We start from the raw sequence: 141,297 nt of genomic DNA, 5'->3' as shown, positions 1-141,297 counted from the left end.
TGAGCTTTGCGCAATATGAAATTGCAAAGGAGGTAGTTCTGTGTATATTTGGAACATGGGTATTGTAATCGTTAAGAAATGGGGAACTGAATAAAAGATTACCGTTACGTAATCACTGTTAAAAAGGGGGTTGAGGAGTATATACTGTGTGTGTATGTGTGTTATGTTTTGCTTTGTTGGTTAAAAATAAAATTAAAAAAAGAAACTAAAAAAAAGAAAAAAAATGGGGAACTGAAAGTAGCTGATGGATGTGGGTTCCGATGTACACAGGTATATGTGGAAAATTATGTTTAGCAGGTTAGCAGGTCAGTAAAAAGTCAGCAAATGATCTGACTAGAGTTTTAAAACGAGAAAGAGTATAAAAAGTTGGGACTGGACCGGATTGATTTGCCATTGGCCTACAGCTGTCCTTTTGGTCTCTGCTATACCATTTGGTCCTCATTGCAATGGGTTATTAATAAGTAGTGTTATGTTACTGTGCTATGTTCCAAATTATTAGCAAAATAAACCTCTGAATCCTAGAGTAAGAATTATTATTGTTATTGTGTTGCTGTCTCGTCTTTTTCATTGGTTTTTTCCACGACACAAAGTGGTATCAACGCTTCACGTGATCTTGATTTTGTCCCTCTGTTAGTAATAGTAGTAAAGTTGGAAGGGACCTTGGAGGTCATCTAGTCCAAACCCCTGCTCAGGCAGGAAACCCTACACCATTTCGGACAAATGGCTGCCCAGTCTCTTCTTAAAAATTTCCAGTGTTGGAGCATTTACTGCTTCTGGAGGCAGGCTGTTCCACTGATTAATTGTTCTCACTGTAAGGAAGTTTCTCCTTAGTTCTAGGTTGCTTCTCTCCTTGATTAGTTTCCACCCGTTGCTTCTTGTCCTGCCTTCAGGTGCTTTGGAAAATAGCTTGATTCCCTCTTCTTTATGGCAGCCCGAGATATTGGAATACTGCTATCATGTCCCCCCTTGTCCTTCTCTTCGTTAAACTAGACATACCCAATTCTAGCAACCGTTCCTTATGTTTTAGCCTCCAGTCCCCTAATCATCTTTGTTGCTCTTCTCTGTACTCTTTCTAGAGTCTCAACATCTTTTTTACTTTGTGGTGACCAAAACTGGATGCCAGATTCCAAGTGTGACCTTACCAAGGCATTGAAGAGTGGTATTAATACTTCACGTGATCTTGATTCTATCCCTGTTAATGCAGCCTAGCACTGTGTGGGCTTTTTTGGCAGCTGCAGCACACTGCTGGCTCCTGTTTAAGTTGCTTTCTGAACTTCCTTAAAGATGCTCTGGAGAATAGGTTGACCCCGTCTTTTTTGTAGCAGCCCCTCAAATATCGGAAGACTGCTATCAGATCACTCCTAGTCAATAGAATAGAATAGAATGGAATAAGGATAGGATGGAATAAGGATAGGATGGGATGGGATAGAATAAACAGTAGAGTAGAGTAGAGTAGAGTAGAGTAGAATAGAAAATATGGAATGGAATGGAATAGAATATATGGAATGGAATGGAATGGAATAGAAAATATGGAATGGAATGGAATAGAAAATATGGAATGGAATGGAATAGAAAATATGGAATGGAATAGAAAATATGGAATGGAATGGAATAGAAAATATGGAATGGAATGGAATAGAATAGAAAATATGGAATGGAATGGAATAGAAAATATGATATGGAATGGAATAGAATAGAATAAGAGTTGGAAGGGACCTTGGAGGTCTTCTAGTCCAACCCCCTGCTCAGGCAGGAAATTAGATCAGGGCTGATATCTCGGGGGGGGGGGGGGGCAAAAAAAAAAATCCAGTGGCTGTGGCTTCCCCTTGCAATAGGTTGGATTCTGCTTTCTGGATTGTTCTCGTTAACACTGCAGTGACCCAGACAACGTGCAGGAAAGATGGGTGCAAGGAAGGCCCCAGGCTGGGCACCTAGGCCTGACTGCCAGGGCAGGGAGGGGGTGCTGCCCAGGGACGCTCCTTGGGGACAAGCCAGCTCCAAACAGCCCGAGATAACGGCTGACCTCTCTCCTACCGGTAGCAGACGCAAGGTCAGTCAATGGTAAACAAGCTGCTTTTCCAGGAATTTTAACTTGCAAGAACAGCAGCTGGAAGGGACAACTGTGTGTGTGTGTTTGTGTATTTGTGTGTGTGCGCGCACACGCTGAGTTTCATTAACGAAAAGGGCAGGATTCCGCCATGATTCCAGAGCAGTTTTCAGAGGAAATGCAACCAAATGGAAATTCAGATACTCTTTAGAATGTAAAATAATAAAAGAGTTAGAAGGGACCTCGGAGGTCATCTAGTCCAGCCCCCTGCTCGAGCAGGAAACCCCAGACCATTTCAGACAAATGGCTGTCCAGTCTCTTCTTCAAAGCCTCGACAGTGATGGAAGCATCCACAATTTGAGTTACAGCCATTCATTTAGTGACCGGTCCAAGTTACGGCACTGGGAAAGATGAGTTACGATCGTTTTTCCACACTTACGACCACTGCCGCATCCCCCAGGCCAGGTCACGTGATCAAAATTCAGTTACTTGGCGACTGGCTCAGACTTATGATGGTCGCACTGTCTCGGGGGGGGTGACTTGACCTCCTTTTGCAACCTTCTGATAAGCAGAGTCAATAGGGAAAGCTGGATTCATTTAACAACCGGGTTATTAAGCAACTACAGTGATTCGTTTTACAACTGTGGCCTTGATCTGTGTCATATACGGTATGTGGGTATGTGCATAATTCTGTAATTTATTTATTTTTGTCATATTTATGTAGTGTATATTGGAGGTGGTGGCCCTTTGAGAGTTGTACGCCACGAAATTTCATTTTAATGTATGCCGATTAGTGTGCATTCAAAGTGACAATGAAGTTACTATTTTAGATTAGATTATGTTAGATTAGATTAGATAAACTTTATTGTCATTTTTTTCCTGTGGGCACAACGGCACAAATTAAAAATGAAATTTAGTTGCTTGCTCTCAAAGTGTGCACATATATAACACACATTTAAAACATATTATATACAACCGTGGCTCTTTTATGACTCGTGGACTTCAACTCCCAGAATTCCTCAGCCAGCCATGCTGAGGGGAAAGGGAGAGGTTTCCAAGCTGGCTCAGGAATTCTGGGAGTTGAAGTCCACCAGTCATGAGGGGGCCATAGTTCCCCCATGCTGGCTCAGGAATTCTGGGAGTTGAAGTCCACGAATCATGAGGGGGCCATAGTTCCCCCATGCTGGCTCAGGAATTCTGGGAGTTGAAGTCCACGAGTCATAAAAGAGCCATGGTTGCCTACTTCTGCCCAAATGCCTGAATTTTGATCACGTGACCGTGAGGAAAAAATATTTAAATATTTAAACCAGGGGCCTTCAAACTTGGCCCTTTTAAGACTCGTGGACTTCAACTCCCAGAATTCCTGAGCCAGCATGGGGGAACTATGGCCCCCTCATGGTTCATGGACTTCAACTCCCAGAATTCCTGAGCCAGCGTGAGGGAACTATGGCCCCCTCATGACTGGTGGGCTTCAACTCCCAGAATTCCTGAGCCAGCCTGGCTCAGCTTGGAAACCTCTCCCTTTCCTCTCAGCGTGGCTGGCTCAGGAATTCTGGGAGTTGAACTCCACGAGCCGTAAAAGAGCCGAGGTTGCCTACCCCTGGTATAGACCTACACCCTTACACATAAGCAACATATAAATATCAATCACTTTTTAAAATAAATATTAATATTCATAAATATTAAAATATTATTAGTCGTAAAATGGGGCCAAGCTCTTCGGTTTCGTGGTAGCAACGGAGAAACGGGCCTTGATTGGGGCCGTAAGTCAAGGACGATCCATACCAAAAAAAAAAAAAAAAAGCAAAACCAGTCACTCTTAGAAGCGGGTTTGAGAAAAGCCAGCATAAAGCATTTTTATTGCAGTAATAAAACTCTATACGCTCACATGATGATGATGATGATGAAGAAGAAGAGGATGGCAGGAGGTGGAAAGAAGGTGGGGGTGGCAATTCTCTTACCGAAAGATACGATGGTGGGGAGGGGGCAAAAGGGGGGGGGGCTGGGAGGGGGGGGGAAGGGGACCGCCGAAAGAAGGGATGGTACGGGGATGGCAAAAAAAGCGGTAGACGACCAGCATCACTTTTCCATAGAGAACTTCACAGGCGTTTTGGCGTGGGTGGGTGGGTGGGTGAGTGGGTGGGTGAGTGGGGAGGGGGCTGATGTTCCCCCCTCCTCACTTGACGACAAGCAGCAGGAGTTGAGTTTCCCGCTCGAAGTTCAAAAGGAAAAAAAGAAAACCAACTCCGGTAAAATCAAATTAAAAGCCCGCGGAAAAGAGGGAAGAGCCACCGAAAGCAAGTTGGGGGTGGGTGGGTTGGGGGGGGGGCAGAGGACGACTCTCGGATGTCTACTAGGGCTGATGGGGAGGGGGACCCCCCCCTCTGAAGCCCCTCCAACAGGGGACTGGCAGGCATTCCAAACAGCCAACGGATTCCAATTCCAACGGCGATCCTTCCAAAAAGCAAACACACCCCAAGGGATTTTGTTTACAGAATCATTTGAGATACCGACTCAAAAGCCGGAATCGTAACGCAACTCAAGCCGACACACACCCCCCAAAACCCTCAACGAAATAAGATGAAAGGACCTGATTGTCGTCCCCCCCCCCGCCTTCCCACCCCACAACCCTCTGCACCCAAAAAAAAATAGCTGCTTAATAGCACAGAGAAGGGAGGTCCACAAACACGGCCCCTTTAAGAGTAGTTGGACTTCGACGCCCAGAATTCCTCAGCCAGCATTGCTGGATGAGGAATTCTGGGCGTCGAAGTCCAACTACTCTTAAAGGGGCCGTGTTTGTGGACCCCACCCCACTCCCAAACTGGCACCGAGTTCAAAAATGTCGACGAGGGAAACCAGGAAGCGAAACCGGAAGCGGCTCAAAAACATTCAGACCGGGGTGGAGGGTGACACCGAGAGAGTGGTGGGTAGCCGGGAAAGCTCCATACAAATTGGTGTGCGTTGATCTCCAAGCAAAGACCTCTGGGGTTCTCTGTGGGGGCCAAAACCTGCAGAGACAAAAAAAAATAGAGCACGTGTGTTGGAGGCAGCCCTGCGGAGGGGGACAGGGAGAGGGTGGCGAGTTCACCCGGGCCCAGTGCCCCCGGGGTTGCCACGACAGACCAGCGGCGGGCAGAGGCCCGGCCTCCCCATCTCCTGGGAGGGAGTCTGACAAAATGGGTCTCTTGGGGGCCGTGCACGCCGTGATTTAACGTTCTCTGTGCTGGGTGGTTTTCTGGCAGACGTCTCATGACCCAGCTAGGTAATGTTGTCAGTGGGAGGAGGAGGAGGAGGAGGAGGAGGAGGAGGAGGAGGAGGAGGAGGAGGAGGAGGAGGACAACGACGACTGTGGGGTCCTTGATGCTCTCTGAGCTGGGTGGCTTTCTTGCAGACGTTTCATCACCCAGCTAGGGAACATCATCAGTGCTAGAAGGCAATTAAAAGCCTAATCAAGGGAACGCCACAAACCCTCCCACGAACACGGCAAGCCACACTTGTATAGAAACAGCGAGCAGCCCCCACTCTCTTCTAGCACTGAAGATGTTACCTAGTTGGGTCCTGATCAAAGAGAGAAGCAACCTGGAATTAAGGAGAAACTTCCTGACCGTCAGGACAATTAACCAGTGGAACAGCTTGCCACCAGAAATCGTGGGCGCTCCATCCCTGGAGATTTTCAAGAAGAGACTAGACAGTCACTTGTCTGAGATGGTGTAGCTTCTCCTGCTTGAGCAGGGGGCTGGACTAGAAGACCTCTAAGTTCCATTCTATTCTATTCTATTCTATTCTATTCTATTCTATTCTGTCCCTTATTCTATTCTATTCTATTCTATTCTATTCTATTCTATTCTATTCTATTCTATTCTATTCTGTCCCTTATTCTATTCTATTCTATTCTATTCTACTCTATTCTAGTCTAACCCATAATTCTATTCTATTCTATTCTATTCTATTCTATTCTATTCTATTCTACTATTCTATTCTATTCTATTCTTATATTCTATTCTCCTGCTTGAGCAGAGGGTTGGACTAGAAGACCTCCAAGGTCCCTTCCAGCTGTATTTCTATTTCTATTATTTCTATTTCTATTCTATACTGCCAGCCCACGGGCCGGACGCATCACGAGGAAACCGTGCCGACCCCATTCCTGGCAAAGGGGAAAAAGTTCTGATATGTCACACGACGTCACATGGCATCGGCGGGTTTGACACATGTCTGTTTATTCTGTTCTAAAACACAAACACTGTAAGCTCACAGAGCACGAAGGACCTCAAGAGTCCTCCTCCCCCCACCTTCCTCCTTCTGGAGCCCGTAAGCCCCCTTCCCTTCTAGCCCCGATGATCATGAAACAGGTCATGAAACGTCAGCCAGAAAACCACCCAGCTCAGAGGGCGCCCGGGACCCCCACCCCCCACCCCAGTTCAACCCTGAGCTGCCAATATTCTCTTCTCTCTCGGTACACATCAAGCTGACAGACACCCCCCCCCAAAGCCCTCCCAAAAGGGCCTCCTCCTTGCCCCCATCAGCGCCCACCCACCCCTCCGATGCCCAATTTGGCGAGGACCCACCCGGGCTGTTGCCGGAAGAGTCACCTACCCCAGAGCAGGGAAGTGGGAGGGCGAGGAGGGGGTTGCCCTCGTTTGTCATTCCAACTTTAGGAGCTCCACGTCAAAAATGAGGGTGGCGTTGGAGGGGATGATGCCCGGGTGGCCGGCCGCCCCGTAAGCGTAGTCTGGAGAGATGGTCAGCTTGGCCCTCTGCCCGACGCTCATCTGGAAAACAGAAAGACGGGTGGGAAGCGGCTGCGGGCGCGAGCAAAAACTGCAGAGGCCAAGCAGGAAAGGAGCGTCTGGATGGGGAGTGAGGGAAAGAAAGGCAGGCCGGGGTGTTTCTTAACCTTGGAGGGCTCGTAGAGGGGTGGACTTCAACTCCCAGAATTCCCTCTGCCAGCCAGCTTGTTTGAGCCTGTTTTCTTGCAGACGTTTCATGACCCAACTGGGTAACCTCTTCAGTGCTAGAAGGGAGTGGAGTTTGCAGAGAGGAGGAGGAGGAGGAGGAGGAGGAGGAGGAATGCAGGGTCCCTGATGCTCTCTTGAGCTGTTTTCTTGCAGACGTTTCATCACCCAGCTAGGGAACATCATCAGTGCTACAAGAGAGGGATTTGTAGCAGGGAGGAGGGAGGAGGAGGAGGAGGAATAATGCGGCGTCCTTGATGCTCTCTGAGCTGAGTTGTTTTCTTGCAGATGTTTCATCACCCAGCTAGGGAACATCATCAATGCTACAAGAGGGATTTGTGGCAAGGAGGAGGGAGGAGGGAGGAGGAGGAGGAGGAGGAAGAGAAGAATAATAATAATGCAGGGTCCTTGATGCTCTCTGAGCTTAGTTGTTTTCTTGCAGACGTTTCATCACCCAGCTAGGGAACATCATCAGTGCTACAAGAGGGATTTGTGGCAAGGAGGAGGGGAGAAGGAGGAGGAGGAGGAATGTGGGGTCTCTCATGCTCTCTGGGTTTGGTCTTTTCTTGCAGACGTTTCATGACCCACCTGGGTAACATCATCCGTGCCACAAGGACGGTTTGCTCTGTTTATATACAGTCGTGGCCAAAATTGTGGAAACCTTTTGGGAAAAGTGTATTTCTGAGGTTAGATGGCTAATAACACCACTTTTTTGGGAGTAGTACCATAAAATTATATATCAATGGAAAGATAATTTAATCAAGAATGTAATGCAACAGGGTTTGTTCAATTATCTGTACTGCGTTGTATGAAAAGTTATAGACAAATAACCAGAAAAAGGAAGCACAATTCGCTTAGGTTGATCTCAGGTAGCTTTCCTTCATCGGATTGTAGCCAATGAGCGCGAGTGTTTAGAGAGACAATCGGGTTTCATCTTGTTTTGGCCATGAGCCAATCAGATCACAGTAGCATCCAGTTATCGGCGTCCTGTATTGAAGCTGAGAGGAGGACATTGGTCAGTGTGTTATGTGATCACTATCCATTGGTTGGGTTTTTTGGTGTTCTTTCCTTTAGTGAGCTTGTAAAACGTAATAAAATTAAAGTCATGGTGCAAAGAGTTGACCGCTCGCCCAGAAAGCGATGTAAAATAATATTATTAAGTGAACAAGGCTACAGTTATAAAGAAATCAGAAGAAAAATGGGTGGAAACTTAACCAAAGGGGGCATTTCTACTGTACATTTTCCCAAAAGGTTTCCACAATTTTGGCCACTACTGTACAAGTGGCTTGCCCTGTCCGTGTCAGTGGGAGTCTTCTTGGTGGTGGTTCCCTTCATTACGCTTTGGATTCCCTTCTAGCACTGATGACGTTATCTAGCTGGGTCAAGAACCATCCCCAAGAAAACAATCATCAAGGATCTCACAGAGCAAGGTGTACACCAGGACTCTTCAAATTTGGCCCTTTGAAGTGCCTGGCTGAGGAATTCTGGGAGTTGAAGTCCATCAGTCATCAAAGGGCCAAGTTTGAAGACCCCTGGTGTACCCCCACAGAGATGACACCTTTCATCAAACAAGAACGAAGAGATGGGGAGGCCACTGGTCTCCCCCACCGGGGCACCACGTCCTGATGAATTAGCTGCCCCTTCCCATGCTGGCTGGGGAATTCTGGGAGTTGAAGTCCACGCATCTTCCATCTCTTAAGAAACTTCGCCCTGGATCCTGATTTGTCTCCTGCTTCCAAGCGATGGATGGATGGACATCTGGACGGTCTTGTTTCTCCTTGAAGACCTTTCGCTTCTCATCCAGGAAGCTTCTTCCGGTTCTGACTGGATGGTGGGGAAGGGAAGGATTTACACTCCTTGCAGACAGCCGGTCATTGGCCTCCTTTTAGAGAGTCCTTGAGGCCACCTGTGTCCTCAGGGTCACCTGAGTGGTGCAAGTGGGCGTGGAGCCTTCTTGGAACTGCTGAAAGGACTGTGTGGTAGACTGGTCCTGATGGGATGGTTCTCCTAGGATGTGCCCCTGCCGTTTGTGAAGTGGTTGTTTCGTTTCCCCAGTGTGCAGATCTGCACATGGCTCACTCCATTAAGGAGACCCTCCAGTCAGAGCTGAAGAAGCTTCTGGGATGAGAAGCGAAACACCTTCAAAGAAAAAATAAATAAGAAAGTCCGGTTGCCTCTTGAATGAGCACCTTTGGGACAACCATGATCTGGAGGACCGGGGATCTCCATGGATCACAGATCTTCAATCTTGGCCCTTTGATGACCTGTGGACTTCAACTCGGCGTGCCTGGCTGAGGAATTCTGGAAGTTGAAGTCCACAAGTTTGAAGACCCCTGCCATAGACAGTCCGGAGAAGACCCACCCTCAAACCAAAGAACCAAGTCTACTAACTGAGACCCCCGCCCCCAATCCTCCAGGCTCATGATGGGTTGTGCCATTTGTTTAGTGGCCATTCCCTGGTCGTAAGTTGAGGACTATCTGCAGTTCGGACAGGCGCGGCCGCCGTGATGGGGCCCTCCCCTCGTGGCCGGTTCCCCATCCCACCTGGCCCCGCCCTACTGGGCGACTCCTTCTTCCCGGCCAGTTCCTCATCCCACCTGGCCCCGCCCTACCTGGGAGACTCCTTCTTCCTGGCCAGTTCCCCATCCCACCTGGCCCCGCCCTACCTGGGAGACTCCTTCTTCCCAGCCACGGATGACTTCCTGTTTGCCCATGACAAACTTGAAGGGCTTGCCCCTGTTGCGGGACGAGTCAAACTTCTTCCCGTCTTCCAGCATGCCTGCGGGGAGGAGAACAAACCATGGATCTTTCGTGAACGGCACCAAGGAGAGGAGCTGGTGGAGAATTTGGGAGATGGGACTTGGAAACGGGGACCTTGAGTTTAGAACTTTAGAACGAGGACATTCAAGCCGTAGTGTTGGAGAGATAAGACAGTGATGACGAACCTTTTAGAGACCGAGTGCCCAAACTGCAACCCAAAACCCACTTATGCATCGTCGGTTGCCGGGTGGGTGTGGCCCATTGGGTGGGCATGGCTCATTGGGTGGGTGTGGCCAATTAAGTGGGCATGGCCCATTGGGTGGGTGTGGCTGCAGTAGTAACGGCAGACTGGGTGGGACTAAAAAGTTCAATCAATCAATTCCAACTTTGCGAGATCTTTTTTTTCCCCGCGAGAAGTTGAAATTGACTGATTGAACCTTTTTTTTTTAATTGCACACGGCGGCAGAGGCCTAAAGCAAAAAGGTTTTATAAAACCTAGCTAAAGGCCTAGGACTGGGGCGACGGCACGTGTGCCCACAGAGAGGGCTCTGAGTGCCGCCTCTGGCACCCGTACCACCACTGAGATAAGATAACCTTGTCATTTTTTTTTTACTGTGGGCACAACGGCACCCATCAAAAATGAAATTGACTTGCCCGCTCTCAAAGTGAAACACACACCTAAACATACTATGTACAACATAAATGTATAGACCCCCATCCCTACATATACATAACAAATAAATATTAAATACTGTCCAGCTTGAATATATAACGGAAGGAGGAAGCTTGAGAGAGACAGACAAGTTGCAAGGGAGTCCAAAGGTCCCCAATCTGTGCACTACCGGGCCGTGGCCTCTCGGCCACCGGGCCAGATAAGTGGCAGGCAAGTATGCGCATGCATGTGCGCGGTCTCGCCCCCCCTTATGCTAGCATGGCCGTGAGCATGTGCACGGTAGCACCACCAGGAACTTCATGCGGGGGCATCGCATGGGCTTTAGCGTTACCGCAAGTATTGTGCACATGCACGTGGCCGTTTGTGGAGCACTCATGCTCACAGTCCCGTTTGCATTGACATACACACAGCCACATTTGCGTGTGTGCGCACGGGTGCATAAACATGTCTGCCCCTCTCCTTTTCCCGCTGGGCCGCCAAAGCAGAAATGTTGGGGCTCCCTGTTCTAGTCCAACCTGCTGCTCAAGCAGGAGACTGGCTGAGATGGGGGAAGGAGTCAAACGGGGAAGTAGCCTGGAATCTTTACATAGGAACCCAATCCCTTGGAATGCCACTCAGTTTTATCTAGTCCGGCCCAGGTGCAAACTGGCAAGCTGGGAAGATTCCTGCCAAACAGGCGTAGGACTTTGTAGGAGAAGGAGCCCTACGGAAGAGGTTGGAAGAGGTCTCCAAGGGCAGCCCTATGTAAAGCGGGTAAGAGCAATCCAGGCAGGAGACGACCAGGGTCTGAAACAGCGTCTTGGGTGCCCTGGGCCAGGCCACAATCAGAGGAAGTTGGGTGGAAGGCCTTCTGGAGATGGCCTTCATGTGGTTCTCACAAGTCCACAAGGACTCCAAAAATGTGGGTCGCCTTTACCCTGGGAAGGACATCCCCATGAAGAGCCGCAGAGGGTACAATCCCACCATCGAGAAGGTTGTGAAGACAGCCCAACTTGCATGGCAGATCCGGACTTGTTCTCTCTCTTCCAGACCTTGTCACTCTCCAGAGGCGAGTGGGGTCCTGGGTGCTCTCTGAGCTGGGTTGTCTTCTTGCAGACGTTTCATGACCCAACTAGGGAACACCATCAGTGCTAGGAGGGAGGAGGTACAAGTGGCTTGCCCTGTCAATGTTGGTGGGATCGCTCTTGGTCGTTGGGCTGTTGTTTACCGTTGGCTTGTTAGTCTGAGTTGGTAGTTCCTTGACTATCCCACCAACACTGACAGGGCAAGCCAGTACTACATAAAATGAGAACCAACCGCATTCCCTTCTGGCCCTGAGGATGTTACTCAGCTCAGAGAGCATCATGGATCCCCCCAGTGCTGCTGCAGGTGGTCCTCCTCCTCCTCAACCCCCACTCCTTTCTAGCACTGGTGATATTACCTAATTGGGCAATGCAACGTCTGCAAGAAAACAATCAAGTTCGGAGAGCACCATGGACCCCTCAGTCCTCCTCCTCTTTTCTTCCCCTCCCTCCTCCTCCTTCTCCTTTCCTCCTCCTCCTCCAATCTGCAACCCCCCCTCCCTTCTAGCACTGATGATGTTTCCTAGCTTGATCATGAAATGTCTGCAAGGAAACAACCCTTCTCAGAGAGCACCAAGGACCCCACAGTTCTCCTCCTCCTCCTCCTCCTCCTCCTCCTCCTCACCTCCCTTCCTCCTCCTCCACTCAACAAACCCCCCTCCCTTCTAGCACTGATGGTATTACCTAGTTGGGCAATGAAACGTCTGCAAGAAAACCAAGTTCAGAGAGCACCATGGACCCCACAGTTCTCTTCCTCATCCTTTCTTCCCCTCCCTCCTCCTCCTCCTCTCCTCCCTTCCTCCTCTTCCTACTCCTCTCTGCAAACCCCACTCCCTTCTAGCACTGACGATGTTCAGCTCAGAGAGCACCAAGCATCCCACAGTATGTCCCTGAGCTAGAAATATTCTCTTTTATCACTATCTCCGGAGGTTTCTCCCACTTGATCTTGCTTGAGTTATTCAGCTGGAGATCATCAGCATGTACAGATAAAGCCTCACCCCCCCCCAACACCCCTGGAAATCTTCCTCGCCAGGGTAAAGGATCTGGGATACACAGCTGCCAATCCACCCTTACTGGTCAGGATTGAAGAATCCAACCTAACCACATAGGCTTCCTCTTCACCCATAATTACATCAAAACCAAGGTTACGGTTGTTATGGAAGGCCCGGCACTCAAAAGCACTTCAGGATTAGCCGAGGAGTGGGTGGTCATTAAAAAATAATAGAATGGAATGGAATGGAATGGAATGGAATGGAATAGAATAGAATAGAATAGAATAGAATAGAATAGAATAGAATAGAATAGAATAGAATAGAATAGAATAGAATAGAATAGAATAGGAGAAAAGAGAATAGAATAGAAGAGAATAGAATTAGAAATAAGAATAGAACTACAGAATAGAATAGAATTACAGAATAGCATAGCATAGAATAGAATAGAAATAAGAACAGGATAAAAATAGAAATAAGAAGAGGAGATAAGAGAATTAGAAATAAGAATAGAATTACAGAATAGAATAGAATAGAATAGAATAGAATAGAATAGAATAGAATAGAATAGAATAGAATAGAATAGGAGCTGGAAGGGACCCTGGAGGTCTTCTAGTCCAGCCCCCTGCTCAAGCAAGAGAACCTACACACGATCTCACACAAGTGACTCTCTAGCCTCTTCTTAAAAACCTCCAGTGATGGAGTGCCCACGATTTCTGGTGGCAAGCAGTTCCACTGGTTAATTGTCCTCGCTGTCAGGAAGTTTCTCCTTAATTCCAGGTTGCTTCTCTCTTTAATCAGTTTCCAACCATTGTTTCTCATCCTGCCCTCTGGTCCTTTGGAGAATAACGTGACCCCCTCTTCTTCTTTGTGGCAGCCCCTCAGATACTGGAACGCTGCTATCCTGTCTCCCGTTTCTTCTTTTCTTTAGACTGGCCAAACCCAAGTCCCGCAGCCGTTCTTCGTATGTTTTAGTCTCCAGGCCTTGGATCGTCTTAGTTGCTCTTCTCTGAACTTTTTCCAAACTCTCAACGTCTTTTTTGTAGGATGGGGAGACACACTCTTGGCTGTTCTCCGGAAAGCCACTTAATGCTTTTCACCCCACAAAGCTGCTTTTAAGGATTTGGAAGAGGAACAGACTTAAATTGCCGTGCCTGGAAGCTTTTTCCTCTCCAATGAAAAAAAAAAAAAATTAAAAAAAAAATTAAAATCCTGAATTACTGCCCTTAATCAACGTTCCGCTTCCAGCTCTCTCTAAAAAAGCGCTGGTAAAAGAATTAGTCAGCCTGTTCGTCATCCAAATGTCTTGGCGCCCACGCTGGCACCAAAGAACCACACTCACAACTGGGCAAGGGGAGGAGGAGAGGCAGAGGGAATACTCAGAACCTGATTTCGAACATACACACAACCCCATGGAAAGAATTAGGATCCTGAATGCTGATTAACAGGGGATTAGGAGACAGGGGGGCTAGACCATATGAGGAACAAGGGAGGAAGTTTGGCTGGTCTAGTGAAAGGGAGGGACTAGGGATGACCCAATGGCAGCCTTCCAACATCTCAGGGGCTGTAATACGGGAAGAGGGGGGCCAACCTATTCTCCATAGAATAGAACCAGGGATCTTCAAACGTGGCCCCTTTATGACTGGTGGACTTCAACTCCCAGAATTCCTGAGCCAGCATGGGGGAACTATGGCCCCCTCAGGACCCGTGGACCTCAACTCCCAGAATTCCTCAGCCAGCATGGGGGAACTATGGCCCCCTCATGACTCGTGGACTTCAACTCCCAGAATTCCTGAGCCAGCATGGGGGAACTATGGCCCCCTCATGACTCGTGGACTTCAACTCCCAGAATTCCTGAGCCAGCATGGGGGAACTATGGCCCCCTCATGACTCGTGGACTTCAACTCCCAGAATTCCTGAGCCAGCATGGGGGAACTATGGCCCCCTCATGACTCGTGGACTTCAACTCCCAGAATTCCTGAGCCAGCATGGGGGAACTATGGCCCCCTCAGGACCCGTGGACCTCAACTCCCAGAATTCCTCAGCCAGCATGGGGGAACTATGGCCCCCTCATGACTCGTGGACTTCAACTCCCAGAATTCCTGAGCCAGCATGGGGAAAGTATGGCCCCCTCATAACTCGTGGACTTCAACTCCCAGAATTCCTGAGCCAGCATGGGGGAACTATGGTCCCCTCATGACTTGTGGACTTCAACTCCCAGAATTCCTGAGCCAGCATGGGGGAACTATGGCCCCCTCATGACTCATGGACTTCAACTCCCAGAATTCCTGAGCCAGCATGGGGGAACTGTGGCCCCCTCATGACTCGTGGACTTCAACTCCCAGAATTCCTGAGCCAGCATGGCTCAGCTTGGAAACCTCTCCCTTTCCACTCAGCATGGCTGGCTCAGGCATTCTGGGAGTTGAAGTCCACCAGTCATAAAAGAGCCAACGTTGCTGATCCCTGTGTAAGACAATGGTTGTATTTGCAGAAACTGCTTATAACAAGTTGCATTCAGACAACATAGTAACCCTGGCAAGGATTTGGGTTAGTCTTTTTTTTTTTGTAGCTGAGCCAGTTAGAACTGGGTGCGTCTAGTCCAGGGGTAGGCAACCTTGGCTCTTTTATGACTCCTGGACTTCAACTCCCAGAATTCCCGAGCCAGCACGGCTCAGCTTGGAAACCTCACCCTTTCCCCATGGCTGGCTGAGGAATTCTGGGAATTGAAGTCCACCAGTCATGAAAGGGCCAAGTTTGAAGACCTCTGGTTTAGGACTACATACCTATATTACATTCTTTGTGAGGGGGAAAAAAAGCAGAAATCCTACCCTTCTTCTACATTTAGTGATAATTACCCTCTCTTCCAGCCGTGGAGCCACAAGGCAGCCAACAAAAATCTGAACTAGGCCTCTATCTACTCTTTTTTTCCAGAATGTTCCTTCAAGATTGTCTTAAAATACTCACACCTGCCTTATATATTCTATAGAACAGGGGTCTTCAAACTTGGCCCTTTTAGGACTGATGGACTTCAACTCCCAGAATTCCTCAGCCAGCGTGCCAGGCTCAGGAATTCTGGGAGTTGAAATCCACGAGTCATAAAAGAGCCAAGGTTGCCTACTCCTGACCTATACCATTTCAGACAAGTGACTGTCTAGTCCAGGGGTCAGCAACCTTGGCTCTTTTATGACTCGTGGACTTCAATTCCCAGAATTCCTGAGCCAGCATGGAAACCTCTCCCTTTCCTCTCAGCGTGGCCGACTCAGGAATTCTGGGAGTTGAAGTCCACCAGTCATAAAAGAGCCAGGGTTGCCTACCCCTGGCCTAGGGTGCTTATTTCTTTGCATTCCGCCTCATTTTTACAAATAACTCAAGGTGGCAAACACATCGGACACACCTTTCCTCCCTTTTCCCCACAACAGCAACCCTGCAAGGTGGGTTGGGCTAAGAGTAGGTCATCAATTGGCTTTCATGCCTAAAGTGGGAGTAGAACTCACCATTTCCTGGTGATTGGTCCAAAGTCACCCAACTGCCTTTCATGCCTAAGGCAGAACTAGAACTCACCGTCTCCTGGTGATTGCCCCAAGGTCACCCAACTGGCTTTCATATCTAAGGCGGTACTAGAACTCACCGTCTCCTGTGGATTGGCCCTAAGTCACCCGGGCACTTTCATGTCTAAGGCGGGACTAGAACTCATCATCTCACGTGGATCGGCCCTAAGTCACCAGGCGCTTTCATACCTAAGGTGGGACTAGAACTCACCGTCTCCTGTGGATCGGCCCTAAGACGCCAGGCGCTTCCATACCTAAGGCGGGACTAGAATTTAGTCTCTTGGTGATTGGCCCAAAGTCACCCAAGTGCTTTCATACCTAAGGCGGGACTAGAACTCCCAGCCTCCTGTTTCTAGCCCGCTGCCTTAGCCCCTAGCCTAGGGGTAGGCAACCTTGGCTTTTATGACTGGTGGACTTCAACTCCCAGAATTCCTCAGCCAGCCACACTGAAGGAAAAGGGGGAGGTTTCCAAGCTGAGCCATGCTGGCTCAGGAATTCTGGGAGCTGAAGTCCACGAGTCATAAAAGAGCCAAGGTTGCCTACCCGTGCGCTAGACTAAACTGGCTCCCTGCAATTTCTTCCCCTTTCACCCCTCGTTTGCTCATGCCCACCTTCTAAGGCAATTCTCTTGCCCCGCACAACCCCCCCCCAAAGAGGTCAAAGGTCACTGGACATTGTCAGGCAGGCGAGGACCAGCTGGGCATGCAAAAGGTCCCTCTCTAATTACCTTTGGAAGCTGACCATCTTCTCTCTCCTCCCCCCCCCCCTTGATCCTCTGCCAGGCCCCCTCCCCTTTGTTCTTCCTGCCAGCCCAGAAGCAGCCGGCTGACTTCCTTTCCCCACCCAATGACAGCAGGGAAGGAAAACGAAACAGATGGGAGAGGCCGGTGGGCGGGAGGGGGGGGACGAGGAGGCGAGGGGGGGTGGAAGAGAGAAGCAAAGAAGAGCTGAGGAACCACTATGTTGGAAGGGGGGGATCTGAATCCCTTGCAGGTGGCTACTGTTCTCACAGAAGTGTGTTTCCCCGTTATGGACACACAAGGGGAGGGTGGAAGGCCTAGGGGCCATTCAGGGCAGGCACTCCCCCTCCCCCCCCAAAAAAGCCATCCAAGCACCCCAATCTGCTGTGTGGATCCTGCCCTTTGGAACATTTTGCTCACTGCACACACACCCCCAGGGAGATCTGCTCCCACCCCCCAACTTTCTACAAGGGCCTGAAAACATGGCTCTGCCAGATGGCTTGGGACCCCAAGGGGGGGGAATTTCCCACTGGAGGGAGTCGATGGACCAAAAGCAGACCCCATCTCCCCCCCCCCCCCCGCATAGCCTCTCCTCTCTCCCCATCTTTTTACTGTAATTTTAACCATTATTTGTATTTTTATTGCAGAAAGATTAGATAAATAGATAGATGGATAGATGGATAGATAGATAGATAGATAGATAGATAGATAGATAGATAGATAGATAGATAGATAGATAGATAGATAGATAGATAGAAGAGATGGATGGATAGATAGATAGATAGATAGATAGATAGATAGATAGATAGATAGATAGATAGATAGATAGAAGATATAGATAGATAGAAGATAGATAGAAGATAGATAGAAGAGATAGATAGATAGATAGATAGATAGATAGATAGATAGATAGATAGATAGATAGACAGACAGACAGACAGACAGACAGACAGACAGACATGGAACGGGGGGGGGGAGAGAGAGATAGAGAGAGAGACAGACAGAGGAGAAAAACAGAGACAGAGACACATATATATATATATATATATATTAAGCGGTATATAAGTCTCATAAATAAATAAAGTCTCATAAATAAATATATTTATATAGTTTTATTGCTTTTAATCCTGTAAGCTCTCCAGACTCGCGTTATGGCAAGATGGAGAGCAAGCAAATTCAATAAATAAAATTAAATAAATTTGGCAGCATCAAGGATCCCAGTTACAATACACAGGGGAAGGATTGTCCTCTTGGCATGGGTGGTGTTTTGTTTTTTTTCATCTATAGCAGGGGTCTCCAACCTTGACCAGTTTAAGCACGGCTAGCTGGGGAATTCTGGGAGTTGAAGTCCACAAGTCTTAAAGTGACCAAGGTTGGAGATCTATGGTAACCTTCCTGCCTCTCGCACTCCCACGGATCTAGGGATCCGAGTCTGCCCTCTGCCTGGACCATCCCAAGTTCTTCCTTATCTTGGGGGACAGACTGGACCAAGCTAGCTGGGTCCCACTTCCCTCAAACCTCATGTCCTTCAGCCATCATCTGACCACCTTCAGGCAAGCTGGCCCTGGACCATCCCCTGGTTCTTCTTCCTAAATTAGCTTCCCACCTCTGAGAACTCCTAATTTCAAGTCCCACCCAGCTGTCTCTGCGGTTCCCTGTTGTTTTAATTTTTTCAGGCTGTTTTCCAGCCAGGTTCTGGTGGGTGGAGAACCAGCAAGACAGAGCTGGCTGTCTCCATTTTGCTGCAGTTCGCCCTGAGGGTTCTAAACACAGCCACAAAATTAAACATTGTGTGATCTATTGCGTCAGAATAAATAAAAAAAAAAAATTACCGGAGGAAAAAGTCTGGATAAGCCATCGCACCTGACTTTTTTTTTTTTTTTTTTGAAAAAAAAAAAGAGAGATAAACAGCATTACAGGCCAGTCCTCCACTTACAACACTGGTTCTCCACCTGTGGGTCGGGACCTCATTTGGGGTCGAACCACCATTTCACGGGGGTCGCCAAACAACGCAGTCCGCCATTTTTATTCCCCTTTTCCTTAGCTGTGCTACTCCCTTTTATTCTATTGGCTTTTGAAAGCCAATAGGATAGACTCTCTTGAACAGAGTCTAATTCTATTGGCTTTCCAAAGCCAATAGGAATTGTCCAGGCTGTCTCTGCCCTGCTGAGCCCGCCAAAAGTCCCATTTTGCAAACGGTGCTGCACCGGTTGAGTAGTCCTCGACTTACGACCGGTTGAGTAGTCCTCGACTTACGACCGGTTGGGGGTCGCGGCATTAAAAAGGTTGAGAACTTACAACAATTCGTTTAGTGACTGTTCAAAGTTACAACGGCAGTGGAAAAAGTGACTTAGGCCCGTTTTTCACACTTACGACCTTTGCGGTGTCCCAAGGTCACGTGATCGGAATTTGGAGGCTTGGCAGTTGAAATGTCCTGGGGTCATGTGACCCCCCTTTTGCAACTTTCTGACAAGCAAACCCAGATTCATTTAACAACCAGGTTGCCAACATATCAACGGCAGTGGTTCACGTGACAGTTGTGGCAACGGGAGGTCGTAAACCGGGGCTAAATTCACTTAACAAATGTCTCACTTAACGACGGAAACGCTGGCCTCCCTCGTGGATCGGGGACTACCTATGTTTACAGGTCTTTCCTTTGCAGTGTCTTCCAAGCAGGTTTTTGTTTTGTTTTTCCACCTTGGCCACTTTTAAGACCTGTGGACTTCAACTCCCAGAATTCCACAGATATTATAGTGGGCAGAGTTGAGCAATGGTATTTTCAACCTTTGAGCCTGGCGGATGTTTCCCAATCGTCCCAAGTCCAAGCAGAAAATGGAAGAAAGGTTTCTCGGAGCAAGGCTTTTCAACCAGTGGTACGGGTACCACCTGTGGTACATTGGCACCTGGCAGGTGGTACACGACCATCCTGGAAAAGTAGCAGGGGAGGGAATGAGCTGAACCGGTGGCAGCACCATATAAGCCTGAACGAGAGATGGCTGGAGCTACAGGGCTGTCAGGGCTCAGTGGAAGCACCAGGATCAGCACCAGGCTCCAGCTGGAGCTCGGCACTGATCCTGGTGCTTCTGCTGAGCCTTGAAGAAGCACCAATCAGTAGGAAAGCAGCACTGATCCTGGCGCTTCTGCTGAGCCCTGAAGAAGCACCAATCAGCTGGAATGTTGCAGCATCTCCAGGGTCTTGTGATTTACATTCAGAGGCTTGGCAACTAACTCATATTTATGACGGTCACAGTGTCCTAGGGTCATGAGCAAGTGACCAAAACCTGCTACAACCACCCAGCAGACGGGGGGAATAAAAACCAACAACCCCCACCCCATCCCTGCTGCCAATCCCCAACAGAAATGCTCACAACAATGAAAACCTCGGACAGGAGGAAGAACGCCACCAGGCGGGTAGGCAGGCGTCTTGCTCGGCTGTGGCTTGGGGGGCATTTTTTTCAGGGCCATTGTAACTTCGAACAGTCACTAAGCGAAATGTTGTAAATCGAGGACTACCTGTACTTCATCACTTTTTTTCCTTTTGGGGGGGGGTCATCAAGTTTTTGATCCCTTGCTAGGCGACTGGTGGTACTTGGATATTGCCATAGCCTAAAAGTGGTACAATGGGTGAAAAGGTTGAAAAGCCCTGTCCTGGAGAACGGAAGAAAGATTTTCTGGAGACCGGAAGAAATACTTTCTCCCTGCAAGAAGTTCAAAATTTACACTCGTGGGGCATAGCAAGGGTCCTCAACCTCAGCCACTTTTAAGACTTGTGGACTTCAACTCCCAGAATTCCTCAGCCAGCTTTGCTTTGCTGGCTGGGGAATTCTGGGAGCTGAAGTCCACAAGTCTTAAAGTGGCCATGGTTGAGGACCCTGCCCTAAAGCATCAACTACCACAAAATTAGAAGACTCCATCTCCAAATCAGAAGCACAGAATCCCAGGGAGCAAAGGGACCTTTCGAGGTCATCCAGTCCAACCCCCGGCTCAAGGCAGGGATCCTTATTGCATATTTACAACCATTAGGATATTGGGATCTGTGAGGCTCCTTTCTAGATTCCAACCACCGAGTCAACCAAGGAAGCTGTGAGGGGCCACCATTAAAAATAAAAATCAAGAAAACCCAAAGAGAAGGTCCACGCCTGCAATCTAAGGCTTGGGATGTTGTGCCACCCCAAAATCTCCCCACTTCTGGCTCTACGTATTGTAATAGTAATAGTAGTAAAGTTGGAAGGGACCTTGGAGGTCATCTAGTCCAACCCCCTGCTCGGGCAGGAAACCCTATACCATTTCAGACAAATGGTTGTCCAGTTCTCTTCTTAAAAACTTTCAGTGTTGGAGCATTTACTGCTTCTGGAGGCAGGCTGTTCCACTGATTAATTGTTCTCACTGTCAGGAAGTTTCTCCTTAGTTCTAGCCTTTCAATATTTGAGGGGCTGTTACGGAGAAGGGGGGGGTTGTCAAGCTGAAGAAGCAATGCAGAAGTAAAGGATTCTTTCTCCCAGTTCATAAAGTTCTTGAAAGCCCCATTAAACTTCAACCTTCAAGGGTTCAACCCTTAGGATGCTGGGGGTTAAAACATGTGAGGAATGGTTGCAAAAATTGGGTATGTTTAGTTTAATAAAAAAAAGGACGAGGAGGGACATGATAGCAGTCTTCCAATATTTCAGGGGCTGCCCCAAAGAAGAGGGAGTCAAGCTATTCTCCAAAGCACCTGAAGGCAGGACAAGAAGCAACGGGTGGAAACTAATCAAGGAGAGAAGCAACCTAGAATTAAGGAGAAACAGTGAGGACAATTAACCAGCGGAACTGCTTGCCTCCAGAAGCTGTGGGTGCTCCATCATTGGAGGTTTTTAAGAAGAGACTGGACAGCCACTTGTCTGAAATGGCATAGGGTCTCCTGCCTGAGCAGGGGGTTGGACTAGATCAGGGCTTTTCAACCAGTGGTACGGGTACCACCTGTGGTACGTTGGCACCTGGCAGGTGGTACGTGACCATCCTAGACAAGTGGAGCAGGGGAGGGGAATGAGCTGAACCTGCGGCAGCACCATATAAGCCTGAACGAGAGACGGCTGGAGCTGCAGGGCTGTCGGAGCTCAGTGGAAGCACCAGGATTAGCACCAGGCTCCAGCTGGAGCTCGGCACTGATCCTGGCGCTTCTGCTGAGTCCAGAAGAAGCGCCCATCAGCTGGAATGTTGCAGCATCTCCAGGGTCTTGTGATTTACATTCAGAGGCTTGGCAACTGATTCCTATTTATGACGGTCACAGTGTCCCAGGGTCATGTGAAGGGACCAAAACCTGCTGCAACCACCCAGCAGATAGGGGGGAATAAAAACCAACCCCCCCCACCCCACCCCCACTGCCAATCCTCAGCAGAAATGCTCACAACAATGAAAACCTTGGACAGAATGAAGAACGCCACCAGGCGCTGTCTTGCTCGGCTGTGGCTTGGGGGGCACTTTTTTCAGGGCCACTGTTACTTCGAACAGTCACTAAGCGGGCTGTTGTAAGTCGAGGACTACCTGTACTTATCACTTTTTTTTTTTTTGGTCATCAGGTTTTTGACACCTTGCTAGGCGACTGGTGGTCCTCAGATGTTGCCATATCCTAAAAGTGGTACAATGGGTGAAAAGGTTGAAAAGCCTTGGACTAGATGACCTCCAAGGTCCCTTCCCACTTTATTATTCAGTATTCTATTCTGCATATGTGGATTTGATGCTTAATATTAGGAAGTTATCCGCAGTCCTAGAAATTAATAGGTCTTCCAGAATACCAGTTTCATCTCCAGGGACAAGGACCATGACGTTTAAGAAAAAAACACTTCACTAGATATATTAAGTGTCAATCCTAGCAGGCCTTAAAACCAACCAAGTGAAATTATCTGCCAAAGAAAGCAACAGGGAAAATGTGCTTTTCGGCACCTTCAAAGCCTCCACAGAAACCAAGACAGATCATCCCAAGAAAAGAGGCACACAAACAAGGCAATGGAAAAATTCCTCTCCTGTTGTTTATTTTACAGATTTTTTTTAAAAAAAAAAGCTTCATGGAATGAAGTCCAGGCCTTGATAGTGGCTAATTTTCTATATCAGGGAGATAACTTCCTAATCATCTCGGTTTCAAGGTTGCTATGGCAACGTGTGCCTCTTAACCAACATTGGCTCACTCTGGACAGTGAGACAGGCAGCATGTGGGTTTAATAAATTAAAGTAAATTAAAGGGGCAGAAGTAAGATTGACAGATCCTTTGCAATAGAGATTTTCTATGAGCAAGGCTAAATGACTACCAGGTCAGAATCTTGCATATGAGAGCCATAATTTTCAGGCACAACCATTTTCCAGGCTGCAGTTCTCCACACCTAGCGAAAATGGACCGATGAGCTTATTACAACAAGCAGAGAGAGAACATGTACTGAAGCAGCGGTGCTTAAAAAAAAAAAAACTGGCAGGATGAATTACAAAGCAACACAGGCTGTCAAAGTAAAGCAGCAGAAGCTTGCATTTCGCACCAATAAAGGGTGGGAGACAAATAAAAATAAAACAAGGATGTGAGGAAAAGGGAGATGCAAGCAAGCATGGGGGAAAAAAAATGCAATCGCCACTGACTTGGCCTATTTTGCTCAACTGAGAAAGTCAGGATTTTTTCTCAGGCCTAGATTGAAGGACTCATCCAGCTGCTCTTAAAAGCACAACGTTTTGAATCAGGAATGTGAGTTTTTTTCCTTTCTTCTTCAGAGAGCACATTCCAGTCAACCCCCCCCCCCCAAAGAGCGCAACTACCAATGGAAAAAAACAAATCCACACAACATGGAACAGGGTACAAGAAAGGAGGGTAGGGGGGGGAAGCGCCATTAAGAGAGCCACAGGGGAGGGGTACTCAGGAAAGGTGGCAGGAAGGAACAATTCGTCATTAAGGAAAGGAGGGAGGGGCTCAGGGTTGGGGTCTGTATCTAGGGGAGGGAGCAAGTGGGGAGGTCCTCCCTTGCCAGCCAAGGCAGCTGTGGGGCAAGGAGGGAAGGGCGAAGCAGGGGCACCCGGGCGAGGAAATGGTTGAATGAAAGCCTGCCAGCCTGGAAAGTGGCCAAAGTCCAGGAGTGCCACCCTCATCAGAAGGGTGCAAATGCTAGGTGTGTTTGCATTTGCGTTTGTGTGTGTGTGTGTGTTGGGGCAAAGATGCCAGAAGTTGGGGGAGGGGGGAGCAAAATATCAGCAGTATGTGTGTGTGTATATGGATGTTGGGGAACAAAATGTCAGGAGTGTGTGTGCGCGCGTGTGAGTGAATGTGAAGATACCAGGTGTGTGTGTGTGTGTTTGTGTGTTGGGGAGGGGGCCAAGAAGCCAGGAGTGTGTGGGAGGGGGAGACCAAATACCAGGAGAGAGAGAGAGAGAGTGTTGGAGGCAAGATGCCAGCAGCATTTGGGGGGGGGGACACAAAATACCAGAAGCGTGTGTGAAGATGTCAAGAGTGTGCATGTGTGTGGTGTTGGGGGCCAAGGCCAGAAGTGCGGGGGGGGGGGTAGCAAGATGCCAGAAGTGTGTGTGCTTGTAAGAGCAAGAGAGAGAGATGCCATGTGTGGTGTTGGGAGGGGGGGAGGCAAGAAGCGAGATGTGTGTTGCGGGGAGAACAAAACGCCAGGAGTTTGTGTGTGTAGGTGTCAAGAGGGCAAGAGTGTGTATCTGTGTGGAGTTGGGGCCAAGAAGCTAGGAGAGGGAGGGGGGCTGGCGGCAAGATGCCAGGAGTACATGTGTCTGTGTGTGTCTGTGTGTGAGAGAGAAGATGCCCAGAGTATGTAGGCGTGTGGTGTTGGGGTCCAAGATTTCCTATCTGTGTGTGTGCGTCTGTGCGTGTGTTTGTGTGCATACATTGGGGACCCAAGAGGCCAAGAATGTGAGGCTGGGGGACGGGGGGCGGGAGGAGGCAACTCTCCAAGCAGGAGCAGCTGCCCCTTCCCAGGCTTGGCAGGGCCACCCCTGCACCCCCCTTGGCTGGGGATGATGGGAGAGGGGAGACCCCCACCAGCATCCAGGTACCAAGGAGTGGGTGGGAGATTGGGGGGCGGGGGGGGGGGAGCTGCAGGGTTTCCCCTTGAGGAAGAAGAACCCTAAAGGTGGTTGTGGGGTGGGGGGGCGCCTTTCAAGCCTCCCACCCCCCCTCCATTTGGAGAGACCCCCTCCCCTCTCCCCATTTTCCCCCTCCCCTCACCCTTGAGGAAGAAGAACCCGAAAGGTGATTGTGGGGTGGGGGGGCGCCTTTCAAGCCTCCCACCCCCCCTCCATTTGGAGAGACCCCCTCCCCATTTTTCCCCTCCACTCACCCGTGTAGTGCACCACGCAGGTCTGCCCGCGCTTCGGGAAGGTCCTCCCTGCCGGGGGCGGTGAAGCGGGGGGGGGGGGAAGAAAGAAGAAGAAAGGCCGGTCAATTTGGGGAGGGGGGCTGACAAGCCGAGGAGGGGGAGCCGGGGGGACCCCCCTCCCCACCCCACGCCCCCCCTCCCCACCCCGGGGAGGAGGAGGGAGGGAGGGAGGGGCGGGTCTGGGGTCCCGGGCCCGCCCTGGCTCACCGTCCCCGGGGGCGATGGTCTCCATGAGGACGCCCATCTCGCGTCCCGCCGTCCGTCGAAATCCGCACCGCGAGGACGAGGCGAGGCGAGGCCGGCGAGCGGCACGAACAGCAGGCAAGAAGGCGGAGGAGGAGAGGAGGGGCGGAGAGGAGGGGCGGAGCCGCGCCTGCGCACGCGGCCTGTCCCGCCCGCCCTTGCCCCCCCCCACCCCCACCGCCACCCCCGCGGCCAGGCAGGACGTGCGCGCGCGCGCGCGCCAGGCAGCCCTCGGGCCGGCCTCGAGGGGGCGGAGCTAAGGAAGGCGGCGCCGGCGCCATTTTGAGCGCCTCATAAGCGGGTGGTGGTTTTTAAGCTTCTCCTCCGCTCCGGGTTGATTTTGGGGGGGGGGTTTTCTGGAGCCCATACTCCGCGCTCGGAGGGAGGGTCTTAGAAGGCGGCCCCCGTGCGGGCTCGCTTCAACAGAGGCTGAAATGTTGCCTTCCTCCCGCCCCCACTCTCGTTGGAAGCCTTTCCCGGGTGGTTAGGGTGTAGTAATGCTGAGCGGCCGATAGGGGGCGCGTGAAAAGTCGCTCCGCACGCCGTCACGTGGTTAGGGCTTTCTCTCTCTTTTTTTTTTTTTTTTTTTTTGGCAACCTGGTTTCTGCAGAATTACCACATTCCAATAAAAGACAATACGGACAGCGCTCCGCTTACCACTTCGTTTATAGCAGGGGCTTTTCAAACTTCGCTCTTTTATGACTGGTCCACTTCAACTCCCAGAATTGCTTAGCCAGGCACGCGTCCCTGGCTGAGGAATTCTGGGAGTTGAAGTCCACCAGTCATAAACAGGCCGAGTTTGAAACCCCTGTCTTAAATCTAACAAACAAAATGGAGGATGGCTGAGGAATTCTGGGAGTTGAAGTCCACCAGTCATAAACAGGCCAAGTTGGAAGACCCCTGGTTAAGGACTACATACCTGTATTACATTCTTTATGAGGGGGAAAAAAGCAGAAATCTTACCCTTGTTCTATGATTAGTGACAATTACCTCTCTTCCAGCCATGGAGCTACAAAGCAGCCCACAAAAATCTGAACTAGGCCTCTATCTGCTCTTTTTTTCCAGAATGTTCCTTCAAGATTTCCTCAAAATACTCATATCTGCCTTATATATTCTATAGCAGGGGTCTTCAAACTTGACCCTTTTAGGACTTGTGGACTTCAACTCCCAGAATTCCTCAGCCAGTGTGCCTGGCTGAGGAATTGACGTCCACAACTCATAAAAGGGGTAAGTTTGAAGACTCCTGGTTTATAGTGACAGTTCAAAGTTACAACGGCTTGTGACTGTTTTTCACACGAGCGTTGCAAAATTCAGATATTTGGCAGCTGACTCATCTTTATGACGGTCGCAGTGTCCTAGGGTCAAACCGTCCTTTTTTGTGACTTTCTGAATCCCTTAACAAGCAGGTTATTATCTGAACACCTACAGTAATTCACTACAGTAACTCAACACATGTCCTTGACTTATGGCCTCAATTGAGCCAATAATAATGATGATGATGATGATGTTGGAAGAGACCTTGGAGGTCATCTAATCCAACCCCCTGCTCAAGAAGGAAACCCTACCATTTCAGACAAATGGCTGTCCAGTCTCTTCTTAAAAACTTTGGTGTTGGAGCATTCAGAACTTCTGGAGGCAGGTAGTTCCACTGGTTAATTCTTCTAACTCTCAGGAAGTTTCTCCTGACAGTTAGAACAATTAACCAGTGGAACAACCAAATTTCCATTGCTAAGTGAGCATTGGTTAACGCTAAATGTTAAGTGAATTTTGCTCCATCCCATGACATTTTTCGCCACTGTCGTTAAATGAATCACTTCAGTTGTTAAGTTAGTGATTAAGCAAATGTAGTTCCCCCCCCCATTGACTTTGCATGTCAGAAGGTCACAACGTGACACCAGGAGACTGCAAGCGTCATAAGTATGGGTCAGTTGCCAAGTGCCTGAATGTTGATCACGTGATCACGGGGAGGCTGCAACGGTCATTCAGTCTGAAAAATGGTCATAAGTCCCTTTTTTTCAGTGCCGTTGTAACTTTGAACAGCCACTAAATGAACTGTTGTAAGTCACAACAGTTGTACACCATTCGTAAAAATAGAGATCTATCTTTATTTATCTTGTGTGTTTTCACCAATGCAAACTCTAAAACAGAGTTTCTCAACTTTGCCTACTGGAAGAGGGGTGGACTTCAACTCCCAGAATTCCCCATTCACTGGCTGGGGAATTCTGGGAGTTGAAGTCCACCCCTCTTCCAGTAGGCAAAGTTGAGACACAGAGTAATAGAATAACAGAATCGGAAGGGACCTTGGAGGTCTTCTAGTCCAACCCCCTGCTCAGGCAGGAGACCCTATACCATTTCAGACAAATGGTTGTCCAAGCTCTTCTTTAAAATTTCCAGTGTTGGAAAACCCACAACTTCCAGAGGCAAGCAGTTCCACTGGTTAATTGTTCTCACTGTCAGGAAATTACTCCTTAGTTCTAGGTTGCTTCTCTCCTTGATTAGTTTCCATCCGTTGCTTTCTGGATACGACATATCCCCCTTGGTGTAGAAAAACAGCACGTCGGCAAAGTAAAATTAAAGCCTGCATTTTTCCTCATCAGCAGGAATAACACAACCCCAGAGCTCCCAGCAGGAAAAAAACCCAAGCCGGTGTATCTTTGAAGCCGCTGAAAGCTGAAAGCCCAGCGTGAGTCCTCTCTCTACTTCAAGCCCACGCCGAGCAGCAGCGTAGAACTGACACGACTACCTGAATATCAATTATATCCATTGTGAGGTTCGTGGTACCGAGGGGACAACCACTTTTATTTTATTTTTATTTTTTTATCTCCAGCCGTCAAAAAAGACCTTTCAGGATTAAGATTTAGAGTTGAAAATTTGTGATTACTAGAATATATATGTTACACAGAGTAAGAATGTAATTTTTGGAATAATATGTTTATTTGTATGAAAATTATTTTGTAATGGAATGAGAATAAGAATATGAAAGAGGTTTTTAGAAATTTGGATGGCTTTAACAACTAATTGAGTGTGTTAAGTTAGCAAGATGATGTTTTGTATAATAATAGGTGTGGTTTTTTAGATATAATTATTTGAATGAGATTTACGGTAAATGCTATTTGAAGAAATAAGAGAGATCTGTGATAAAAATCAATGATTTATGAGATTATGAATTAGAATATATCTGGATTAGTATTTTAGAAGGGATACCCAAAGTGATAATACATTTATCTAAGATTAAATTGGACTATGGTAATTGTAAATTAATAAAGCTCAAAACAGGATTAGGATTTATAGATATGTAATGTAGAAATTGATTATGTTAAATAGGTTATATTATTTGAGGGAAATAGAGAGGGAACATTTAATGTTATTTACTTGAGCTATTATATGGTTTTGTTTTTGGATGATCAGCTAACCACCACGGTGTGTCTTGAGCATTCTGTTGTAAAAGTTAAAAAAAAAACCAATAAAATTTGTTATTAAAAAAAAAAGACCTTTTTCCGGAAAAGGGATAAAAGCAGGAGGCGCCTAAGAAAAAAGTACACGTTGTACGCAGCCCACACTTTTGCGGTGGGATGCTGGCTTTGAGTTGGCTTGGCGAAAGAATGCAAACAAACCCTTCAAAAGAGGCAGATGGGAACAGCAGCCCTGGACGGGTTTCTGGGTCTTTTACGAAGATGGCACGCAGGTGGTACTGGGGACCTGTGATGCCACCTTTGTGAGTCTCCACAACTGCCTGGAGGCTTGAAAAGCTGACCCACCGGGCAGTTTTCAGCTTCTACTCCAGCAGGAATGCAGCGGCAACCGATCTCAACCGAATTGAGCTGCGGTGCAGGGTTGCTGTCCAGTGATAGAGGTAGCCCCTGGTTTATGACCGGTTGCATAATGGCCGAAGTCACCATGGATTAAAAAAAGCACTGATGATGTTCCCTAGTTTGGTGATGAAACGTCTGCAAGAAAACCAGCAAGTTTAGACAGCACCAAAGATCCCATAATTATCCTTCTCCTTCTCCTCTTCGTCCACTCTGCAAACCCCAACAGACCTTCCTCCTCCTCCTGTTTTCCACACAACAACCCTCTGAGGTGGGTTGGGCTGAGAGAATGACTGGCCCAATATCACCCTGTTGCTTTCATGCCTAAGGCAGGACTAGAACTCACCGTCTCCTGGGGATTGGTCCAAAGTCATCCAGTGGGTTTTCATGCCTAAGGCAGGACTAGAACTCACCGTCTCCTGGTGATTGGCCCAAAGTCACCCAGCCTGCTTTCATGCCTAAGGCGGGACTAGAACTCACCGTCTCCTGGTGATTGGCCCAAAGTCACCCAGCCTGCTTTCATGCCTAAGGCGGGACTAGAACTCACCATCTCCTGGTGATTGGCCCAAAGTCACCCAGCCTGCTTTCATGTCTTAAGGCGGGACTAGAACTCACCGTCTCCTGGTGATTGGCCCAAAGTCACCCAGCCTGCTTTCATGCCTAAGGCGGGACTAGAACTCACATCTCCTGAGGATTGGCCCAAAGTCACCCAGCCTGCTTTTCTGCTAAGCCAGACTTGAACTCATGGTCTCCCGCTTTCCAGCCTGGCGCCATAACCGCTAGACCAAACTGGCTGTAGTTCGGTTATCTAGTTGGGTCATGACGCGTTTCCAAGTTAACAACAAAATTGACTAAGAAATCAGGAACCCATCAGGACTAAAAAAGTTATCTACAGTTCATCCTGGAAGTTATGTCTGCTGCACTATCACCAGCCTCCTCCGATACTTGACCGGTTTTGACCCTTAAAACTGTTGCAGCATCTCCCCTGGTCACATGATCGAAATTCAGACACTTGGCAACTGGCGTGTACTTATGACAGTTGCAGCATCCCAGGGTCACGTGATCGCCTTTTGCAACTTTCCCAACCGGCTCCCAGCAAGCAAAGTCAATGGGGGGCGGGCCCAGTTCCGCTTAGTGGCCACATGGTTCACTTAACAACAGACAATAGACCTGGGAACAAAAGCCATCTTGGGCTCCTGATTGAAAGGGAGATAAATCTTAACACGACGCAATTCATTTCGAGCCTGAATTAAAAAAAAAAAAAAAAAGACTCATTGGCTGGGCATTTTTTATTTTTTTTTTTGCCCTTGCTCACCAGCCCACTCCTCCTCCAGTTGCAGCATTTTCTGCTATAAAAAATAAATATGTATTTTTTTTCCTGTTCACAACAGAGGGAGGGGTGAGACCATTGCTATTTTTCTCCCCACGCAGAAGGCTTTTTTTTTTTTTTTTGCTCTCAGACCCAGAATAGAACAGATTGTAGAATGGAATGGAATAGAAAATGGAATGGCATAGCATAGAATAGAAAATGGAATAGAAAATAGAATAGAATAGTATAGCATAGCATAGAATAGACAGATTGTAGAATGGAGTGGAGTGGAGTGGAGTGGAGTGGAGTGGAGTGGAATGGAATGGAATGGAATAGAATAGAATAGAATAGAATAGAATAGAATAGAATAGAATAGAATAGAATAGAATAGAATAGAATAGAATAGAATAGAATAGAATAGAATATGGAATGGAATAGAAAATGGAATAGAAAATAATAGAATAGAAAAAAATAGAAAATAGAATAGAATAGAATAGACAGATTGTAGAATAAAATAGAATAGAATAGAATAGAAAATGGAATGGAATGGAATTTATTTATTTATTTATGAGACTTATATACCGCTTTAAGTGCAAGCACTCTCTAAGCGGTGTACACCAGTAAGCAATGTATATATATATATTTACATTGCCCCCAACAATCTGGGTCCTCATTTTACCTACCCGGAAGGATGGAAGGCTGAGTCAACCTTGAGCCGGTGAGATTTGAACCGCTGACCTGCTGAACACAGTCAGCTAAAGTGGCCTGCAGTACTGCACTCTAACTGCTGCGCCACCTCGGAATGGAATAGAATACAATAGAATAGAATACAATAGAATAGAAAATGGAATGGAATGGAATAGAATAGAATAGAATAGAATATGGAATGGAAAATGGAATAGAAAATAGAATAGAATAGCATTAGACAGATTATAGAATAGAATAGAACAGAATAGAATAGAAGAATAGAATAGGATAGGATAGGATAGGATAGGATAGGATAGGATAGAATATGGAATGGAATAGAAAATAGAATAGCATAACATAGCACAGACAGATTGTAGAATAGAATAGAATAGAATAGAATAGAATAGAATAGAATAGAATAGAATAGAATAGAATAGAATAGAAGAATTAGGATAGGATAGGATAGGATAGAACAGATAGTAGAACAGCACAGAAAGAACAGAACAGAACAGAATAGAATAACAGAGTTGGAAGGGACCTCGGAGGTCATCTAGTCCAACCCCCTGCCCAGGCAGGAGAGCCTACTCCGCCCGTTCGTTTTGCTGCCCGCAGTCGGTTTGCCTCTCCGCTCACCACATTCACTTCGATGGGCCTCCGGTCTCTTGGGTGGGCCTCTCGGATGCAGCTGGGCTTCCCCCGGCAGGCCAAGTTCGCTGCAGGCCGCTGCCCTTTGGTGGTGTTTTCCTCCTAATTCCTCCCGTCTTTCCTCTCCTTTTCCCCTCTCCAGTCTTCCCCCCCCCTTTTTTTTCTGTGACTTATCTTTCCCCCTTCACCTCTCCTCCTCCTCCTCCTCTCCTACCCGCGATGTAACCCTGGCTTCCTCCGTTGCCGCCATCTTGATAGTTCTTGATGCCCCCACCCCACTCCACTGCTGCATTTTGGGTTAGAAAGGGGACAGAGACCAATTGTCCTAAGGTCAGCTTGGATGTTTTTTTTTTCTTTTTTAATGCACACATACAATAATTTACAGAATTCGCCCTCGGTACGTGTGGACTCCGTTAGCTGAGGGAGGCGGGGGGGGGGAGAAAAACCCCACCCTTTTTCCAAACCATCCAGCGACATGTCTTAACAAAGAAAAACCTGGCCAGGTTACACATCCCTGGTTTGAAAGCAAAATCGGATTTTTTTTCCCACCCCGCCCGCCCCCCCATTTCCTCCCCAATGTGCCCCCTCATAGACAAGAAGAGCTATGGGGAGACCAGGCCATAAGGGGATATTGACTGCATATGATCCCCTAAGGAAAACAAGGGAAACTATTTTTTTAAAAAAAATAATAAAAATAAAAAGCTGCTTTTGTGAAGGCCACGAATGCAGATCGGGCAACTGTATCCGATGCTAAAAACGGGCAGGTTCCAGTTAGAGGGACAGTCAGACAGACAGCCCATCATAGCCCCCCCCCTCCTCTGTGAACTTCCTAAAGCCCCCCCCCCCATGAAAGAATGAACCCCCTCTTTGCCCAAAGGCCAGACCCAAATTCATCAAGATTCCTTTGCGGGTTGCACGGCCGTGCAAAACTGCAGCCACGCAGCCCTGTGTAGCCTCGTTGTGTCATGACCCAAACTTTTTTTGGGGGGGTGAAGGAGGATTAAAAAAAAAAAGGAGGGTTGGAAGGAAGGAAGAATAGATGTTAGCCTGTTTAGGAAGAGGGAAACTTGACAATCCCCTTTACAGCAATGTTTCTCAACCGTGCCCATTTTTAAGGTGGGTGGACTTCAACTCCCAGAATTCCCCCTGGCTGCAGAATTCTGGGAGTTGAAGTCCACCCACCTTAAAGTTGACCAGATTGAGAAACAGGATTTGGTTGACGATAGGAGGGGAAAAAAAAAAAAAAAAGAAGTCCCAGTTTGGGGTTCACTTTTTTTAATACACCAAAAAGAGAAGGAAGAATGAGGGGGGGGCACCCACTCCAAAACAGGACCCAGAAGAGATTCTGATCCCCCCCCCCATACACACACACACCTCTCCCGTGGCGCTCCCAACTTCCCAACTGCCTCCACTATCCAGCTGGGCTCCGGCAGGCCCACCGGGAAACACAAAAACAGTCTCGGTTTGGTTAATTTCGTTTCTTTCGTCAAAGTCCGTGGATCAGCACAGAAGAAGAAGGAAGGGGAAAAAAAATTAAAAAGAGAAGAAACCCAATTAGGGGAATTCGCAACCCGAGAGGTGGAAAACTGGCGTGATCACCGGGTGGCCGCCTTTCCACGGCGGGGGGGGGGGAGCAGGGGCGGTGAACCACGTGAAGACAGAATGACGCGATGTGGACCGGCGGGCAGCTTTCCCTTATACGAACCGCTGGACGATGACGGCGTTCAGGAGGTTGGCGTCCTTCAGGGTCTGGTCCTCGTCCGAAAGCTCCTTGTTGGGAAAGGTGGTCATGAGGACGAAGCCCGTGGCCGCCATAGCCGGCCGGGCGTCCACGATGAACAGCCGGATGTCACGGATCCTGTCCGGAGGAAAGGAAAGAGGGGCACCTTGTCGCTTTCTGTTCACCAAGTTTAGCAATATCCCACTTTTATTCTTTTAACTTATGACGCCAAGCAGTCCTTCCTCTTCCTATTTTCCTCACAACAACAATCCTGTGAGGTGGGTTGGGTGAGAGGACGCGATTGGTTCAAAGTCACCCAGCTGACCTTCGTTGTCTAAGGCAAGACTAGAACTCACCGTCTCCTGGGGATTGGCCCAAAGTCACCCAGCCAGTGTTCATCCCTACGGTGGGACTAGAATTTATCGTCTCCTGGTGACTGGTCCAAAGTCGCCAAGATGGTTTTCATAACTAAGGCGGGACTAGAACTCATATTCTCTTGGGCAGCGGTTCTCAACCTGTGGGTCAGGACCCCATTTGGGGTCGAACGACCATTTCACGGGGGTCGCCAAACAACGCAGTCCGCCATTTTTTCCCCCCTTTTCCTTAGCTGTGCTACTCCCTTTTATTCTATTGGCTTTTGAAAGCCAATAGGATAGACCAGTGATTCTCAACCTTTCTAATGCCGTGACCCCATAATACAGTTCCCCATGTTGTGGTGACCCCCAAGTGGGTGTGGCCACCAATAAGAGGGAGTAGGGCAGCTAGGAAAAAGGGAAAAAAATGGCGGACAGCATGGTTTGGTGACCCCCGTGAAATGGTCATTCGACCCCAAATGGGGTCCCGACCCACAGGTTGAGAACCACTGGGATAGACTCTCTTGAATAGAGTCTAATTCTATTGGCTTTCCAAAGCCAATAGGAATTGTCCAGGCTGTCTCTGCCCTGCTGAGCACGCCAAAAGTCCCATTCTGCAAACGGTGCTGCACCAGTTGAGTAGTCCTCGACTTACGACCGGTTGAGTAGTCCTCGACTTACAACCGGTTGGGGGTCGCGGCATTAAAAAGGTTGAGAACCACTGCTCTTGGGGATTGGCCCAAAGTCACCATAATTAAGGCGGGACTAGAACTCACATTCTCCTGGGGATTGGCCCAAAGTCACTCAGCCAGTGTTCATCTCTAAGGTGGGACTCGAACTCAATGACTCCCGGGGATTGGCCCAAAGTCACCATAACTAAGGCGGGACTAGACTCACATTCTCCTGGGGATTGGCCCAAAGTCACCCAGCCAGTGTTCATCCCTCAGGTGGGACTAGAATTTGTTGTCTCCTGGTGACTGACCCAAAGTCACCAAGATGGTTTTCTTAAGTAAGGTGGGACTAGAACTCATCGTCTCCTGGGGATTGGCCCAAAGTCACCATAACTAAGGCGGGACTAGAACTCACATTCTCCTGGGGATTGACCCAAAATCACTCAGCCAGTGTTCATCTCTAAGGTGGGACTTGAACTCAATGCCTCCCGGGGATTGGCCCAAAGTCACCATAACTAAGGCGGGACTAGAACTCACTGTCTCCTGGGGATTGGCCCAATGTCACCCAGTTGGTTTTCACGCCTCCACGAACGGTCGTAAAGCGAGGACTGCCTATACTGCGGCAAGTTCACCTCCAGCATCAATTGCAGGTTTGGGCGTGTCCAACCCCTTCCCCCTTGGACCCCCCCCACCTCCTCCTTCCCCCCCCCCCACCTGTGACTGTGGTTGAATTTCTGTACAAGACGCCCTCCGTCTGCCAGCCGGATCTGGATGTTGGTGGTGGGCTCCGTCTCATCGATGGTGATCAGGGAACGGGCCTTGGCTTCGTTCTCCGCCTCCTGCGAGGGTGAGCTGGACCCCATCACTTGGGGGGCAGTGCTGGGGCAAAAGCAAAGGAGGGTAAGTCCGCTTCGTGAAAAAAGCCTTCGAGCTCATCTGGAAACTGCAAAGCTCTCTAGCGCAGTGGTTCTCCACCTGTGGGTCGAGACCCCATCTGGGGTCGAACGACCATTTCATGGGGGTCGCCAAACAATGCAGTCCGCCATTTTTTCCCCCTTTTCCTTAGCTTTTACTCTATTGGCTTTTGAAAGCCAATAGAATAGACTCTCTTGAATAGAGTCTAATTCCATTGGCTTTCAAAAGCCAGTAGGAATAGTCCAGGCTGTCTCTGCCCTGCTGAGCCCGCCAAAAGTCCCATTCTGCAAACGGTACTGCACCAGTTGAGTAGTCCTCGACTTACGACCGGTTGAGTAGTCCTCGACTTACGACCGGTTGGGGGTCGCGGCATTAAAAAGTTTGAGAACCACTGCTCTAGCGGAACTAGGAGGCGAATGAACCGGCCCTGCTCAAACTGAATCATCGAGGATGGATTGTGAGACAGAAAAACTGTTTTTACAATTGATTTCTTTGTATCCCGCCTTTTATTGTCTTTATAAATGACTCAAGGCCGCAACCATCTCCAACAGACCTTCCTCCTCCTGTTTTCCCCACCACAACAACCCTGTGAGGTGGGTTGGGAGGACAGAGAGGGACTGGCCCAAAGTCACCCAGCCATGTTTCATGCCTAAGGCGGGACTAGAACTCACTGTCTCCTGGTGATTGGCCCAAAGTCACCCAGTCACCTTTCATGCCTAAGGCGGGACTAGAACTCTCCGTCTCCTGGTGATTGGCCCAAAGTCACCCAGCTGGCTTTCATGCCTAAGGCGGGACTAGAACTCATTGTCTCCTGGTGATTGGCCAAGTCACCCAGCCAACTTTCATGCCTAAGGCGGGACTAGAACTCCCTGTCTCCTGGTGATTGGCTCAAAGCCAACCAGCTGTCTTTCATGCCTGAAGTGGGACTAGAACTCACTGTTTTTTCCCTGTCAAGGAAGTACAGATAGTTCCCGACTTACAACAGTTCATTTAACGACCGTTCAAAGTTACAACGGCATTGAAAAAGTGACTTGGGACCATTTTTCACACTTATGACTGTTGCAGCATCTCCACTATCACATTATCAAAATTCAGACACTGGGCACCTGACTCCTATTTAGAATTGAATAGAGCTGGAAGGGATCTTGGAGGTCTTCTAGTCCAGCCCCCTGCTCAAGTAGAAGAACCTATACCATCTCAGACAAGTGACTGTCCGGTCTCTTCTTAAAAGTCTCCACTGATGGAGCGCCTACTATTTCTGGTGGCAAGCTGTTCCACTGGTTAACTGTCCTGTTAGGAAGCTTCTCCTTAATTCCAAGTTGCTTCTCTCTTTGGTCAGTTTCCAACCATTGTTTCTCAATCTTCCCTCTGGTGCTTTGGAGAATAACATGACCCCCTCTGCCTTGTGGCAGCCCCTCAGATACTGGAATGCTGCTATCATGTCTCCCCTATTTCTTCTTTTCCCTAGAACTAGCCAAACCCAATTCCTGCAGCCGTTCTTCGTATGTTTTAGCCTCCAGGCCTTGGATCATCTTAGTTGTTCTTCTCTGAACTTTTTTTGCAAACTCTCAACAACTTTTTTGTGATAGGGTGACCAAAATTGGCTGCAGTGTTCCAGGTGTGGCCTCACTAGGGTTTTATAAAGCGGTACTAATACTTCACGTGATCTTGATTCTATGCCTCTGTTTATGCAACCCAGGACTGTGTTAGCCTTTTTGGCAGCTGCTGGCACATGGCTGGCTCAGGGTCAAGTGATCGTCCACCAGGACTCCAAAGTCCCTCTCACTGTTGTTGTTTTTGAGCTAGGTCTCACCCAATCTGAGGTGGCGAGGTGGCGCAGCCGTTAGGGTGCAGTACTGCAGGCCACTTTAGCTGACTGTGTTCAGCAGGTCAGCGGTTCAAATCTCACCGGCTCAAGGGTTGACTCAGCCTTCCATCCTTCCGGGGTAGGTAAAATGAGGACCCAGATTGTTGGGGGCAATGTAAATATATATATATATACATTGTTTACTGGTGTACACCGCTTAGAGAGTGCTTGCACTTAAAGCGGTATATAAGTCTCATAAATAAATAAATAAATAAATCTATATTTGTGCCTTTGGTTTTTCCTGCCTAAATGTAAAACTTTTGCTTTTCCCCACATTAAAACTCATTTTCTTGGAGAGGGCCCATTGTTCAAGTTGGTCAAGATCTTTTTGGATCCTGAATTTGTCTTCTGGGGTGTTGGCTACTCCTGCCAGCTTGGTGTCATGTGCAGTTTGGTGTCATCTGTTTATGCAACCCAGGATTGCCTTAGCTTTTTTGGCTGCTGCTGCACACGGCTGGCTCAGGTCGTTAAATGGGGCAAAGCTCACTTAACAAATGTTTCCCTTAACCGCAGAAATTCTGGGCTCAATTGTGGCCGTGTGTCGAGGACTACCTGCTTGTAAATATCCTGAGGGGCTTACCTGCCTAGCTTCTGGCCCTCTCCGGTGAAAGCCCTGAAGGTACCCCTGCTCTTCACAAAATCCTCGTCGCGGTGGTCCTCCAGGTCTAGGTTCACCTGCCCGCCACGGGCCAACCGACGGAGCTCAGCCGGGACTTCTCTACGAGGAAGAAAAGGCATGGAATGCCCGTCAGGAGAAGACACCCCTCCCCGCCTTTCCCAAAAGGTGTCAACCTGGGACTCTTCCCATTCCCTTTTCTGGACAAACAAGAGTCCCAGGGAGGTCAGATCTGAGCATCTGATGAGGCCCGGTGCAAGTTCTGGGTCTGATTCTTCCCAGGGCAGGACTATTACCCCCGACGGATGGACTCCAGGAACTGGGAGTTGGAAGGATCTTGATAGCTCCTCAGCTCGCCGCTGTTTAGGCTGAACCCGCTTTTCCACATCTTGAGCACCACGTGAACCTACGAAAGGCAAATGGATGGATTAGCAAGAGCCCTTAGACTTAGATGCCGCTTCACAGGGCTTGAAGGCCCTCTCTAAGCGGTTTACAGAGTCAGCCTCTTACCCCCCCCCCAACAATTTGAGTCCTCATTTTACCGACCTCGGAAGGATGGGTGGCTGAGTCAACCCTGAGCCGGTCAGGATCGAACTGATGGCAGTCAAAAGAATTAGCCTGCAATACTGCATTGTAACCACTATGCCACCAGGACTAAAAGGAAGGAAGAAGAGAGGAAAAGGAAAAGGGGGAGGGAGGAAGGAAAGAAAATGGGAAGGGAAAGGAAGGAAGGGAATGAAGGAAAAATGGGAAGGAAGGAAGGAATAAAAAATTGGAAGGAAGAAAAAATAGGAAGGAAGGAAGGAAGGAAGGAAGGAAGGAAGGAAGGAAGGAAGGAAGGAAGGAAGGAAGGAAGGAAGGAAGGAAGGATGGATGGATGGATGGATGGAAGGAAGGAAGGAAGGAAGGAAGGAAGGAAGGAAGGAAGGAAGGAAGATCCACCTGAACATCTGCAGCCTTCTTGTACCGATCCAGGCTTTCCTAATTTTCTAAAATCCAAAACTTTTCCCCAGGCCTGAACAGTGACTGACCACTTCCTAACCGCACCTAATCTTGAAGCAGTTGTTCTCAACCTTTTTAATGCCGCGACCCCCAACCGGTCGTAAGTCGAGGACTACTCAACCGGTCGTAAGTCGAGGACTACTCAACCGGTCGTAAGTCGAGGACTACTCAACCGGTTGTAAGTCGAGGACTTCTCAACTGGTGCAGCACCGTTTGCAGAATGGGACTTTTGGCGGGCTCAGCAGGGCAGAGACAGCCTGGACAATTCCTATTGGCTTTGGAAAGCCAATAGAATTAGACTCTATTCAAGAGAGTCTATTCTATTGGCTTTCAAAAGCCAATAGAATAAAAGGGAGTAGCACAGCTAAGGAAAAGGGGGAAAAATGACGGACTGCGTTGTTTGGCGACCCCCGTGAAATGGTCGTTCGACCCCAAATGGGGTCCCGACCCACAGGTTGAGAACCACTGTCTTGAAGGAATCAAAAATTCCACCGAATGCTAAGTTTGGGAACTCTGCTGGTCTTGGACCCAGATAAAGATTTGATTTGATACGTTTGGGACCCTCAGACCTCTAACGCACAGCTGCCCCAGACCCAGTCCGAGGCCTGAAATACTCACATCCTGGGCAGCGTTCGGCCTCATTTCTCCCGCCACGTAAGCGGACTCTTCCTCGGGGGCAGCTCCCAAGCGGTACCCTCCTCCTGCAAACGGCTGCAAGGGAGAAAAAAAAGAAAAAAAAAGATGGGGGGCTCACCCAGTTCTTCTGCATGAAGCCCAGATGCTGTATAAAGCTATTATCAGCCTTCATTTAAAGTCCCTCCAACCATCAGAAAGGGGTTTTGTTTTTTTTTAACATAGGGTTAAGCCAGACTCGTGGACTTCAACTCCCAGAATTCCTGAGCCAGCATGGGGGAACTATGGCCCCCTCATGACTCGTGGACTTCAACTCCCAGAATTCCTGAGTCAGCCATGCTGAAGGGAAAGGGAGAGGTTTCCAAGCTGAGCCAGGCTGGCTCAGGAATTCTGGGAGTTGAAGTCCACGAGTCATGAGGGGGCCATAGTTCCCCCATGCTGGCTCAGGAATTCTGGGAGTTGAAGTCCATGAGTCATGAGGGGGCCATAGTTCCCCCATGCTGGCTCAGGAATTCTGGGAGTTGAAGTCCATGAGTCATGAAGGGGCCAGGTTTGAAGAACCCTGCTTTAAATATTTAAATATTTTTTCTTCACGGTCACGTGATCAAAATTCAGGCATTTGGGCAGAGGTAGGCCACCTTGGCTCTTTTATGACTCGTGGACTTCAACTCCCAGAATTCCTGAGCCAGCCACACTGAGGGGAAAGGGAGAGGTTTCCAAGCTGAGCCATGCTGACTCAGGAATTCTGGGAGTTGAAGTCCACGAGTCAGAAAAGAGCCAAGGTTCCCTACCCCTGGGCTAAGCAATGTTCTTTCAGATCTCCCAGCCTCCAAATTACACAAATTCCAAAATACCAGGAATTTGGTAAAGTTTTCTTAGATGTACCTTGATTTGTTTTTTGTTTTTTTTAACTTAACAACCTTCACAGGAGACAGATTATAGATGAAATACACAGTCACCAACGCTTCCTGTTCCTCTAACTCAGAGCTCTCCAAACTTGGCGACTTTTTAAAGATTCGTATAGACTTCCAGAATTCCCCAGATAGCCAATTCCAGCTAGGAATTCTGGGAGCTGAAGTCCACTTGCTGGCTATGAAATGGGCAAGAAAACAACCAAGTTCAAAACACCATGGTCCTCCTCCTTCTCCAATCTGCAACCCCCACTCCCTTCTAGCACTGATGATGTTACCTATTTGGGTGCTGAAACATCTGCAAGAAAACCACCAAGCTCAGAAAGCACCCAGGACTCCCACAGTCCTCCTCCTTCTCCTCCTCTCTTCTCCTCCCCCTCCACAAACCCACCTCCTTCTAACACTGATGATGTTACCTAGTTGGGTAATAAAACGTTTCCAAGAAAATAACCCAGCTCAGAGAGCACCAAGCATACCGCAGCCTTCCTCCTCTTTCTCTTCCTCCTCCATTCTGCAAACCCCACTCCCTTCTAGCACAGATGGCGTTACCTAGCTGGGTCACAGAATGTCTGCCAGGAAATACTAAGCTCAGAGAACATCAAGGCTTCCACAGAAAGAGAAATGCAGACAAGCGTGCATTAACACCAGACAAACAAACAAGCAGAAAACAATAACCGAATCAAGGAATTATCCGGGGGGGGGAAACCACAGCCCTACCACGTATATTGATAGAGAACCCCCTTTCCCTTCTAGCACTGATGACGTTACTTCGTTGGGCAATGAAATGTCTGCCAGAAAACCACCAAGCTTAGAGAGCACCAAGGACCCCCCAGTTCTCCTCCTTCTCCTCCTCCCCCTTCTAGCATCATCTGATGATGTTACTTAGTTGGATCATGAAACATCTGCAAGAATATTTCAGAGAGCACCCAGGACCCCACAGTCCTTTTCCTCCTCCTTTTCCTTCTCCTCCTCCTCCTCCTCCTCCTCCTCCTCCTCCTCCTCCCCCCCTTCTAGCATCATCTAACTCAGGGGTGTCAAACTGCCGGCCCACGGGTCGGTTTCATCATACCGGAGCCGCGCCCACCCCATTGCCAGCAACGGCGAAAAAGCTCCGATATGTTGCGCGACGTCACCAATTTGACATATCTGATCTAACTGATGATGTGACCTAGTTGGGTCAAGAAACATCTGCAAGAAAGCCACCCAGCTCAGAGAGCACCAAGGACCCCACACTCTTCTTCCTCCTCCTCTCTACACCCCACACTCCCTTTTATCACTGATGATGTTACCTAGTTGGGTCAAGAAACATCTGCAAGAAAGCCACCCAGCTCAGAGAGCACCAAGGACCCCACACTCTTCTTCCTCCTTCCTCCTCCTCTCTACACTCCACACTCCCTTTTATCACTGATGATGTTACCTAGTTGGGTCAAGAAACATCTGCAAGAAAGCCACCCAGCTCAGAGAGCACCCAGGACCCCAAACATCCCCTCCCTCTGTGCCACGTTTGATTGAGGGAATCTTTAAGGCCACTTGAAAGCAAATCAGCCCACCCACCCACCCACCTACGCCGAGCTTGACCAAGGCTCTCTGGCTCACCTTTGGCCTGCTGCCTTCCCCGGGGCTCTTAGCTGTCCTGTCGACAGCCACCGCCCCGTGTTCTTTGGCCCCCCGGAACAGGTCCTCCACCAGCTCGTTCGAACTCTTCTTCCTTGGGGGGCCAACAATCTGCTGCCCGCTCCGTTCGGACCCACCAGCATAAAACCTAAACCAAAGACAAAGAGACTTGAGGATTCCCCCCCCCCCCGGAGGGGAAAGTCCTCGTTCGATTTCGGAAGCATGGCGTGATTTTCTGCCATTGCAAACTGAACCGCTGATGCAGCAGCTGCATTAAGGCTTCTTGGCTGTTTAAAAACGTTTTTTTTAAATGTGGATCGTCTACGTCATTTGCTAAGATGCAGAAATCAAATCAGCAAACGAACAAGCAAACAAACCTAGGAGAAAGTTGGGAAGGAAGCAAATTTACAGATAGGACTTCCCTGAACTCACTTCGGCTCTATTCTGTTAACTACGAAATAGGGTTGGGAAGGCACAGAAGCTGGCGAAAATCATAAAACACGCGTCCGCCTGATTTTTCGGCAGCATTGTTTAATTTTGTTTATTAAACTTATTCACCGCTCACAGCACTATGACGTGATGCTGAGTGGCTACAATCCGATAATATTATAAAAGGTTAAAAGAGCAAAAACAATAAATATACTAAAATTCGCATAGAAATAGCTGAGAGTGAGCAGGCAGGGTGGAGGGTACACAATAAATATTTGCCAGTATTTCAATGAATTGGGAGTATTATGTTGACCAAGGGATTGAAGAAGGCTTTTATTCAAAATGATCTTTTCTGGAGCTTGTATCGTTATAGCAGACCTGCCAGCACTTAAACCTCTAAATCAGGGGTCCCCAACCTATGGTCCGTGGCCCAATGCCTACTGGCCACTGGGCCACAGGACAGATTGGAGAGTGAACACACATGTCCGCGCACTCTAACCCCCACTCGCGCTACAGCCTGCGGATCCATTTGTGCATGCACACGGCGCCAGTGGAGGCGGTGGCTAGCGCCTGCGCACATGCACAAATGGCGCTGCTAGTGCCGTGCTAGTTGCATGGCCCATTCGCGCATGTGCACGAGGCCAGCGGCATCTAGGACCTACATCCATGCACAAACGGGGCTGTTAACCCCGTGTGTGCACGGCCCCATTCATGCGTGTCCCTGTTCGGGCACCGCATGTGTAAATTTCTCTCCGGGCCGCCGGCATGAAAAGGTTGGGGATCGCTGCTCTAAATGGAGGCAATCCTTGGCTCCATTGGCTGAGAATGGTATAGTTTTATTAGAAGTCAAGTGTATCGCGGTAATGCCTAGCCAGAACTGAGAATTTTGTGAGGGCGAAGGTTCGTTGTTCGACTTTGTGGGTTGGTTTCCCAATGTTTTGTGGCCGGGCTAGGAAACATCTTTAGCGGCGGTTAGGGGAGGTCAGTGTCAGTGTTCCTCTGTTTATAAGGGCAACAGGGGTGGGTGTGTCAAGTGAGGGTCTTGTGAGAAGTCATTAGTGAGAGGCTGGGGATGGGTTGTGATGGGGAGGTTACATCAGGTCAGGAGAATCTTGTGCCAAAATCCCTAAGTTCCACTTTTCCCGCCCTTCACTCATCTCTTCGCCCATCTCTCTCTCTCTCTCCTCACTCTCTCTCCCTCTCTCTCTCTCTCTCTCTCTCTCTCACACACACACACACACACACACACACACGACCAGTCAGATTCAAACAAGATGTTTTAAGGACGGGCACTTCAAGCTTGTAGTTTGATATGCAGATGGGAACTGCAGCCAAGAAATTAAAAGACGCTGGCTCCTGAGGAGGAAAGCTATGGCAAATCTAGACAGCATACTAAAAAGCAGTCACATCACCCTGCCAACAAAAGTGCGTATAGTCAAGGCCATGGTGTTCCCAGTTGCAATGTGTGGCTGTGAAAGTTGGACCATAAGAAAGGCTGAGCACCAAAAAATGGAGGCCTGTGGTGCTGGAGAAGACTTCTGCGAGTCCCCTGGACTGCAAGGCGATCCAACCGGTCAGTCCTAGAGGAGATCAACCCTGACTGCTCCTTAGAAGATCACATCCTGAAGTTGAAACTCAAGTCCTTTGGCCACCTAATGAGAAGGAAGGACTCACTGGAGAAGGGCCTAATGCTGGGAAAGATGGAGGGTAAGAGAAGAAGGGGACGATGAGAAGGAGGTGGCTGGATGGAGTCCCTGAAGCAGGAGGCGTGAGCTTCAATGGACTCCAGAAGATGGTAGAGGACAGGAAAGCCTGGAGGAACGTGGTCCATAGGGTCGCGATGGGTCGGAGACAACTTCGCAACTAACAACAACATGCAGCTGCCTTCTTCTCCCAGCTGGGTGACCTTGAGGCAGCATGTCTGGGAGATACAGCCGTTACTTCCACTTTCCCTCAAGCATTTCTCCTCCTCCTCTCCAGAGTTCATGGCAGACTGTCACCACATGATAGCCAAGCACACAAGCAAGCATATGGTGACAGCCGACAGGCATTTTACGGCCCCTGGACTACATCCTGACTGTCCTTATCTAGTCAGCAAGGGTTGCTTTTACACGGATCGCTGGACTTACAACCCCCACAGACTTTCCCAATTCCTACTTCCCATCTGAGCAGTCACCAACCTTTGTCCTTCTTCCTCCTCTTCCTCCTCTTCCTGAGCATGGACGAGATCGCGGAAGGAGGTCACCCTGTGGTCGCTGGAGAAACAAAAGGAGACATCACATGAGTTGCCTGCCTGCTCCTCCAGTGTGTGGTTTCTCTCTCCTCTGAATCGAAATGGCCTGACCAGGATGAAAAGGCAAAAGGTCCCAGCACAACAGCTAAGGTGTAATGGTAGCCCAGGAAGTGGACTTGCAACAGCAACCGAAAAGGTGTGGGAGAGCGTCAGGTGAAAAACGGAACCGCCTGGAGCAGGATTTGTATGTTAATACAGAAAATTCTGAAAAGTGACTATAGAAAGAAAACCAGTTTTTTGTTGTTGTTTTTTTTTGTCTTTTGGGGCTAATGGACCAAGACCTGGGAAAAAAAATACGGAACTTTGATGTTATATATCAGTGATGGCGAACCTTTTAGAGCAGTGGTTCTCAACCTTTTTAATGCCGCGACCCCCAACCGGTCGTAAGTCGACTACTCAACCGGTCATAAGTCGAGGACTACTCAACTGGTGCAGCACCGTTTGCAGAATGGGACTTTTGGCGGGCTCAGCAGGGCAGAGACAGCCGGGGCAATTCCTATTGGCTTTGGAAAGCCAATAGAATTAGACTCTATTCAAGAGAGTCTATTCTATTGGCTTTCAAAAGCCAATAGAATAAAAGAGAGTAGCACAGCTAAGGAAAAGGGGGAAAAAAATGGCGGACTGCATTGTTTGGCGACCCCCCGTGAAATGGTCGTTCGACCCCAAATGGGGTCCCGACCCACAGGTTGAGAACCACTGTCTTAGAGACCGAGTGCCCAAACTGCAACCCCAAACCCACGTATGCATTGTCGGGTGCCAGGCGGTGTGGCCTATTGGGTGGGCGTGGCCCATTGGGTGGGCGTGGCTGTGGTGGTAATGGCAGACTGGGTGGGACTAAAAAGTTCAATCAATCAATTCCAACTTTGCAAGATCTTTTTTTTTTTCCCACGAGAAGTTGAAATTGACTGATTGAACCTTTTTTTTTTTTTGCACACGGCGGCGGAGGCCTAAAGCAAAAAGGTTTTATAAAACCCAGCTGAAGGCCTAGGACTGGGGCGACGGCGCGTGCGCCCACAGAGAGGGCTCTGAGTGCCGCCTCTGGCATGCGTGCCATAGGTTCGCCACCACGGTTATATATGTTGACAGCAGCAAGATTACTCTACGCTCAGAAATGGAAGACCCCATCGATTCCCACAATGGAGAAAGGGTTGGAAAAAAACTGATGGAGGTAGACGAGACAGCAAAATTGACTGTACTGATTAAAGAAAAGAATGCGAATACTTTTATTGCTACGTGGAAACCGCTTCTGGACTTTCTGCTTGAGGTGGGGAAAAAAATGAAATTTTTGATTTTAGGCTTTCCTGATGATATAGATTTGTGGTGATCGAAATGGCTAGATTATATTCTTTTGTAAAAGTAAAAAGTTGAGGGTTGATGTTGATATTCTATTTTACTGCGGCAAAGAAAGTAGGAAGTCAATGATCTTTTTTTTTCTTTTTTCCCCTTGCTTTCTCCCACTTTTCTATATTCCCTTTCCCCTTCCCTAGCTCTCCTGCTATTTACTTTTGTATTTTCTTTGTATTGTATACTATAAACCAGTGGTGGCGAACCTATGGCACGGGTGCCAGAGGCGGCACTCAGAGCCCTCTCTGTGGGCACACACGCGCCATCACCCCAGTGCTAGGCCTTCAGCTGGGTTTTATAAAACCTTTTCGCTTTAGGCCTCCGCCGCCGTGTGCAAAAAAAAAAAAGGTACAATCAGTCAATTTCAACTTCTCGCGGGAAAAAAAAAAGCTCTCACAAAGTTGGAATTGATTGATTGAACTTTTTAGTCCCACCCAGTCTGCCGTTACCACCGCAGCCACGCCCACCCAATGGGACATGCCCACCCAATGGGCAACACCCACCCAATGGCCACACCCACCCAGCACTCGAGGACGCATAAGTGGGTTTTGGGTTGCAGTTTGGGCACTCGGTCTCTAAAAGGTTCGCCATCACTGCTATAAACTAATAAAAAAAAAACAATACTAACAAAAAATGGAACTGCCAATTGCGTTCCAGATCCAAATTAACCTTCGCTCTCTGAGCATCCTTTTCCCAGAATGCCCTGGGATTGGGAATGTCTATTTCTTTGAATTCTAGGGATCCCCTGGCAGACTCGTCTCTGCTCTCCAAAGTTTTTTCCAATAGAGAAGGGAGGCCTGGCACCTTGGACCTAACACCGATTTTTCACAAAGGCAGAAAGCTGACGGGTCACCTGGCTGCAGTGCCTCTCGTCACGGAACTGGAGGTGGGCTGGGGGAGCGTCATGATGTCTTCGTCGCCACCATCTTCGTAGAAACTAGCCAGGGCAATCTGAAAAAAGAGGAAGGGCATCACATGTTAAGAAATGACGCCATCGGCCACCTCTGACCGTCCATCCCAGCAGGGGGAATCATCTTTGGGGAGTCCTTGACTTACAGCAGTTCATTTAAGGCAGTGGTTCTCAACCTTCTTAATGCCGCGACCCCCAACCGGTCGTAAGTTGAGGACTACTCAACTGGTCGTAAGTCGAGGACTACTCAACTGGTGCAGCACCGTTTGCAGAATGGGACTTTTGGCGGGCTCAGCAGGGCAGAGACAGCCTGGACAATTCCTATTGGCTTTGGAAAGCCAATAGAATGAGACTCTATTCAAGAGAGTCTATTCCACGGGTCGGCAACCTGCGGCTCCGGAGCCGCATGCGGCTCTTTGAGCCTTCCCATGTGGCTCCCAGCCTCCTCTGCCTTTGCAGAGAGAGACAGAGACAGAGACAGAGAGAGGCAATTGCGATTCCCTGCTTCTTCTCTCTCTGTGTGTGTGTGTGTGTGTGTGTGTTTGTGTGTGTGTGTGTATGTGTTTGTGTGTGTGTAAAAGAGAGTGCACTCACAGTGTTCTCCGAGGAGCTGAAAAGCTTTCTGGACGGAGCTCCTCCCTTTCCTGCGTCTCTGCAGGAAACAGGAAGCAGGAAGGGCAGGAGAGAGCTAGCTAGCCCAGCTAGGCTGTCTCAGGAATTCTGGGAGTTGAAGTCCATGAGTCATAAAAGAGACGAGGTTTTCTACCCCTGAGCTTGTTGGACAACAGCTTGAAGCTTGCCAGGTGAGCAGCAGATAGGAGAGGGGGGAGAAAGAGAGAGGGAGGGAGGGAGAGAGAGAGAGTGTGGGGGGGGGGAAGAAGAGTGGTAGACCAAGGGCAGATAGAGAGGGAGGGAGAGAGAGACCCTTTTGACATCTAAAATGAAGATAACACTGCATATATCCTTTTTTTCCCTCTGTGTGTATGTAATTTTATTCTCTTAAAGCATTCTCTTGGTGATCATTGTTTTAATAGTATGGATATTCCCAAGAGTCATATTTTTACTTTCATTTTTAATGTGTGTGTGTGTGTGTGTGTGTGTGTGTGTATACATACACACACACACACACACACACACAAACACACACACACACACACACACACACCTATAATAAAGGTAAAAAAGGATATATGCAGTGTTATCTTCATTTTAGATATCAAAAGGGTTTTGCGGCTCCCGGTGTTTTGTTTTTGGTGGGAAATGGGTCCAAGTGGCTCTTTGAGTGTTTTGGGTTGCCTACCCCTGGTCTATTCTATTGGCTTTCACAAGCCAATAGAATAAAAGGGAGGAGCACAGCGAAGGAAAAGGGGGGAAAAAATGGCGGACTGCGTTGTTTGGCGACTCCCGTGAAATGGTCATTCGACCCCAAATGGGGTCCCGACCCACAGGTTGAGAACCACTGATTTTAAGGACTGCCCGAAGTTACGACAAGAATGAAAAAAAGCGGGAAAGAAATTGTAAATTGACAATGTCAACTTCTGATAAAGAAAATGTATATAAAATGTTTTATAGACGGCACTTGCCACCAGCAAGATTAGCAGGAATGTTTAAAAATATGTCAGGTAGACGTTGGAAATGTAAACATAACTCAGGTGCGTATTATGTTTGGTGGGCATGTGACAAAGCAAAGAATTATTGGGAAAAAAAGACATACTTGGTTAGAAAAGATGTTGGGAGAATGTGTAGACTTTAAACCTGAACTTTTTTTTTAAAATTAGGTATAAGGCCAGAAAAGATTAACAAACAAAGCCTATATTTGATTTTACACGTCACGACAGCGGCAAGAATAATATTTGCGCAAGGTTGGAAAAATGAAGGAATACAACTAGAGGAAGAAATAATTAAAAAAAAATATTGGAATGCGCAGAGAAGGGCAGACTAACTATGAGACTGAAAGAAAAAGAAGAAACAGAATATTATCAAACATGGGACTTACTTTACCAATGGTTAGAGGAAAGAATAAAGGATTAGGAATAAAATATGTATTAGCGTTGTTAAACACAGACAGCACGTTGGTTGAAAAATTATTATTGTATGTAAAGAAAAATTAATAAAATCTTATTTTAAAAAAAAGAATGAAAAAAGTGACCTTATGACCGTTTTTCTCCACTTATGATCACTGCAGCGTGGCCCAGGGTCACGTGATCAAAATTCAGATGTTTGGCAATTGGCATGTACTTAGGACGGTTGCAGTGTCCGTGCATGCGGGTATGTGTGTGTTTGTGTGTGTGGGATCTGATTCTCTTTCAGGAGACCTTCTGTCAAGCAAAAGTCAATGGGAAAGCCAGAGTCACTTAACAACTGCCTGTCTATAAACTTAACAATTGCAGTGATTCACTTAATAACGGTGGCAAAGGTCGTAAAATGGGGCAAAACTGACGTAACTCTCTTTGCCAAACGACAGTTTGAGGCTCTGTTGTGGTCGTACGTCGAGGACAACCTGTAATGGAACCTGCCCATTATAGTTGTCAAGGAGAGAAGCAACCTAGAACTAAGGAGAAACTTCCTGACAATGAGAACAATTAGCCAGGGGAACAACCTGCCTCCAGAAGCTGCGAATGCTCCAACACTGGAAGTTTTTAAGAAGAAACTGGACAGCCATTTGTCGGAAATGGTATAGGGTTTCCTGCCTGAACAGAGGGCTGGACTGGATGACCTCCAAGGTCCCTTCCAACTTTATTACTATTATTATTGTTGTTGTCATAAACAATCAGAAAACTGATCATGTGACCAACGTGACATTGAACAGAACAGAAATTCTTTAATGGCCAAGTGTGATCGGACACACAAGGAATTTGTCTCCGGTGCAGAAGCAGAAAGTCTACATAATATGTAGCACTGTTCTGGATTTTGAAGGGGGAGAAAGCTGAATTCAGGAATGTCGCAAGGATCTCTCTGGAAAGACCACACAATTTTGCTCTTTTCTCGCAATCCAGACTGCGTGGGAAGCTCTCCGCCTTTGCACAACCGCAATTTTTCACTGGCAAAGAGCTCGTCCCAAATAGAGAGATTTACTTATTTTTTTATTTATTTTTTTTTTTAAAAAGATGTTTTGTGGAACAAAAAAGGTCACAAGCTCCAAAGAGGTATCAGATTGCTCACTTTGGAAAAAACACAAAGCAAATGCTTTCAAAGGTTGTCAGGATTCTATTTTTGGCTGAGTCGCCTCTTTGCGCTCTGCAATATTCATGACCGAGTGTGACATATTTTGAACCAGGAAAATGGAGGCATTCATGCAAGATGCTTAATCAGGCCAGTAAAAGAACTTGTGGACTTCAACTCCCAGAATTCCTCAGCCAGGCACACTGAGGGGAAAGGGAGAGGTTGCCAAGCTGAGCCAGGCTGGCTCAGGAATTCTGGGAGTTGAAGTCCACCAGTCATAAAAGGGCCAACTTTGAAGACCCGGGGTTTAAATATTTAAATATTTTTTCCTCATGGTCCCGTGATCAAAATTCAGGCATTTGGGCAGGGGTAGGCAACCTTGGCTCTTTTATGACTCGTGGACTTCAACTCCCAGAATTCCTGGGCCAGCATGGGGAAACTATGGCCCCCTCATGACTCGTGGACTTCAACTCCCAAAATTCCTGAGCCAACACGGGGGAACTATGGCCCCTTTATCTCATGGACTTCAACTCCCAGAATTCCTGAGCCAACATGGGGGAACTATGGCCCCTTTATGACTTGTGGACTTCAACTCCCAGAATTCCTGAGCCAGCCTGGCTCAGCTTGGAAACCTCTCCCTTTCCCCTCAGCATGGCTGGCTCAGGAATTCTGGGAGTTGAAGTCCACGAGTCATAAAAGAGCCAAGTTTGAAGACCCCTGGTTTAAATATTTAAATATTTTTTCCTCATGGTCCCGTGATCAAAATTCAGGCATTTGGGCAGGGGTAGGCAACCTTGGCTCTTTTATGACTCGTGGACTTCAACTCCCAGAATTCCTGAGCCAGCATGGGGGAACTATAGCCCCCTCATGACTCGTGGACTTCAACTCCCAGAATTCCTGAGCCAGCATGGGGGAACTATAGCCCCCTCATGACTCGTGGACTTCAACTCCCAGAATTCCTGAGCCAGCATGGGGGAACTAGGCCCCCTCAGGACCCGTGGACTTCAACTCCCAGAATTCCTGGGCCAACATGGGGGAACTATGGCCCCTTTATTTCGTGGACTTCAACTCCCAGAATTCCTGAGCCAACATGGGGGAACTATGGCCCCTTTATGACTCGTGGACTTTAACTCCCAGAATTCCTGAGCCAGCCTGGCTCAGCTTGGAAACCTCTCCCTTTCCCCTCAGCATGGCTGGCTCAGGAATTCTGGGAGTTGAAGTCCACGAGTCATAAAAGAGCCAGGGTTGCCTACCCCTGCCCAATGCCTGAATTTTGATCATGGGACCATGAGGAAAAAATATTTAAATATTTAAACCAGGGTCTTCAAACTTGGCTCTTTTATGACTCGTGGACTTCAACTCCCAGAATTCCTGAGCCAGCATGGGGGAACTATAGCCCCCTCATGACTCGTGGACTTCAACTCCCAAAATTCCTGAGCCAACATGGGGGAACTATGGCCCCTTTATCTCATGGACTTCAACTCCCAGAATTCCTGAGCCAACATGGGGGAACTATGGCCCCTTTATGACTTGTGGACTTCAACTCCCAGAATTCCTGAGCCAGCCTGGCTCAGCTTGGAAACCTCTCCCTTTCCCCTCAGCATGGCTGGCTCAGGAATTCTGGGAGTTGAAGTCCACGAGTCATCAAAGGGCCCAGTTTGAAGACCCTTGCTATAGAATATATAAGGCAGGTATGGAGGAGCATTTTGAGGAAATCTTGAAGGAACATTCAAGTAAATGATTGATTGACACATTGACAGACTGCTTCCTTAAATTGGTATGCTGACAATCTCACCACCAGGCAACTCTAGACTGCTTACAACGAACTATAAATGGCAATATCAAACATTTAAACAATAAATATCAGCATGATCAGTAACAGAGATAGGGATTGCTGCAGATGGCTATTCACCCAGCTTACACACTGATAATCCTCAATTTATGACCACCACGGAGCCAAAAATTTAAGCGAGGCAGTTGTTAAGGGAGTCTTGCCCCATTTTACGACCTTTCTTGCCACTGTCGTTAAGCGAATCGCTGCAGGTGTTCAGTTAGTAACACAGTTGTTAAACGAATCTGACTTCCCCATGGACTTCGCTTGTCCAAAGTTCGCAAAAGGGGATCACGTGACTCCAGGACACTGCGACCGACATAAATAGGAACCAGTTGTCAAACATCTGAGTTCTGATCGCATGATCATGGGGACCTGCAATGGTCATAAGTCTGAAAAAAGGGTCATAAGTCGCTTTTTCCAATGTTGTTGTCATCTTGAACGGTCACTAAGCGAACTGTTGTTAAGTTGAGGACTACTTGGAACGCAAAGGAACAAGAGCCTCTGTCAGGGACTGACTGGCTGACTGGCCTCAAATCGTACAGTTTTGCTGGAACATCAGATACACACAGAGGATGGGATGGGATGGGATGGGATGGGATGGGATGGGATGGGATGGGATGGGATGGGATAGAATAGAATAGAATAGAATAGAATAGAATAGAATAGAATAGAATAGAATAGAATAGAATAGAATAGAATAGAATAGAATAGAAGGTGGGGTGGGGTGGTAGGGTAGGGTAGGGTAGGGTAGGGTAGGGTAGAGTAGGGTAGGGTAGAGTAGAGTAGAGTAGAATAGGGGATGGGATGGGATGGGATGGAGTAGAGTAGAGTAGAGTAGAGAAGAGAAGAATAGGGGATGGGATGGGATGGGATGGGATCGGATCGGGTAGAGTAGAGTAGAGTAGAATAGAACAGAATAGAAAATATGGAATGGAATAGAATAGAATAACATATAGAATAGAATAACATATAAAATAGAATAACATATAGAATAGAATAACATAGAATAGAATAGGATAGAATAGAATAACAGATAGGATAGGATAGGATAGGATAGGATAGGATAGGATAGGATAGGATAGGATAGGATATGGGGTAGAGTAGGGTGGGGTGGGGTGGATGGGGTGGGATGGCATAGAGTAGAGTAGAGTAAAGTAGAATAGAATAGAATAGGAATAGAAAATATGGAATGGAATAGAATAGAATAACATATAGAATAGACTAGGATAGAATAGAATAACAGATAGGATAGGATAGGATATGAGGTAGGGTGGGGTGGGATGGCATGGCATGGCATGGCATGGCGTAGAATAGAGTAGAGTAGAGTAGAATAGAATAGAATGGAATGGAGATTGGAATGGAATTGAATTGAAAATAGAATAGAATAGAATAGAATAGAATAGAATAGAATAGAATAGAATAGAATAGAATAGAATAACAACTTTGTCACTTTGACTGTACACTAATCGGCATACATTACAATGAAATTCCATTGCATAGTATACTGTTTTACTTGTTATAGTTGTCCTATCTGTTATATCTTGGTACAGACCTTGGAAATTCACAACCAACCGCAGCATTTCTCAAATGATTTGAATAACATGCCACTGGCTAGCCTGGAAGACTCCCTCACCCTGGGCATGTAGATAATGGGAACCATTTCCACCTCCCTGGCAGCAGAACCATTGCAAAGAGAAGGCAAACCAGTTTTTCCTGAATCCCGTTGCCAAATTGCAACTGGTTGCAAAAGATGCCACGATGATCCATGGGTGGCATCTGGTGCCCGCCAAGGAGTCCCGATTCCCTCCACGTCAAAGAGGGAGAAGCAAATTAATTTTCAGTGCCAAATCTGCCTTGATGTCTTGCTTCTTTCTCAGGGATGTGCCACTTTGCCATCCCTTCCAATGAGGGTGTATCTGCTCTTTTTGGAAAAAAAAAATGGAAATGATTTTTGGGACCAAACCTGTACAGATAGTCCTCCACTTACAGTCACTCATTTAGTGACCATTCAAAGTCACAAGGGCACTGAGAAAAGTGATTTAACAACCTTTTTTTTTTACATACTCACGACCACTGCAGCATCTCCTTGATCGTGTGATTGAAATTCGGACGCTTGGCAACTGACTCATATTTACGACGGTTGCAGTGTCCCCCCCGGGAGGTCACGTGATCCCCTTTAGCGACCTTCTGACAAGCAAAGTCAATGGGGAAGCCGGATTTGCTTAACGACCGTGCCACTATCTTAAGAACTGCAATGATTCACTTAACAACGGTGGCAAGGTTGTAAAAATAGGGCAAAAGTCACTTAACTGTTCATTTAGCAACGGAGGTTTTGGGTTCTGTTGTGGTCATAAATCGGGGTCTACCTGTAATATTGAAGTCAAGGCAAACACACACACACATACACACACACACACACACACAAAACAGTTGAGCACGGGCATGTATAGCCCTTCCCCACCTCCCTGAACTCTTTATTACATTTATTTATTGTTCAATTTATACACAGGTCGTCCTCAACTTACAACGGTTCGTTTAGTGACTGTTCAAAGTTACAACAGCACTGAAAAAAGGGACTTATGACCATTTTTTCACCCTTACAGCCATTGCAGCATCCTTGCGGTCACACAATGACAATTCAGACACTTGGCAATCGACTCATATTTACGACGGTCTCAGTGTCCCCGGGAGTCACTTGACCCCCCCCTTTTCTGATCTTCCGACATGCAAAGTCAACGGGGAAGCCAGATCCGCTTAACGACCGTGTGACTCGTTTAACAACCCCCAGCAGCGATTCTCTTTAACCACCGTAGCTCAAAAGGTCGTCCAACGGGGCAAAACTCACCGAACATCTGTCTCGTTCAGCAACAGACATTCTTGGGTGGGGGGGGAGGTCCATTGCAGTCGTAACTCGAGGACCGCCTGCACCACCCATCTTGCAGTTGAGCAAAAGAATTTCTCAAAGGAGGCTGACTTTGCAGGGAGGGAAGGAGGGAGGGAGGGGAGAAGAGGTCACCTCACCTGTACTACATAGCCCATCATCCTCTGGCCGGGTGTGCAAAGACAGGGCAAGAGAGAAAACTCTCCCGCTTCTTTCCTCCCACCCCCCCCTTGCAATAATCTTGCCCGTCCCCTCGCCCCCCCCCCACGGCAGAAGAGAGGGGAGGGTCCTTCCCAATAAAGCCCCCTCCCCAATTTCAATGCAGAAGAAGAAGGGGGGGCTTTGTCCAAGAGGGGAGGGGGACTGGTCTTGCCCGGCGCCCCCTTTGACAGACAGGTGTGATGAGGTGGAAAAGGGGGGCAACTAGCTAGAAAAGCCCCCCCAAGGGAAGAGTCCCCCCCCCAACTTCCAGCCGGGGGAGGGAGAGAGAAAGGCGGGATCCCGGCCTCCCCCCCCACCCGACTCCCCTGGGAAGGTAGGGAGGCTCCGGGAAGTCTTTTTCCCCCCTCCCGCCGGGCCTACCTGCAGATCCCCGCCCGCCGACTCCAGGAAGAAGCGCGCCCGCTCCTCCTCGGCCCCGGTCACGGCCACGAACTCCCTCAACGCTTCTTCGCGGTCCGCCATCTTGCCCGGTGCAACCGCCAAAGCGCTCCGGCCGCGCCGCCGCCGCCCGCAAAGCGACGCTCGCCGCTTCCGCCCGCCCTTGAAGGAGACTTCCGCCCCTCGCGCCCTTCCGTGGGTCACACTCGGAAGGCCTCCGAATGGAAACGAATGCCACGCACGGAGGTGCCGGACGGGGGATAAAGATGGTGGGGTTGGGGGATCGGAGAGGTAGATGGGTTGGTACTCAGATCGGCCGCCTTCGTCTCTGCTGTCTGAGGGTGCTCGCTGAGCTTGGTCGTTTTCTTGCAGACGTTTCGTGACCCTACAAGGGAACATCATCAGTACTAGAAGAGAGTGGGGTTTGCAGGGAGGAGGAGGAGGAGAAGTAGGAGAGGAACTGTGGGGTCTTTGGTGCTCTCCGAACTTGCTTGTTTTCTTACAGACGTTTCATCACCCAACTAGGGAATATCATCAGTGCTACAAGGGAGGGGGGTTTGCAGAGAGGGCGAGAGGAGGGGGATGCAGGACTGGAGATTCCCTTTCTGTTCTCCAAGTTTGATTGTTTTCTTGCAGGCATTTCATGAGGCAATTAAGTAACATCACCGAAGCTACTACTAGTACTGATGACATTACCTAGTTTGGGTCATGAAAGGTCTGCAAGAAAACCACCAAGTTCAGAGAGCACCAAGGATTCCACAGCCCTTCTCCTCCTCCTCCTCCTCTCCACAAACACTCCTCCCTTCTATCACTGATGATGTTCCCTAGTTGGGTCATAAAATGTCTGCAAGAAAACCACCAAGCTTAGAGAGCACCAGGGATGACACAGTCCTCCTCCTCTTCCTCCTCCTCCTCCCCACAAAACCCCACACCCTTTTAGCACTGATGATGTTCCCTAGTTGGGTCATAAAACGTCTGCAAGAAAACCACCAAGTTCAGAGACCACCAAGGACCCCACAGTCCTCCTCCTCCTCCTCTCCACACACTCACCTCCCTTCTAGCACTGATGACGTTGCCTAGTTTGGGTCATGAAATGTCTGCAAGAAAACCACCAAGGGCGCCTCATGTCAGCCCTGAGCTACAAATATTCCCCTTTATTGATCTCTGCTGTCTGTCAGGGAAGTCGAGCAGTTTTATTCCCTGCAGATTTGGAAGGTGGCATGTTGAGAAAGACTAAGCTGTGCACCCACAGATAAGAGAAGCATCCTTTGTGCGATGACCGATAAAGGACAATATTTATAGCTCAGGGTTGAACTGTGGGGTTGCTCTCTCTGAGCTTGGCAGTTTTGTTGCAGTCGTTTCGTGACCCAACTGGGGAACATCATCAGTGCTAGAAGAGGAAGGGGTTTGCACTCCCCACTAGCACTGATGATGTAACCTAGTTGGCTCATGAAACATCTGTAAGAATACGACGAAAGCTCAGAGAGTACCAAGGACCTCTCAACACAAATGATGCTGGCCAACTGAAGAACACATTCCAATCCAAACCCAATATATTTGAACTGTATATAAAGTGATTTCTTCCCTATCCAATGGTCTTCATACTTTGTAGCTGTGGGAGACCTATCTTTTACTTGTGCATAAATAAAAAGATATGAATCGGCCTTCCTAGTTCCAATACTTTTTTGCAAAGGACACACTAGCTTAAGAGTCTCGCCATGGTTTATGGCTAGCCGTTTATTCAGGTTCCTCGCTTTCCTCATTCATACAACAGAAGTGCACAAACCTTCCAGTCACTGCCATCCCTTCTGGTCTTTCTCTCTCTCCCCTCAAAGAAGGATCTTGGAATCTATCTATCTATCTATCTATCTATCTATCTATCTATCTATCTATCTATCTATCTATCTATCTATCTATCATCTACCTACCTACCTACCATCCATCCATCTATCTAATCATTTATCTATTATTTATTTTATCATCTATCTGCCTGCCTGCCTGTCTACCTATCATCTATATCTATCTATCTATCTATCTATCTATCTATCTATCTATCTATCTATCTATCTATCTATCTATCTATCTCTCCATCTATATCTATCTATCTATCTATCTATCTATCTATCTATCTATCTATCTATCTTTTATTTATTAAACAAATTTATCTAGCCACCCAGCTTGCACAGACATGACACCAGGCAGCTTACAAAATGTAATTTTGCATTTCAAAATAGTGTTTATTTTATTTATATTGCTGGAAAGTTATCTGAGGTGGATTTTCTTCCTGGAAAGTGAAATATAAACAAGCGTAATGCAGAAATATTTTATGTTCATCTTCGTGTTCTCCAGATACATTCACTCAACCACTTTGCCTCTGGAAGGGCTGTTTTCATTGCAAGTTGCCTTGAATATTCTTTCTGAATGAAAAGGCAGCATATAAATCTGCATTCTCCCTCTCTCTAGTACAAGTAATCCACTTACAACCGTAACTGAGCTCAAAATTTCTGTTGATAAGTGAGACAGAGATAGATAGATAGACAGACAGACAGACAGACAGACAGACAGACAGACAGACATGATCAGTGGTGGGATTCAGATATGTGAATAACCAGTTCTCTGTGTGGATGCTGCTTCCAGAAGTCCGTTTGGGCCTGGGCAAAAAAAAAAATTAGCTACCAGTTCTGCCGAAGTGGTGCGAACTGGCTGAATCCCACCACTGGATGGATGAATGGATGGATGGATGGATGGATGGGTGGGTGGATGGGTGGGTGGATAAGTAGGTAGTAGGTAGGTTGGTTGGTTGGTTGGTAGGTAGGTAGGTAGGTAGGTAGGTAGGTAGGTAGATAGATAGATAGATAGATAGATAGATAGATAGATAGATAGATAGATAGATAGATAGATAGATAGATAGATAGATCAGTGGTGGGATTCAAATATGCGAACAATTGGTTCTGTGTGTATGCTGCTTCCGGAAGTCCATTCTGGGCTGGATAGATGGATGGGTGGATGGGTGGGTAGGTAGGTAGGTAGGTAGGTAGGTAGGTAGGTAGGTAGGTAGGTAGGTAGGTAGGTAGGTAGATAGATAGATAGATAGATAGATAGATAGATAGATAGATAGATAGATAGATAGATAGATAATGATCAGTGGTGGATTTAAATATGGGAACCGGTTCTCTGTGTGGATGCCGCTTCCGGAAGTCCATGCTGGGCCTGGGCAACCAAAAATTAGCTACCGGTTCTGCTGAAGTGGTGCAAACCGGCTGAATCCCACCACTGGTTATGTGTCTGAATTTTGATCAGGTGATCATGGGGATGCTGCAACGATTGCTAGTGTGAAAAACAGTCGTAGGTCACTTTTTTCAGTGTGCGGTAACTTCGAACGGTCACTAAGTGGACAACTATCTGTAGGGGATCCGAACTAAAGCAGAGAATCGAGTCTACATTTCTATCTCTATGATCCTGCTTACGCATCCCTGACGCTTCCGCTGCGCATCCCTGTACCCTTTTCCCTCTCTCTCTCTAGGAAAGTTCCATCTCCACCCGGCTTTATCAATCACAGATGGGCGGGCCGACGCATGCGCCTGGGGAAGGTAAGGCCCGCCTGCTGACGCCTCCGCAGCCTGTCCCGCCAAGGCGATTGGTGGCGGCGGCGGTCACGTAGGCGGAAGGCGGGACCGTGTGCGTGGAAGAGGGGGGAAAAGGAAGACACGGAGTCCGGCAGGCCGCCGGGATGAGCCTCTGCGGTGGTCAGAGACCATGACCCAGCCGAGGCCGCCACGGCTGCATCACAACGCGGAGCGAGGTACGTAGGCGGGCGCCTCGGGCCGGAGCAGGGCCGCCCGCCGCTCGGCCACCTCAGAGGACGCGAGGCCTTCGCTGAGGGAAAAGTTGATGCTATGAGGAAAAGCGAGGGGGCGTGGCCGGGCCGAGGCCCCGCCCCGCTTCTCCTCTGACGGGGCTGCGGGAGCCAATCAGAAGAGGCGGCTCCACCAAGAGGCGGGCAATGAGGGCCTGGTTTGACCCCCCCTCCCTTTAGCCTCTTTTTAAGCAGGCAAACAAACAGGCGGAAATTCAACCGGGCAAGCCTCCCCGCCTGTTAAAAAGTCCCGCTCCCCTGTATGAGCCGATGGGAAGGCTCCAGTTCTTCCCCAATCTAATGTCGTCCTGTTCTTGAAGGCCGCCTGCGGTTTCCCACCTCGCAGGGTTGTTGTTGTGGGTAAAACAGGAGGAAGGAGTGTGGGATAGGGGTGCTGCCTTGAGTTATTTGTAAATTTATTTATTATTATTAATAATAATAATTATTTTTATTATTATGTTGGAAGGGACCTTTGAGGTCATCTAGCCCAACCCCCTGCTCAGGCAGGAAACCCTATCCAGTGTTTCTCAACCTTGACAATTTGAAGGCATGTGGACTTCAACTCCCAGAATTCCACAGCCAGCATTGCTGGCTGTGGAATTCTGGGAGTTGAAGTCCACATGCCTTCAAATTGTCAAGGTTGAGAAACACTGCTTGATTATATTTGTAAATAATTATCTACATACACGTATGGGGGTGTACACACATACACACAAAAAACACAACTCACACATGTGGGTAGTCCTTGAATTCGGACCACAGTGGAGCCCCAAATTCCCGCTACTCAGGTGGTTAAGCGAGGTTTGCTCCAGTTTACTACAATCTCTTGCCTCGGTTGTTAAGGGAATCACGGCGGTCGATAAGTCAGTAACTTGGTTGTTGAGTGAATCGGGCTTCCCCCCCCCCCATTGGCTTTGGTTGTCAGAAGATTGCAAAAGGAGAATCACGTGACACCCCACCCGGATGCTGCGACCGTCGTAAGTATGAGTCGGTTGCCAAGCGGCTGAATTTTCGATCACATGACCCTGGGCGATGCTGCAACGGTCACAAGTGGGAAGAAAGGTCATCGGTCTTTTTTTTCCCAGGGCTGTTGTAACTTTGAACGGTCACTAAAAGAGTAAGGTTTAAGTTGAGGAATGCCTGTATTTATTTATTTATTTATTTATTTATCACATTTAGAATGCCCATCACCCATCATACTCTTTAGCTGATAAAACAAAAATTTACCTTTTCGTAAACTCGATTACTCAGAAAAAGTGCTATCAGACCCAACTTTCACCACCGTACAGATAGTCTTTGACTTACGACCACAGTTGTAAGTCAAGGACTGTTGTAAGTTAAGGACTACCAAGAGAGATAAATTCATATGGGTATGGATATATATTTATGTGTGTAGATTGGATGGATGGATGACGGAGTGGATAGAGATGATGGATGATAGAGGGGAGAGAGAGAGAGAGAGAGAGAGAGAGATTATGATAGATGATAGGGAGTAGATAGAGATGCTGGATGGATGGATGGATGGATGGATAGAGTAGATGGAGTAGATAGATGGAATAGAAAGATGGAGTAGATAGGATGATAGATGATAGAGGGGGTACATAGAGATAGATGATAGTTGATAGATGATAGCAAGTAGATAGATCATAGATGATAGAGGGGGTAACGATAGATAGATAGATAGATAGATAGATAGATAGATAGATAGATAGATAGAGAATATGATATAGATAAGAGATAGAGAGATATAGAATATGAGAGAGAGACTTAGACTATGACATTGATAGATAGATGGATAGATAGATAGATAGATAGATAGATAGATAGATAGATAGATAGATAGATAGATGTGGATGGATAGAGAGAATATGATATAGATAAGAGATAGATAGATAGAGATAGAATATGAGAGAGAGACAGAATATGACATAGATAGATAGATAGATAGATAGATAGATAGATATGGATGGATAGAGAGAAAGAATGTGATATAGATAAGAGATAGATAGATAGATATAGATAGAATATGAGAGAGAAAGACTTAGAATAGAGATAGATAGATAGATAGATAGATAGATAGATAGATAGATAGATAGATAGATAGATAGATAGATAGATAGATAGATAGATAGGCAGGCAGGCAGGCAGGCAGGCAGGCAGACACACAGACACACATCAAGTAGCAAACCTATGTGACCATTTATTTTTGCTGGCCCTGGCATACTTTACGGGGGAGAAATCCAATCCCCAGCTGTCCCCCAAGGCAATGTTTGGGGAAAGAAAGAGCATTGCCTCCTGCAAATGCCAAAGTGTGTGTGTGTGTGTGGGAGGGAGGGAGGGAGGGAGGGACTTCCCTTCTGCTCTTTAGGACCCCCCCCCCAGCAATTTAGCTGGAAAGGAAGGTGAAGTGACTAACACACAGTTGTATAAACCAACTAGCACTTCCTCAGCATAAGCTGAAATCAGCATAACGTCAGGAGATTTGCATTTCAGCAGGATTTTTTTTGTGTTTTGTTTTGCTCTGCTTGCATTTTTAGAGATTGGTTGCAACAGAACAGAGTTGTCAATTTCCAGGTGTTTGGCTGGGTTTAATAACCATTTCAGTCCCTGTAATCATCAGAGGGTGGGTTGATAACTCAAAAGGCACCGACTCCTTTCTACGCTAAGGAAATGCAGGTATTCCTCGACTTTCGTACATAATTGGGACCAGAATTACTCTGGCTAAGCAAGCTGGTTGTTCAATGAGTCACAGCCAACTTTGCAATCTTTTTGCCAGCATTGTTAAGCAAATCAAGCAACCATTCAGAAGATTACCTGGCCATTCAGCAAATCATGTGGTCATTCAGCGAATCCAGTTTAATTTGCTTGCTGGGAAAGTTGCAGGTGGCAATCCCCTGACCTGGGATGGTGTGCCTGTCACAAATCCACGCCAGTTGCCAAGTGCCCGAATTTTGATCCCTTGACTCTAAGGTGCTACGATGGGTGTGAGTTGTCAATCAGTTGTCAATCACTTGCTGGAATTGGGTATGTCTAGTTTAATGAAGGGAAGGACAAGGGGGGACATGATAGCAGTCTTCCAATATCTCAGGGGCTGCCCCAAAGAAGAGGGAGTCAAGGAGAAACTTCCTGACAGTGAGAACAATTAACCAGTGAAACAACCTGCCTCCAGAAGCGGTGAATGCTCCAACACTGGAAGTTTTTAAAAAGATACTGGACAGCTATTTGTCTGAAATGGTATAGGGTTTCCTGCCTGAGTAGGGGGTTGGACTAGATGACCTTCCAACAACAATAACATCATCATCATCATTATTATTATATATTTTCTTCAGCAGAGTTGCTAAACGAACGATTATGAGTTGAACTATAGCTATATCCACAGGTCTTGGCAGAGGAGCAACTGGCCAGAGTTTTTAATAACTGTCGACTATCCAGTTGAAATAAAAAGGAGGAGGAGAATGGAGTCCAGGTAGTCCTCGATTTACAACTGTTCATTTAGTGACCATTCAGAGTTACGACAGGGCTGGAAAAAAGTGGCCGATGACCGTTTTTCACACAACCGTTGCAGCGTTCCCTACTCAGGTGATCCAAATTCAGATGCTTGACAACTGACTCATATTTACGACGGTGGCCGTCTCCCAGGGGTCACAAGATCCCCCTTTTGCGACCTGCTGACAAGCAAAATCAACGGGGAAGCCAGATTCACTACTCACTTGACAAATGTCATGATTCACTTAACAACTGTGGCAAGAAAGGTCATCAAATGGGGCAAAACTCACTAAACCGGGGGTCTCACTTAGGGACTAAGATTGTGGTCGTAAGTTGAGGACTGCCTGTATTAGCTGTGTAACCCACTTTGAGTTATTTACAAAGGTGGGGTAACCATCTAATACAGTGTTTCTCAACCTTGACCATTTTAAGGCATGTGGACTTCAATTCCCAGAATTCCACAGCCAGCATTGCTGGCTGTGGAATTCTGGGAGTTGAAGTCCACATGCCTTCAAATGGTCAAGGTTGAGAAACACTGATCTAATAAATAAATACTATTTCTCATCGGCCGATCTTTTTCACATACCTCTTCCTTGGGTGAATACCGTTCCCTCCTCAACCTCGCCTGCTTTTTAAAATACACACATTTAAGGTTGAATGCTTTTAACGAGCCATCCTTTTATTTCTATCTCATTTCTCTTTTATTTTAATTGCCTGTGCTTTGACAACATCCCTTATTTCGCCTTGGGGAACAACATCTTCGCTTTGATGCTGGAAACGAAACAAACTTCCCTTCCCTTTTAGTCTGTCCCAGGAGAAAAAGAGGGGGTTAAAACTGGCTGATTTTATAAGTAGTCCTGGACTTACGACCGCAAATGTCTGTTGTCGCTGCTTTATCGCTGGAGCTTTTTAAGAAAAGACTGTGTTGAAGCAAGGAGATATTGGACAATAATCCACACTTGGTTAGAAAAAAACGTTAGAGAAACACATAGACCAGGGATTTTAGACCTTTTAGAGACCGAGCGCCCAAACTGCAACCCAAAACCCACTTATGCATTGTCGGGTGCCGGGTGGGTGTGGCCCATTGGGTGGGCATGGCTGCGGTGGTAACGGCAAACTGGGTGGGACTAAAAAGTTCAATCAATCCATTCCAACTTTGCAAGATCTTTTTTTTCTCCGCGAGAAGTTGAAATTGATTGAACCTTTTTTTTTTTTTTTTTTTGCACACGGCGGCGGAGGTCTCAAGCGAAAAGGTTTTATAAAACCCAGCTGAAGGCCCAGGACTGGGGCGATGGCGCGCGTGCCCACAGAGAGGGCTCTGAGTGCCGCCTCTGGCACCCGTGCCATAAGTTCGCCACCACTGACATAGATGATAAACCTGAATTTTTTTTACTAGGTATAATGCCAGAAAAACGTGATAGGCAAAGTACCTATTTGATTCTACATGTGATAACAGCGGCAAGAATTATATCTGCACAATATTGGAAGAACGAAGAAATACCATCTGAAGAAGAAATAATCAAAAACAAAATACTAGATTGTGCGGAAACAGACAGACTCACTTTAAGGTTGAAGGAAAAAGAAGAAACAAGAATATTTTCAAACTCGGGACGTATTTTATCAATGGTTAGAGAAAAGATTTAGGGATTAGGAATTTAATTTGTATTAGTGAATAAGATACTCAGACAACACGTTTTTGTTGAATAACTATTATTGAACTCTGTTAAAAAACAATAAAACTTTTTTTTTAAAAAAAAAGACTGGACAGCCCCCTGTCTGAAATAGTATGGCATCTCCTGCTTGAGCAGGGGGTTGGACTAGATGACCTCCAAGGTGCCTTCCAGCTGTATTCTGACCGAAAGGGAGAATCAAGTCAGACATCAGCACCCAAAGGTTGAGCAGGAGCCACTGGGAATCTGTGCCTCGGATTCTGCAGCCAGAAAAAAAAAAAAAATCTGAATTCTGCAACCGCAATACATGAAGTGTCTTTTGAATCGTTTTAAGTCATGGAAAGGAGATCCAGGCTCTTATTGTTTATCCTTATTTATTACAGGGCTCCTTATACAGGTAGTCCTTGACCAGTGGCCACAACTGAGCCCAACATTTCTGTCGCTAAGCGAGGCAGCCGTTAAGCGAATTTTTGCCCCATTTCACGACCTTCCTCGCCACTTAAGGGAGTCACTACAACCGATAAGTTAGTTACATGGTCCTTAAGTGAATCCAGCTTCCCTCGTTGACTTTGCTTTTCAGAAGGTCGCAAAAGGGGATCACGTGACACACACACACACACACACACGGGACACGGCCACCGTCATAAATACGAGTCGGTTCCCAAGCGTCCGAATTTTAATCACTGCTGCAAAGGTCGTAAGGGTGAAAACAGGTCCCAAGTCCCTTTTTTTCCCTGTGCCGTCGTAACTTTGAGCGGTCACTAAAGGAACTGTTGTAAGTCGAGGACTTCCCGCACTGGAAGTCTGGTTCTGTTTTTTTTTTTTAATCAACGAAGCCGATGGTTCCCTGCTTTGCTCGGATAGCCGAACAGACAAACCTTGGATTCTGCAGCTGAGGTTGGTGAAGCCGAATGTAAAGGGTCCGTTCAGACAGTTGACAGACAAGCCTTGTTCAAGGTGGAGGAGGAGGAGAAGGAAGGTGTCCAAAACGAAATGTCAGAAAAAAGAGAGGAAAAAAAAAGAAAAAAAACAAAACACATGTCAGTCAAACTCCATTTTGGCCTCTGAGCCTGCCCTTTCCCGCAGCTGCCTTGCGCTGAACAGATCCAGGGAGTCCTCGGCTTAACGACCACAGCGGAGCCCCCAAAATTTTCCAATGCTCAGCGAGACGTTTGTTAAGGGAGGTTTTTTTTGCTCCGTTTGATGACCTTTCTCGCCAGGGTTCTTAAACGAATCCTTGCAGTGCTTCAGTTAGCAACACGGTGGTTAAGTGAATCCAGCCTCCCCGTTGACTTCGCTCGTCAGAAGGTCGCCAAAAGGGGGGGATCGCGTGACACCCCCCCTGGGACAACTTGCAACCGTCATAAATACGAAACCGCTCGCCGAGCGTCTGGATGTTGATCACGTGATCCTGGGTCACTTCTTTTATTTTATTTATTTATTTATTTATGAGACTTATATACCGCTTTAAGTGCAAGCACTCTCTAAGCGGTGTACACCAGTAAGCAATGTATATATATATTTACATTGCCCCCAACAATCTGGGTCCTCATTTTACCTACCCCGGAAGGATGGAAGGCTGAGTCAACCTTGAGCCGGTGAGATTTGAACCGCTGACCTGCTGAACACAGTCAGCTAAAGTGGCCTGCAGTACTGCACCCTAACTGCTGCGCCACCTCGGCTCATTTTCGGTGCCGTTGTAACTTGGAAGGTCTCTAAGTGAGCTGTTGTAAGTCCTGTAGTCCTCGACTTAACAACCATTCATTTAGTGACCCTTTGAAATGGTGACAGGGCTGAAAAAACTGAGTTACGACGGTAGGAATTCTGGGAGCTGAAGTCCACCTGTCTTTAAGCCCCCAAGTTGAAAAACCACTAGTTTAAAGAGAGGCTGGATTTCTGCCTATCAGGGATGGATTAGGCTGATCTATGTAACAAATAACGATTTGGTTTGACTAGAGGATCTCTGAAGTTCCTTGTCTTTTTACATCTGTCACTTTTTAAAAAAAATTGGTGCTTAACACAATAAAAGAGAAAATAATAATAATAATAATAATAATAATAATAAGAAGAAGAAGAAGAAGAAGAAGAAGAAGAAGAAGAAGAAGAAGAAGAAGAAGAAGAAGAAGAAGAAGAAGAAGAAGAAGAAGAAGAAGAAGTAGTAGTAGTAGTAGTAGTAGTAGTAGTAGTAGTAGTAGTTGTTGGAACGGACCTTGGAGGTCATCTAGTCCAACCCCCTCTGCTCAGGCAGGAAACCCTACACCATTTCGAACAAATGGCTGTCCAGTCTCTTCTTGAAAACTTCCAGTGTTGGAGCATTCACCACTTCTGGAGGCAGGTTGTTCCACTGGTTAATTGTTGTTCCACTGGTTAATTGTTCTCCTTAGTTCTAGGTTTTTAGTTCTAGGTTGCTTCTCTCCTTGATGAGTTTCCATCCGTTGCTTCTTGTCCTGCCTTCAGGGGCTTTGGAGAAGAGCTTGACTCCCTCTTCTTTGGGGCAGCCCCTGAGATATTGGAACACTGCTATCCTGTCCCCCCCCCCGTCCTTCTCTTCGTTAAACTAGACAGACCCAATTCCAGCAACTGTTCCTTGTATGTTTTAGCCTCCAGTCCCCTGATCATCTTTGTTGCTCTTCTCTATTTGCCCTTTTATAATTTGCATTAGAGACCATTAGACTTTATTATTATTATAATTATTTTTTCCCCTTTGTTTAGCCTACTAATTCTGAAACGTATTTGGGCCAGGTATCTAGATGTGTTTCAGCAGAATATTCTTTAAAGCCAGTAAAATTTACAACCTGTAAAATGTGCCACACGCAGCCAGGCAAGCTCTTCAGTTGCATAATCCAAGATCCTTTTTTTCCCATATCAACAATTCAGATCGTTTCGGTCAGTAGGATGTGTTTGATCCAAGCCGAATGACGAGAGCGTCACCAAATTAAAGTCTCCCAATCAGATTATTTGAGCACGAATTCTAAAACCGCCCCTTAGATATGCAGTAAGGTAAAAGGGCTGTTATGAAAGAAGGCTTTAAAAACAAACAGGTTGCGCTATTTTGTTCTGAACTCACTGAGGTGATTGTGTGGCTCCCCCCCCCAGTAGTTTCTTCCTTGTCCTGGTGAATAATGAGGCATGTGAAATAAATAAGGATTACCCAACTTTTTCCTGGCTTTGATTACATATGTAGGGCACTCGTGCTTTAAATGCAAAATTTCTGGGTGCATTGCATGCTTTTTACCTCTCAGTATTTCTTTGGCTTCTTTACCTTTCAATATAAATCTCTATGGTTTTTTGTTTTGTTTTTTCAAAAAAAGGTAGGTGTTATCTTTTTAAAACAGCCTTCTGAAGTGAGAATGTTGTAATAATAATAATAATAATAATAGTACCAATAGTCATAGGCTCCTTGGGTGTAAACCCAAAACAACTGGAACACCACTTGAACACCATCATCGGCATTGACAAATTCGCTATTAGTCAATTGCAAAAGGCGGCCTTATTAGGAACTGCTTCCATCCTGCGACGATATCTGTAATACCATCAAACATCCACATCTGCCTATCCCAGGTCCTGGGTAAGGACTCGATAGGTAGACAAAATGCCAAACCCAGTCTGAACATCTGGCTGACTGTGCGATGATCCATAATAATAATAATAAAAGTTGGAAGGGAACTTGGAGGCCATCTAGTCCAACCCCCTGCTCAGGCAGAAAACCCTAGACCATTTCAGACAAATGGCCGTCCAGTCTCTTCTTAAAAACTTCCAGGGTTGGAGCATTCACCGCTTCTGGAGGCAAGGAGTTCCACGGGTTAATTGTTCTAACAATTGTTTTATCAGTCGGTGTTCAGGTTATGAAGCAAGGACGTGACTTCATTTTCAAAATTCTGGTCAGCTGGCTAGACTGATGTCTGTTGGACTTCCCTTCTCAGCTTTTGATGCTGAGTTTATTTATTATTAGATTTTTATCCTGCCTTTATTACTTTATAAATAACTCAAGGTGGCCAGCGGGCCTAATATTCCTTCTTCCTCCTGTTTTACCACAACAATCGTTGTGAGGTGGGTTGGGCTGAGAGAGAATAAATGGGCTAAAGTCACCCAGCTTGCTTTTGTACTTAAGGCGGGACTAGAACTCCCAGCCTCCTGGTGATTGGCCTAAGGTCACCCAGCCAGCTTTCATTTCTAAGGCGGGACTAGAAGTCACCGTCTCCTGGTGATTGGTCCAAAGTCACCCAGCCGGCTTTCATGCCTAAGGCGGGACTCGAACTCACCGTCTCCTGTTGATTGGACCAAAGTCACCCAGCCGGCTTTCATGCCTAAGGCGGGACTAGAACTCCCAGCCTCCTGGTGATTGGCCTAAGGTCACCCAGCCAGCTTTCATTTCTAAGGCGGGACTAGAAGTCACCGTCTCCTGGTGATTGGTCCAAAGTCACCCAGCCGGCTTTCATGCCTAAGGCGGGACTAGAACTCACCGTCTCCTGGTGATTGGCCCAAAGTCACCCAGCAGCCTTCATGCCTAAGGCGGGACTAGAACTCACCGTCTCCTGGTGATTAGCTGAAAGTCACCCAGCCAGCTTTCATATGCCTAAGGCAGGACTAGAACTCACCGTCTCCTGGTGATTGGCCCAAAGTCACCCAGCAGCCTTCATGCCTAAGGCGGGACTAGAACTCACCGTCTCCTGGTGATTAGCTGAAAGTCACCCAGCCAGCTTTCATATGCCTAAGGCAGGACTAGAACTCACCGTCTCCTGGTGATTGGCCCAAAGTCACCCAGCCGGCTTTCATTTCTAAGGCGGGACTAGAAGTCACCGTCTCCTGGTGATTGGTCCAAAGTCACCCAGCCAGCTTTCATGCCTAAGACAGGACTAGAACTCAACTTCTCCTGGTGATTGGACCAAAGTCACCCAGCCGGCTTTCATGCCTAAGGCGGGACTAGAACTCACCGTCTCCTAGGCTGGCACTATGCCAGGCTGGTTGAGGCCTGCTCTGCTTGGTGGGAGAACAGGCCCTGGACTGATGGGGGTTTCTGTCTCTTTCAGACTCGGAGGCCAAGCAACAGAGAAAGGTAGCCGAGATCTACCAGGTCCTGGACAGCGAGCCTGTCGACATTGCCCCCCTCCGGCGCATGGCGATCAGCGAAGGTGGCCTTCTCAGGGACGAGATCCGCTGCAAAGTATGGCCCAGACTTCTCAATGTCAACACCGACGACCTGCTGCCTCCGCCAGGTGAAGCCCTCCCGTTCTCTCCACCTGCCCAGCCTCGGAGCACGGGGGCGGGGCGCGGGTCCCTCTGCACCAAGGACATTCCATCTGTGGATTTGGGGGTCCTTGGTGTTCCCTGAGCCTGGCTGTTTTCTTCTTTTATTACCTGACTGGGCAACATCATCGTCAGTGCTAGAAGGGGGGGGGAGAAAAGGAGGAGGAGGAGGAGGAGGAGGAAGAAGACTGTGGAGTCGTTGGAGCTCTCTGAGCTTGGTTGTTTTCTTAAAGACATTTCATGACCCAGCTAGGTAACATCATCAGTGTTAGAAGAGAATGGGTTATGTGAGGTGGTGGTGGTGGTGGTGGTGGTGGTGGTGGAGGAGGAGGAGGAGGAGGAGGAGGAGGAGGAGGAGGAGGAGGAGGAGGAGGAGGGAGAAGAAGAAGACTGTGGAGTCCTTGGTGCTGTCTGAGCTTGGTTGTTTTCTTGAAGACATTTCATAACCCAGCTAGGTAACATCTTCAGTGTTAGAAGAGAATGGGGTATGTGAGGAGGAGGAGGAGGAGGAAGAAGGAGGAGGAGGAGAAGGAGAAGACTGTGGGGTCCTTGGTGCTCTCTGAGCTTGGTTGTTTTCTTGAAGACATTTCATGACCCAGCGAGGTAACATCTTCAGTGTTAGAAGAGAATGGGGTATGTGAGGAGAAGGAAGAAGAAGAAGGAGAAGAAGGAGACTCTGGTGTCCTTGGTGCTATCTGAGCTTGGTTGTTTTCTTGTAGACATTTCATGACCCAGCGAGGTAACATCTTCAGTGTTAGAAGAGAATGGGGTATGTGAGGAGGAGGAGGAGGAGGAAGAAGGAGGAGGAGGAGAAGGAGAAGACTGTGGGGTCCTTGGTGCTCTCTGAGCTTGGTTGTTTTCTTGTAGACATTTCATGACCCAGCGAGGTAACATCTTCAGTGTTAGAAGAGAATGGGGTATGTGGGGAGGAGGAGGAGGAGGAGGAGGAAGAGGAAGAAGACTGTGGTGATCCCTGGTGCTCTCGGAGCCTGGTTGTTTTCTTGAAGACATTTCATGACCCAGCTAGATAACATCATCGGTGTTGCAAAGGAGTGGGTTGGGACAATCAAGGAACTGCCAACGCAGACCAACAAGCCAACAGTAAACAACAACCTATTCAAGGAACCGCCAAAAACACTCCTACCAACACGGACAGGGCAAGCCACTAATGCAGGGGTGTCAAAATGCCGGTCCACGGGCCGGATGCATCATAGCGAAACCGCTCCCATCCCATTGTCAGCAATGGCCAAAAAGTCGCGATACGTCGCAACACGTCACGTGACGTTGCGAGTTTGACAGCTAGCGTATAAACAAAGAGTAAAACCCACTCCCTAGTAACCCTGAAGATAGTCTGGCTGAGGAATTCTGGGAGTTGAAGTCCACCAGTCATGAAAGGGTCAAGTTTGAAGATCCCTGGTTTATGATATTATGCTTTTCTGCTTTTTAAGAGCTATCAGAAGGCAAAGCCTGTCTGGCTTGAAATCTTCACGGTTTAACAATGTCTTTTCTTAGCTTCCCGTTTTTTCTTTTTTAATTATCATTAATTATAAAACCCTTTGCCGTTTCTCTTAGAGGAAGAACTTCGAGAAAAAAGCAAAGATTATCAGCAAGTCCTGCTGGATGTGAGGCGATCCCTCCGGCGTTTCCCGCCAGGTATTTTGATCAGTCAGTCTTTTTTAAAAAAAAATGTTTTGTTGATTTTCTAATTTTACAGTTAATCGATAATTCAGTGACATATAAGTATGTTTAGTACAAGTTATCCTATTAAATATCTCCTCTCTTTTCCCCTTAGTATTTCCTGTCTCATGTTTAAACTAATACAATTCTTATTACATCAATTCAATAAAAATAACCTTCTTACATTGATCCATAATTTTTAGCTTATACATATCCTGGTTATTTTGATATTCAGTCTTTATAGACAGTCAATGTCCTAATTAGTCTGTCTCAATTTTTAGTCAATCCTCTTTCTGACCTTGAGAACTCCTGCAAAATTAACTGGGTTAAAGCGGCACTCATTTGTTGCCGTTTCTTCCAGTGAAGCCAAATGCTTACAGGCAGTCCTTACAACGGTTTCATTTAGTGACCGTTTGAAGTTACAGCGGTGCTGAAAAAAGGGACATTTGCCCCTTTTTGACCTCTGTAGCATCCCCCCGTGGTCACGTGATGAACATTCAGATGCTTGGCAACTGACTCGTATTTATGACGGTTGAAGCATCCCAAGATCCTGTGATTCCCGTTTGCGCCCTTCAAACAAGCAAAGAAAAGGGGAACCGGATCCACTTAGCAACCGTGTTCTTAACCTAACACCTGCAGGGATTCACTGAAAGGTCGTAAAATGGGGTGAAACTCACTTAGCAAATGTTTCACTTAGCGGTGGAAATTTTGGGGCTGGATTGTGGTTTGTAAATCGGGGATGACCTGCACGCTTCTGCCACAGCCTGCTATTTGTTGCGTGGTTGTATTAATTCTTGGGTCCTTCCCAAGGTCCTTTTGTAGAAAACAAAGGAGAGTTGGATGTTCTCTGAATTCAGGGAGTCCTCGAGTTGTGACCAGTTGCTTAGCAACCATTTGAACACAGCACGCCCTCCATTTACAACCGTTCCTTCAGGGACCGTTCGAAACCACAAATGCATTGAAAAATTGATTTGTCGCCGTTTCTCACACACGTAACGACCGTTGCAGCATCACCCAGGATCAAGATTTGGATGCTTGGCAACTGGTTCACATTTGTGACGGTTGCTGTGTCCCGGGATCACATGATCCCCTTTTGCGACTAGCCAAATCAGTGCGGGAAGCCAACTTTGTTTAACAGCAGTGTTACTAACTTAACGACTGCAGTGACTGCCTTAACAGCTTTGGCCAGAAAAGTCCTAAAATGAGACAAAACTCATTTAACTCTCTTGGTTAACTGTCTTTGAGCTCAATTGTGGGTGCACATCAAGGATGTGCAATGTATGGCTGTGAAAGTTGGACCATAACAAAAGCCGAGCGCCAAAGAATGGAGGCCTTTGAACTCTGGTGCCGGAGAAGACTCCTGCGAGTCCCTTGGACTGCAAGGCGATCCAACCGGTCAGTCCTAGAAGAGATCAACCCCGACTGCTCTTTAGAAGGCCAGATCCTGAAGTGGAAACTCAAGTCCTTTGGCCACCTAAGGAGAAGGAAGGACTCCCTGGAGAAGAGCCTGATGCTGGGGAAGATGGAGGGCAAGAGAAGAAGGGGACGACAGAGAAGGAGGTGGCTGGATGGAGTCCCTGAAGCAGGAGGCATGAGCTTCAATGGACTCAGAAAGATGGTAGAGGACGGGAAGGCCTGGACGAATGTTGTCCATGGGGTCGCGATGGGTCAGACACGGCTTCGCAACTAACAACAACAATCAAGGACTTTCTATATACGACACATTCCCCCTAATCTATTTATGACCTAGTTACAACATTCCCCCCCCCCACATGGGTGCATTTTGGGTGCTCAGCAACACCTTGACAGCCATTTGCAATGCTCTGTGGACAAGTGACTACAATATGAAGTGGTTTTGCCAAAAACCAGCATTTATTTCTGGTTTCTGGCACAAAATACACACGCCATAGATAGCAGTAGGTTCGTTTAACAACAGCTGCATTTGTTTAGCAATTCCCCCCCCCCAAAAAAAGATGGTAAAATTGGGTCCAGGCACATTGTGATCTGCTTCCCAACTGTCATGACTTTATTCCATCAATTTTCTTATTTATTCAGAAGATTAAAGTACAAAATCCAAATGAAAATTGGATTGCCAGGCTGAATTAATACAAAATAGGAATAGAATAGAAAATATGAAATGGAATGAGTGGAATGGAATGGAATAGAAAATATGGAATGGAATAGAATGGAATGGAATAGAATCATGGAATGGAATAGAATCGTGGAATGGAATGGAATAGAATAGAATAGAATCATGGAATGGAATAGAACAGAATAGAATGGAATGGAATAGAATAGAATAGAATCATGGAATAGAATAGAATAGAATTACAGAATAGAATAGAATTATAGAATAGAATAGAATAGAATAGAATAGAATAGAATGTAGAATGTAGAATGTAGAATAGAATAGAATAGAATGTAGAATAGAATAGAATAGAATAGAATCATGGAATAGAATAGAATAGAATAGAATTATAGAATAGAATAGAATAGAATGTAGAATGTAGAATAGAATAGAATAGAATAGAATAGAATAGAATAGAATAGAATCATAGAATAGAATAGAATTACAGAATAGAATAGAATTATAGAATAGAATAGAGTAGAATGTAGAATAGAATAGAATAGAATAGAATGTAGAATAGAATAGAATAGAATAGAATAGAATAGAATAAAATGTAGAATAGAATAGAATAGAATAGAATAGAATCATGGAATAGAATAGAATAGAATAGAATTACAGAATAGAATAGAATTATAGAATAGAATAGAATAGAATAGAATGTAGAATAGAATAGAATAGAATAGAATAGAATGTAGAATAGAATAGAATAGAATAGAATAGAATCATGGAATAGAATAGAATCATGGAATAGAATAGAATAGAATTACAGAATAGAATAGAATTATAGAATAGAATAGAATAGAATAGAATGTAGAATGTAGAATAGAATAGAATAGAATGTAGAATAGAATAGAATAGAATAGAATAGAATCATGGAATAGAATAGAATAGAATTACAGAATAGAATAGAATTATAGAATAGAATAGAATAGAATCATGGAATAGAATAGAATAGAATTATAGAATAGAATAGAATAGAATGTAGAATAGAATAGAATAGAATTACAGAATAGAATAGAATGTAGAATAGAATAGAATAGAATAGAATCATGGAATGGAATAGAATAAACTGGCCACGACAGATTCCAAAATTTGTCGCTGAGATACTCGTTAGAGTGAGTTTCACCCCCGTTGTGCAACTTTTCTTCCCGCAGGCGTTAAGCGAATCGCCAAAGTGGATAAGTTTAGTCCGCCCTGTCGTTAAATGAATCTGGCTTCCCTCTTGTGAGAAGATTGCAAAAGGGGGGGGGAGGCAGGGAAATCACATGACCTTCGCAAAACAGCAACAGTCATAAATACGAGTCGGTTGCCACGCGTCCGAATTTTGATCGCGGGACCGCAGGGAGGCTGCAACGGGCGTAAGTGTGGGAAACGGTCCTAACTTGCTGTTTGTAACTTTGAACAGTCACTAAATGAACCGTTGTAAGTCAAGGACTTGCCTGTACACTAGCACGGCTCTCCCCCTGCTATCTTCATTTTCGTTGTGGGAGGGGAAAGCACTGTGACGACACCATCTTTTTGGCGCCGTCGTAACTTTGAACCGTTGTAAGTCAAGGACGACCTGTAGACCATCGGTCCCAGCTTGGCGGTTCTTCCTGAGCGTAGGATTCAGGTAAGCATCTTCCTTCGGCTGTTGCTTCACTTCCGTCTCTTTTCTTCTCTTCCCTTTCTTCCCAGACATGCCAGATGAACAGAGGGAGGGTCTCCAGGAGGAGCTGATCGACTGCATCCTCCAGGTTCTGCAACGCAACGCACAACTCCACTATTACCAGGGATACCATGACATCGTGGTCACCTTTCTGCTGGTGGTGGGGGACAGACTGGCGGCCACCTTGGTGGAAAAACTTTCAACCCATCACCTCAGGTGCTCTTTCTTCCCCCCCCCCTCCCCAGCCTTTGTCCACTTGGGCTGCTGGAAGACGGGTGGATTTCCACTCCCAGAATGGGAGTGGAAGTCCACCCGTCTCCCAGCAGCCAAGGTTGAGAAACACTGCAGCTTAATTTAATGAAATCTCATCAACGATTTGGATGAGGGGATAGATGGGGAACTCATCAAATCTGCCGACGACACCAAGCCGGCAGGAATAGCCAACACTCCAGAAGTTACAGGCTTAAGATACAGGAGGATCTGGACAATTTCTGCAACCGTTCTTCGTATGTTTTAGCCTCCGGTCCCCTAATCATCTTTCTTGCAATAATAATAATAAGCAGAATAATAATAAGCAGAATAGACAAGAAGGAACTGGAGAAGATAACAAAATACAAAGACCTACAAATAGAAATAGAAAGACTGTGGCAAAAGCAAGCAAGGGTGGTACGAATAGTCATTGGCGCCTTGGGTGCAATCCCAAAACAACTGGAGCACCACTTGAATACCATCATCGGCACTGACAAATTCGCTATTAGTCAATTGCAAAAGGCAGCCTTACTAGGAACTGCTTCCATCCTGCGACGATACCTGTAATACCATCAAACATCCACATCTGCCTATCTCAGGTCCTGGGTAAGGACTCGATAGGTAGACAAAATGCCAAATCCAGTCTGAACATCTGGCTGACTGTGCGATGATCCATAATAATAATAATAATGTTGGAAGGGACCTTGGAGGTCATCAAGTCCAACCCCCTGCTCAGACAGGAAACCCTATACCCTTTCGGACAAATGGCTGTCCAGTCTCTTCTTAAAAACTTCCAGTGTTGGGAGCATTCACCGCTTCTGGAGGCAGGTTGTTCCGCTGGTTAATTGTTCTAACGGTCAGGAAATTTCTCCTTAGTTCTAGGTTGTTTCTCTCCTTGATGAGTTTCCATCCGTTGCTTCTTGTCCTGCCTTCAGGCACTTTGGAGAATAGCTTGACTCCCTCTTCTTTGGGGCAGCCCTTGAGATACTGGAAGGCTGCTATCATATCCGCCCTGGTCCTTCATTAAACTAAACATCCCCAATTCCAGCAACCGTTCTTCATATGTTTTAGCCTCCCAGTCTCCTAGTCCAGCAGTCTTCAATATTTGGGCGCTAGGGTTCCACGGAGGGGCAGTTTTTGGAAGGCACGGTCCGGTGCCAGTCCACAGCCCAGAGGTTGGGGATCCCTCATATGCAAGATGCTTGTGGTGTGTATATCTGTGTGCCTCACCATTGTTGCACTCTAACTTGGCTAATCCTTCGTCGTTTGCAGGGATTTTATGGACCCGACCATGGAGAACACCAGACACATTTTAAATTACCTGATGCCCATCATAGACCAAGTGAACCCAGATCTCCACGATTTCATGCAGAGGTAAACAAAGTTTTAGGTTGTTTTTTTTTTCCAAGTCCAGGTAGTCCTCGACTGACAATCCTTCGTTTAGTGACCGTTCAGAGTTAGAACCGCGCTGAAAACCGTGACTTACGACCAGTTTTCCCACTTAACGGCTGTTGCAGCCTCCTCACGTTCATGTAATCAAAATTTAAACCGTAAATCTGGGGGCCGGGAGAAGCTGGGGATCCATCTGTCGCCTTCTTCTTAGGCTCAATGTGTGTTTCCCTTTAAAGGAAAAGAATTTGTTATGTTGCGGCTTTATCTACTGTCATGATTCTGACAGATAATAATAATAATAACAACAACAACAACAATAATAATATAGGAACTGCTTCCATCCTGCAACAATACCTGTAATACCATCAAACATCCACATCTGCCTATCCCAGGTCCTGGGTAAGGACTCGATAGATAGACAAAATGCCAAATCCAGTCTGAGCATCTGGCTGACTGTGCGATGATCCATAATAATAATAATAATAATAATAATAATAATAATAATAATAATAATAATAATAACAATATCTGTAATACCATCAAACACCCACATCTGCCTATCCCAGATCCTGGGTAAGGACTCGATAGGTAGACAAAATGCCAAATCCAGTCTGAACATCTGGCTGACTGTGCGATGATCCATAATAAATAATAATAATAATAATAATAATAATAATAATAATAATAATAATAATAATAAATAATAATAAAGTTGGAAGGGACCTTGGAGGTCATCTAGTATGACCCCCTGCTCAGGCAGGAAACCCTATACCATTTCAGACAAATGGTTGTCCAGCCTCTTCTTAAAAACTTCCAGTGTTGGAGCTTTCACCACTTCTGGAAACTCTTCAAAGAACTTCGAGGCATTGTTTACCTTAAAGAATCTTTATTCAAGTTGCACGGCATCGGCACGTACATGGTCGAAGCCGAAATCTGAATTCTCCTCCCCTAAACACATAGTATCAAAGCACAATTCCCTCCTCTAACAGTCATAAATCACATTCTCCCATTAGTTTGAAAGGCAGACCTTCCCTCCAGTTCTCCAGCCTGGCATTTCTTATCATTTCTTATTGAAAAACACTCTACTACGATGTTGTGATGTCTAACTAATTCCCATGCACATTCTTCCTCCTCTCCCCCCCCCCCCCCCAGTATCATCTAATTCTAACTCTAAAAGTAACACACAAGTTAAGGAGGAAATTGGCTGCATCTTCATATATTGTCAAAGCGAGAACATCCGATCTTAGCAGCGTTGACATCTACACTCTGAAGAAAGGAAAAAAAAAGGGTCTGATCTGTTTCCCGAGTGGCTGCTTTTTATATTTAACTTTCTCTCCCCCCTCCCTCCCCCCCCCAATATTTTTTTGCACAGAGCTGAAGTGGGAACCATCTTCGCCCTCAGCTGGCTGATCACCTGGTTCGGGCACGTCTTGTCGGACTTCAAGCACGTGGTGCGGTTATACGACTTCTTCCTGGCCTGCCACCCGCTGATGCCCATCTACTTTGCCGCCGTGGTGGGTGTCCGCAGGGAACACGGGTTGTTGGGGCCAGGCATTGAGGGGGAAGAGGAGGAGGAGGAGGGGAGCCATTCAGAACAGGACCAGTGCTGCTCTCTGTCCTGGGATCCCAGAGGGTGTGGGGGGGGGGCAACCAGGAGCCTCTCAGAGACCCCCAAAGGAGGACCTGAACCATAGCAGCCTCTGGCTTATGGTTTTCATTAAGGGCCTTCCCCTCTCCCTCTTCTTTCTCTTCCCTCCTCTCTCCATCCCCTCCACCTTCCTTCCTCTCTTCCCCTTCCTACCTTTCTTTCCCCTTCCTTCTTTTTTTTCATTCTTTCCTTCCCCCCTTCCTTTTCCTTCTCCTTCCTTCCCCCCTTCCTTTTCCTTCTCCTTCCTTCCTTGCTTCCTCCCTTCTCCTTCCTTCCCATTTCTTTCCTTCCTTCTCTTCCTTCCTTCCCCTTTTTTCATTTCTTTCCTTCCTTCCCCCTTCCTTCTCTTCCTTTCTTCCCCCTTCCTTTCCTTCATCCCTTCTTCTTCCCTTCTCCTTCCTTCCTTCCTCCATCCCTTCCTTCCCTTTTTCATTTCTTTCTTTCCTTCCCCCTTCCTTCTCTTCCTTCCTTCCTTCCCCCTTCCTTTCCTTCCTCCCCCCTCTCCTTCCTTCCTTCCTCCATCCCTTCCTTCCCTTTTTCATTTCTTTCTTTCCCCCTTCTCTTCCTTCCTTCCTTCCCCCTTCCTTTCCTTCCTCCCTTCCTCTTCCCTCTCCTTCCTTCCTTCCTCCATCCCTTCCTTCCCTTTTTCATTTCTTTCTTTCCTTCCTCTTCCTTCTCCTTCCTTCCCCCTTCCTTTCCTCCTCCCTTCCTCTTCCCTCTCCTTCCTTCCTTCCTCCATCCCTTCCTTCCCTTTTTCATTTCTTTCTTTCCCCTTCTCTTCCTTCCTTCCTTCCCCCTTCCTTTCCTTCCTCCCTTCCTCTTCCCTCTCCTTCCTTCCTTCCTCCATCCCTTCCTTCCCTTTTTCATTTCTTTCTTTCCCCTTCTCTTCCTTCCTTCCTTCCCCCTTCCTTTCCTTCCTCCCTTCCTCTTCCCTCTCCTTCCTTCCTTCCTCCATCCCTTCCTTCCCTTTTTCATTTCTTTCTTTCCTTCCCCCTTTCTTCTCTTCCTTCCTTTCTTCCCCCTTCTTTCTTTCCTTCCTCCCTTCCTCTTCCCTTTTCCCTTCTCCTTCCTTCCTTCCTTCCTTCCATCTTTCTTCCTTCCTTCCTCCCCTTTCATTCTTTCCCTTTTTCATTTCTTTCTTTCCTTCTCCCTTAACTCTTCCTTTTTTTTCTTCTTTCTTTCCTTCCTCCCTTCCTCTTCCTTTTCCTTACTCCCCTCCTCCCTCCCTTCCTCCCCATTCCTTCTTTCTTTTTTCCTTGTTTCTTTCCTTCCTCCCTTCCTCTTCCCTTTTTTCTTCCTCCCTTCCTCCCTCCCTCTTCCTTTCTTCCTCCCGTCCTCCCTCCCTTCCTTCCCCATTCCTTTCTTCCTTCTTTCTTTCCTCCCTCCCTTTTTCCTTCTTCTTCCTTTCTTCCTTCCTTTTCCTTTTCCTTCCCTTTCCTGCCTTCCTTCTTTCACCTTACCCTTTATCCTTCCTTCCTTCCTCTCCTCCTCTCCATTACTCTTTCCTCCCTTCCCTTCCCTTCTTTTTCCCTTCCCTTCCCAAGCTGCAAATACAACCGATGTCAGCCATGTACAGTTCCTCCCCCCCCCCCACTCAAGGGGCTTGGGTGGGGGCCTTCAACCCACTTGTGGTCACATACCCGGAAGGGGGAAACGTCGGCGTTGCCAGCAGGCCGGCCTGAGTTCCAGAGCCGCTGCTTCCCTTTGCAGATTGTGCTCCATCGGGCCCCAGAGGTCCTGGCCTGCGACTGTGACATGGCTTCCGTCCACCACCTGCTCTCCCAGATCCCCCAGGATCTTCCTTACGAGATGCTCATCAGTCGGGCCGGCGACCTCTTCGTTCAGTTCCCACCTTCCAAGCTTGCCCAGGAAGCCGCTCAGCTGGAAGCCGAGAGGTGAGGAGGGGTCTCCTCCCCTGAAGTTTAGGCCAGGCGGGGTCCGCAACCCCCCCCCCATCTGCTGCTTGCCCTTGGGAGAGAGCAGAGAGAGAGGAGGGGAGGGGAGGGCCGTTCCGAGCTCCTCATCCATTTCTAGAAGGTTCCACGGGGGGGGGGGCATTCCAGAAGGATGGGGAATTGCAGGACTTTGGGTCACGGTCCACCCTCGGCCCCTCAGCTGTGCAAAAAACAAAAAATAAAGGAAGAATTGCTTCCAGGAGAAAAGAGGAGAAGCAAACATCCCTCATAGGGGGGGCAGTCCTCGATTTACGACCACGATGGAGCCCAGAATTCCCGTTGCTAAGCAGGACCGTTGTTTTCAGTGAGTTTTAAGCCCCGTTTTTAAGACTTTCCTTGCCTCCCTGGTTAACTGAATCCCTGCGGTTGTTCAGTGAGTGACTCGGTCGTTAAGTGAATCGGGCTTCCTCGTGGACTTTGTCGGAAGCTCGCGAAATCACAGCGCCACCATCATAAACATGAATCAGTTGCCAGGCGTCCTAATTCTGATGACTGGGGACGCTGCAAGGGTCGTTAAATGTGAAAAACGTTCCCCAATTGCTTTTTCCCGTGCCCGTTGTAACCTCGGTCACTAAAACGCAGGGCCGTAAGCCGAGGACTTCCTCTTTTGCACAACTGACGCCCGACCCGCGAGAAAGACGGCCCCCTCGGAGGCTCCGCAGCCCCTCACCCCCTCCTCTTCTTTTCCTTCCCCCCCCCCCGCAGGACGGCCGTTTCCACCTTCAAGGACTTCGAGCTGGCTTCCTCCCAACAGCGGCCGGACACCGTCCTGCGCCAGCGCTTCCGAGAGCAACTCCGGTTGGAAGAGAGAGCCAAGTCCCTCTTAGCGACCAAGCCCAGGACCAACCGCTTCGTCAAGCTGGCCGTGATGGGGCTGACGGTCATGCTGGGGGCGGCTGCGGTGGCGGTGGTCAAGAGCGCTCTGGAGTGGGCGCCCAAATTTGAACTCCAGATCTTTCCTTAGGGCTGAAGGAAGAAAGGAAGGTCCCAATTTTTTGTTGGATCTTCCGGCCGGCTGGGGGGAGGGCGCAGTTGTTCTCCCCCAAGACCACCTTCTGTCCTCCGTCTGCCACCCCCGGTGAAAAGAGGAGAACGCGGCGCGCCTGTTCGGGGAAAGCGGTGGTGTTCCTGCGGTTTTCCTCTGAAGGAGCGACGTGGGATCTCGGGACCTTGAGAACGTCCGCAAGCAATTCGGTTGTCTGTCTCAACCCCAAAGTGGCGGAAGGCAGAATTTAATTCTCTCGCGGAATTTAATTCTCGCTAGATCTCGTTTCAACGTCTCCCCGTGCTAGCCAGAAAGGGAACAACAGAAAAAGAAGTTTCGTTGACACGCAGAACAGATCCGGGGGGGTGTGTGTGTCCAATGTTGGCAACTTTTAAGACTGCTGGGCTTCAACTGGCTGGGGAATTCTGGGAGATGAAGTCCACAAATCTTAAAAGTTGGACCTCCCCCCCCCCAATAGATCTTTCAAACTGATCTGTTGCCATCGAAGCTGGGGGGGGGGGAATCAATCCTAATCGCCCGGGTTCGATGTGCGATACTCAAGACTTTCCCCGACGAAAAAAATGAAGCTTTTCTTTACCTGCATGAAGGGTTCTCCCCCAAAATGAAGGTCCACTGAATCCCGCGTATTGTCTCCACGACTTCCCACGGCAAAAGCCTCTCTCACAAGTGTCCTTATCCAGCCTCCACTCCTTTGGACAGGCAAGTTCTTGGCTATCTTTTGAAGCCACCAGCTGAAGCGAAACATCCTAAGAAGTAAGAACCGTCCTTCTTGGCCCATCGCTCCCTTTGCCAGCTGGGCACCAGTTGAGTATGGCATTCAGCCAAGAGCGTGCTGGACAGCTGGGCATTGAGGTGGACAGCCGATTAGCCCCGCCGTGCTCTTCGGGCCGAAGGATGGACCTCAAGAGGTCCTCCAGAAAGCCACAGCTTCCAGATCCACTTCCTGGAAGGATCTAGACTTCACCTCTGTTTGTGTTTCTCTAAAAACAGTGGCGCTGAATTCTGCTCTGTGCCAAGACTGGCTTATTCTGGAGAAGAGGCCAGGATACCCACAGCAAGTTGTATTCCTCACGTGCTTGTTGACCTTCTATTCTGGATAAGCTCAGGGCTGGTGCCACAAGGACCGTGCCTTTCTCCAGGGCTTGGATTGTGCTTGTGTACTTCTGAAGACCACTTCAACTCACAAAGCTGGTGGGACTTCAACCTTTGCTTGGCCTTCAAGTAGCTGTTCAGATGTTTCTGGACAGAGGGCCCAGCCAACATTCTGGATCACACGTTTTGGACTGTACCATGCCTCTTGAGGCGGAGGAGAACGTAGGTAGACTTTCCCCAATCCTTTGGACCTAAACCCAGTGTCACAGCATAAGAAGCAGGTATGGGGGTGATGCCATCTGAACAGCAGTGACAAAAAAGGGACAGGAAAAGCCAGATTGGGGCCTCTTAAGAGAAGTTTTTTTTTAAAAAAAATCTTTCCGTGGCCTCTAAGAGAAGGAGACACGCAAAGAGGGCCCGGGAAATCCCTGACCTCGCCTTTAAAAACAAAAAAAACACTTTACACAAACGAGTCCTAAAAGAAGAAGGAGAGGACAGCCTTTTTATGGAGAATTATTAAGGCCGGAAGGGCTCTCTCTCTCTCTCTTTTGGGGTGGTGCTTTGATGTCTCTTTTGTTAAAAGAATTAAGAGGCGTTTTCTTCGGCTTCTGCGAATCGGTCATATCGGCCGAGGAAAACCGGAGCCCTGCGTTTTGCTTCCAGCCCCAGGAAAGATGTAGCCGTTGGAAAGAGAAATTCCTTCTTGTCGTGTTTCGTAAGGACTGCCTCGAGCCTTTATTTTACTCGTCAAAACAAGAAGTACAAATTCGGGAAAATCAAAACAAGGGACAGGGAACGAGAGACAGGCCAGGGCACTTACGCTCCCTTACGGACCTCTTAAATAGGGAGTGAGGTTCCCCCAGTTCAGCCGAATCTTAGCAACTTGGATTTTGCAGGATTTAGCAAAAGCTGGGGGCCTTTCCTGCCTGCCAAAATCCAGAGTCCTATCCTTAGAAAACGAACGTTATCGAGGGAGAATTTGGCGAACAGGTGAAAACTCAATAGAAATGGAGTTTGCACTGCGGTCTAAAAAAAAAATTGGCCCGGGATTTTGCTGGTTAGTTGCAGTTCTGTTGGAAAGGACGGCGGTTTGCTGAGGAACAGGCCTGCTCCACCGGTGAATTAACTGGGACCATATTGGTGCCAGGAAGAGGGGAACAAAGTCTTTTCCTTGCTGCTCGTCACGAATGAAGCAACAGGCAGCGTTTACGCTGAACGCCAACTTGACGGCACTCTTCCACTTCACACAATCCCAGGCTTGCAGCGGTGAGCCTGGAAACCCACCAGTCCAGGCTGCCTCGCCCACCTGTTGCATCCTTGTCACCTCTCTGTGGGCAGACAGGTAACAAAGCCCAGTGGTTTGAGTTCAGTGGAGGAAAAATAAAATGGGGATCGACACAGCCCTTTGGTCGTGCATCCTGGGCCATGTGGCTCTTTTGTATACTCCTGTACGTATGTTAAACTTGTAGATTTGTAATTGTGTAAAATAAAGAAATGCGGTATTAACTTACTATAGCGGTGTGCAAGGATGGTGCCGGTTGAATCCAGCGTTCTCTCTTTCCTTGCTCTGCTTGGGCTAAGCAGAGCGGGTCTGCGACGACTTGCCGTGGAATGGAATTGTTAAAGAAAGGATGCCAAAGGAGGGACGAGACGGAACGTGAGTGACAAAAATCAAAATTACTTTTTGAAATTAGTTTCAGTAATTGAATTGTTAAAATTGTTCCGGGGTGAGATGGCCGCTGTGAATTGGCCATAGCGAATTGACCCACTTCAAAGTGGAGTCTTTTGCTAGCAACTATGAGAAGGATCTCAGAATCCTAGTGGACAATCCCTTAAATAGGAGCCAGCCGTGTGCTGCAGCTGCCAGAAAGGCCAACACAGTGCTAGGCTGCATTAACAGAGGGATAGAATCAAGATCACATGAAGTGTTGATACCACTTTACAAGGCCTCGGTAAGGCCACACTTGGAATACTGCGTCCAGTTTTGGTCACCACGATGTAAAAAAGATGTTGAGACTCTAGAAAGAGTGCAGAGAAGAGCAACAAAGATGATTAGGGGACTGGAGGCTAAAACATAAGGAAAGGTTGATGGAATTGGGTATGTCTAGTTTAATGAAGAGAAGGACGAGGGGGGACATGATAGCAGTCTTCCACTATCTCAGGGGCTGCCCCAAAGAAGAGGGAGTCAAGCTAATCTCCAGAGTATCCGAAGGAAGGACAAGAAGCAACGGATGGAAACTAACCAAGGAGAGAAGCAACCTAGAACTAAGGAGAAACTTCCTGTTAGAACGATTAACTAGTGGAACAACCTGCCTCCAGAAGCGGTAAATGCTCCAACTCTGGAAGTTTTTAAGAAGAGACTGGACAACCATTTGTCTGAAATGGTACAAGGTTTCCTGTCTGAGCAGGGGGTTGGACTAGAAGACCTCTAGGGTCTCTTCCAACTTTGTTATTATTTCAAGGCATCCTTGTCATGGGCTCTGTGCTTGTGAGACAGTCATAGATCTTCTCAGGGAAGTGAAGGAAACTATAGTTGTGAGAATATAAAGTCCCCGTTGGAGCGCTTTAAATCAGTGTTTCCCAACCGTGGCCATTTTCAGATGTGAGGAGGAGATTTTAACTCCCAGAATTCCCCAGCCAGCACAGAGAATTGCAGGCCCGGCTGGGAAATTCTGCGAATTGGAAGTCCACGTCTTAAAAGTTGCCCCAGATTTGAGAAACGCTGTAATAATAGTAGTAGTAGTAACAATAATAATGATAATAATAAAAGTTGGAAGGGACCTTGGAGGTCATCTAGTCCAACCCCCTGCTCAGGCAGGAAAGCCTACACCACAGTGGTTCTCAACCTTTCTAATGCCGCGACCCCATAATACAGTTCCCCATGTTGTGGTGACCCCCAACCACTTATACATCACCGGGTGCCAGGGGTGTGGCCAAAGAAAAGGGAAAAATGGTGGACAGCCTTATTTGGCGACCCCCGTGAAATGGTCATTCGACCCCAAATGGGGTCCCGGCCCACAGGTTGAGAACCACTGCTATACCATTTCAGACAAGTGGCTGTCCAGTCTCTTCTTAAAAACCTCCAGTGTTGGAGCATTCACAGCCTCTGGAGGCAGGTTGTTCCACTGGTTAATTGTTCTAACTGTCAGGAAGTTTCTCCTTAGTTCTAGGTTGCTTCTCTCCTTGATTAGTTTCCATCCGTTGCTTCTTGTCCTGCCTTCAGGCGCTTTGGAGAATAGCTTGACTCCCTCTTCTTTGGGGCAGCTCCTGAGATACTGGAAGATTGCTATCCTGTCCCCCCTGGTCCTTCTCTTCCTTAAACTAGACATACCCAATTCCAGCAACTGTTCCTTGTAGGTTTTAGCCTCCGGTCCCCTGATCATCTTTAGACTGGGGTTCTCTAGACTTCTGAAAACTACCCGACTACATCCTCCCCATTATTTTTACACCTCCTAGTACACCCAAAGGTGCTTTTTCAAGAGGAAAGTGGACTGTCCTTTGTTTTCCCTTGAAGACGTTTCGCTTCTCATCCAACCGAGCTTCTTCGATTCTTCTTTCGTTCTTCCCCAGAAATGAAGAAGCTCTTTGGATGAGAAGCGAAACGTCTTCAAGGAAAAACGAAGGACAGTCCACTTGCCTCTTGAAAAAGGCACCTTTGGGACAGCCACGTCCTGGATTGACTGAGAATCTCCTCATATAATTTCAAGTAGTAAATTCACAAAATGGTGCATTTTTTTTTTTTTCAAAAAAAAAAGAGAGAAGACCTTTTCAGCAATTCCACAACTTTTAATTCCCAGCCGTTGAAGATTCACTCTGCGGACTTCTCCCATTCCCTGCAAAGATTCTGTGCTGTTTTTTGCCTTCAATTTCAGAAACTAGATTTGGGTGGAAGGGAACGGGGGAGGTAACACACACACACACAAACCCCCCTTAACCCCAAAGCTCCATCTGATCCGGATTTGGTCTCAAATCACAGAGGCGACCGAAAGACAGCAGGAAGTTGGAACGTCCTTAGAGCAAAACAAGCGAAAAAGGGAAGGTAGGCCAAGGGGCCCGTTCCGTAACAACCAACAAGGGAGAAGAATTGTGGTTTGTTTTGTAAATAAAATCGCAACTCCAAAGTCTGGTTTTACTACTGCGACGAGTGGCAACCATCCGTGGCTTCGTTAGATCACGGAGATCTGACCTGGAAAGCTCAAAAAAAAAAAAAAAAAAGGAATCGTGTCCTGCTGCTTTTTCTTTTTTACAAAAAAGACGAAGCAACATCTCGAGTGAAAACTAACCAACAAGTCAAGTTCTGGACACGATCGACATAGGAGGGTGGGGGGACGAAAATACGCCCCCATGTGCATCCTCGGCCCCATGGCCACCTCGGAGTGTTTTCCCAGATGGACGTGGTGGGAACGGAGGTCCCTGGTCCTGCAGGAGAAGAACCCCGGGCAATTGTCCCAAAGTCACCCCCGGCTGTCATCCAGGCCTCCCGTGTTTCCCTGCAGGCGAGCGGAGTGTCTGGGAAAAAAAATCTGATTTTTTTTCAGGAGTCTCTGGATCAATGACAGTTCTGACAATTTGGGTGGCAGGACACCCCGTTCACTTTGCAACGGCAGCCCCCGCTGGTGTCGCCCGAGCCCTGCAGGGAAAGAAGCACAAGAGCGTCAAAAGGGGGTGCGGGACCGGCAAGGACGAGACCGTCCCCCTCAAAAATGGGCCTGCAAGGAGTCCTCAACTTACGAACGTAACTCTTATCACAGTCGTAAAGCTGCGGCTCCTAACCGCATCCAATTTTATGATTTATTTATTTTTTTGCAATGGTCATTAATCCACCGCCACCGTCATTAAACGAGTCGGTTTTCTCCATCTTGACTAACTGTAGATAGTCCTCAAGTTAACGGCCGCAAGTCAGCCCAAAATTTCCACTCCTAAGCAAGACGGTGATTGCGCCCCGTTTGAAGACCTCTTTTGCCACAGCTGTTCAGTGGATCATGCAGTCGCTAAGCGAATCACTGCGATCATTAAGCAAATCACTATGGTCGTTAAATGAATCGCATAATTAAGCAAAGCTGGCTTCCCCGATTGATTCTGCTTGATGGGAGCACAGCTGGGAAGGTTACAAATATATATATATATTTAAAATAAAATGAGCACCAAGGTAATAAAAACAATAAAAGTTTAATTTAAAAACGTAAAGCTTTCGCCGTCACCTGCCGGCATCATCAGGGCTTAAAATGCCAGAGAGTGAGAGAGTCTCTTATAAGCAAGCTAGAGTCTGCACCTGGCTCCTTGATCTCGTTACCGGACCTAATTGGATAGATCAGTGGTTCTCAACCTGTGGGTCGGGACCCCATTTGGGGTCGAATGACCATTTCACGGGGGTCGCCAAGCCACGCTGTCCGCCATTTTTTTCCCTTTTCCCTAGCTGTCCTACTCCCTCTTCTTGGTGGCCACACCCACTTGGGGGTCACCACAACATGGGGAACTGTATTATGGGGTCACGGCATTAGAAAGGTTGAGAACCACTGGGATAGATTGTACTCCGGTGATCCGTTTCTTCCTGCACCCCTTATTTATGTGTGTGTCCTCATTTGCCGCCTTCTCCTTGGATTCTAAGGCGGGTGGGGCAACCTCCCTGGTTGTCCCCATCCTTTGATCATCTATCTGTCTCATCTATCAAGGAGCCGGGCGCAGACTTCGGCTTGCTTATAAAAGACTCTCTCACTCTCTGGCGTTTTAAGCCCTGATGATGTCGGCAGGTGACGGCGAAAGCTTGGCGTTTTTCAATTAAACTTTTATAGTTTTAACTACCTTGGTGCTCATTTTATTTTAAACACGAATATTCCCAGGGTTCATATTTTTAATATTATCACACACACACACACACACACACACACACACACACACACACACGTAGGTCTTTGGTTGTTCGGATTTTCTCCCACGTAAAATTGGAAGTGTCTTGGCAAGACACTTCCAATTTTACGTGGGAGAAAACCCGAACAACCAAAGACCTACATACAAATACCCGCGAAAATCTCAGAAAACATATATATATATATATATAGCAGGGATGCAAAAATTCAGACAACCAGCAGGAGGCAGCGATGCTGTTCTTTTCGCTATTCGGTGGGCTTTGTACAGGCAGTCCTTGACTTATGAGCACAGCTGAGCCCAGAATTGATGTTGCTAAGTGAGACATTTGCTAAGTGAAGTGAATCACCGCGGTTGTTAAGTGAATCTGGCTTCCCCATTGATTTTGATCATCCGACGGTCGCAAAAGGGGGGAATCGCGTAACACACACACACACAAGGACACTGCGACTGTCATAAATATGAGTCAGGTGGCCAAGCGTCTGAATTTTGGATCACGAGATGGTGGGTCTGGATCTCAATGGATGTCAATCCTGGTGACTTTAAGAGGGGTGGACTTCAACTCCCAGAATCCCCCAGCCAGAATGATTTTTTCAATTTTGGCAACTAAAACTACTGGACTTCAACTCCCAGAATCCCCCAGCCAGCATAACCGGCTGGGGAATTCTGGGAGTTGAAGTCCACAAGTCTTAAAGTGGCCAGGTTTGAGGACCCCTGCTGTAATATCGGTGTCTGGGATATTTTTCAGTGCCAGCTGGCTGGGGGATTCTGGGAACTGAAGTCCACAAGTCTTACAAGTTGCCAAGATTGAGAAATCCTGATCTGCCTTGTGCAGTATTTAGGATGCATCCTAACTATTCCCAAAGGCAGGAGGTTGCCCGGGGCGCCCTCGTTTCCACCCTCCGTCAATACGTACAGCTGGTCCCCAGCGTGGTCCTTTGGTCACCCAGCAAATCTCCGTGTGACAGACGGTGCAACGGATCCAGTCGCAGCCATCCTTCTTCTGCACGATGATCCTGCAGCTGGGGCAGTACATGGCCTCCTTATCCCGCACCAGTCTCTGAAAAAGGGAACAAAGCTGCCCAAAACAAGCCAGACCGTGTGCCCGCCTCTTCCTCGTGGCACCAGGAGGGAGAGGAAAGGTTGATAAGAGTCCTAGTTTGGTTTCGTGGTTAAGGCACCAGGCTAGAAACGGGGAGACGGTGAGTTCTAGTCCCGCCTTAGGCATGAAAGCCGGCTGGGTGACTTTGGGCCAATCACCAGGAGACCGAGAGTTCTAGTCCTGCCTTGTGCATGAAAGCCGGCTGGGTGATTTTTGGCCAATCCCCAGGAGACGGCAAGTTCTAGTCCCGCCTTAGGCATGAAGGCTGGCTGGGTGACTATGGGCCAAACACCAGGAGACGGTGAGTTCTAGTCCCGCCTTAGGCATGAAAGCCAGCTGGGTGACTTTGAACCAGTTTCTCTCTCTCAGCCCAACCCACCCCACAGGTTTCTTGTTGTGGGGAAAATGGGAGGAGGGAGGACTATTAGGAATAGTTGCTGCCTTGAGTTGTTTATAAAAAATAATAAATGTGGGTGAAAGAGAGAAAGAGAGAATATAGATAGACAATAGAGATTAGATGGATATATTGATAGACAGATGATTGAGAGAGATGATAGGGCTAGGTTAGGATAGAAGGATGGAGGGATAAATGGAGGGATGGAGAGACAGACAGATTAGATAGATAGATAGATAGATAGATAGATAGATAGATAGATAGATAGATAGATAGATAGATAGATAGATGATAGATTGATAGATAGATGATAGATAGATAGATAGATAGATAGATAGATAGATAGATAGATAGATAGATAGATAGATAGATAGATAGATAGATAGATAGACAGATAGGCAGACAGACAGACAGACAGACAGACAGATTATAGAGTGGATGCATGGACAGACAAATGGATAGAGGGATAGATGATACAGTAGATGGATGGATGAACAGAGAGACAGGCAGAAAGGTGGGTAGGTAGACAGGTAGACCAGTAGATAGATGAGACAGATAGATGAACTAGGTAGTAGATAGATAGATAGATAGATAGATAGATAGATAGATAGATAGATAGATAGATAGATAGATAGATAGATAGATAGATAGATAGATGGATAGATAGACAGACAGACAGACAGATCCCGGAGGGAAGGGGCTTTGTCTACAAGTTAGGATTAGTGTTAGGGTCTGCCTTTATATCTACCCAACACACCAGAGTGGGCAAACGGGATGTTACAGGTGGCCCCCCTCTGCTAAGGAGGTCCATCTGGTGGGACCACGAAGAAGGGCCTTCTCTGTGGTAGCTCCCTCCCTGTGGAACATCATTCCTGCAGAAATAAAATTGCCCCCACACCCACCCCATCTCGTCGCCCCCAAAGACCTGGTTTTGCCAGGGGGGTCTGGGAACCCCAGGGCGATACACAACTCCTCCTGTGGCTGGTTTGTTGTGACCAGCAAAGGTGGGAGTTCACTGGCTTTTGTTATTGGGGTTTTATCTCTTCAGCCCGGAGTTGGGCGCCCCTATAAATTCTCTTAATTCGGTAATAAAAACCGCTCCCTGCCGCTCCGCTGTTCTTACCAGCAGCATCTCCGTGGTCTGTTGTGCTGCGTGGTCGTTCTGCGCCCGGACCTGGAGATCGTCCTGGTATTGCTTGCAGTTCATGTTTTCGTGAATAGCCTATGGGGAAAATGTGACTTGGACCCGATGTCAGAATCCAATTATATTTCATCTTTAGTTATCAAATATAGAAAACCCCAATTCTGCCTTCTCTGGATTCTGCCATAAGAGGGAGAGAAGGGGGAGAACAAAGGGGCTTTATGGCCCTCACTTCCTTCAGTATACTTCTAAGGAACTGAATGTGTGTATTGCAACCTCAAAGAGTTTGAATGTGGTTAGCACCAAAAGACCTTATCATAACAAAGGAGGCTATTTACCTTTCATGTAGTTTATCTGAAGTCTCCATCCAGACGGAACAAAGGAAAAAAGGGGTGGGATTGTGATGCCTGAAACTATCACTGGAAGGGGGGGGGTGATTGGGTGGGACTACTGGGGAACCCCTTAAAACCTCGAATGGGAGAGCTTGAACCCCAAGTCCTGTCTAGCACGCCTGCAACCACTTTTTCTTAATAAAGGATTCCTGTTGGAAGAATTATTCCAAGAGTTCTGTCTTCTTAAGATGCAAAGTGGGGTGGGTCCTTACACCCCCATCTGTCATCAAACCAAGGTTGGCTGGAATGGACCCTCCCTTAGCACACCCTGCCACTAATCCACCCCTCAGGGCAGTGGTTCCAATCTTTCTGGCAACGTGGACCGCTTCCGTGGAAGGCAACTGTTCCACGGACTGGGATTGGGGGGAGGGACGGTTTCGTGCACAACTTAGATCCCACACGTGCGCAGATGAAGCTTTGCTTGATTGCTCGGCGCTTGCGTGACACGGTTCCTAACAAGACAGGGACCGGTAACCGTCCATGGCCCAGGTTGGGGACCTTTGCATTAGGGCACAGATTCCCAGATGAAGAGTAAGGGATCCTATGTCGCCCAAGTTGGAAGGATCACACGGAGATCTTTTCCTCCAAGAATGCATCCGCAAGGACAAATTTTCCATCCATAAAAGAATCAGGGCATTTGGATCCACAAAAGTTGTCTTGTATGTATCCTAATCTACTGCCAAAATGTTGGAGATGTGGTAGTTTGGATGCAACTTATTTTCATATTTGGTGGATTTGTAGAAATATAAAAGCTTTTTGGATTAAGATTTGGTGGAACATTCAAAAGATTTTTAAAAGAAAGATAAAATTTACTCCACAATTATTTTTGTTGGGTATTATTGTAGATTCTGTTGTTAAAGAAATTAATTTGATGTTAAATCTTATAACATCTGCAAGATTATTGGTTGGGCAATTTTGGAAGAAAGATTCTTTGCCTACTATGGAAGAATGGATGCTTAAAGTGTCTAATTTAGCAGAAATGGCAAAAAATTTCTGCTTATTTGAAAGATCATTCACAAGAAAGATATATTGCGGATTGGAGAAGATGGATAGATTATATTCAAAATAAATATGGGACTAAAAAGTTCCATTTACTTTTTGAATAATGAGTATTATTATTATTATTGTTGATCATCGCACAGTCAGCCAGATGTTCAGACTGGATTTGGCATTTTGTCTACCAATCAAGTCCTTACCCAGGACCTGGGATAGGCAGATGTGGATGTTTGATGGTATTACAGATATCGTCGCAGGATGGAAGCAGTTCCTAGTAAGGCCGCCTTTTGCAATTGACTAATTATTATTATTATTATTATTATTAGTTTATTATAGTGAAATTTTTTATTATACTGTACTTTAAGAATTAGGATATTAATTTGTTTATTTATGTTATTATGTTTATTTTTAATTTGTTCATTTTATCTTTAAAAAAAAGGAGTTAAAGTGTATTAAGTTTGGTTTTTTATATAGTTGGTTAATGTTAGTTAAATTATGATTGTTATATTTGTAATCCTGTACTCAGCTCTGGGAAGTGGGGGAGGGGGAGGGGGGGTTTGTTTTTTGTAAAATTTTTGTAAAACGTTTTAATTAAAAAAAAAAAATCAGAGCAGAGATTCCCCACAGGAGGTGGAGCAACTCCACATTTTCCATATAGAACAGAGGTCCCCAACTCCCAAGGCTGCAGCCCGCTAACTGGGCCATGAGCCGTTTGGAACCGGGTCGCAGAAGCAGCGGGTGAGCGAGCACACACGTGCACATCCCCACTTGTGCGGGAAACAGGCAAGCTCGTTCGTGCGTGCGCCATTTGTGTGAGCAGCGGACATGCGTGCCCAGTGCTTGCTCAACTAGAGTGGCGCGCTCACATGTTCACCAGCCACTTGCAGAGAACCATCCTCTCCCCCCCCCCTCCTCCAGTCCTCAAATCCGGAAAGATTGGGGAACTCTACTACAGAACATAGAACAGTGGTTCTCCACCTGTGGGTCGGGACCCCATTTGGAGTCGAATGACCATTTCACGGGGGTCGCCAAACAACGCAGTCCGCCATTTTTTTGCCCCCTTTTCCTTAGCTGTGCTACTTCCTTTTAGTCTATTGGCTTTCAAAAGCCAATAGGAATTGTCCAGGCTGTCTCTGCCCTGCTGAGCCCGCCAAAAGTCCCAGTCCGCAAATGGTGCTGCAAGTTGTCTGCAGTGAAGGCGAGCTGTCTGGAAGTTTCCACCCCTCCCTGCTGAGCAACTACTAAAAGTAAGTAAAAGAGGGCCAGGGGTGGAAGGTGGGAGGCCGGCGAGCGCAGGGAGGGTTGCTGGCGCGCGTGGGGCCCAGCGGGTGCCTTACCTCCCTTGGGCTGGGCCATCTGGTGGCCCAGCCGGTGGTCGGCCTGCACCGTCTCTGCCGCTTGCCAGCTACGCCTCGGCCGGTGCAGGGGGCGGCACCACGCATGCGTGGCGCTCCCGGGCAGGGAAAGTCCTCGACTTACGACTGGTTGGGTAGTCCTCGACTTACAACCGGTTGGGGATCGCGGCATTAAAAAGGTTGAGAACCACTGACATAGAATAATAGGGTTGAAAGGGACCTTGGAGGTCTTCTAGTCCAACCCCCTCCTCAAGGCAGGAGACCTGATACCATCCTGGTCAAATGGTTCTCTACTTTATTTTTGAAAACCTCCCAGTGATGGAGCACCCACAACTTCTGGAGGCAAGTCGTTCCACGGGTTAATTGTTCTCACTGTCAGGAAGTGTCAACTTTAATTCCAAATTGTTTTTCTCTGTCATTAGTTTCCATCTGTTGCTTCTTGTCCTGCCTTCTGGAGCTTTGGAGAATAGGCTGACCTCTTTGTGGCAAACCCTCAAATACTGGAAGACTGCTAGGATTTCACCCTTATTATTATCCTTAATAATAATAATAATAATAATAATAATAAAGTTGGAAGGGATCTTGGAGGTCATCTAGTCCAACCCCCTCCTCAGGTAGGAAACCCTACGCCATTCCAGACAAATGGCTGTCCAGTCTCTTCTTAAAGACTTCCAGTGTTGGAGCATTCACCGCTTCTGGAGGCAGGTTGTTCCACTGGTTAATTGTTCTAACTGTCAAGAAGTTTCTCCTTAGTTCTAGGTTGTTTCTCTCCTTGATGAGTTTCCATCCGTTGCTTCTTGTCCTGCCTTCAGGCACTTTGGAGGATAGCTTGACTCCCTCTTCCTTGGGGCAGCCCCTGAGATATTAGAACGCTGTTATCCTGTCCCCCCTCATCCTTCTCTTCATTAAACTAGATTTAATGAAGAGATTATCTAGATTATCTATACCCAGTTCCTGCAACATTTTAGTCTTTAAGTCATCCTAGATGCTCTTCTCTGCACTTCTTTCAAACTCTCAACATCTTTTTTGTGATGTAGTGAACAAAACTGGATGCAGGATTCCAGGTGTGGCTTTACTAAGGTTTTTAAAAAGCGGTACTAACACTTGGCATGATTTTGCTTCTATGCCTCTGTTTATGCAGCTAAGGATGGCATTGGCTTTTTTGGCTGCACACAGCCAGCTCACGTTGAAGTGATCGTCCACTAGGATGCCAAGGTCCCTCTCATAGAATCTCAGTTGAGCCAAGTTCCACCTAGTCTGTAGCTGTACATTTGGTTTTTCTTGGCTAAGTGTAAAACTTTACTAACTCGACCAGTCCTGGTGGCGCTGCGGTTAGAATGCAGTACTGCATTCTGCTGACTGCTAGCTGCCATCAGTTTGATCCTGACCAGCTCAAGGTTGACTCAGCCTTCCATACTTCTGAGGTCGGTAAAATGAGGACCCAGATTGTGTGGGGGGGGGAAGAGGCTGTAAACTGCTTAGAGAGGGCTGTAAAGCACTACGAAGCGGTATATAAGCCTAAGAGCTATTGCAATATTTTTTTTCCTTCCTTCCTTCCTTCCTTCCTTCCTTCCTTCCTTCCTTCCTTCCTTCCTTCCTTCCTCTCTCCTTCCTTTCCTTTTCCCTCTCTGGTGCAGTGGTTAGAATGCAATATTGCAGGCTAATTCTTTTCACTGCCATCAGTTCGATCCTGACCGGTTCAAGGTTGACTCAGCCTTCCGTCCTTCTGAGGTCGGTAAAATGAGGACCCAGATTGTTGCCGCCCCCCCAATATGCTGACTTTGTAAACCGCTTAGAGATGGCGGTAAAGCACCGTAAAGAGGTATATAAGTCTAAGGCAGTGGTTCTCAACCTGTGGGTCGGGACCCCATTTGGGGTCAAACGACCATTTCACGGGGGTCGCCAAACAACGCAGTCCGCCATTTCCCCCCCCCCCTTTCCTTAGCTGTGCTACTCCCTTTTATTCTATTGGCTTTTGAAAGCCAATAGAATAGACTCTCTTGAATAGAATCTAATTATATTGGCTTTCAAAAGCCAATAGGAATTGTCCAGGCTGTCTCTGCCCTGCTGAGCCCGCCAAAAGTCCCATTCTGCAAACGGTGCTGCACCAGTTGAGTAGTCCTCGACTTATGGCCAGTTGGGGGTCACAGCATTAAAAAGGTTGAGAACCACTGGTCTAAGGGCTAAGTCCTTCTGTGCAGGATCGGCGTGGTGCCCGATCCAAAGATGAGACACGGCTCACCTGACAAACCAGGCAGTTCACTTTGTGGCACACCGGGCAGTCGAACTCGTTGACGTCATCTTCGTAGAAGCACCAACCCCGGCAGTCCGTCGTTTTGCAGTGGAAACTGGACCGGCTGCGATTCTCAGCGATGGACATTCCCAAGTCCAGAAAGTGCTGATATTCTTCCTCCGTGAGTAGCTGCGGATGAAATGGAGACGAATTTAGAGAAGATCTTTGCAGGGTGTTCCAGCTCCTCCTCCTGATCCTGCTCGAACAGGGACAATCTGCTAGGACAATCGTTTCATGAAATTTTAGCCTGTGGAACCCCCAGCAGGAGGAGGATGTCGGTAATCCTCGACTTACAACTGGTTGCTTAGCGACCTTGTCAAAATTATGACAGATCTGAAAAAAGGCCACTTATAAGCCAGGTACAAAATTCTAATAGCTGCAGTCATGTGACTGGACTTATTTATTTATTTATTTATTTATTTATGAGACTTATATACCGCTTTAAGTGCAAGCACTCTCTAAGCGGTGTACACCAGTAAGCAATGTATATATATATATTTTACATTGCCCCCAACAATCTGGGTCCTCATTTTACCTACCCTGGAAGGATGGAAGGCTGAGTCAACCTTGAGCCGGTGAGATTTGAACCGCTGACCTGCTGAACACAGTCAGCTAAAGTGGCCTGCAGTACTGCACTCTAACTGCTGCGCCACCTCGGCTCTTCCTTTATGGCTGTTTGCAGCATCCCGTGGTCACATGACCACGTTTTATGATGGTTTTGGTAAAAACCATCACTTGATGATAGACAGATTAGATAGATAGATAGATAGATAGATAGATAGATAGATAGATAGATAGATAGATAGATAGATAGATAGATGATAGATAGATATATAGTAGATAGATTGATAGAGATAGATGATTAAAGATAGAGATAGAGATAGATTGATATAGATAGATGATTAAAGATGGAGATAGATAGATAGATAGATAGATAGATAGATAGATAGATAGATAGATAGATAGATAGATGATAGATAGATAGATAGATGATAGATAGATAGATAGTAGATAGATTGATAGAGATAGATGATTAAAGATCAGCAGGTCAGCGGTTCAAATCTCACCGGTTGACTCAGCCTTCCATCCTTCCGGGGTAGGTAAAATGAGGACCCAGATTGTTGGGGGCAATGTAAATATATATATATACATTGCTTACTGGTGTACACCGCTTAGAGAGTGCTTGCACTTAAAGCGGTATATAAGTCTCATAAATAAATAAATAAAGATAGAGATAGATTGATAGAGATAGATGATTAAAGATACAGATAGATGATAGATAGATAGATGATAGATAGATAGATAGATAGATAGATAGATAGATAGATAGATAGATAGATAGATAGATAGATATGATGGATGGATAGATGGATGGATGGATGGACAGAGATGATAGCAATTAGATAGATCAATAAAGACAGACAGATGATAGAGATAGAATCCAGTGATGCCGAACCTTTTAGAGACCGTGTGCCCAAACTGTAACCCAAAACCCACATGCATTGTCGAGTGCCGGGTGGGTGTGGTCCATTGGGTGGTGTGGCTACGGTGGTAACGGCAGACCGGGTGCGACTAAAAAGGTCAATCAATCAATTCGAAACTTTGCAAGATCTTTTTTTTCCCCCCGAGAAGTTGAAATTGACTGATTGAACCTTTTTTTTTTTTTTTGCACACGGTGGCGGAGGCCTAAAGCGAAAAGGTTTTATAAAACCCAGCTGAAGGCCTAGGACTGGGGTGACGGCGCGTGTGTGCCCACAGAGAGGGCTCTGAGTGCCACCTCTGGCACCCGTGCCATAGGTTCGCCACCACTGAGATAGATGATACAGGTGATAGAAACGTGGATGGATAAATTGATACATAGATACACATGACAGCTAATTGAAAGATAGATGATACATATACAATACTGTAGATTAGATAGGTTGTAGACATAGAAACTTAGAAAGATGACAGAGAGACGGGTGGATAGATGGATTAGATATAGATTAGACCAGTGGTTCTCAACCTTTTAAATGCCGCGACCCCCAACCGGTCGTAAGTCGAGGACTACTCAACCAGTCGTAAATCGAGGACTACTCAACTGGTGTAGCACCGTTTGCAGAATGGGACTTTTGGCGGGCTCAGCGGGGCAGAGACAGCCTGGACAATTCCTATTGGCTTTTGAAAGCCAATAGAATTAGACTCTGTTCAAGAGAGTCTCTTCTATTGGCTTTCAAAAGCCAAGAGAATAAAAGGGAGGAGCACAGCTAAGGAAAAGGGGGAAAAAAATGGCGGACTGCGTTGTTTGGCGACCCCCGTGAAATGGTCGTTCGACCCCAAATGGGGTCCCGACCCACAGGTTGAGAACCACTGGATTAGACAGACAGAAAGACATATTTTGTTTTCAAAATAATCTGAGAATTTGTCAAACTGGTCTATCTATCTCCTGTGATTATATCTGCTGTGCCCACCATTTTGTGAGAGCACACCCCCTCCTCCCCCAGTGTATGGTCAAAATTCCAAATATGTTCCCCAATCTAAGTGGTTAGGAGACCCTGCTCCAGATGTTGCTGAGCTACAAGCCCTAGCATCCTTCACCATTTGTGTGTTGGGCGTGAGGGTGGATATCCTTTGGAAAGCCACAGCTCTTCTCTTCTTGGGGCAGTGGGGAGGAACGTTAAGAGTAGAAGTGGGGACGAAACGCTGGTTTCGAGGTCCATTTGGATACTCACCGCTTTGATCTCGCGGTCCAGCAGCTGCCAGGGACAAGAATAGTTATCGTCCATGTAGGGACATTTGACCTCCGGTTCTGGGCTGTTGAGGATGGTCCCCCTCAAGCAGTCCCTGAGGATGCAAGGAGAAAGTACAGAACAGATCATCCTACAACTGAACCACACCAAGAACTTCCAGAGAATTCCAATATGGCCATGAAGAGCACACCTGGACACCGACAGAAAAGAACATTTGTAGCTGAGGGTTGAACTGTGAGGTCCTTGGTGTTCTCTGAGCTTGATGCTAGCACTGATGATGTTCCCTAGTTGGGTAATGAAATGTCTGCAAGAAAACCACCAAGCTCAGACAGCACCAAAGACCACACGCTTTGATACCTCTTGATCACCAAGAGCTATGAATTTAGCTGTCTCCTAAACCATCAAGATATCACTGAGGTAGGAACGAGCAATTCCAATACTAGAGTGACCAATTATGGAAACCCATCTTAGATGTCTCCTAAGACCATCAAGAGATCACCGAAATAAGAACTAGCATTTCCCATACTAAGGTGATCAGTTACATAAACCCATCTTAGATGTATCCTAAGACCATCATGAGACCACCAAGGTAGGAACTGGCAATTCTCATACTAGGGTGACCAGTTACATAAACCCATCTTAGATGTCTCCTAGGACCATGAAGAGATCACCAAGGTAGAACTAGCAATTCCCATACTAGGGTGACCAGTTACCTAAACCCATCTTAGATGTCTCCTAAGACCATTGCGATATCACAGAGGTAGAAACTAGCAGTTCCCATACTAAGGTGACCAGTTACCTAAACCCATCTTAGATGTCTCCTAAGACCATCAAGAGACCACCAAGGTAGGAACTAGCAATTCCCATACTAGGGAGACCAGTTACCTAAACCCATCTTAGATGTCTCCTAAGACCTTGGAGCCAAGGCTTACTTGCAGAAGGAATGGAGACATTCCCGGAGGGTCACGCCCTCTCCAGGCTCCAGGTTCATGAAGCAGATTGGACACTGAATGGCTTCCTCAGAAAGCACCAAGTTCTGGTTGTCCCACTCCAGGAGTTGCTTATAGTTTCTCTCTTTCTCTTCTTCTTCCACCTGTAACCAAAGAGAAATGGGAGGGTACGGTTTCTTACCTGTGTGGCTTTTAATTACTTAATTTTGTTTCGAGTTACACAATGACAATAAGAATATTCTATTCTATTCCATTCCATTTTCTATTCTATTCTATATTCTATTCTATTTTCTATTCAGCCTGCAACATTGCATTCTAACCACTGCGCCACCATGGCAATACAGTAGAGTAGAGCAGAGCAGAGCAGAGCAGAGTGAAATAGAAATAGCACTTATGTACCATGGCAGTAGAGTAGAGTAGAGTAGAGTAAAGTAGAGTAGAGTAGAGTAAAGTAAAGTAAAGTAGAGTGAAATAGAAATAGCACTTATATACCATGGCAATAGAGTATAGAGTAGAGTAGAGTAGAGTAGAAATAGCACTTATATACCATGGCAATAGAGTATAGAGTAGAGTAGAGTAGAGTAGAAATAGCACTTATATACCATGGCAATAGAGTATAGAGTAGAGTAGAGTAGAGTAGAAATAGCACTTATATACCATGGCAATAGAATAGAGTATAGTAGAGTAGTGTAGAGCAGAGCAGAGCAGAGTGAAATAGAAATAGCACTTATATACTATGGCAGTAGAGTAGAGTAGAGTAAAGCAAAGCAAAGTAGAGTGAAATAGAAATACCACTTATATACCATGGCAATAGAGTAGAGTAGAGTAGAGTAGAGTAGAGTAGAGTAAAGTAGAGTAGAGTAGAGTGAAATAGAAATACTACTTATATACCATGGCAATAGAGTAGAGTAGAGTAGAGTGAAATAGAAATAACACTTATATACCATGGCAATAGAGTAGAGTAGAGTAGAGTAGAGTAGAGTAGAGTAGAGTAGAGTAGAGTAAAGTAGAGTAGAGTGAAATAGAAATACTACTTATATACCATGGCAATAGAGTAGAGTAGAGTAGAGTGAAATAGAAATACCACTTATATACCATGGCAATAGAGTAGAGTAGAGTAGAGTAGAGTAGAGTAGAGTAGAGTAGAGTAGAGAGTAGAGTGAAATAGAAATACTACTTATATACCATGGCAATAGAGTAGAGTAGAGTAGAGTGAAATAGAAATACACTTATATACCATGGTAGAGTAGAGTAGAAATAGAGTAGAGTACTACTACTTATATACCCAATAGAGTAGAGTAGAGTAGAGTGAAATAGAAATACTACTTATATACCATGGCAATAGAGTAGAGTAGAGTAGAGTGAAATAGAAATACCACTTATATACCATGGCAATAGAGTAGAGTAGAGTAGAGTAGAGTAGAGTAGAGTAGAGTAGAGTAAAGTAGAGTAGAGTAGAGTGAAATAGAAATACTACTTATATACCATGGCAATAGAGTAGAGTAGAGTAGAGTGAAATAGAAATACCACTTATATACCATGGCAATAGAGTAGAGTAGAGTAGAGTAGAGTAGAGTAGAGTAGAGTAGAGTAAAGTAGAGTAGAGTAGAGTGAAATAGAAATACTACTTATATACCATGGCAATAGAGTAGAGTAGAGTAGAGTGAAATAGAAATACTACTTATATACCATGGCAATAGAGTAGAGTAGAGTAGAGTGAAATAGAAATACCACTTATATACCATGGCAATAGAGTAGAGTAGAGTAGAGTAGAGTAGAGTAGAGTAGAGTAGAGTAGAGTAAAGTAGAGTAGAGTAGAGTGAAATAGAAATACTACTTATATACCATGGCAATAGAGTAGAGTAGAGTAGAGTGAAATAGAAATACTACTTATATACCATGGCAATAGAGTAGAGAGTAGAGTGAAATAGAAATACACTTATATACCATGGCAATAGAGTAGAGTAGAGTAGAGTGAGATAGAAATAGCACTTATATACCATGGCATAAGAGTAGAGTAGAGTTAATTAGAGTGAGTATAGTTCAGTAAAAGTAGATTAAGTAGAGTGAAATAGAAATACTACTTATATACCTGGCTAATATAGTAGAGTAGGAGTAGAGTGAATAGAAATACCACTATATACCATGGCAATAGAGTAGAGTAAGAGTTAGAGTAGAGTAGAGTAGGGTAGAGTAGAGTAGAGTAGAGTAGAGTAAATTAGAGTAGAGTAGAAGTGAAATATAAATACTACTATATACCATGGCTATAGAGTAGAGTAGAGTATAGTGAAATAGAAATACTGCTTATATACCATGGCAATAGGGTATAGTAGAGTAGTGAAAATAAAATACCATCTTATATACCATGCAATAGAGTAGAGTATAGTAGAGTAGAGTAAGTAAGTAGAGTAGAGTAGAGTAAAGTAGAGTAGAGTAATTTAATAGAAATACTACTTATATACCATGGCAATAGAGTAGAGTAGAGTAGAGTGAAATAGAAATACTACTTATATACCATGGCAATAGAGTAGAGTAGAGAGTAGAGTAAGTAGAGTAGAGTAGAGTAGTAAGTAAAGTAATAGAGTAGAGTGAAATAGAAATACTACTTATATACCATGCAATAGAGTAGAGTAGAGTAGAGTGAAATAGAAATACCACTTATATACCATGGCAATAGAGTAGAGTAGAGTAGAGTAGAGTAGAGTAGAGTAAAGTAGAGTAGAGTAGAGTGAAATAGAAATACTACTTATATACCATGGCAATAGAGTAGAGTAGAGTAGAGTGAAATAGAAATACCACTTATATACCATGGCAATAGAGTAGAGTAGAGTAGAGTAGAGTAGAGTAGAGTAGAGTAAAGTAGAGTAGAGTAGAGTGAAATAGAAATACTACTTATATACCATGGCAATAGAGTAGAGTAGAGTAGAGTGAAATAGAAATACCACTTATATACCATGGCAATAGAGTAGAGTAGAGTAGAGTAGAGTAGAGTAGAGTAGAGTAAAGTAGAGTAGAGTAGAGTGAAATAGAAATACTACTTATATACCATGGCAATAGAGTAGAGTAGAGTAGAGTAGAGTAAAGCAAAGCAAAGTAGAGTGAAATAAAAATAGCACTTATATACCATGGCAATAGAGTATAGAATAGAGCAGAGTAGAATAGAGTGAAATAGAAATACTACTTATATACCATGGCAATAGAGTAGAGTAGAGTAGAGAGAAATAGAAATAGCCCTTATCTACTGCTTCACAGTGCTTTACAGCCTTCTCCAAGCGGTTTACAGAGTCAGCCTATTGTCCCCCCAACAATCTGGGTCCTCATTTTACCGACCTCGGAAGGATGGAAGGCTGAGTCGACCTTGAGCCAGTCAGGATCAAACTCCCGGCAGTGGACAAAGTCAGCCTGCCACGCTGCATTCTAACCACAGCGCCACCAGGGCTCTTCAGATCAATCCCCCGCCCAGGTGTGGCTGGTAAGCCCCACCCCTCACCTGCTCATACTGGCGTGTGGCTTCCAGATCCCTTTGCAGCCATTCCCGCTCCTCTGCATCCAGCTGATAGCCTTCCGGGATGACGTAATTCAGGGGTCGTTCGCTGCAGCACATTTCGCAGCCGGGACGGGACGGTTTGTTGATAAACGTACAATTCGGGCATTCCCAGCCGACCTAGAAAGCCACCCGGGCGGGTGGGAAAGCAAAGGATTGAGGGGAGACAACAGGGCAGCCCCTCTTAAGAAGAATAGAGTTGGAAGGGACCTTGGAGGTCTTCTAGTCTAACCTCCTGTTTGAGCATAAGAGCCTATGCCACTCCTGACAAATGGCTGTCCAGTCACTTCTTAAAAATCTCACTGATAAGAGCACCCAAATGCTCTGGAGCAGTAGTTCTCGACCTTTCTAATGCCGTGACCCCATAATACAGTTCCCCATGTTGTGGTGACCCCCAAGTGGGTGTGGCCACCAATAAGAGGGAGTAGGACAGCTAGGGAAAAGGGAAAAAAATGGCGGACTGCATTGTTTGGCGACCCCCGTGAAATGGTTATTTGACCCCAAATGGGGTCCCGACCCACAGGTTGAGAACCACTGCTCTGGAGGGAAGCCACTGAATAACAGTTGGAAGGGACTTTGGAGATCCTCTAGTCCAACCCCCTGCTCAGGCAGAAAACCTATACCATTTCGGACAAATGGCTGTCCAGTCTCTTCTTAAAAACTTCCAGTGTTGGAGCATTCAGAACTTTTGGAGGCAGGTGGTTCCACTGGCTAATTGTTCTAACTGTCAGGAAGTTTCTCCTTAGTTCTAGGTTGCTTCTCTCCTTGATGAGTGTCCCTCCGTTGCTTCTTGTCCTGCCTTCAGGCGCTTTGGAGAACAGCTTGACTCCCTCTTCTTTGGGGCAGCCCCTGAGATACTGGAAGACTGCTATCCTGTCCCCCCTCGTCCTTCTCTTCGTTAAACTAGACATACCCAATTCCAGCAACCGTTCCTTGTATGCTTTATCGTCCAGTCCCCTGATCATCTTTGTTGCTCTTCTCTGCACTCTTTCTAGAGTCTCAACATCTTTTTTACATCGTGGTGACCAAAACTGGATGCAGTATTCCAAGTGTGGCCTTACCAAGGCCTTGTAAAGTGGTATTAACACTTCACGTGATCTTGATTCTATCCCTCTCTTAATGCAGCCCAGCACTGTGTTGGCCTTTTTAGCAGCTGCAGCACACGCCTGGCTCATATTTAGGTGATTGTCCACTAGGACTCCGAGGTCCCTCTCACAGTTGCTACTATTGAGCAAGGTACCCCCTATACTATACCTGTACATTTGGTTTTTCTTGCCTAAATTCCAGGGGCCTCCTGGAAAAGCCGTGACCCACATTTGGCTTTTTGTCTCTGTCTCTCATCTTCTTAAATCTCGACCGCGCGCCCCCTTTCTTGCAAGGCTCCTACCTTTGGGGGCTCCATCGGGACGGTCAGCCCAGGGCCGGTGCCTTCCTCGCACACGTCCAGCGTCAGGGAGGGCTCCGTTGGTGTCGAGGAGCCCAAAGAGGCCGAGTCGCCAGTTCCCCGAGGCAGCAGGACCCCTTCTGTAATGCCCAACTCTGATGACAAGTCACAAGGGGGCAAAGGGAGGCCATCAGGAGGGGCTGAGAACTTTAAAATGGAATGTTTGAAAGAGTACCTATGACCCCAATTGAGCCCCAAATTCCTGTCGCTAAACGAGACAGTGGTTGAGTGGATTTTGCCCCATTCTACGACCTTTCTGCTTGTCAGAAGGTCGCAAAAAGGGGATCACGTGATCCCGGCACAGTGCAACCGTCCTAAATACAAGCCAGTGGCCGAGCATCTGAATTTTGATCATATGACCCTGGGATGTGCTACGGTCGTAAGAGTGAAAAATGGTTGTAAGTCACTTTTTTCAGTGTGATTGTAACTTGGAATGGTCACTAACCAAACTGTTGTTAAGTCGAGGACTCCCTGTATAAAGAAGGAAGGAAGGAAGGAAGGAAGGAAGGAAGGAAGGAAGGAAGGAAGGAAGGAAGGAAGGAAGGAAGGAAGGAAGGAAGGAAGGAAGGAAGGAAAAAAGGAAGGAAGGAAAGGAGGGAGGCAGGAAGGAAGAAAGGCAGGCAGGCAGGTAGGCAGGCAGTAAGGTAAGGAAAGAAGGAAGGAAGGAGGGAGGGGAAGGAGAAGGAAGGAAGGGAAGGAAGGGAGGGAGGGAGCAGGCAGGAAGCAGGGAGAAGGAAGGAAGGAAGGAAGGAAGGAAGGAAGGAAGGAAGGAAGGAAGGAAGGAAGGAAGGAAGGAAGGAAGGGAAGGGAAGGAGGGAAGGAAGGGAGGGAGGGCAGGGAAGGCAGGCAGAGGAGGCAGGAGGGAGGAAGGAAGGAAGAAGGAAGGAGGGAGGGAGGGAGGAAGGAAGGAAAAGGAAGGAAGAAGGGGAGAGGAAGGAAGGGCAGGCAGGCAGGCAGGGGGGGGAAGGAAGGAAGGAAGGAAGGAAGGAAGGAAAGGAAGGAAGGAAGGAAGGAAAAAGGAAGAAAGGAGGCAGGAAGGAAGGAGGAGGCAGGCAGGCAGGCAGGAAGTAAGTAAGGAAAGAAGGAAGGAAAGGAGGGAGGGAGGAAGGAAGGAAGGAAGGAAGGAAGGAAGGAAGGGAGGAGGAAGGAAAGGAGGAAGGAAGGAAGGAAGGAAGGAAGGAAGGAAGGAAGAAAAGGAGGGAGGCAGGAAGGAAGGGAGGCAGGCAGGCAGGCAGGCAGGGGGAGAGGAAGGAAGGAAGGAAGGAAGGAAGGAAGGAAGGAAGGAAGGAAGGAAGGAAGGAAGGAAAAAAGGAAGGAAGAAAAGGAGGGAGGCAGGAAGGAAGGGAGGCAGGCAGGCAGGCAGGAAGTAAGTAAGGAAAGAAGGAAGGAAGGAAGGAAGGAAGGAAGGAAGGAAGGAAGGAAGGAAGGGAGGGAGGGAGGGAGGGAGGGAGGGAGGGAGGAAGAAAGGTAGGAAGGCAGGTAGGGAGGGAGGAAAGAAGGAAAGGAAAGGAGGGAGGGAGGCAGGAAGGAAGGAAGGGAGGGAGGGAGGGAGGGAGGGAGGAAGAAAGGTAGGAAGGCAGGTAGGGAGGGAGGAAAGAAGGAAAGGAAAGGAGGGAGGGAGGCAGGAAGGAAGGGAAGAAGGAAAGGAGGGAGGGAGGAAGGGAGACAGGCAGGCGGGCAGGAAGGAAGATGGATGAATGGTGAAAGGAAGGAAGGAAGGAAAGAAAGAAAGTAAGAAAGAAGATGGATGGATGATGAAAAGAAGGATTGAGGAAGGAAGGGTGGAAGGAAAGAAAGGAAAGAGGATGAATGGTAAAAGGAAAGAAGGAAGGAAGAAATGGGAAAAGAAAGAAAGAGAGGGAGTGAGGAAGAATCAGCCCACATTGATGGCTATTCGCAGCATCCCACAGTCACGTGACCAAACTTTACAACATCTTTGCTGAAAACCGATATCTGCTTCCACTTTTTGGCAAAACCCTGGCCAGAACAAGCCACCGGTTCACTTAGTGACTACAGCATTCACTTAACAACCGCGGGGATTCCCTTACTGACCTCTGTGAAAGAAGACCCTAAAACTGGGACGATCACGTGACCGACCCACTTTACGACTGTCACGAGCCACGGTCCTCATGGAGGACCACCTGCAGCTGGGTCCTTCCAGTCCCCCTGCAGCCCACCCACCCACCCACCCACCCACTTTCGGTGCCACTGGGGACCCGCTCACCTTCCAGCTGCCTGCGTTCGTGGTCCAGCTTCGCCGTTTCTTTGTTCAGCTTCTTGGCCTTGGCGGACAGTAAGTAGAGGTAGGCCTGGTCGCCGTCCCGCTGGATGCCTTGGTAGTGGAGGGTCTCGTGGTCCTGCGGCAGCCTCCGTCCAATCACCCACCTCTGGATGCTGGGAGGGAAGCCATAATGGAGGTGCACCTGCTCAAGGAGACAAAAGGCAGCTGTAGGAAACACACACCTCCCCGAGACGTCTGCCTCTACTTCCCCATTGTTGGCATGGTGACTCCCTGACTTCTCCTGAAAAGGGACAGGATTTGGAATTCCAGGCAGATCCCTTCCTTAGATGGCGTCCCTTGTCCTCCAACCGCACCCAACTTTCACCTCAAATGTGCCCGGCGGTTCGTACCATGTCTTTGAGGGAAGCCATCGTCATGGAAGGTTGGACCTTCAGAAAGATGGGGTGGGTGACCATCTGGGCGTCTTCCACGCCCACCCAGAGCCTGGAAGAAAGGAGAGGCACCATGAGAAGGTCCCTCGCCAGGTCTGACCCCAAAACTCACTGCCTTCTCCATGCCAAGGTCAGAGGTCGTCGTCTCAAGGTTCTTCTTCTGAGTCCATTCGTGTTCCGGAACGTTTTTCCTCCATCCCAAAGGTGCTTTTTCACGAAACAGCTGGGCTTTCTTGTTTATCTTTGACAAAGTGTATAGGGTTTCCTGCCTGAGCAGGGGGTGGGACTAGATGACCTCCAAGATCCCTTCCAACTCGATGATGATGATGATTATATTATTATTGTGGATCATTGCGCAGTCAGCCAGATGTTCAGACTGGATTTGGCATTTTGTCTACCTATCGAGTCCTTACCCAGGACCTGGGATAGGCAGATGTGGATGTTTGATGGTATTACAGGTATCGTCGCAGGATGGAAGCAGTTCCTAATAAGGCCGCCTTTTGCAATTGACTAATAGCAAATTTGTCAATGCCAATGGTGTTCAAGTGGTGCTCCAGTTGTTTTGGGATTGCACCCAAGGAGCCTATGACTATTGGTACTACCCTTGCTTGCTTTTGCCACAGTCTTTCTATTTCTATTTGTAGGTCTTTGTATTTTGTTATCTTCTCCAGTTCTTTCTCGTCTATTCTGCCGTCTCCAGGCACTGCCACATCCACTATCCAGACTTTTTTGTCTTTCTTATCGACAATTGTTAAGTCTGGGGTGTTATGTTGCAGGTGCTTTTCTCTTTGAATTCTGAAGTCCCAGAGCAGTTTATCATTTTCTATGACTTTCTCTATTTTATGATCCCACCAGTTTTTGCTTACAGGCAAATGATATTTTTGCAGCCTTAAGGACAAATGCATATAAAGTCAAAATTGAGAAGACAGCAACAGACAGTAAGTGCCGCCTATGCAAAGAAGCTGAAGAAACAGTGGACCATCTGGTAAGCTGTTGCAAAAAGATTCAAGCAGCGGCATGACAAAGTAGCAACAATGGTGCATTGGAAGATCTGCAAAAAATATCATTTGCCTGTAAGCAAAAACTGGTATTATGGATCATCGCACAGTCAGCCAGATGTTCAGACTGGATTTGGCATTTTCTCTACCTATCGAGTCCTTACCTAGGACCTGGGATATTATTATGATGATGATGATGATGATGATGATGATTATTATTATTATTATTATTATTATTATTATTATTATTAAATTGAACAGCCCTCCCTCAACGGGGGGGGAATACGACATCATCTATCTAGCAACAAAGATGATCAGGAGGCTGGAGGCTAAAACATACGAAGAACGGTTGCTGGAATTGGGTGTCTCTAGTGTAATGAAGATAAGGACGAGGGGGGACATGATAGCAGTGTACCAGTATCTCAGGGGCTGCCCCAAAGAAGAGGGAGTCAAGCTGTTCTCCAAAGTGCCTGAAGGCAGGACAAGAAGCAATGGACGGAAACTCATCAAGGAGAGAAGCAACCTGGAACTAAGGAGAAACTTCCTGACAGTGAGAACAATTAACCAGTGGAACAACCTGCCTCCAGAAGCTGCGAATGCTCCAACACTGGAAGTTTTTAAGAAGAGACTGGGCAGCCATTTGTCCGAAATGGTATAGGGTTTCCTGCCTGAGCAGGGGTTGGACTAGATGACCTCCAAGGTCCCTTCCAACATTATTATTATTACTATTACTATCATTATCATCACCATCATCATCATCTCCGGTCTACCACAAAATCCTTTCAGCAGGTCCAAGAAAGCTCCACACCCATTTGCACCACTCAGGTGACTCTGAGGACACAGATAAACTTCCAGGTGGCCTCAACGACTCTCTAGGGGTCTTCAAACTTGGCAACTTTAAGACTTGTGAACTTCAACTCCCAGAATTCCTGAGCCGGCATGGCTCAGCTTGGAAACCTCTCCCTTTCCCCTCAGCGTGGCTGGCTCAGGAATTCTGGGAGTTGAAGTCCACCAGTCATAAAAGAGCCAAGGTTGCCTATCCCTGCTCAAATGCCAGAATTTTGATCACGTGACCGCGAGGAAAAATATTTAAAATATTTAAACCAGGGTTCTTTAAATTTGGCCCCCTCATGATTCCTGGACTTCAACTCCCAGAATTCCTGAGCCAGCATGGGGGAACTATGGCCGCCTCATGACTCGTGGACTTCAACTCCCAGAATGCCTGAGCCAGCATGGCTGAGCTTGGAAACCTCTCCCTTTCCCCTCAGCATGGCTGGCTCAGGAATTCTGGGAGTTGAAGTCCACCAGTCATAAAAGAGCCGAGGTGGCCTACCCCTGGTCCTAGAGCATCACCTGATGTCGTGTTCCGGATAGGCATCTGGTTCCAGCTGCACCCTGACGGGGACACGGCGCTCAGCCAGCCAGAGGGCGCAGCGCTGGGCGATCTCTTCCTCCCCGTCGCGGATCGCCTCCGCCAGCCTCAGGGCTTGCTGCTCAGCTGAGGAGGAGAGGAGACAATTTGGCTGTGGAACTCCTTGCCACACAATGCCGCTCCGCCCCCTGGGAGCCATTTCTGTATGCAGGTGCCGATGACTGCACCTCGAGCTCCACTATGGGAGATATCCAGGCACAGGAGCCCCCAACGGGCTTAGGAATGTCACCACCCAAATGCCAAGCTTGAGCCTGTTTCTTTAGGCCCATTCTGTGTTTGGGGAGGGAAAGGCAGATTGGGGTAGTAATTCTAGACCTCCCTTTGGCGGTGGTGGGGGGGGCACAGAGGGAGGCTCAGTCAATTTCACTGTATACATGTTATACTTTGATAATAAAGGGCGTATTATTATTATTATTATTAAAGCCGATTGGGTGACTTTGGGACTATCATCAGGAGACAGTGAGTTCTAGGAGGGAGGGAGGAAGCAAAGAAGGAAGGAATGGGGAAGGAAGGAAGGAAGGAAGGAAGGAAGGAAGGAAGGAAAAGAGAGAGAGAGGGAAAGGAAGAAAGAAGGGAGGGAGGGGAGGAAGGGTGGAAGCAAGGAAGGAACGAAGGGGTAGGAAGGAAGAAAGGAGAGAGAGAGAGAGAAGAAGAAAGAAGGGATGGAAAGAGGGCGGGAGGAAGGAAGGAAAAAGGGGAAGAAAGGAAGGTAGGAAGGAGAGGGAAAGGAAGAAAGGAGGGAGGGAAGGAAGGGGAGATAAAGGAGGGAGGAAGGAAGGAAGAAAGATAAAGGGAAGGAAGGAAGGAAGAGAGAGAGAAAGGAATAAAGAAGCGAGGGAGAGAAGGAGGGGAGGGAGGGAGGAAGAAAAAAGGAGGAAGGAGAGAGAGAAAGGAAGAAAGGAGGGAGGGAGAGGAGGGAAGGAGGGGAGGAAGGAAGGGGGAAGGAAGGAAGGAAGGAAGGCAGGCAGGCAGGAAGGGAAGGAAGGAAGGAAGGAAGGAAGGGAAGGAAGGAAGGAAGGAAGGAAGGAAGGAAGGAAGGAAGGAAGGAAGGAAGGAAGGAAGGAAGGAAGGAAGGAAGGAAGGAAGGTGTTGCCAATACTTTAGGGACCTGTCCAGGTAATGATCAGGAATCAAGACTGACCTGAAGGCTCAAAGGGAAAAAAAACAAGTCTTTTTAGGCTCTTTTAAAATATGCATTTTTACAGTATTGGCCAATGGGAAGAAAAATCCCCAGAGACCTTATTTCTGCTCCATTTCAGCAAGGAGCGTCCAGAAGACCGTCCTGACTGCCATTTCAGTTTCTTTTGCTCACCTGCCCACCTGTTGGATGCCCACCCCATTCACCTGCAAACTCACCTTTCCTTATTGCCTCCTCCATCAGCCACACGTTCAGCCACGGGGACTCCTGAAACAAAGAGAAGAAGGAGCCGTGAGGATGGGCAGGACTGACCCAACCCCAACCCCAACCCCAACCCCATCCTCACGAACAAGGCTTTCCAGCCCCAAGGAATTTTGGTACCAGGTGCCCCAACACTGGAAGTTTTGAAGAAAGGACTAGAATGGGATAGGATCTCCTACTTGAGCAGGGGGCTGGACAAGAAGAGCAACGAAGATGATCAGGGGACTGGAGGCTAAAACATATAAGGAACGGTTGCTGGAATTGGGCATGTCTAGTTTAATGAAGAGAAGGACGAGGGAGGACATGATAGCAGTCTTCCAGTATCTCAGGGGCTGCCCCAAAGAAGAGGGAGTCAAGCTCTTCTCCAAGGCGCCTGAAGGCAGAACAAGAAGCAACGGATGGAAACTAACCAAGGAGAGAAGCAACCTTGGAACTAAGGAGGAATTTCCTGACAGTTAGAACAATTAACCAGTGGAACTACCTGCCTCCAGAAGCGGTGAATGCTCCAACACTGGAAGTTTTTAAGAAGAGACTGGACAGCCATTTGTCTGAAATGGTATAGGGTTACCTGCCTGAGCAGGGGGTTGGACTAGATGACCTCCAAGGTCCCTTCCAACTCCTATTCTATTCTGTTCTGTTCTGTTCTATTCTGTATTTCTATTCTATATTTTCTATTCTATTCTACTCTACTTTATTCCATATTTTCTATTCTATATTTCTATTCTACATTTCTATTCTATTCTACAATCTATTCTACAATCTCTTCTATTCCTGTTCCCATTCCTATTTCTTTTTATTTTCTATTTCCTTTCCCTTCCCTTCCATTCTATATTTGTATTCCATTCCATTCCATTCTATTCCAATTCCGATTCCTATTTCCCTTCCCTTCCATTCTACCTCCAGGGTCCCTTCCATGTCTGTTTTGTTGTCGTTGTCGTTGTTGTTGCTGCTGTTGTTGTTGTAAAGCGACTCTAGGAGATGGGTAGACTTCAAGTCCCAGAATTCCCCAGGAGCAAAGCTGGCTGGGGAATTCTGGGAGTTGAAGTCCACCTACCTTAAAGTCACCCAAGATTGAGAAACACTGCTCTATTCTAGTTGTATCCTGTCCCATCCCATCCCATCCTGCAATTTAGGCCCCAAGGCGACTTTTCTGCTGAGGGCAGGGATCCAGTGGAAAGCATCTTCAAGAAAACAGCCTTACCTCTTCTCTGGGTCACTACTTCCCCAGCTGACCCAAAGCGTTTTCCGACATTGAACGAGAATCTCTTCCTTCCAGCAACTTCAATCCACGTTTCTGCGTTCTGAAAGAGGAGAAAACCCATCTGGATTTCGTCTGAACATCCTTCCAGGTGTTAGTCCTTGACTTATGACCGTAAGGGACACTTGTGACACTTGTAACCCCTGAAAGGACGGTTATGGGACTCATGCTGGTCATTAAGCAGGTCATCATGTGACCGACCTAATTTTATGACCTTTTTGTGCAGGTTGTTAAGAGAAGCGGTGAATGCTCCAACACTGGAAGTCTTTAAGAAGAGACTGGACAGACCTTTGTCTGAAATGGTATAGGGTTTCCTGCCTGAGCAGGGGGTTGGACTAGATGACCTCCAAGGTCCCTTCCAACATCATCATCATCATCATTATTATTATTATTATATTATTATTATCATCATCATTATTATTATATTACTACTACTACTACTACTACTACTGTGGACATTTAAGTGAACCTATTGTCCACAATGGGCATTTTTGGATGGAAATTGAAAGTAAATGTCCATTTCCATCAAAGAAGTTCATAAATCAGGGTCATGTGACTGCAGGACACTGCACAAGGGGCGTTTTTGGCCCCCAAACAGCAACTCAATGCGGGTTCATGGCAAAGAAGTTGTAAATTGTGGTTGTGTAACTCTGGGATGCTGCAAATGCATGTAAATATGGGCCAGCTGCCATGTGCCCAAATGACACGGTGGGAAAAACTGTCAGGACTTTGAATCTGGATTGTAAGTGCCTTTGGGGAGGGGGGGTCTGTTGTAACTCCAAACAGCCACCAAGTAACCACTCCTTAGTAGATGACTACCTGTATTATATTCTCAAGTTCCTTTGCTGAAGTTTAAACAGGCCTGGTTCCTTCCTGGTGTCTTCAGAGGCCTTAGAGCAGGGGTGGCAACTATGTACCCCTTTATGACCTGTGGACCAACTCCCAGAATTCCTGAGCCAGCCATGCTGTTGGCCTGTCCCCTTAAGACAGGAGTGGGCAACTATGGGCTCTTTACAACCTGTGGACTTCAATTCCCAGAATTCCTGAGCCAGCCATGCTGTTGGCCTGTCCCTTTAAGACAGGGGTGGGTAACTATGGGCTCTTTACGACCTGTGGACTTCAACTCCCAGAATTCCTGCGCCAGCCATCATGGCTGAACTCCACAGGTGGTAAATTGCTTACTTCTGCTTTTTGAGGATTGAAATGAGTTTTGCCCCATTTTATGACCTTTCCTGCCACCGTCGTTAAGTGAATCACTACTTTGGTTCAGTTAAGAACATGGCTGTTAAGCGAATCCAGCTTTCCCATTGACTTTACAGGTCAGATGGTCGCAAAAGGGAATCACAGGACGCTGCAACCGTCGTACGCTCATGCCAGTTGCCAAGCCTTTGAATTTTGATCCTATGATCGCGGGGATGCTGCGATGGCCGTTAAGCGTGAAACAACTTTTTTCCAGTGCCGTCATAACTTCAAACGGTCACTAAACAAGCAGTGATCAGTTTCAGGGCTATCTAGATTTGCTGTCACGGCGCTTCTCTTCACCTGTTTCAGACGCTCCGAATCCTCTTTAAAAGGCTGATGCCCAAAATTGAACCCAGGACTCGAGGCGGTCGAAACTCCAGGCAAGCACAACTTTGCACTTCCTCCACCTTGTGACTTCCGTTGTTTCAGCCTCAAACGGCATTTGGTGCAGCTGCCGCCCAGCCGTGACTCATCTTGAGTGGCGAGACTTCCAATCTGTAAGGAGAAGAAAGCAACGAGGAATTAGAGGGGATGGAAACCCACTATAGATAGACCTCGATTTACGACGGTTCGTTTAATGACTGTTTGGAGTCACAACGGCTCTGTAAAAGTGACTGATGACTGTTCCCCCCCCCCTTTATAACCAGAGCAGCATCCCGGTCACATGAGCCAACTTTTCTGTTGCTAAAGCAAGACAGCTGTTTTTTGCCCCGCTTTACGACCTTCCTTGCCACGCTGTTAAGTGAATCCCTTTTGTTCAATTATGAACATGGTGGTTAAGGGACTCTGGTTCTCCCCATTGACTTTGCTAGTCAGAAGGCCACAGAAGGGGATTAAGTGCCTCCGGGAGACCACAGTGACGGTCATAAATGTGAGTCAACTGCCAATCGTCTGAATTTTGATAACGGGACCACAGGGATGCTGCAAGAGCCACAAGGGTAAAAGATTTTAAGTCGTTTTTTTTTCAGTGCTGTTGTAACTTTGAACGGTCACTAAATGAACTGTTGTAAGTCAAGGACTAGCTGTATACAGAGAGCAAATCTTGCTCGGGCGTCTAGCCCTGATGATGTTACTTAGTTGGGTCATGAGACGTCTGCAAGAAAACAACCCAGCTCAGAGAGCCCCAAGGGACCCCACAGTCTTCCTCCTCCTCCTCCTCCTCATACCCCCTCCCCCTCCTTCTTCCTGCAACCCCCACTCCCTTCTAGCCCTGATGATGTTACCTAATTGGGTCATGAAATGTCTTCAAGAAATCAACCCAGCTCAGAGAGCACCAGGGACCCCACAGTCTTCTTCCTCCTCCTCATACCCCCTCCCCCTCCTCCTCATACCCCCTCCCCCTCCTCCTTCCTGCAACCCCCACTCCCTTCTAGCCCTGATGATGTTACCTATTTGGGTGATGAAACGTCTGCAAGAAAACAAGCAAGCTCTGAGACCATCAAGGGTCCCACAGTCCTCCTCCCCCTTCTCTTCCTCCTCTTCCTCCTCCTCCTCTCCACACACCCCACTCCCTCCTAGCACTGATGATGTTATCTAGTTGGGTCATGAAACGTCTGCAAGAAAACCACCCAGCTCAAAGAGCATCAGGGACCCCACAGTCCTCTGTCGTCGTCTCCTCCTCCTCCTCCTCCTCCTCCTCCTCCTCCTCCTCCTCCCTGCAACCCCCACTCCCTTTTAGCCCTGATGATGTTACCTAGTTGGGTCATGAAACGTCTGCAAGAAAACCACCAAGCTCAGAGAGCACCAGGGATCCCACAGTCCTCCTCCTCCTCCTCCTCTGCATACCCTGCTCCCTTCTAGCTCTGAGGATATTAAGTTGGCCACCCAGTTGTTAAGTAAATCCGGCTTCCCCATTGACTTAGCTCGTCAGAAGGTCGCAAAAGGGGATCACATGACCCTGGGGGACGCTGCAACCGTCCTAAGTACATGTCAGTTGCCAAGCTGCAAATTTTGATCACGTGAGCATGGGGATGCTGCAAGGCTTGTGTGAAAAACAGTCATGCCACTTTTTTTCCAGGGCCACTGTAACTTCCAACAGTCACTAAACGAACTGTTGTAAGTAGAGGACTGCCTGAAAATCTCTTCTGAAAGGTCCCTGGCACTACAACTCAAGTGTGTTCCATAGTGTTAGAGAAGGACACAAGCACACCAACTGATCCTCCCTCAGGGATGAACGAAAAGAAAATTTTAAAAAATTGCTCCCAAGGAACATCGGCGATCAACCTTTAATGATAAAACTCTTTTTATATTCTTTTATTATTTTGAGAAAGCCGCCTAGAGTTACTGAAAGTGAGTTGGTGGCCGTATAAATTCTCTAAATAAAGACAGCCGTTTGTCTGAAATGGTAGGGTTTCCTGCCTGAGCAGGGGGTTGGACTAGATGACCTCTAAGGTCCCTTCCAACTTTATTATCTGTATGATGATGATGATGATGATGATGATGATGATAAAATGAATTGCAAGCTGAAGTTTCCAAGCCAACAGCTGTTGGGAGAAGATTTAGTTTCCAGCTAAACCTGAAGCACACAAAACCCCGGACACAAATGTACAATTACACAATACGACTTTGCACCTTTTCTCCTGGTGCAAAAACGGAGGCCTTTCTCTGAGAAAGTTTTGTTTTTCAGAATCCAACGTTAAAAAAAACATCCCTCAAGTTGATGGTCAGCTGGTTCTTTTCATAAACTGTTTGCAAGTACTTAGTATAAAGAGTCAACAGTTATACCAGGAAATGTCTAACAGAAGAAAACCACACCCGGATTACGGAACTGAAAAAAAGAAGTTTTATTTTATAAGTTTGAAGTCGATAAGGCACATAGAAATTCATACAGTTAGACTCCATTCAAAACAAACAATAAAAAAACCAAGGAGATTCCATTCTGTTCTATTCCATTCTATTCTACAATCAGTTTATTCTATTCTATTCTGTTCTGTTCTACTCTATTCTACATTATAGTCTATTCTACAATTTGTTTATTCTATTATTTTCTATTCTATATTCTCTATTCTATTTTATTCTCATTCTACTCTACTCTATTCTATTCTATTCTATTCTATTGTATCCTATCTTATTCCATTCTATTCTATTCTATTCTATTCTATTCTATTCTATTCTATTCTATTCTATTATTTTCTATTTTCTATATTCTATTCCAGGGCTTTTCAACCTTTTCACCCATTGTACCACTTTTAGGATATGACAACATCCGAGGACCACCAGTCGCCTAGCAAGGTATCAAAAATTTGATGACCAAAAAAAAAAAAAAGGAAAAAAAGTGATGAAGTACAGGTAGTCCTCGACTTACAACAGTTCGCTTAGTGACTGTTCGAAGTGACAGTGGCCCTGAAAAAAGTGCCCCCCAAGCCACAGCCGAGCAAGACGCCTGCCTGCCCACCCGGCGGCACTCTTCCTCCTGTCCGAGGTTTTCATTGTTGTGAGCATTTCTGTTGAGGATTGACAGTGGGGGTGGGGTGGGGGGTGTTTGGTTTTTATTCCCCCCCCCGTCTGCTGGGTGACTGTGACCGTCATAAATATGAATCAGTTGCCAAGCATCTGAATGTAAATCACAAGACCTTGAAGATGCTGCAACATTCCAGCTGATCGACACTTCTTCTGGGCTCAGCAGAAGCGTCAGGATCAGCGCCGAGCTCCAGCTGGAGCCTGGTGCTGGTCCTGGGGCTTCCGCTGAGCCCTGACAGCCCTGTAGCTCCAGCCATCTCTCGCTCAGGCTTGTGCGGTGCTGCCACCGGTTCAGCTCATTCCCCTCCCCTGCTACCACTTCTCTAGGATGGTCACGTACCACCTGCCAGGTGCCAATGTACCACAGGTGGTACCCGTACCACTGGTTGAAAAGCCCTGTTCTATTCTATTCTATCCTACTCTATTGTATTCTACATTCTATTTTTATTTTATAATCTATATTCCATATTCCATATTCTACTCTATTTTCTATTCTATTCTATTATTCTACTCTATCCTATCCTACATTCTATTCTATTCCATTCTATTATTTTGTTCTATTCTATTCTATATTTAACATTCTATTCTATTCTATATTTAACATTCTATTCTATTCTATATTTAATATTCTATTCTATTCTATTCTATTCTATTCTATTCTATTCTATTCTATTCTATTCTATTCTATTCCATTCCATTCCATTCCATTCTTCCATCCCAACCCACTTCACTTCCAATCCATTCTGTTTTGTCCTATTCCATTCCTTTCCATTTATTTATTTATAATCTGTCTTTATTATTTTTTACAAATGACGCAAAGTGTCGAACATATCCAACACAACTCCATCCTCCTATTTTCCCCGCAACACCAACCAACCTATTTTAGTGTGCCTGCACTTGGCAGATACCACTTCAGCATTCCCCAATCTTTCCCATTAATTTAGGACTACAACCACTCTTGGTTCCAACCAGAATAACTATTTAGGGGTTGTAGTGCCAATGGGGCACTATGCTGGGTTGTTGGGACGAATGGCTCGGTGAAAACATTTGTTCTGAGTTTTGGCAGAAACAAAGAGAGAGGCAGGTGTTATTGAAAAGTCTACAACAGGGGTCTTCAAACTTGGCCGTTTTGTGACTTGTGGACTTCAACTCCCAGAATTCCTCAGCCAGCGTGCCAAGTTTGAGAAACATGCTGCTTTAATGGTGGCTGGTTGTTTTTAATGAGTATAATTTTTTGAGCAAAAAAAGAAAATAATAAAAATGAAGGCAAATATATGTGTCCCAGGATAATGAAGCTCTAGAGCCACGGTTGTCTACCCCTGCCCAAATGCCTGAATTTTGATCACGTAACCGTGAGGAAAAATATTTCAATATTTAAACCAGGGGTCTTCAAACTTGACCCTTTTATGATTTGTGGACTTCAACTCCCAGAATTCCTCAGCCAGCATGGGGAAACTATGGCCCCCTCATGACTCATGGACTTCAACTCCCAGAATTCCTCAGCCAGCATGGGGGAACTATGGCCCCCTCATGACTTGTGGACTTCAACTCCCAGAATTCCTGAGCCGGCATGGGGGAACTATGGCCCCCTCATGACTTCTGGACTTCAACTCCCAGAATTCCTGAGCCAGCCATGCTGAGGGGAAAGGGAGGTTTCCAAGCTGAGCCATAATGGCTCAGGAATTCTGGGAGTTGAAGTCCACCAGTCATAAAAGAGCCAAGTTTGAAGACCCCTGGTTTAAATATTTAAATATTTTTTCCTCATGGTCACATGATCAAAATTGAGGCATTTGGGCAGGGGTAGACGACCTTGGCTCTTTTATGACTGGTGGACTTCAACTCCCAGAATTCCTCAGCCAGCATGGGGAAACTATGGCCCTCTCGTGACTCGTGGACTTCAACTCCCAGAATTCCTGAGCCAGCCATGCTGAGGGGACAGGGAGCGGTTTCCATGCTGAGCCGTGCTGGCTCAGGAATTCTGGGAGTTGAAGTCCATACGTCTTAAAGTTGCTGAGGTGGAGAAACAACGGACTAGGCCAGGAGTAGGCAACCTTGGCTCTTTTATGATTCATGGACTTCAACTCCCAGAATTCCTGATCTAGCCATGCTGAGGGGAAAGGGAGAGGTTTCCAAGCTGACCCATGCTGACTCAAGAATTCTGGGAGTTGAAGTCCACGAGTCATAAAAGAGCCAAGTTTGAAGACCCCTGCTCTAGAGTGAATTTGGGTCAGTCACCAGGACCAGAGAGTTACTCAGAAAAGAAAACATTGCCCAAACAGGCTGGATTATTCTCCAGACAACCAAAAAGACTGGGTTGTTTTTTTGTTGTTTTTTTTTTAGTTCTGGGTTTTATTGTCGTGAGCCACCGAGAATTGAATTGCGTTCTTAGGTTAGCAGTGAATGAGAGAATCAATCAAACAACCAGTTAGACAGAAAGAGAAAGAGAAACAGAGAGGGAGGGAAGGAAAGAGAGACAGAGAAAGAGATTTAGATTAGATTAGATTAACCTTTTTATTGTCCTTTTTTCCTGTGGGCACAACAGCACACATTAAAAATGAAATCTAGCTGCTTGCTCTCAAGTGTACACATACGTAACACACATTTAAAATATATTGTATACAATTTATATATAGACCTACACCCTTACATAAAAATAGAGACAAAGAAAAAGAAAGAAAGAAAGAAAGAAAGAGAGAGAGAGAAAGAAAGAAAGAAGGAAAGAGAGAAAGAGGAAGGAAGGAAGGAAGAAGGAAGAAAGAAGGAAGGAAAGAGAAAGAGGAAGGAAGGAAGGAGGGAGAAAGAGAGAAAGAGGAAGGAAGGAAGGAAGAGAAAGAAAGAAAGAAAGAAAGAAAGAAAGAAAGAAAGAAAGAAAGAAAGAAAGAAAGAAAGAAAGGAAAGATTTTTTTCCAAATAGAAGGATTAGAGGGGACAGGATAGCAATCTTCAATATTGGAGGGGCTCTTATAGAGAAGAAAGAATTGATTTATTCTCCAAATCATTTGAAGGCAGGACAAGAAGCAGCAATGGGTGGAAGCTGGACAGGAGATCCAGCCTGGAAATCAGGAGGAATTTCCTAACAGTGACAATAATTAATCGGTGGAACTGCTTGCCTCTGGAAGTTCTGGGTGCTCCATCACTGGAGGTTTTTAAAAAGAGACTGGACAGCCATTTGTCTAGGATAGAATAAAGTCTCCTGCCTGGGGCAAGACGTTGGACTAGAACAGTGTTTCCCAAACTTGACAATTTTAAGGCATGAGGACTTCAACTCCCAGAATTCCACAGCCAGCAACGCTGGCTGTGGAATTCTGGGAGTTGAAGTCCACATGCCTTAAAATTGTCAAGTTTGGGAAACACTGGACTAGAAGACCTCACAGCCCTAGGATTCTATGTTCAGTGTTAGGGAGGGAGGGAGGGAAGAAAGACTAGCAGTCTGCAACTTTGACAGCCCAGCCCCTTCCGGTCTTCCAAGTGGAATAAGGGGCATTTGAAAGGAAACACACACACCCAGTTTGAGTTCCCATCAACCTCACAGCTGGAGAGAAAAGCAACTCCCCCAGCCTCAAATCTTTAAAATCTGGTGAGGCAGATCAAGAGAGGGAAGGTAGGTGTGTTTTCCAACTCACAATCGAAAAGCAGCGGAGCCCACCCCCTCCTGCTTCCCCCAATGCCCCCTCACTGCTGGGCAGGTCATTCTGGGAGACGGGTTTAAGTCTGCTTTCCAAAGGACTTCCTACGTTCTCCTCCCACACCTACTGGTATGTACAGAGGTAGCCTGAGGGATAGGTTTGCAAGGATCCAGTGGACACGGCCTCCTGTCCACCCAACTCCCCTCTGGACCACCACCACCTCCTCCTCCTGCTCCTCCTCCACACACCCCACTCCCTTCCAACACTGATGGTGTTCCCTAGTTGGGTAATGAAAGGTCTGCAAGAAAACATCCAAGTCCAGAGAGCACCAAAGACCCCACAGTCCTCCTCCTCTCCACACATCCCACTCCCTTCTAACACTGATGGTGTTACCTAGTTGGGTGATGAAAGGTCTGCAAGAAAACATCCAAGTTCAGAGAGCACCAGGGACCCCACAGTCATCATCCTCCTCCTTCTCTTCCTCCTCCTCCTCCTCCACACACCCCACTCCCTTCTGACACTGATGGTGTTACCTAGTTGAGTAATGAAATGTCTACAAGAAAACATCCAAGTTCAAAGAGCACTAAGGACCCCACAGTCATCCTCCTCCTCCTCTCCACACACTCTTCTCCCTTCTAACACTGATGGTGTTACCTAGTTGGGTGATGAAAGGTCTGCAAGAAAATATCCAAGTGCAGAGAGAACCAAGGACCCCACAATCCTCCTCCTCCTCCTCCTCCTCATCTTCCAGCACAGATGATGCTGTCTAACTTGGGTCCAATCAAGCTCTGCTTGTAACCTGCCTTCAAGTCACCCTAAACTCTGAAAACTCAGCCAAAGAAACTAAATCAGGAATAAAAGCTGGGAATGATCCAGCAGCCACATGAAACTGTTGACGGAAGAAGCAGAAATCTCGTTTAATGCACATCGGACTACAAACGCCCAGTTGGCCAAAGTAAAAAATAATAAATCTAATAAAGAAATAAAGCTCCGCTCCTACCCCCAAATTTAAATTAGCACACATGCCCCCAGCACAACACAAAAGTCCCTCAGTGGAGCATTAAAATCTGCATCTATCCAGAGCCCAGAAAGTTTGCAAAGTCGGGGATTACATAACCCTATAGATGTCAAACTCTCTCCCAAATCAAGGCCACTAGGGGAGTCCCCAGGGTGGGGTGGGGACCTCCAGCGGTCCGAAGCCCCCTCCCACCATTTCAGCTGGGCAAATCCCACCCCTAAGGAGGAGGAGGAGGAGGAGGAGGAACAGGCTCCCCTAAAACGGGACCTGCCTCTGCTTTCCCCTGGTGGCGGAAATTGAAAAGGTGAAAAATGAAAAGGCGGGAACTTCATGAGGACCAAAGACTTGAAAGCAACAAATCAAACTGTAGGTAGGGAGAGGGGTGTGCAGCTGATGGGGTTAAGCCCTTGGGGGGGGGTAACGGGGTTGTAGAGTTGGTCCCCGGGTAAGGGGGTGGGGGAGAGGGTGGAAGGACCCTTCCTGTAGAGTCGAAGGTCATCAGCCCCCCCACGCCCCAGCTGTTCTCTTACATGCAAGCAGCGAATCCTCGGAGGAGAAGCCCTAGAAGAGGGTGTAGCCCCCCTGTCTGCCTGGGAAGTGGGGTGAGGAGGGGGGGTGTTCGTGCAATGGAGGTAGTAGCACCGTCCGCCCCCTTGCAAGGCACACAAACACACACACACACACACACCCGCTTCCAGGTTGCAACCCAGCGCCCTGGGACTGATTGCAAGAAGCGCGCGGGACCGGCCAGCCAAACCCCGTTTGGAGAGTGGGAGGGGGGGGGGGAGAGAGACTAGAAGAGACATTTCTTGTGGGGGGGGGTAGCAAAGATCCAGCCCACCCACCCCCAACCCCTCCCCACCCCACCCCGGGGCGGCCTGGGCCTCCGGCCCCGCCGTGCCACTTGCAAGCGCCGCGGGGAGAAATGCACGCTCCGGGACGGGACGCCAGACCCTTTTCCCGCGCGGGGAGGGGGAAGATTGCAAGGGAGGGAGAGCGGTGTGGGGGGGTCCCGCAATACTGACCGCCAACCCCGGGCAGGGAAGCGCCTCCACCGCCGCCACCAGGAAAGCGAAACCAAAAAGCGGCAGAGAGAAGGAGGAGGAGCAGCAGCAGCGCCGAGCACGCGGCTTCCGCTTCGGAGCCCGGGCAGAGGGAATCCCCGTGACGTCACGGCGGCCGGGTCTTCTCCCGTGGACCCCGCGTGGCCGACCCCCCGCAAGCAGCCCGGAGCGACGCCCTTCTTCGGCCGCGTCGCCGGAAGCCAAGCCGAGCCGAGCCTGGAAACATTACCGTTGCTTTTCCGGAATGCTTTCCCACCCCCACCTCCGGGATCACCTGGTGGTCCCCCGTCCAGTCCAGACTTTTCAGGGTTGTCCTATGGGCGGGGGGGCCTCCACTTTGGGGGGAGGGCAGCTGCCACTTTTCAGCCTGAAAGGAGCCAACTGGGAAGAGAGGCAGGTGGTCCTCAAGTGAAGGCCACGATTTCCGCCCCAAATTTGGGTTGCTAAGAAAGGCAGCTGTTAAGTGAGTTTTGCCCCATTTGAGGACCTTGTGGGCACAGTTGTTAAGTGAATCACAGGGGATCTCTGTGACATCACAAGACCGCCCTTCTTGGCTGCCTCGGCCCAGCCAGCGACAACCCCAGAAGCAAAGCCCAGCCAGATCCGGGCTGATTGTTTTTCTCTGCTTTGATATCACCTGGTGGTTCCCCATCCAGTCCTATCCTGCTGCTCTTTTCCAGGTTGTCCTGCAGGCAAGGTGGGGGGGCTGGACTTTGGGGGAGGGGCAACTGCCCCTTTTCAGCCAGTTTGGGGAAAATTAGGAAGAGATACAGGCAGTCTTCAGCTTACGACCGAAATTGGGCCCCCAAAATTCCGTTGCTAAGCAAGGCAGTCGTTAAGTGAGTTTTGCTCCATTTTACAATCTTTTTGCCACAGTTGTTAAGTGAATTGCTGCAGTCATGAAGTTAGTAACAACTTCACGACTGCAGTGAAGTGGTTGTTAAGCAGAATCTGGTTTCCCCCTTGACTTGGCTTGTTAGATGGTCTCAAAAGAGGATCACATGACCCCGGGGGGTTGCAACAGTCATAAGTACATGCCAGTTGCTAAGCTCCCGAATTTCGATCACGTGACCGTAGGGAAGTTGCAACCATCGTAAGTGAGAAACATGATCATAAGTCACTTTTTTTCAATGCCATTGTAAGTTTGAACGACAAGACAATTGGCCGGCCGACGCCAATGGATTCTTGGTAGGGTATTAAAAAACTAGAAAAGAACAGTTAAAAACCTGAAATGAGACGGGCAGCCCAGACTAATAAAGCCCGGACTTTATTCTACTGATAAAAAATCCATTATATTTTCCCTTTTGTAAAAGTCACATATTTTACAACATACTCTATAGCAGGGGTTCTCAACCTTGGCAACTTTAAGACTTGTGGACTTCAACTCCCAGAATTCCTCAGCCAGCATGGCTGCTGAAGAATTCTGGGAGTTGCAGTCCACAAGTCGTAAAAGGGCCAAGTTTGAAGGCCCCTGCAATAGAGCAATGTGTAGACTACAACTCCCAGAATTCTCCAGCAGCCATACATTTTAAAGTTACCAAGGTTGAGAACCAGTGATAGAGAATATAACTCTTCCTTTTAAAGAGTATTTTTAAAAGATATTTGAAAACACTGTTTAACATTTGATATACGCTATGTTTAATATGTCCAGAAATCTTAAAAGTTGCCAAGTTTGAAAAATATTGACTCTACTCGTACCTTAGGAAAACTGCAGGAACAGGATCTAGGCAAAAATCTTTTATTCCAACTTCTCTGGTAGTTAAAATTGCAAAAAAAAAAAAAAAAAGAAATTGTTACAAACGCCAGTCAACTCATCTTTTATTTTCCAAAAGGCAGAAAAACCAGCAAATTCGGTATTAAAAAAGCAAGTGAGAATGAGTTCACACAGCAGACTAAACCTGGGTTCATCCAATACAGGAGTGCTGTTCACACAATGTACAACCCCCAAGGAAATAAATAAATAATCTGGCACAAAGTGATAAGAGTCACACACTGGGTGCACACAAGAGATCTCGCCCTGTGCACACCCATAAATAATTCACCCCAATTTCAGGCCTGTTTTTGGGTGCGGAATGAAGGTTGCACACTTGCATGAAAGTTAATTACGGGATTAACCCATTTATTGTTTTTATGCTGCCTTCATTATTTTGACAAATAACTCAAGGGGGCAAACACATATAATATTCCTTCCATTTTCTCCACAACAACCCTGTGAGGTGGCTGGGCTGACAGAGAGGGACTGGCCCAAAGTCACCCAACTGGCTTTTGGGCCTAAGGCGGGACTAGAACTCACCACCTCCTGGTGATTGGCCCAAAGTCACCCCGCTGGCTTTTGGGCCTAAGGCGGGACTAGAACTCACCACCTCCTGGTGATTGGCCCAAAGTCACCCCGCTGGCTTTTGGGCCTAAGGCGGGACTAGAACTCACCACCTCCTGGTGATTGGCCCAAAGTCACCCCGCTGGCTTTTGGGCCTAAGGCGGGACTAGAACTCACCACCTCCTGGTGATTGGCCCAAAGTCACCCCGCTGGCTTTTGGGCCTAAGGCGGGACTAGAACTCACCACCTCCTGGTGATTGGCCCAAAGTCACCCCGCTGGCTTTTGGGCCTAAGGCGGGACTAGAACTCACCACCTCCTGGTGGATGCTGTGACAGTTGAGAGATGACCGGTTGTAAGTCAGTTTTTTTTTTCATTTAGAACAGTCACTAAAGGAGTAGTTGTATGTGGAGGACTACTTGTATTCTGGGAGTTGAAGTCCACATAACCTCGTTGCTAAGGTTGAGAAACACATCTCTAATAAGGAACAGATCTATACAGGTAGTCCTCAACGTACGATCACAATTGAGCCCAAATTTTATGTTGCTAAGTGGGACACTCACTAAAATGAATTGTTGTAAGTTTGCTTTGGCCAAACTGACCCTCCCAAAAGGAAACCGAGTCCCGAAGATCGCTTGTCCACTTACTCCAAAGGTCTTCAAATTTGGCCCTTTTATGACTTGTGGACTTCAATTCCCAGAATTCCTCAGCCAGGAATTCTGGGAGTTGAAGTCCACAAGTCCTAAAAGGGCCAGGTTTGAAGACCCCTGACTTACTCACACAAATACACAGAGGAACCAGAAAGCAGCTTGGAAGATAAGGGAAGAAGTCCGTTCCCAAGGAATTCTGGGAGAGGTAGTTTTGTAGGCACACTGGAAAGTCAGCTGGTTCTTGGGGGAGGAGAGAATAGATCTCCCTCTCCTCCAGTTACTGTGTCTCACATGGAGCTGCTTAAGGCATCCTCTCTAGGGGGCACCCCATCAATCCATTCTTCTCTGGGAGAAGATGCCCCATCATGGATTGCAAGACTTGGTAGATCTTGCATGCAGAGCTAGCATCTTGCAAGTAGAGCTAGCATGCCATGGGTTGGGTTGGGTTGGGTTGGGTTGGGTTGGGAAGATGGTCCTGGGTACCCATGACCAAACCAGCTCCATTCTTGGCACTAATGGACAAACCAAGTCCTTCAGGGTTGGGGAAGTGGAGGAGGAGCTCAGACGCAACCATATCTTGTTCAGTTGAGTGATCAAATGCCTTCCTTTGGTGTCTACGCTTCAACCCATCTATGATCTACTATGGCCCTCTTCCTAGAACATCTGAATTTCCCGAGTCGGAGAAAGAAACTTGAGGGAGGGAAGTATCCATAACTGTTATGGGAAGGATCGCAAGATCAGGAGAAAGGACCAGATCTTGGTGACCTCAAATCTTGGCTTGGTCTTCAAACGTGACCAAGAACTATGGACTCAAATGACAAGGATCTTCTTTTTCCATCTTCAAAACCACCCATCTTCACAGATGTGTGGTGAAAATCAACACACATACCCACATCTACTTTCCCTGATGGCTATACTTTACTCCAAGCAAGATCTACCACAGCTCTTTTTCCACAACATTACAAATTCTGGAGTTGGGGAAAGAAACTTGAGGCAACGAGGTATCCAGATTTATTATGGGGAGGATCCTGAGGTCAGGAGGAAGGATCAGATCTTGGTGACCTCAAATGTTGGCTTGGTCTTCAAACCCAACCAAGACACAAGAACCTTCTTTTCCCAACCCGTCTTCACAGGTCTGTAATTCAAATACACACACACACACACACAATTAATGCAATCCTGAGTGGAGCAGAGGTGGAAAAACCATCTCAAGCCAAGTGAGCAAGCTTAGAAAACATGGCGGCCAACGTGTCTTCTAAAGTCACACAGCCCTCAATGTAATGGACCACATTTTTGAATCAAGGAAGATGGAGAATGCCCCAAACACCCCACATCTGTCAAGTATAGTTGTGAAACAAATTTGGGTAGGAATAGAAATGTCGTTGTTACACAGTGACAACGAAGATAAGTCTATTCTAAATAGGGCATCAAAAAAGAAAAAGAAGGATGGAATGGACCTTGGTGATCCAGTGTTTTCAACCTCGGCCACTTTAAGACGGGTGGACTTCAATTCCCAGAATTCCCCAGCCAGCATTGCTGGCTGGGGAATTCTGGGAGTTGAAGTCCACTCGTCTTAAAGTGGCCAACGTTGAAAAGCATTGATTAAGATTCTAGTTTAAGGCTTGCAGGATGCAAGCAATTTAAGGCTATCCCATTTTGGGGAGGGGGGTGTCAGAAAAAAACAGGAAAAGCCAACCCAAGAATTCCCCCTCCTTTGGCCTCTTCCATCTCAGAAAGCATCAGTCCCATCTCAACCGTTTCTTTGGCACCGGACAGGGAAAGTCATCCCACGCTTTGCAGAAATGTCCATCACTCAACGTCGCCGGGGAGAGCGTCCTTTCCATCCATTCCTTCCTCTGAAACTGTGGACCATGAAATCCAGCCCCAGCGTGCAGAAAAAGCATCTTTTTTCTGGGATCCTTGGCGCTCGTTGAGCTTGGATGCTTTTCCCGCAGACGTCTCGTTACCCAGCTAGGTAATATCATCAGTGCTGGAAGGGAGAGCTGTTTGCATAGACGAGGAGGGTTGAGGAGGTAGAAAAGGAGGAGGAGGAGGAGGAGGAGAACTGTGGGGTCCTGGGTGCTCTCTGAGCTTTCTTGTTTCTTTGCAGACCTTTCATGACCCAACTAGGGAACACCATCAGTGCTAGAAAGGAGTGAGATGTGTGGAGAGGAGGAGGAGGAGGAGGAGGAGGAGGAGGAGGAGGAGGAGGAGGAGGAGGAGGAGGAGGAAAGAATATTTGTACCTCAAGATGAGATAAGGGTCCTTGGTGCTCTCTGAGCTTGGTAGTGTTTTTGTAGACGTTTTATTATCAAACTAGGTAATATTACCAGTGCTAAAAGGGAGGGAAGATTGCAGAGTGGAGAGGAGGAGGAGGAAGAGGAAGAAGAAGAGGAGGAGGAGGAGAACGATGACTGCAGGGTCCTTTGTTCCCTCTGAGTTTAGCTGCCTCCTTCCAGACATCTCATTACCAAACTAGGTAACATCATCAATGCTAGATTTCTTTCTCCCATCAACCATTCCAGCAGGTTCCAGAGTCCTTGTCCAAATCAACACACATCCCAAATTAAAGGTGCAAAACATCCCTCTTTTAAGAGCTTGCTGGTGCTTAACAAAACCCCCTTAAGGTTTCTTTGGCATGGGCGAGAACGCGAAGGGCAAAGAGAGGGCGAAGCCCTTCTCTCCCCAGGTTTCGGGACGAAGTGACCCCCCTGCCCTAGGGGAGGGCAAAGGGGAATGGCGCTTCGTCCCCCAAAAGGCACTTCCAGGGCAGCTGAGATATGGCATCCACGTCGTACGCTTTTTCTCCTCTTCCTTCTTCCCCTCAAGGCCACTTCATCTGTCCCTCTTCTCGCAATTTATCCGCATCCTTTCTGCACCTCCCCATTTCGGGAACCACTTGATCCGGTCCCTGCCCTCCAGCGGGGCTGACCCCCAACGCCTTGGGGACGGGGTTCGAAGTCAGCCAAGGATGGAGCAGGATCCCGCTGGCGGTCAGCCTTTCAGCCGGATCCCTTCGCAAGAGGCACCGGATAAGGCACTGGGCCTTAGGCGAGAGATCGTCCGGGACTCTAAAGCGTCCACGGCAGATCTTGCCAAACAATGAAATGGGCTTGGTGTCTTGGAAGGGGTAGCAGCCCACCAGCAAAGTGTAGAGGACCACCCCCAGGCTCCAGATATCCGCGGCCTTTCCAGAATAGGATCCCTTGAAGCTCAGGATTTCGGGACCCACGTAAGCGGGACAGCCGTGCTTGTCCACTAAGGCGTCGTCGGGACCTAGAAGGACCTGGGCATCTTCCAGGTTCTCCAGCAGCAACTTGGACCTGGAAAAAAACAAAGGTACAAGTACAGATTAGGCGAAACTTGGCTCCAAAGCAGTAACTCTGAGAAGGACCTTGGAGTCCTAGTTGACGATCGCTTAAACGTGAGCCAGCAATGTGCAGCAGCAGCCAAAAAAGCTAATACAATTCTTGGTTGTATAAACAGAGGCATAGAATCAAAATAACATGAAGTATTAGTAATGCTTTGCAAACTTCCAACAGTTACTAAATGAACTATTTGTAAGTCAAGGATCACCTGTATTGGGTTTTAGTTTCATATGACATCTAGCTCTGTCACAAGGCTGTTCATTTATTTCAGTTATGTACACGATTTAGATAACTTCCCATCTCACATTTATAAATTTATCAATCTAATAAAACACATGTATCGTTCGTGACGATAAGATTCCTTTTTCATCAATGCAACATCTGGATTTTCCACTGCAGTGGAATCCAACACAAAGTCCTTTTTTAAAAAAAAATCCAGCTGTTTATTTGTGATTACAGGTTGTCCTTGACTTACAACCACAATTGGAACCCTAGCTTCCGTCACTAAGTGCTGCGGTTGCCAAGGGACTCGTGTCCAATTTTTGCTACAGTCATTAAGCGAATCAACCTGCCACCGAGTTTGTTTGTCAAAAATCATAAGGACTTCCCAAGTCATAACTCTGAATTGTTGCTAAGTAAGGACTACTTCTATATTAAATTTAGATCCGTTGCGTCAACTGAATTAAGAGGTCATCCTTCAAATGACACCGTGGGCTTCTGGACTTCATGATCCAAGTGATATAACGTGGAGCCCATGATGTTAAAACCATGTCACTTGCCTCCTGAGGTCAGAATTTGAATTTTATTATTTGCTAGTATAGAGGAATGAGGTAAGTTAAATGGCCTCATCCAGATGGTTAGTTTAAGTTTAAGTTTATGTTGAAGGTTTAGGTTTAGGTTTGGTTTAGATTTTGGTTTGGTTTAGTTTAGTATTTTATTCATTTAAAAAAATTGTTCCATTTATTTATTTATTTATAAATTTTATTCCTTTTATTTATTATAAAATTTATTCCAGTTATTTATTTACTTATTTATAAAATGTATTTGTTATTCATTTATTATAGAATTTTATTCCTGTTATTTATTTATCTATAAAATTTATTCCGGTTATTTCTTTACTTATTTGTAAACTTTATTTATTTATTTTAGTTATTATAAAATTTTTATTCCTGTTATTTATTTATTTATAGAATGTAGTCCAGTTATTTATTTACTTACTTATAAAATTTGATATTTATTATAAAATTTTATTCCTGTTATTTATTTATAAAATTTATTCCAGTTATTTATTTTCTTACTTATTTATAAAAATTATTTATTATAAAATTTATTCCTGTTATTTATAAAATTTATTCCAGTTATTTATTTTACTTATAAAAATTATTTTTATTTATTATAAAATTTATTCCTGTTATTTATTTATAAAATTTATTCCAGTTATTTATTTACTTACTTATTTATAAAATTTATTTGTTATTTATTATAAAATTTAATCCTGTTATTTATTTATAAAATTTATTCCAGTTATTTATTTATTTACTTATTTATAAAAATTATTTATTTATTATAAAATTTATTCCTGTTATTTATTTATAAAATTTATTCCAGTTATTTATTTATTTACTTCCATTTATAAAATTTATTTGTTATTTATTATAAAATTTATTCCTGTTACTTATTTATAAAATTTATTCCAGTTATTTATTTATAAAATTTATTCCAGTTATTCCGGGGAGATGCTGGAATAAAAAAATAAGATATATTAATGTTAGGATATTGAATTTAGTAGCTGGAACAGTAAAGTGTACAATGGGCCAGAGCACACAGCTGTAGTTGATTGGTTGGAGAATGTCGTGCATGAACCAATTTGCACTGTGATTGGTTACTAGGTGTAAAGGGGGCGTTTCCCTTTTTTCCCGTTTTCCTCCTGTGTGCTCTGTATGCGGTTTAGATTTACCTCATGATGTTCCTGACTCTGTTTGCTGAAAATATAAATGTAAAATAGATATATTTATATAAAACTACAAATTCGTGTCAGCTTCTCTGACTTCATTTGGACACCGGCTGTGCAATTCCCTCACAATTAGACTGAAATCTGCTAAATGGGAGGTGTGATAATTGGACACCTCACCGCGATTATATTTAATTTTAATAACGTCTGAATGCAAATGAACTGAAATTGAGGGTTTTTCTGCCCTGGGAAAATCAGCTGCTTTTTTCGATTCTCACCGTTCCCGATCCGCGAAGACAAACTTCCTCAGTTTGATGTCCCGAAGGACGATGCCGTGCTGGTGGCAGTGGGCGACGGCTTCGGCCATTTGTCGGAAAAGGGCGACGGCCTCCGATTCCGGCACACGCTTACGCCGCCTCACCAGGTCATGCATGTTGTCCTTCCCAGGCTCAAAAAAGACATAAACGTTCTGATCCCCCACAATGACCTCGGCCACCCGGGCAATGTTGGGGTGCGAGGGGAGAGCAGCATATGGCGCCATCACCTCCGGGTAGCTCTTTGCCGGATAAACCTGAAAGGAAAGAGAAAGACGTGAGGAAAAAAAGAAGAGCAAGCTGCAGAATTATCTTGAGGTAAGATGAGCGGCCTATACATCTGAGAGAGGGAGGGAGAGGGAGAGAGAGAGAGAGAGAGAGAGAGATAATAGAGGGGTATGTAGATATAGACAGACAGAGATAGATAATGATAGATGATAGAGGAGGGTAGATAGAGATGATAGATGATAGAGGTAGGTACGGCGAGAGAGAAAGATGATAGACAGAGGGGGTGCATAGATAAATAGATAGATAGATAGATAGATAGATAGATAGATAGATAGATAGACAGACAGACAGACAGATTATAGAGATATGAGAGACAGATGGATGATAGATAGATAGATAGATAGATAGATAGATAGATAGATAGATAGATAGATAGATAGACAGACAGACAGACAGACACAGACAGATAGATAGATAGATAGATAATGATAGAGAGGGAGTAGATAGAGATGATAGATAATAAACAGGTACATAGAGATGATAGAGGATAGATAGACAGACAGATAATGATAGATGATAGAGATGGAGTAGATAGAGATGATAGAGGGGGTACATAGAGAGAGTAGATAGATAGATAAATAGACAGATAATATAGATGAGAGATGAGAGATAGATTAGATAGACAGATAGACAGACAGATAGACAGACAGACAGATAGATAATGATAGAGAGGGAGTAGATAGATGATAAACGGGTACATAGAGATGATAGAGGGGGATAGATAGACAGACAGACAATGATAGATGATAGAGAGGGAGTAGATAGAGAAGATAGATGATAGACGGGTGTATAGAGATGATAGAGAGACGGGCACATAGAGATGATAGAGGGGGATAGATAGATAGATAGATAGATAGATAGATAGATAGATAGATAGATAGATAGATAGATAATAGACAGACAGACAGACCTAGTTTTCTCTATGTGACCATCGGCTCATCTGTGCAAGGATGTTGTTCCCCATTTGTCACATTCAACAGCTGCCTTGTGAGTTATTGATAGGTCACTGTTTCTGACAGTGCCTCCTGTATGCTATGCCTTTCCTTATTGTACTCCTCAGCTTATGACTATTCATCTAACGACCATTCAACGTTATGACGGCGCTAAAAAAAGTGACTTGGGATCGGTCCTCCTCACACCTGTAACCATTGGTTTAGCGGCCATTCAAAGTTATGACAGCACTGAAAAAAAGTGATGTAGGACCAGTCCTTACACTTACGAACATGTGTTTAGCGACCCTTTAGAAGTTACTCTAGCGCTGGAAAAAGCAACTTATGATTGGTCCAAGGTTATTGGCTGGGGAATTCTGGGAGTTGAAATCCACTCATTTTAACATGGCCGAGGTTGAGAAAAGCTATTTAATCTGCAAGTAACTAAACCTTACACATTCATTCTCTTCCTGGGTCTGTTTATGGTTCCTGGGGGGATTCTGGGAATTGAAGTCCGCACAAAGGGCCAAGCTTGAGAGTCTAGACCAGCCTGGCTGAGGAATTCTGGGAGTTGAAGTCCACAAGTCATAAAAGGGCCAAGTTTGAAGACCCCTGGCTCTAGACCAATCATCTCATACCTTGCAGGTCAGCTCTGCCTCGGTGTGTCTGTCCACAGCCCTGTAGGTGCATCCACCTTCTGTCGGCTCCAGAAGGATGTAGTGGCCAATCTGAGTGATGATCAAATCCTTTCCTGCGGCAGGAGGGCACTGAGGCAGGGGCTGGAGGCAGGGTGATGGCCCTGGCAGCCTGTCCAGACGCGGGTGCTTGGATGCCGGGCTGCCCTCTTTGGACCCTTTCTCACAGCACAGTCTCCTTTTAGGCACGTGGGCCTCTGCGCCAGGCTTTGGCATCCACTGGCTCATCTGGAACAAAGCACAGGGGAGTGGAAAGGGTTAAGGCATTTTAGGTCAGAAATTCTGGCAAGGATCCAGTTCCCTTTCCTAGTTCTGTGTCTGGTCCTTAGATTGTAATTGGAACTGGGTTGTTTTCTTGCAGACGTTTCATGACCCAACTAGGTTACAACATCAGTGCAGGAGGGACTGGGGTTTGCAGAGAGGAGGAGGAGGAGCACTGTGGGGTCCTTGGGGCTCTCTGAGCTTGTTTGTTTTCTTGCAGACGTTTCATGACCCAACTAGGTTACAACATCAGTGCTAGAAGAGAGTGGGGATGCGGAGATGAGGAGGAAGAGGAATGGAGGTGGAAGAGAATTGTGGGATCCTTGGTGGTCTCTGAGCTTTTTGTTTTCTTACAGACATTTCATGACCCAGCTAGGGAACATCATCAGTACTAGAAGGGAATGGGAATTGCAGGGAGGAGGAGGAGGAGGAGGAGGAGGAGGAGGAGGAGGAGGAGGAGGAGGATTAGGAGGAAGAGAAGGAGGAAGAGGAGGAGGAGGAATGGAGGTGGAAAAGAATTGGTGGTCTCTGAGCTTTTTGTTTTCTTACAGACATTTCATGACCCAACTAGGGAACATCATCAATGCTAGAAGGGAATGGGAATTGCAGAGAGGAGGAGGAGGAGGAGGAGGAGGAAGAGAAGGAAGAGAAGGAGGAAGAGGAGGAGGAATGGAGGTAGAAAAGAATTGTGGGATCCTTGGTGGTCTCTGAGCTTTTTGTTTTCTTACAGACATTTCATGACCCAACTAGGGAACATCATCAGTGCTGGAAGGGAATGGGAATTGCAGAGAGGAGGAGGAGGGGGGGAGGAGGGGCCTGTGTCCAGAGTCATGCAATATCTGGGAAGTTTCTGCAACGGGGCTGTCAGCATCGCAGCCACAGTGGCTGATGTAAAGACAGAGCAAGTTGCTCCTTGCATTGACTCTGGAGACTGGGCAGCTCGCTTGCCTCCTATCCCAATCTGGATTTCCCGAACAATAGCTGCATTCTTTCTAACTTAACAAGGGAAAACGCTCTGCAGAGCACGCTTAAAAAATGCCGCTTTCCCCCTTTTGGTACAATATCCTCTGCCCCCCCCCCATTGGTGGAGGGTGAAGTATAGGTGTGTGAACAGCGTAATAGAACAACAGACTTGGAAGGGACCTTGGAGGTCTTCTAGTCCAACCCCCTGCTCAAGCAGGAAAACCCTCTACTATCATTTCAGACAATCTCTTCTTCAAACCCTCCCGTGTTGGAGCATCCACAACTTCTGGAAGCAAGCAGTTCCACTGATTAATTGTTTCCAACTGTCAGAAAATTTCGTCATAGTTCCAAGTTGCTTCTCTCCTTGATTGGTTTCCATCCGTTGCTTCTTGTCCTGCCTTCATTACCCAAACTAGGTAACATCACCAGCGCTAGTCCTAGCTAGTTTGTTTCTTAACTTGGGTACCGAAACATCTGCAAGAAAACAATCCACTCAGAGAGTGCGAAGGATGCCACTGAGGCCAACTCAGGTGTCTCATTATCCTTCCACGCACGCAGGTGAGTGAGTCATCCAGGACGTGTTGCAAGAGGCTGGCAAGGCACCTTATCTTTGCTCACCCCTGGCATGTTCCTTCTGTATCGTTCCAATTTTAGCATATGTGCTGCCGAAGCGAGCACGCATGTTCCTTCTCACCCCCCCCCAGGCGAGATCGCCAACAAAAAAAACCCCCAGCATTGGCACACAACACTGCCCCCCTGCCTTATTTTTCTGCAGAACTCCCTGCACATCAGCAGTGACTAACCTAAATAAGTCCTCGATTTACAACAGTTCGTTTAGTGACTTTTTGAAAATACAACGGTACTGGGGATAAAAAAAAAAACTTCGTATGACCGTTTCCCACACTTGTGACCACTGCAGCACCCCCATGATCAGCATCCCCACGATAAATACGAGACGGCTGGACTTTGATCAGCTTGGCAACCGTCTAATATTTATGACGGTCGCAGTGTCCTGGGATTCCCGTGATCCGCTTTTGCGACGTTCCAACAAGCAAATGGTATAGGGTTTCCTGCCTGAGCAGGGGGTTGGACTAGATAACCTCCAAGATCCCTTCCAACTTTATTATTACTATTATTATTATTATTGATCATCGCACAGTCAGCCAGATGTTCAGACTGGATTTGACATTTTGTCTACCTATCAAGTCCTTACCAAGGACCTGGGGTAGGCAGCATTATTATTATTATTATTATTATTATTATTCACGGGGGAAGCCAGATTCACTTAACAACTGTGTTGCTAACTTGACATCGGCCGGGATCGACTTAACCACCAGGTTGCAAAGTGGGCCAAAACAACTGTCTCGCTTAGCGACATAAATTTTGGAGCTCAGCCGTGCTTGTAAGTCAAGAATGACCTGGAATGGCCTTATCAGCTAATTGTTTTATGGGGCTTATTTCAAGGATGCAGAACTGGTTGGATCCTTGTCTAGAGTGCCCCGCAAAATGCCAGATCCCGGCTTGGCCTGGCCTTTGCCCCCCCCCCCCCGCCCTTCCCATGTGCATACCAGGATGACTCGCCCCGTCCCGTCAAGTCAGCCTCGCCATTCACGAGCCACTCATGGATGATACGGCGCGTTACTAAGCGATACGCCGGGGCTGAATAAGCAGCTCCGAATTCTCCCGTCCCCGCTGAACCGTTTGTGCCAGGAGGTGGCTTCACCCCTTTTCCCCTATCATGCCAACCTCCCGGACCCCCAAAAGCAGGCTGGCTGGGGTGTTATGGGGCCTGTAGTTCCTCCCCCCTCCCCCATCTCGATTTGAAAATGGCACCTGTGGCGCCTCTACATGGGGAAACTCTCGGAGGGGAGGAAGAATGCAAGGGTGGGTTTTGGCCCCTCTCTGAAACCAAACCCCCTCCCCTTCTCCTCCATTTCCCCCTCCCGTTAGCATCTCTAGCCCACCCACCCCCCAAACCTCAACCTGCAATTCTGTGGCCCCCGAGAAAAAAGGCCCTAGAGATGGAGCCTTGACAATGCTTTGAGGTGGTGGGGAAAGGCGGCTCCACGAACAGGGGACCTCTGAGCATGGGCAGAGGGCAGCCCCTTGGGCTCCAGGGGGCGGGGGCGGGGGTCTCCGGGGATAAAGGTCCGGCAGAGGAAGAATTGGGAGGGAACCCCCCCCTCCTCCGCCGTTACTTGCAGGTGGGCAACGCATTGTCCTCGCCCCCTGCCCCCCCACGCGACTTCAGCCCCCTCCCCCGCCAGTCCAGGACCCCCCCCCGCCTGCTTTTCCCCTCGCCTGCCCCCCCCGTACCTTCGTCCGGAGCCCTGAAAGGGGTGGGGGGCTTCTGTGCCTTCCTGACTCCGGGAAAGACCCCTCGCTGGGGGGGGGAAGCGGGGAAGGGGGGGGCAACCGGCCCCGATGCGGCAGCGCCGTTCAACGGCGGCGCGGCGCCATCCTCGCAGCTGCGACCAACCCCGCGAGCGGCTTTGTCTGAGCCCCGCCGCCGCTTCTGCCCCAGCCGCGGGGATGATGTAACCCCGGCCGCGGTGGAGCGGGTGGGTGGGCGCCTTGCAGCGCCGCCCGCCTCCGTCTCCGCCTCCGGCTCCTCCTCGCCGCTCGGCCGGCTGATGCGGCCGGCGGCGCGGATTGCAGCAGGAGCCGTCGCCGCCGCCGGCTCCGCCCCGCCGATTGCAGCCCGATTGCGCCAGTGGCCGCGCGGCGGGGCTTGCGGGCGGGGGCCGCTTGGCAAAGGGGAGCCCCACCTCCCATCATCCCCAGGCGGCAGGGCTGGCGTGGGATGGGAGTTGGGGGTCTGGCGCTCGGGAGGGGGGGCCTGCTGCGATGGGGCTTGGAGTCCGACGCCCTTGGCGATTGGGGCCTGTTTGCAATGGGCTTTGTAGTCCGACGCCCCTGGCGACTGGAAGATGCTGCGATGGGACTTGGAGTCCGACGCCCCCGGCGATTGGGGGCTGCTCCGATGGGACTTGGAGTCCGACGCCCCCGGCGATTGGGGGCTGCTCCGATGGAACTTGGAGTCCGACGCCCCCGGCGATTGGGGGCTGCTCCGATGGGACTTGGAGTCCGACGCCGCCGGCGATTGAGGGCTGCTCCGTTGGGACTTGGAGTCCGACGCCCCCGGAGATTGGGGGCTGCTGAAAGCAGGTGCAGGGCTTCGGGGGGGGCTGCGGGACGCCCCCCGACCCGCTTCTTTAGAAGGGCAGGAAGCATTAGGGGAGGGGGGCTTTACGGACCCCCTGCACCGAAGCCCCGCATCTGCTTGCAGCAGCCTCAGATCGCGAGGGGGTCGGACTCCCAAGTCCCATCCCAGGCCAGCCGCCTGGGGATAATGGGAGATGTGGCTCTCCACCTGGAGAGCGCCAGGTTGGGAAAGGCTGCGCTGCAATCGCAAAACCGTGAATTGCAAAGGCGGCGGCGGGGGGGGGGCAGCTTGGCTCGGAAAGGATGGCTGGTGGGCGAAGAAAAAAAAAGATCTCTGCACATGCTCAGAGGCCAGGGCTAGACTTGCAAAGGAGAGATCCGGGAGGCAAACTACTGGTTAAAATCGGGCGAAGCTTGGCTTTGCATAGGGAGGGGGGGCGGACAAGCGAAAGTGAAAGCCTCGGGGGGATGACGCAACCACGAAAAGTATTGCAGTGTTCCACTGTGTTGGAATCAAAGGCACCTGATTGAATTCGGTTTGCGTATATATCGGGTACGCAACCTTGGCTCTTTTATGACTGGTGGACTTTAACTCCCAGAATGACTCAGCTTGGAAACCTCTCTCTTTCCCCTCAGCGTGGCTGGCTCAGGAATTCTGGGAGTTGAAGTCCACACGTCTTAAAGTTGCTGAGGTGGAGAAACAATGAACTAGGCCAGGCCCTTTTATGACTCGTGGACTTCAACTCCTGGAATGCCTGAGCCAGCATGGGGGAAATATAGCCCCCTCATGACTCTTGGACTTCAACTCCTAGAATTCCTGAGCCAGCATGGCTCTGCTTGGAAACCTCTCCCTTTCCCCTCAGTGTGCCTGGCTCAGGAATTCTGGGAGTTGAAGTCCACGAGTCATAAAAGAGCCAAGGTTGCCCGAGTTTCTTGTGTGTGAGTTGAGCTGCCATAAATTTGTGTGTCTGTGTGTGTATGTGTGTGTGTGTGTGAGAAAGAGAGAGAGAGGGAGAGATAATTATATAGATAAATCAGTTTCTCAAAACAGACAGACACAGAGATATTATTAGAAATGGATAGATCGATGGATAATAGATGGGCGGATGATATAGAGATGATAGATAACATTTTTAAATAATAGAATGTGTTTACACATGAATACATATATGTATGTTATTCTGTCCTGAAGGTCATTAAGTGGAGACCAATCTTCAGTTAGGACTGAGCTTATAAGACCCAAGCAAGAAATATCATAAAGTCCTAAAACAGCAGGATTGGAAAGCACTTTAAAGATCATGTAGTCCAGCCCTGTGCCTAAGAATGCAGAAAAAGGAAGCCTCCACCAAAGCTGGCTGGAGCATTCTGGGAGTTGAAGTTCGTGCATATTCAAGTGGCCAAAGTCGAGATACATTGTTTTAAGTTTTGCAGGATCCAATCCCAGGTGGTCACCGGGATCAAAGTTATGTCTTAGCTACAGTTTGGTCTAATCTATTTCACATGCGCGTGCACACACACACACACACACACACACACACACACAAATGATCTTCCTCAAGGGTCTCTAGTGTTCTGGGGACTGGACATGCAATTTCTGGAAGCAAGCAGTTCCACTGGTTAATTGTCCTCACTGTCAGGAATTTTCTCCTTACTTCCAGGTTGCTTCTCTCCTTGATTAGTTTCCAAACATGGTTTCTTGTCCTGCCTTCAGAGGCTTTGGAGAATAGCTTGACTCCCTCTTCTTTGGGGGCAGCCCCTGAGATACTGGAAGGCTGCTATCCTGGCCCCCCCTCGACCTTCTCTTCATTAAACGAGACACACCCAATTTCAGCAACCGTTCTTTATATGTTTTGTCCTCCGATCCCCTGATCATCTTTGTGGCTCTTCTCTGTCCTCTTTCCAGAGTCTCAACATCTTTTTTATATTGTGGCGACCCAAACTGGATGCAATGTATGTGCATTGGGTGTGCAAGTGCTGGGATTTAGTCACTGCCTGGGGCTTTGTGACACACACACACACACACACGTACCCTTGCTATCAACTCCAGCCACTTATCGACGCTGCCTTTCCAGCAGTTCTACTGGCCATCAAAAAGCAGATTCCCTCTTTGTTTCTTGGGGACCAAGAAGCCTTTAAGAGACGCATTTCCGTCCAGATTTAGCCAACGGACACAGCCTCAAGCTACTCTGCTGACCTCGGACTGTGGTAAAAGCAGAAATCTTGCGCAGCTTTTCAGGAAATGTCGGTCAGCCGAAATGGGAAACGGATGAGCATCCTGTGATAGCTGGGGCCGGGCGGCAGTCCTGCTGCAGTTGGGATTGCAAGTGAATTTCCTGGGCTGGATCCCAGTCCTGTGATCTCTGCTTGCCAAATGCAATAAAAGGTAGTCCTCGACTTACGAACACAGCTGAGCCCACCATTTCTGTCCTTAAACAAGGCAATTCAGTGAATTTGGCCCCCATTTTACGCCCTTCCTTGCCACCATTGGGAAGTGAATCACTGCAGTGAAGTTAGCAACACAGCAGCCATTAAGTGAATCTGGCTTCCCCATGGACTTTAATGATAATAATAATAAAGTTGGAAGGGACCTTGGAGGTCATCTAGTCCAGGGGTAAGCAATCCAAAACACTCAAAGAGCCACTTGGACCCGTTTCCCACCAAAAACAAAACACCGGGAGCCGCAAAACCCTTTTGATATCTAAAATGAAGATAACACTGCATATATCCTTTTTTACCTTTATTATAGGTGTGTGTGTGTTTGTGTGTGTGTGTATATATGTGTGTGTGTGTGTGTATGTATATATATATATATGTATGTAGGTCTTTGGTTGTTCGGGTTTTCTCCCACGTAAAATTGGAAGTGTCTTGGCGACGTTTCGACGAAGTCCCATTCGTCATCTTCAGGCTGGTGCTTTCAGCTTCGTGCCTCGAGCAGCAATGTGTGGTCTTAGCTGTTTCTTCCTTTTAACTGCCAGTGGGGTTATGAACTGATTGGGTGGGAGCTTGGCTGTGTTCTGATTGGGTGGAGGTGTGTTCTGATTGGTTAGGGGCGTGGCTGTGCTCTGATTGGCTGGGGGGGTTGGCTGTGCTCTGATTGGCTGGGGGGTTGGCTGTGCTCTGATTGGCTGGGGGAGTGTTCTGTTTGGTTGTGCTCAGGTTAGTCTGAGTTGCAGAGGGATTCAAGATTTTGGGCTGCCCTGCCATTCCTTGGCTTCGTGTTCGTGGTCGTGTTTCCTCTTCATGGAGGGTGTCAGTTTGCTTCATGTATGGATTGGGGGAGTTTAAAGTGGCTAATGATGCAGCTGTGGTCTGGCTTCTGGTTTGTGGTCGTGCCTCATAGTCAGTGTGGCTTTGGGTTTGTTTTTTGCGTGGATGTTTGGTGGTGAGCTCCTGTGTGGTTTTTG

At 47.1% G+C, this 141,297-nt stretch overlaps 5 protein-coding genes across 6 annotated transcripts; 1 reads left to right on the top strand and 4 right to left on the bottom strand.

Annotated features, from left to right (window-relative positions):
• Positions 1-3,877: 3,877 nt before the first annotated feature.
• FKBP1A (FKBP prolyl isomerase 1A) lies at positions 3,878-25,487 on the bottom strand. 2 transcript variants are annotated; one of them, XM_039364765.1, is made up of 5 exons: positions 25,326-25,487; positions 25,080-25,127; positions 9,612-9,778; positions 6,641-6,816; positions 3,878-5,055 (listed from the first exon to the last, which is right to left on the bottom strand). In XM_039364765.1, exons 1-4 carry the CDS (start codon positions 25,360-25,362, stop codon positions 6,688-6,690), a joined length of 381 nt encoding a protein of 126 aa, XP_039220699.1. In that variant the 5' UTR covers positions 25,363-25,487; the 3' UTR covers positions 3,878-5,055; positions 6,641-6,687. The 2 variants fall into 2 exon arrangements, with proteins under 2 accessions (XP_039220699.1, XP_039220700.1); XM_039364766.1 differs by having other exon boundaries at positions 9,666-9,778; positions 25,326-25,486.
• A 7,582-nt stretch (positions 25,488-33,069) lies between these two features.
• NSFL1C (NSFL1 cofactor) lies at positions 33,070-55,706 on the bottom strand. The gene is made up of 9 exons (XM_039364760.1): positions 55,549-55,706; positions 47,033-47,130; positions 44,723-44,797; positions 42,096-42,261; positions 39,574-39,666; positions 38,250-38,359; positions 37,918-38,055; positions 35,270-35,434; positions 33,070-33,669 (listed from the first exon to the last, which is right to left on the bottom strand). The coding sequence occupies exons 1-9, from the start codon at positions 55,648-55,650 to the stop codon at positions 33,507-33,509; spliced, it is 1,110 nt and encodes a 369-aa protein (XP_039220694.1). The 5' UTR covers positions 55,651-55,706; the 3' UTR covers positions 33,070-33,506.
• Positions 55,707-59,213: 3,507 nt separating this feature from the next.
• On the top strand, positions 59,214-84,131 carry TBC1D20 (TBC1 domain family member 20). Its single transcript, XM_039364759.1, has 8 exons — positions 59,214-59,368; positions 69,609-69,794; positions 71,398-71,478; positions 75,308-75,494; positions 76,800-76,901; positions 78,292-78,433; positions 80,278-80,462; positions 81,228-84,131. Exons 1-8 carry the CDS (start codon positions 59,323-59,325, stop codon positions 81,484-81,486), a joined length of 1,188 nt encoding a protein of 395 aa, XP_039220693.1. The 5' UTR covers positions 59,214-59,322; the 3' UTR covers positions 81,487-84,131.
• A 2,149-nt stretch (positions 84,132-86,280) lies between these two features.
• Positions 86,281-123,139, bottom strand: RBCK1 (RANBP2-type and C3HC4-type zinc finger containing 1). The gene is made up of 15 exons (XM_039364770.1): positions 122,956-123,139; positions 114,128-114,322; positions 112,529-112,628; positions 111,285-111,333; positions 109,850-109,994; positions 107,457-107,550; positions 107,050-107,248; positions 104,769-104,920; positions 103,328-103,501; positions 99,820-99,980; positions 98,870-98,981; positions 96,108-96,287; positions 91,105-91,203; positions 89,402-89,545; positions 86,281-87,250 (listed from the first exon to the last, which is right to left on the bottom strand). The coding sequence occupies exons 4-15, from the start codon at positions 111,304-111,306 to the stop codon at positions 87,170-87,172; spliced, it is 1,563 nt and encodes a 520-aa protein (XP_039220704.1). The 5' UTR covers positions 111,307-111,333; positions 112,529-112,628; positions 114,128-114,322; positions 122,956-123,139; the 3' UTR covers positions 86,281-87,169.
• Positions 123,140-128,247: 5,108 nt separating this feature from the next.
• TRIB3 (tribbles pseudokinase 3) lies at positions 128,248-137,242 on the bottom strand. Its single transcript, XM_039364784.1, has 4 exons — positions 137,045-137,242; positions 133,448-133,732; positions 131,557-131,849; positions 128,248-129,282 (listed from the first exon to the last, which is right to left on the bottom strand). Exons 2-4 carry the CDS (start codon positions 133,730-133,732, stop codon positions 128,784-128,786), a joined length of 1,077 nt encoding a protein of 358 aa, XP_039220718.1. The 5' UTR covers positions 137,045-137,242; the 3' UTR covers positions 128,248-128,783.
• Between the last annotated feature and the right edge of the window lie 4,055 nt (positions 137,243-141,297).

Source organism: Crotalus tigris, unplaced genomic scaffold, assembly GCF_016545835.1.
Source record: "Crotalus tigris isolate CLP2741 ecotype Arizona unplaced genomic scaffold, ASM1654583v1 scf7180000019844.519500, whole genome shotgun sequence".
Classification (NCBI taxonomy): domain Eukaryota; kingdom Metazoa; phylum Chordata; class Lepidosauria; order Squamata; family Viperidae; genus Crotalus; species Crotalus tigris.
This window is presented reverse-complemented; position numbering and strand designations above follow the sequence as displayed.

What these genes read in the sequence shown, in the direction of transcription:
- FKBP1A (XM_039364765.1), bottom strand. Translation starts at nt 25,362, where the DNA reads ATGGGCGTCCTCATGGAGACCATCGCCCCCGGGGACG. An exon ending in GACCATCGCCCCCGGGGACG is followed by an intron (nt 25,128 to 25,325) that starts GTGAGCCAGGGC and finishes CGCCCCCGGCAG; the next exon opens with GGAGGACCTTCCCGAAGCGC. An exon ending in CTGCGTGGTGCACTACACGG is followed by an intron (nt 9,779 to 25,079) that starts GTGAGTGGAGGG and finishes TCCTCCCCGCAG; the next exon opens with GCATGCTGGAAGACGGGAAG.
- TBC1D20 (XM_039364759.1), top strand. Translation starts at nt 59,323, where the DNA reads ATGACCCAGCCGAGGCCGCCACGGCTGCATCACAACGCGGAGCGAG. An exon ending in GCATCACAACGCGGAGCGAG is followed by an intron (nt 59,369 to 69,608) that starts GTACGTAGGCGG and finishes TGTCTCTTTCAG; the next exon opens with ACTCGGAGGCCAAGCAACAG. An exon ending in CTCCACGATTTCATGCAGAG is followed by an intron (nt 76,902 to 78,291) that starts GTAAACAAAGTT and finishes TTTTTTGCACAG; the next exon opens with AGCTGAAGTGGGAACCATCT.
- RBCK1 (XM_039364770.1), bottom strand. Translation starts at nt 111,306, where the DNA reads ATGGAGGAGGCAATAAGGAAAG. An exon ending in TCCCGATGGAGCCCCCAAAG is followed by an intron (nt 103,502 to 104,768) that starts GTAGGAGCCTTG and finishes GTGGCTTTCTAG; the next exon opens with GTCGGCTGGGAATGCCCGAA. An exon ending in TGGACCGCGAGATCAAAGCG is followed by an intron (nt 96,288 to 98,869) that starts GTGAGTATCCAA and finishes TTTCATCCGCAG; the next exon opens with CTACTCACGGAGGAAGAATA.
- NSFL1C (XM_039364760.1), bottom strand. Translation starts at nt 55,650, where the DNA reads ATGGCGGACCGCGAAGAAGCGTTGAGGGAGTTCGTGGCCGTGACCGGG. An exon ending in ACGAGAGGCACTGCAGCCAG is followed by an intron (nt 44,798 to 47,032) that starts GTGACCCGTCAG and finishes TTGTTTCTCCAG; the next exon opens with CGACCACAGGGTGACCTCCT. An exon ending in GAGGGCCAGAAGCTAGGCAG is followed by an intron (nt 35,435 to 37,917) that starts GTAAGCCCCTCA and finishes CTTTTGCCCCAG; the next exon opens with CACTGCCCCCCAAGTGATGG.
- TRIB3 (XM_039364784.1), bottom strand. Translation starts at nt 133,732, where the DNA reads ATGAGCCAGTGGATGCCAAAGCCTGGCGCAGAGGCCCACGTGCCTAAA. An exon ending in AGGCAGAGCTGACCTGCAAG is followed by an intron (nt 131,850 to 133,447) that starts GTATGAGATGAT and finishes CTTTCCTTTCAG; the next exon opens with GTTTATCCGGCAAAGAGCTA. An exon ending in GTCTTCGCGGATCGGGAACG is followed by an intron (nt 129,283 to 131,556) that starts GTGAGAATCGAA and finishes GTTTTTTTCCAG; the next exon opens with GTCCAAGTTGCTGCTGGAGA.